The 144,179-nt window shown below is 39.2% G+C and overlaps 2 protein-coding genes across 3 annotated transcripts; one reads left to right on the top strand and one right to left on the bottom strand.

Moving 5' to 3' along the window:
* Window positions 1-28,793: 28,793 nt before the first annotated feature.
* LOC127977654 (homeodomain-interacting protein kinase 3) lies at window positions 28,794-89,328 on the bottom strand. Of its 2 annotated transcripts, none has more exons than XM_052582638.1 (16): window positions 88,993-89,328; window positions 81,352-82,615; window positions 65,021-65,144; window positions 50,667-50,786; window positions 50,111-50,224; window positions 48,922-49,106; window positions 48,654-48,816; window positions 43,740-43,857; window positions 43,373-43,494; window positions 43,114-43,250; window positions 42,792-42,959; window positions 41,379-41,684; window positions 40,520-40,666; window positions 38,226-38,455; window positions 36,841-36,980; window positions 28,794-34,707 (listed from the first exon to the last, which is right to left on the bottom strand). In XM_052582638.1, the coding sequence occupies exons 2-16, from the start codon at window positions 82,611-82,613 to the stop codon at window positions 34,231-34,233; spliced, it is 3,813 nt and encodes a 1,270-aa protein (XP_052438598.1). In that variant the 5' UTR covers window positions 82,614-82,615; window positions 88,993-89,328; the 3' UTR covers window positions 28,794-34,230. The 2 variants fall into 2 exon arrangements, with proteins under 2 accessions (XP_052438598.1, XP_052438599.1); XM_052582639.1 differs by having other exon boundaries at window positions 50,138-50,224; window positions 88,993-89,327.
* Window positions 89,329-93,781: 4,453 nt separating this feature from the next.
* On the top strand, window positions 93,782-123,636 carry iqcg (IQ motif containing G). The gene is made up of 9 exons (XM_052582645.1): window positions 93,782-93,992; window positions 113,085-113,239; window positions 113,413-113,541; window positions 113,639-113,720; window positions 113,947-114,108; window positions 115,548-115,622; window positions 117,319-117,450; window positions 117,523-117,624; window positions 123,375-123,636. Exons 1-9 carry the CDS (start codon window positions 93,894-93,896, stop codon window positions 123,480-123,482), a joined length of 1,044 nt encoding a protein of 347 aa, XP_052438605.1. The 5' UTR covers window positions 93,782-93,893; the 3' UTR covers window positions 123,483-123,636.
* The last annotated feature ends 20,543 nt before the right edge of the window (window positions 123,637-144,179 follow it).

Genomic DNA, 144,179 nt, shown 5'->3' with positions numbered 1-144,179 from the left:
AAAAGAATAAAAAATACAAATAAGTAGATAGTGAATGACAATATACAAATGACAATTGTAGGCAGGTATATTACAAAATGAAGTTATGTATGTACATATATATTGTGTGCAAAATTTAAGTGTATACTAAGTATGTGTGTTAGATAAATAAAGTGTGTGTGTATATAAATATAAAGTGTAGTGTGTTCGCCGTTATTATCAGCTGTTCATAAGATGGATTGCCTGAGGGAAGAAACTGGTCCTGTGTCTGGTCGTTCTAGTGCTCAGTGCTCTGTAGCGTCGACCAGATGGCAACAGTTCAAAGAGGGAGTGTGCTGGATGTGAGGGGTCCAGAGTGATTTTGACAGCCCTTTTTCTCACTCTGGATAAGTACAGTTCTTGAATAGATGGGAGAGTTGAACCGATGATTCGCTCAGCAGTCCACACTACCCTCTGTAGTCTTCTGAGGTCAGATTTAGAAGCTGAGCTGAACCAGACAGTTACTGAAGTGCAGAGGATGGATTCAATGATGGTGGAGTAGAACTGTTTCAGCAGCTCCTGTGGCAGGTTAAAGTTCCTCAGCTGGCGAAGGAAGTACAACCTCTGCTGGGCCTTTTTTACGATGGAGTCAATGTGATTGTCCCACTTCAGGTCCTGAGAGATGGTGGTGCCCAGGAACCTGAATGACTCCACTGCAGTCACAGGGCTGTTCATGATGGTGAGTGGGGGGAGTGCAGGGGGGTTTCTCCTGAAGTCCACGATCATCTCCACTGTTTTGAGGGTGTTAAGCTCCAGGTTGTTGAGACTGCACCAGACAGCCAGCTCTTTTACCTCCTGTCTGTAAGCAGACTCGTCACCGTCCTGAATGAGGCCGATGAGTGTGGTGTCATCTACAAACTTCAGGAGCTTGACAGAGGGGTCCTTAGACGTGCAATCGTTGGTGTACAGGGAGAAGAGCAGTGGGGAGAGAACGCAGCCCTGGGGAGCTCCGGTGCTGATTGTACGGGTGCTGGATGTATATTTTCCCAGCCTCACTAGCTGCTGCCTGTCTGTCAGGAAGCTGTTGATCCACTGACAGACGGAGGTGGGCACGGAGAGCTGATTTAGTTTGGGCAGGAGGAGGTTTGGGATGATCGTGTTGAAGGCCGAGCTGAAGTCCACAAACAGGATCCTCACATAAGTCCCCGGTCTGTCTAGGTGTTGCAGAACATAATGCAGTCCAATGTTTACTGCATCGTCCACAGACCTGTTTGCTCTGTAGGCAAACTGAAGAGGATCCAGCAAGGGCCCAGTGATGTCCTTCAGGTGGGCCAGCACCAGTTTTTCAAATGACTTCATGACTACAGACGTTAGAGCCACAGGCCTGTAGTCATTTAGTCCTGTAATTTTGGGTTTCTTAGGGATGGGGATGATGGTGGAACGTTTGAGGCATGAAGGGACTTCGCACAGCTCCAGCGATCTGTTGAAGATCTGTGTGAAGATGGGGGCCAGCTGGTCAGCACAGGATTTCAGACAGGCTGGTGTTACACAATCTGGGCCTGGTGCTTTTTTCCTTTTCTGCTTCCTGTAACCCATGTTGCGCTATATTTGCCCTTCAGTCCCATGTCAGGAACTACTTTGAGCCAACAGATGATGTGCGTCAATCTGTTGAATGCAATTTCTATGTCGACAACTGTCTAAAAAGTGTCCCAGATGAAGCACAGGCTACAGCACCATCTAATGGAGGGTGGATTTGAGTTGCGACAATGGGCCAGTAATGTTCCTATGGTCATTCGCCACTTTCCTTCTGAGCTGAAATCAAAGAGTAGTGAGATCTGGCTTAGTCATGAAACAGCCAATCCTCAGGAACGTACTCTCGGACTGATTTGGCATTGCAAATCTGATACTTTCGCATACAAACCATATCAGAAGGAGAAAGGTGAAACCACCATGCGCAAGATCTATCGCACACTTGCCAAGCAATATGATCCCCTTGGGTATCTGATTCCTTTCACTACAAGGGCCAAGATCATTGTGCAGTTGCTCTGGGACAAGAAACGTGGCTGGGATGATCCCTGCCTCCCTGTTGATTTACTTGCCGCTTGGCCTCAGTGGGAGAGTGAGCTCCCTCAGTTGTCCCAGATCTCTCAGCCAAGATGCTACAGCTCCAGCATCCAGCATGCAATCAAGAATCGCAGTGTTCATGTATTCTGCGATGCTTCTGAGCGAGCTTATGGCTCTGTAGCATACATGAGTACTGAGGATGAGCAAAACAATATTCAGGTAGCTTTCTTGGCTGCAAGATCTAGGGTCGCTCCAAAAAAGCAGCTCTCCATATCACGCTTAGAACTTTGCGCTGCACTGACAGGCGCACAGCTGGGTGATGTATTAAAGAAAGAGCTGACTTTAGACATTCATGACTTCGTGTTTTGGACTGATTCTACCACAGTCCTTGCATGGCTGCAATCTGATTCTTGCAGGTACAAAGTATTTGTGGGAGTCCGAGTTACTGAAATACAAGAGCTGTCTGACCCAAAATCCTGGCGCTATGTTGATTCATCTAATAATCCTGCCGATGACATTACACAAGGTTTGGCACTGATACAATTGGCTCAAGACACTCGATGGAGGCAGGGTCCAGCTTTCTTGACACAACCCAAGTGCAACTGGCCGAAGGCACCTGAATGTAAAACCCCTGATGATACTCAAGAACTCAAGAAACCTGTATTCTGTGGGGTACTTTGCAAGACTGCAACACCCATCATTCCAGACGTCCATCAATTTAGTAGCTATCAAGAGCTGCTAGAAGCCACAGTGCGGTCCCTGCAAGGGGCGGCTAGCAGTAGGGAACCGGCAGATGCAGATGACTACCATGATGCAGAATTGACTCTTCTGCAGCATTGCCAAATGCAAGACTTCCCTGAAGACCTTTCATTACTCAAGGAAGGAAATCCTCTCCCCACCAGCAGTCGACTCACAGGACTTGCACCTGAGTATGATAAAGATTCCAACCTGATCAGAGTGGGTGGCAGACTTAGAAGATGTGACAGTCTGGCCAAAGATGTTTTACATCCTGTGATCTTATCTCCAACTCATCCAGTTGTGAAAATCCTTATTAAGCATTACGACACCCAGTTACATCATCCAGGACCTGGAAGGGTGTATGCTGAGCTACGGCGAAAGTTCTGGATTTTACGGGGGAGAGAAGCAGTGAAGAAACATCAGCGCTACTGCCCTGAGTGCCAGAAGTGGAAAGGCCAACCAGAAATTCCAAGGATGTCAGATATTCCACCTTCCAGCCTTAGGCTATTCAAGCCTCCTTTTTTCTCCACTGGGGTCGACTGTTTTGATCCCTTTACAATAAAGCTGGGCCGCCGCACAGAGAAAAGGTGGGGTATTCTCTATAAGTGCCTCACCACTCGAGCGGTCCATCTTGATCTTCTGGACCATATGGTTGCTGATTCATTCTTGCTGTCCCTCAGACGCTTTATCCCACGTAGAGGAAAGCCCTACGAGCTTCTGTCTGATCAGGGAACAAATTTCAGAGGAGGGAATAGAGAAATGGAAGAGGCTTTCAATCAGATGCAACCCACCCTCAGAGATCAGCTGGCTAAAGAACAGATCAGGTTCCGATTCAATCCTCCCAGTGCGCCGCACTTCGGGGGATCGTGGGAGAGAGAGGTGAGGTCTGTGAAGACAGCCCTATGGACCACACTAGGCGCCCAGATTGTCACTGAAGAGGTTTTGAGGACCGTCTTAATAGAGGTCGAGGGCATCTTAAATTCAAGACCTTTGGGTTATGTATCTGGTGATGTAGCTGATCCAGATCCTGTAACTCCAAACTCCTTGCTCATGGGGCGGCCTGACTCCTCACTACCTCAGATAGTTTATCCTGAGACTGATCTTCTCAGTCGAAAAAGGTGGAGACACAGTCAGATTCTCAGTGATCACTTCTGGAAGCATTTCATACTATTCTGTCCCTGATACAAGTATGTTGCACCTCAACAGATAGTTAAACAGGATGAGGGTTGAAGAAAAAGTCGAAACTAAAAAAGGTTCTTTTTCAGTGTTTTACTTAGAAATCTTCTTTCCCACAACGTACATTTTTGTGAAAAGACGATGGCCTCTTTGGCATGAAATAACAGAAGAATATATCTTTTATCAGAGAGACATCTGCTGCTGCATCACTGCTGTGGAGAAGTGAAAACTAAAATGGCCACCACAACCTCTAACCTAAGTCACATGATGCATCTTAACCAATTAAATAAAACCAAAATTAAATCACTACATAAATAGTCAGAACACTCCCCGTCTGGTATTTTAGAAATACCACTACTAACAATGCAACTGTTCTGTAGAACATTATTCATTCTGTTCTTCTGATGACAGAAGAAGAATCACTTGGAATACAGGTCTCAGATAAGTTTTACACTTCCCATCCTTGGTGACCTTGATTTCAATTTTCCTGACCTTTTCATCTTCGCCTGGGAAGACCTTAGTGACTAGAGCCATCGGCCAGTCATTTCTCTTAACTTGAGCCTCCTTCATAAGTACAATATCTCCTTCCCTGATGTTAGGCTGGTTCGTGTGCCATTTGCGGAGACTTTGAAGATTGACTAGGTACTCACGTCGCCACTTTCCCAGAAGGTGCTGGCAAGTTGTTGAACTTGCTTCCATTTCTGGCGGCAAAAATCCTTTTTAAAGTCCCCTGGAGGAGGAGACAAGACACCAACTTTCTGAGTCAAAAGAGTGGCTGGAGTCAACAGGGCAGGTGAATTTGGGTCGCTTGAGATCGGTGCGAGAGGTCTTGAGTTCATAATTGCAGAAACTTCTGCCAAGAACGTAGCCAGCATTTCATGAGTGAGATGAGAGTGACTGTTTTGAAGCAGCATGGAGTCTAATATGCGACGTGCAACTCCAATAAGTCGCTCCCAAGCTCCTCCCATATGGGATGCATGAGGGGGATTAAAGATCCAACGACATCCTTCCTCATTCAAGTAGCTCCTAAAACTAAGCTCCTCTGCAAGCATTCCCAGCTCCTTACAAGCACCCTTGAAATTTGTGCCACAGTCTGATCTGATTTGTTTTGCTGGACCCCTTATGGCAAAGAAGCGCCGGAGGGCGTTGATAAAGGTAGACGCATCAAGAGAATCAATCAGCTCAAAGTGCACTGCTCGAATACTCAAACAGGTAAAAATAAGTACCCATCTTTTGCTGTTTGCCAAGCCACCTCGAGTACGGCGAGAGGCGACCATCCAGGGCCCAAAGACATCAAGGCCGACATAAGTGAAAGGTGGATCAGTAGCTAGTCGATCAGGAGGAAGATCTGCCATTTTCTGTTCAACAATTCTTCCTCTGAGTTTCTGACAGATGATGCATTTATGGATCACACTATGAATGCGTTTTCTCGCCCCGACGATCCAGAATCCTGCATTTCTGATTGCACATTCTGTAAAAAGGCGACCTTGGTGTTTGACCCGTTCATGAAAGTGTCTAGTGATGAGAAGGGCTATGTGGCTTTTCCCAGGAATGATAACAGGATGCTTTGCTCCTTGTTCTATAGGAGCATGCTTGAGTCTGCCACCTACTCTCAGAAGCCCATCTCGGTCAATGAAGGGGTTCAGAGTTCTCAGTCCACTGTTTTTTTGGATTTCCTTTCCTTCAGAAAGACGAGCAAACTCAACACGGTAGCTCTCCTGTTGGATACATTGTAATATCACAACTTTTGCCTGTGAAAGTTCCTCTGGGAGTGCTTTGTCACAAAGATGCCATTTTTTACAGGTACTTGCAAACTCAGTTTCGAGTCTGAATGAATGAATGATGTGAATTAAGTTGGATATAGCTTGTAAGAGACATTTCCAGGTCGAAAAGCGCTCAAAGCGATGTGAGCCAAGTTTAACAGGAAAGTCATGGAGTGTCAGATCTGTACGGTTAGAGTGTACTTCCACATCTGAATCAGGGTCAATTAGTTTGTATGATGGATTGTCTTCAAGACACTCTGAATCAGGATGAGAAAGAAATGCAGGCCCAGAAAGCCATGTAGAATCTTTCAAGTCTGAGGCGGGCACTGAACGGGTTGCGTGATCAGCAGGGTTTTGACTTGTGGAAATGTAATGCCACTGTTCTGGCCTTGTAGATTTCCTAATCCGCTGGACTCTATTACTCACGTATACGTAAAACCACCTGGTTTGGTTATGAATATACCCCAACACTACTTTACTGTCGGAATAGAATTCTACAGCGTCTGGAGTAATATCCATCTCAACTTGAATGAGTTCTGCCACTTCTACTGCCAGGACTGCTGCTCCAAGCTCTAATTGAGGTTCAGTGTGAGCAGACAGTGGAGCAAGCTTAGCCTTGCCTATCACAAACCCTACTGTACATGATCCATTGTCATTCATCACTCTCAGGTAAGCTACTGCTGCAATTGCCTTTGTGGAAGCATCTGAGAAAACGTGAATTTCTTTCCTTTTAGCTGAAGATAGCGAAACCTTTGAGTACACTCTGGGTATTTCAAATTGAGCTAGATCTTGCAAAGAGTTTTTCCAAGCCTCCCATTCAGCTTCCCTGACTGTTGGTAGAGGGGCATCCCAGTCTTTGGTGTCTGCTGTCAGGTCACGAAGAAGGAACTTTCCTTGTATTGTAACAGGTGCTGCCAACCCAAGAGGGTCAAAAACGCTGTTGACAGTTGCTAAGACACCTCTACGTGTAAAAGGCTTCTCTTCTGCATCAACACGAAAAGTGAAAGTGTCTGTTTTAAGATTCCAGCTCAGACCAAGGCTCCTCTGAATAGGTAGAGTATCTTTTTCCAGATCGATGTCCTTGAGATATTTCACATGGTCCTCCACAGGAAAGGCATTCATTACATCAGGACTGTTAGATGCTATTTTATGAAGCCTCAGGTTGGAACTTGCTAGCATCTCCTGAGTTCTTTTCAACAGACCAACTGCTTCCACAGCCGTGGGCACTGATTTCAGGCCATCATCCACATAAAAATTACGCTCCACAAAGGCTCTTGCATCTTTCCCAAACTCAAGTTCTCCATGTTGAGCTGCACGATGAAGTCCATAGATTGCTACCGCGGGAGAGGGACTATTCCCAAAGACATGGACCTTCATCCTATACTCTGTGACATCTTTCGAGAGGTCATTGTCCTCAAACCACAAGAAGCGGAGAAAGTTGCGGTGATCTTCTCTCGCCACAAAGCTATGGAACATTTGTTCAATGTCAGCAGTAAATGCAACTGCTTCTTTACGGAAACGCAGCAAAACATCCAGCAAGGAGTTATTCAGGTCAGGTCCTGAGAGAAGCACTTGATTCAAAGAAAGGCCTTTGTACTGAGCACTAGAGTCAAAAACAACTCTGATCTGTCCTGGCTTGCGAGGGTGATAGACACCAAATATAGGCAGGTACCACACTTCCTCATTTTTCATCACAGGTGGAGCTAATTCTGCATGACCTGCATCGAAAATCCTTTGCATGAATGTGATGAAATGTTCCTTCATTTGAGGCTTCTTCCTTAGTGTCTGTTGAAGTGACAAGAGACGTTTCCTACTCAGGTCCCTATTGTTGGGTAGCTGTTGGCGTGGAATCCGGAAAGGAAGAGGTGCCACCCAGCTGTTAGAGCTGTCAATGAACATTTCCTTGTCCATCAGTTTCAAGAATGCACGATCTTCAATGGAAGGGGCTATCTTTTCATCGTCTTGTAGCAGATCTCCGAGCTCTTGTAATTTCAGAGGATATTGTTTATTGATTTTTGGAAATTTCTCAATTTTGTCAAAAAGTGCTTTCTCAACCACTTCCGGGGATCCATACATCTCTTCTAGACGATCCCATGCCATTTTAAGCCCTGCGTCAGGATACCTTATATTCACTGACCTGATGCGTCTCACATATTCTGATGACCGACTGCCTAACCACTTAATCATTAAATCCAACTGCTCACTGGAAGAGAGTTTGAGCCCACTGGTGGCATTTAAGAAAGAGGATTTCCAAGCCCAGTAGTTTTCTGGGTGATCGTCGAATATTGTGAGCCCGGAACTAATGATCTCACGACGGGCAAGAAACCTTGCTAAATCACTCATTTCAACTTCTCCGTGGGAAGGTGACTGCATAGGAACGCCGGAATTGAAAGTCTGTGCAAGGGGCCAGTAATTGACTGGACTGTACGTGGCAGACTGAGGCTTTTCAATCTTGTTAGCGTAAGGCTTTGAGACTGTATCGTTGACTTGTTCAACAAAATCAGGTGGCACACTCCTATGAGAGCTTTCCTTTAACTGCTGTGGAGAAGTGAAAACTAAAATGGCCACCACGACCTCTAACCTAAGTCACATGATGCATCTTAACCAATTAAATAAAACCAAAATTAAATGACTACATAAATAGTCAGAACACATACATTACTTTCTGCCTACATTACAGGCTCGTCAGAAATGGAACAGAGAAAGAGAGAACATTACAGTTGGAACTGTAGTCCTTATAGTTGATGAGCAGTTACCGAGAGCACTCTGGCGAGTGGGTACCATTTCATCCATCCTTCCTAGCTCTGATGGTAGGGTCAGAACAGCTGTTGTTAAAGTCAAGGATCATACTTACACCCGACCAGTTGCCAGATTGATTAGATTACCTTCTTTACCGCAGGACACAGATGACACACAGAAGTAGATTTACTACAGGCAAATTTGTCCACCAAATTTGAGGGCGGCTGTAAAAAAGCCCATGTTCAGTTTGTGTTCTTTATTATAAGGGCTGTACAGCTGTTATGTTGGTCATTGAATTTAATTGAGAGGGTGTGGCATGTTTGGTGATCGCGAGAGAGCGGATCAGGTTTTAATGCCCGAATAGCAGAGTGAAAGCATAGGTCCGGCAGTCTTCCCTGTAAGCGGCAAATAATGCAAATTAAGAAATCCTTCTGTAGCGATTTCACTTTGTGAACTACAAGGAGAATATTTGTGATCTCGATTAGCATTGGATGATGCTTAATTGTCTCAGACTTCTTGTTGAAGTTTCCTTCATGACGATTTTGGAATGTGCGTCATTGAAGATTGTGAGTTTCGTTTGAGTATTCATTATATTATAATTATGCCATTTATTTGGCGTTTAACTTGATATACCGCTACTGGATTATAATTTATGTAAAATGAGTGTGTTTCCTCGATTATGTGAAGCATATGCTCTTATGATGGCAAGTATGATCGCCCATTATAATAAGTTACTATGACGCAGCAATTTCTGTTGTGCTGTTATCACACATTTAAGCAGTTTTCCGTTACTGATTGTTTATTTGCTTATTATAGAACCACATTTAGAGTCATATACAGCAACGGGATAAATCAATAACAAGCATCTTAGACTTTGCATTCATCATCATTGAATATTCATCGTGCATCAGGAGACCTGAGACTACAGCTTAACGACCAGCTTCACATCTCTATCCTGATATTTGAACCTCTTAAAGAACTGTGAAGACCAACACAGACTGTTGCACCCCTTGTTTCCACTATATATTTGTGAAATCAGCCTCCATCTGTATCCTTGAAATCCACATCTGTTGAAGTAATTTAATTTGTTTGTTTGTTATTTTGTGCAGGCCTACACTCTTTATATGTATACTTTATTTGCTATTTGTGATCTACCTTTATGGTAAATAGGTACATTGTGTATTTGATCATTGATATTCAGCATCATAAAGAGTTAATTATTACAATTTAGTACAACTTCCTCCTCTTCATTTCTCTCGTGGCCATTGGACATCAAATGTGGTAATCGACACTCTGAGACGGTTGACACTGTAGTAGTAATCGGTGCAATACAGTTCCTTCCAAACAGGTAGGTCATTCCACCAGGAGGGAACATTTAATTTATAAGTGACTTTATGCTTCTTTGGAATGGCACAATCAAGTGACGTTAGGAGGTCAAAGCCTATGGCAAACAAAAGATGGCCTCAGAAAAGGGAACCAAACCACCAGCAGTTTATGATTTCAATACTCAACATCTAGGATTAGCCCTAGAGGACACACAGCATCACGAAAGCACCAAGCTGCCACCTAAAGAACAAAGACAATCCTCCTTCAGAAAAAAAACAGGACTCTCATGTCAGTGTCTGACCCAAACAACCAAACAATCACTGGCAGAAGCAACGAAACCCGCCACAAACGTCTGGACACCACTGGGAAAAATCATGGGACCAGTCATGGCCGCACGAAAATCGCTGGGATAATTCATGGAACAAGACACTGTTGCATGGAAACTCAATAGGAAAAGGTTCATGGGAGGCCAACTGGACGTCTAAAAGAAAGCGACACATGCCCCCAGGAAAAACTAGCCCAAGGGGTCGACGACGAAATCCACCCAGGCATCAATCAGACCAACCCCACACTGAGTCCACATAAGAACAACAGACCGCACCAGGTATCAGTTCACAAGAAATGATGCAGATGTTCATGAAATAATTCTTCAAACGCAATGAAGAGGACAGGAAATGGGAAACGAAAGACAAGTCAGATTCTCCATGACTAGAGGTGAAGCAAGGGAACAACGACCACCTGGTACACATCAACCAGAGTAATAATCACCTCTCTCACACTCACCACCCTCAAAACATGACAAGTAACCCTGCCATAACACCATTGTCAAGGAAACAAGAGACTGAACCTGAATGCCTAGCAACAGATTCAGAACCTGATCCGACACATGTCAACTCAAACCATGGAAACCTCCAACAACCAGAGGAGAATGGAACCACTCAAGTAACAGAAAGCGCCATTTTGGTTGTCTGTCACCCCTGCAAGCAACAGCAAACAAAACACAACACTCTACCTGTCTCAACCAAAACTCCAGTTCCTCAAATCTGGGTGACCTCATCGAGAAAGGTGTGGAAAGGAAGTTCTATCTCTCCAACACCATGTCAAAGTAGAGGCCCTAGTAGACACGGGTGCCAACATCACCCTAATGTCCACTCAGCTTTTAGAAGAAATTCAAGAAAGAACCAAAAGAACCAGTGGAACTCTCAGACTTCAAAAGTGTGCACTCAATGTTCAAGCCTATTCCCACACGGGACTGCGGTTGGAGAACCACAGAACCAGGCTCAAATGGCTTTCAACTGATGACAGCTATAGACATTCAAGGCATGACAGTACCTGACTCTTTGCGAAAACTCAGCCATCAGTCTGAAGCTCTTCAGAGCCTTAAAAAAGACAAGCCTGAACTGCCACATGCCACCAAGTATAACCGCTTCCCTCTGAATCCATGCTCCTTAACCATGATTACCTCTAAGATTGTCTGTGCCTTAGATATGTGCTGGAACGACAGACACCTAAGTCACTACATCCTCGTTGTCCCCGACCTGCCACACGATATCTACATCGGAGCAGACATTATGGGCAGAATCAATGGCTACGTGGCCACTTTGAACGAAGCTATATGGGCTCCCTTGTCTCGCCAAATAAGCACTTCAGTTAACCTCAAGATGGGGGCAGGTGTGGTCTGGCTCAACGACAACCCCTGCCCACCACAACTGCTCCAACTGGGCCCTCACACATCACAATATGCAGAAATAGCAGTCATCCTCATCACCCCCTAGATTCCTGTGTCTCACGATATCAAAGATCACCTCATCTGTACCAATTCAACTATGCTCGACTGAGCTTCACATGCCACATACCAATATGGAAAGAGAATGGGTTCAAAACATGCAACAACAAACCTGTCATAGAACTGTCAAACATAGTCACGAAACACGACATGCTAGTCTATTGGAAAAAGGTCCGCGGTCACTCAAGGCAACCAGGGCAAGACAAAGACTACAATGACCAAACTGATGCCCTTGCCAAAGCTGGCACGCTACATGGCGATCCTTGGACTTTTAAACCCCTCCCACCCAGCCCATGTGTTTCTGTCATCACATGCACAAGCCGGGAAAAACCACACCTCTTCCCAAATCAGCATCTCAGTCCCTCAGTGCCAAAGGTGGGTGATGCTTACACATTACCACGATGCACCATGTGCCGGACACCACGGCGCCGAAGCCACTTATGAAATGCTAAGACAAGTGGCATACTGGCCTGGCATGCAGCAAGATGTAGCAGAGTATCTAAAAGGGTGCCTGGTGTGTTGCCAATTCCAACCTGCGAACCCGAACCACAGAGCACCACTACAGCGAAAAGGAATGTCCTTCCCATGGTCGGACCTCCAAATCGACTGGGTCGTACCCCTACCAAAGTCAACAAGGGGTAACAAATATTTCCTCACCGTCATCTGTGAATTCACCAAATGGGTACAGTGCCTTCCCGCTCCAAATGATGCAGCTCAAACCACAGCCTGCCTCCTAATGAACCATATCTTTTCAAGATTTGGACTGCCGCTGAAAGTCAACTCTGACCGTGGAACACATTTCACTGCTGAAATCATGCAGGAAGTCTGGAAACTCCTGGGCATACAGGCCAAGTTGCACATTAGCCACCACCCTATTGCATCTGGGCAAGTGCAGCGTTCCAACCAAACCGTGGTCAGCATGCTAAAGAAGTATGTGTCTGCGAACCAAAAAGATTGGGATATCAAGCCCCCGCTAGTGCTAATGGCCATCAGAGCAACTCCTAACAAGTCCACCGGGGTGCCACCATTTGAGCTAATGACGGACGGCAAATGACACTGCCACTCCACCTGCTCTACCAGCCAGGTTACATGAGCCTTGTTACGGCATATACCACCCACCAGTATCTTGAAGAGTTGCATAGACATCTAAGAACAGCCTTTGCCTTTACGCAACAACAACTACAGAAAAGTGCAGAAGGACACAAAGCCTATTACGACCAGAAAGCCTCTCACCAAGAACACAACCTCGCTGGACAGGACCCATGAAATTGTTGACAAGCTCTCACCTGTTGCATACCGAATCAAGATGAGCCAAAAGCGCAATGAGCCAGTCCTACGTTGGATCCACGTTGGAAATATTTCAAACAACACTCCATTACCCTTGATCCCGAGTCGAAACAAAGGATCAAGGAAGATGGAAATCTTAATTTGACCCCCATCAACACTGCCTTACAGGCAAACGCTTGTTTTCTGCCACTCAGTTCTCCCATAATTCGGGCCTGGTCGGCCGCGGTCCCCACTCTGTGCGCCTCTACTGTCGTTAGCTACATCATAATGCTTACGGTTTTTCCTCCTCTACCAAAGGATTAATGCATAACCAGATCCCGAATCTGAGAACTCGACCAATTTAATTGAGATTACGCATCTACCCATGCGTCGCACCACCATAACTAGGGTAATCAAGAAAGCCACCATCATCATCATAATTGTTAACCTGTAGCGCCATAGGCCCACAATATTGTCAAAAGCGAAATCTTGCACCAGAACTCAGCTAAGTCATGGAGTGTTGTGTTTGTATGTGTGCTTTCTCTCTCTCTCTGCCTATTTTCTTCAGCGCTCCCCGATGTCCTCACCTGGAACATCACAGATTGAAAGGGGAAATATGTAGGATTATCCTTGAACAGTCCATTTCATTAAATGAACCCAACACCGCATTGCACAGTTCAGAACGTTTCCCCATCAAACTATTAGTGCGTCATAAAACACAGTCATGGTGCCAAGATTGCTAAAGGAGATGCCCCCCCCCCCCTCCTTTCCCTTTTTGTTTCTGTCTAATCTCATACCAGCAATGCCAGGACAGCAGGAAAATATTTATCTTTGTTCCCCAAACTTAAGACCAAATGGCCAATAAACCACGGGGGTGACTCCAATGCATAAATCCACAGCCTTATCAGAAAACAAAGGATGTTAAGGCATTCCTATGGCCCAGGATCACCACAAACCTTAACCCTCTGGGGACGGATTGGGCGGTACCGCCCAAAATGGCATACTTTTACAAATGTGTAGTTATCTCAAAAACTATTAATGCTAGAGAGATGCGGTTTTTTTTGCAGTCTTCCTCAGATTCCGCTGAAAACAGCAGTGTCCAGTTTGTATATTAAACACTTCCCTTATTGCGCAATACTACTGCGTAAACAGGCCAATGAAAACGATTGTGCTAGGCAGATTCAACACGCAACAGCCAATGGAAAAATTGCCGCTGGTCTTTTTCTAACCCAATCAGAGGAAGGTTATGTCTTCTAGCCATTCAGAGGAATCTGTAGCTCTGCTGTAGCCTTGTAAAAGCTGGCTGGACTATAGTAAAAGACATGTAATGAGAATCAGCATCAGAAAGCGATCGGAGTGTTACAGAGAGCGATCGGAGTATTAGCGAGCACAAAAAGCTAAATTCGAGCGATCGGAGAATCCGCATCACGTGGAGAAAGCAGAAAGCGATCGGAGTGTTAGCGAGCACAAAGAGATAAATTGAAGAGAGATACAGCATTATTACAGAATTGTTTTATCAAAATGGCAAGCAGTAAAAGATTTACGGCAGAACAAGCTCTGGAACAATTACTGGAAAGGCCTGGAGAGGCCTTTCTTTGCTCACTGGCATGCCTAGGACTGTTTTTTTTTTTAAATAATTATTTAATTGTTCTTTACACATTTGATTAAACAATAACACATTTCTGTCAAGCAAAGAGTTTGAAAAAATATATTTTCTTTGTTCAAAAACTGTTCTATATTGTGTGTTTTTCAGTAATAAATGACAAAAATCTAATTTTAGTTTTTGAAATTCTCTAGTTTATTGTAAAAATTTTCACTCATACTTCCTTTATATAAACATATTGCATGCATGCTTATGGTAGCTTAGGGTCTTCTGAATCCATAGATACCAAACACAGGGTGTTCCATCTCCTTTACATAGGATTTATAAGCCCAAATATAAAAATAGAGAAAACAGACCAAAAGGGTTTAGTCCCAAAAATAAAAAAAAACGCCTAGGACTGTTTGTAAATAAAGTTAATTATTTAATTGTTCTTTACACATTTGATTGAACATTAAACCATTTCTGTCAAGCAAAGAGTTTGAAAAATATATTTTTGGGTCAAAAACTTTTAACTATTGTTGTGTGAGGTAGGATTTTCAGTAATAAATGACAAAAATCTCATTTTCGTCTTTAAAATTCTCTAGTTTATTGTACAATTTTTCACTCATACTTCCTTTATAGACATATTGTCGGGTCTCGGGGCTAATCACCTGCCTTTTGTGTGTGTTTGGGTCTCTTGTCAGCTCACCGCGTCTACCTGTTTGAGTTTTCCCCGCCCTCCTTGTTTCAGTGTTGTGAACCCTAATTACTCACCACCTGTTTTCTATGTTCTTCTAATTTTTTCCCCTTATCAGTCCCCGTGTTTCTCTGTCTATTGTCAGACTGTTGTTACTCGTATCAATAGCTCCGATCTTCTAGCTATTCTTGGCACTCACCTTTGTCGTGTCTTGTCCTCAGGCTCCAGTGTGTTTAGCTGTTTTCTCTGCCCCCTGTTCCCCAGCGCAGAGCTCTTGGAAGCTTCAGTGTCATCCCTCCGGTCTCAGCGGTCATACAAATAACTGTGGAACGTTACTCATCGGTTTGATTCATCTGCTTCGACTATTCTTCCAGTCACTACGAGTAATCCTGTGAACGTGACTCATCTGATCTGCCTCCTCTGCTTTAAATAAAGCCTTGCGTAAACCCACATCTGAATCCTGCCCATTTTCTCCTGACAGAACAGTCTGACCAGATCATGGATTCGGCGGGATCTGATCCACTCCGCTCGGCTCTCGTGCAGCAGGGAGTTTTGTTAGGACAGCATGCCACCCAGCTCAACACCACCGCGCAGGATGTGGACGTTCTCAGTGCCCGAGTCTCCGAGCTCCTCACACAGGTGGACGACCTTCAGCGAGAGGCAACAAACCGGGGGTCCATTCTTCACACCGGTATGGCCCACGAGTCCGAACCTCATGCCAACAATCCGCCGGTCTATGATGGCGATCCTAACGCCTGTCAAGCGTTTCTCTCCCAGTGCTCGCTGGTGTTTTCTCTGCAGCCCCGGCGTTACGCAAATGAGGAAGCCAAGGTTGCGTACGTCCTTACACTTCTTTCGGGCCATGCCCGCGAATGGGGAATTGCCGTATGGAGATCGCGGGCTCCCTGTTGTGCTACCTTCACTGATTTTAGTCGAGAGATGGCAAAGTTATTTGATCGCTCAGCTCAGGGAGATGAGGCGGCAGCCCAGTTGTCGCGTCTGACTCAGGGGAGGAGCTCTGTCACGGATTACGCCATCCAGTTCCAGACTTTAGCGGCGGCGTGTGGCTGGAATGAGAGCGCGCTGCGCGCTCGTTTTCTTGAGGGGTTGGATTTTCACATTTCTGATGAACTCGCGGCCATAGAGCTCCCACGGGAATTGGATAATCTCATTAATCTCGCGCTCCGTATTGAGGGCCGTCTCAGCCGCCGCCGCAAACAACGGCAAGCGCCCGCCCCGTGGCGCCACCTAGAGTCCTCTTCAGCCAGTTCTGCCGACCGACAGCCCTCGGAGGAGGAGCCCATGCAGTTGGGTCGTTTACGGCTTACACCACAACAGAAGCAGGAGCGTCTGTCGTCGGGGGCGTGTCTATACTGCGGCAGTTGAGGACACTTCGCCCTTCACTTTCCATTAAAAGCCAGGGTCCACCAGTGAGGCGGAGAGTCCTGGTGGGCACGGTTCTTAATTCAAGCTCTCCTGCAGCACGGACTCAGCTGCCGTTCCAACTCTCTTTCCAGAGTCGATCTCACGCTGGGCTCGCCCTTGTGGATTCAGGGGCTGAGGGGAACTTCCTCGATGCTGCTTCTGCTCAACGTTGGAAAATACCGCTTATTCCTCTGGTTAGTCCCGTATCAGCATGGTCTTTAGCTGGCCGTCCCCTTACCACCATCACTCACATCACCCCCAAGATAAGCCTTCATATTGCTGACAGCCATAGCGAGCTGATTGGACTGTTTATTATTGATTCCCCTAAGGCTCCTTTAATCCTGGGGCACCCGTGGTTACATAAACACAACCCACACATTGACTGGGTCAACAATGCTGTTTTAGCCTGGAGTCAGTCTTGTCACGTGTCATGTTTGGGTGCTGTTTTTCCTCCTGTCTCTGTGTCTTGTGTTCCTCAGGAGGATCCCTCTGACCTGTCCGGTGTCCCCGCGGAGTACCATGATCTTCGGGCGGTCTTCAGTAAGGCCCGGGCCACCTCGCTACCCCCGCATCGCCCCTACGACTGTGCCATTGATCTTCTCCCGGGCGCTTCTCCGCCTAAGGGTCGGTTATACTCCCTTTTGGGTCCTGAGAGAGAGGCCATGGACAAGTATATACGTGAGTCACTTCAAGCTGGGCTCATCCGCCATTCCTCCTCTCCCGCTGGTGCAGGTTTTTTCTTTGTTCAGAAGAAGGATGGCTCCCTGCGCCCCTGTATTGATTACAGAGGTTTGAATGACATTAATATTAAGAACAGGTACCCCCTACCTTTAATGTCTTCTGCTTTTGAATTATTACAGGGAGCTCGGGTCTTCACCAAGTTAGACCTGCGCAACGCCTACCACTTGGTGCGCATTCGGGAGGGGGATGAGTGGAAGACGGCATTTAACACCCCTTCGGGACACTACGAGTACTTGGTTCTTCCGTTTGGTCTTACCAATGCTCCAGCCGTTTTCCAGGGACTCGTCAACAGCATGTTGGGTGACATGATCAATCAATTTGTCTTCGTGTATTTGGATGATATCTTGATTTTCTCTTCTTCTCTCCAATTACACACCCAGCATGTCAGACGGGTTCTCCAGCGGTTGTTAGAGAATCAGTTGTTTGTCAAGGCGGAGAAGTGCAAATTCCACGCTGAGTCTGTTACGTTCCTTGGCCACATTATTTCTACGGAGGGGATCAAGCCAGATCCCGCTAAGATTGAAGCTGTTGCCCAGTGGCCGGTTCCTGACTCCCGGAAGGCTCTGCAGCGATTCCTGGGTTTCGCCAACTTCTACCGGCGATTCATCAGAAATTTTGGTCAGATTGCTGCACCGCTCACAGCCCTAACCTCAACTAAGGTGTCCTTCAGATGGAACCGGGAAGCGCAGGTAGCCTTTGACATTTTAAAGTCCCGTTTTGTCTCTGCACCTGTTCTGTTGGTTCCAGATCCTGAGGCCCAGTTCATTGTTGAGGTTGATGCTTCGGACGTCAGGGTTGGCGCAGTTCTATCTCAGCGTTCCCTCCACGATGGGAAGCTCCACCCTTGTGCATTCTTCTCTCGTCGTCTCAGCCCTGCAGAACGTAACTATGACATCGGCAATAGAGAACTGTTGGCGGTACGATTGGCTTTGGGTGAGTGGCGTCACTGGTTGGAGGGGTCAGTGCAGCCCTTCTTGGTCTGGACGGATCACAAGAACCTGGAATACATCCGTTCAGCCAAGAGGCTGAGCTCGCGCCAGGCCTGTTGGGCACTCTTCTTTGCCAGGTTCAACTTCACCCTCTCGTACCGGCCGGGATCTAAGAACACCAAACCCGATGCCCTCTCTCGTCTGTTCGGTGCTCCAGGGGGGGAGGTTGCGGCCGAGGCCATCCTTCCTGAGGGGGTGGTGGTCGGGGCTCTTTCATGGGGTATCGAGCAGCGAGTTGAGGAGGCCGGTCGAGGGGTGCAAGTGCTGGGGGAGTGTCCGGCGGGCAGGTTGCCGGTGCCGGCTGCGCTGCGCTCTGAGGTCCTTGAGTGGGGTCACTCATCCAGGTTAGTCTGCCATCCAGGGATTCGGAGGACGTTGTCTGCCATCCGACAGCATTTCTGGTGGCCTACTATGGCCGCAGATGTTAGACAGTTTGTGTTGGCCTGCCCCACATGTGCCCAAAGTAAGCCGGTCAATCGCCCTCCTGATGGTCTGCTAAACCCTCTCCCTATCCCTTCCCGCCCTTGGTCACACATTGCCCTTGATTTCGTCTCAGGGCTTCCTCCGTCGAAGGGTAACACTGAGGTTCTCACAGTGGTGGATCGCTTTTCCAAAGCGGTTCATTTCATCCCCCTGCCCAAGCTGCCCTCCGCCCGGGAGACCGCCCAACTGGTGGTGGACCACGTCTTCCGTCTCCATGGGTTTCCGGTGGATGTGGTTTCTGATAGGGGTCCCCAGTTCGTCTCCCGGTTCTGGAGGGAATTTTGTAGACAGATTGGGGCCTCTGCTAGTCTGTCTTCAGGGTTTCATCCCCAGACCAATGGGCAGTGTGAGCGGGCCAACCAGGATCTAGGAAGAATGCTCCGCTGTCTAGCGTCCAACAATCCGAGTTCCTGGTGCCAGCAGCTCTCCTGGGCAGAGTACGCTCATAACACGCTTCCGGTGGCCGCGTCAGGTATGTCCCCCTTTGAGTGTTCTGTTGGTTATAACCCACCTCTGTTCCCGTCACAGGAACCCGACGCAGCGGTTCCATCCGCCCTGGCTTTCGTCCAGCGCTGCCGTCGCACCTGGGAGAAAGTCAGGAGGATTCTGGTCCAAGCCTCTGGCCGAACCAAGACCGCAGCTGATCGTCGCCGGTCCTCTCCTCCTGCCTATGTGTGTGGTCAGCGGGTTTGGCTTACTACCAAGGATCTGCCTCTCCGGGCGCCTTCTCGTAAGCTGGCACCCAGATTCATTGGGCCATTCCGCATCACCAAGGTGGTTAGTCCGGTGGCGATCAGGCTCAAGCTCCCTCCCACTTTTGGTCGGGTTCATCCGGTGTTTCATGTTTCCAGGGTCAAGCCGGTGTTCTCTTCCCCCCTTAATCCTGCTTGTAGTCGGCCCACCCCCCCGCCCCCTCGTCTTGTGGATGGATCTCCTACCTATACGGTTAAGAGATTACTCGATGAGCGGCGCCGCGGCAGGGGGTTTCAGTATCTTGTGGACTGGGAGGGGTATGGTCCAGAGGAGAGGTGCTGGGTGCCGTCCCGGGACATTCTGGACCGCTCGTTGATTGAGGACTTCCGGCGGCATCGAGGTAGGCCCCTTCCTAGAGCGTCAGGTGACGCTCCTGGGAGGGGGGGTACTGTCGGGTCTCGGGGCTAATCACCTGCCTTTTGTGTGTGTTTGGGTCTCTTGTCAGCTCACCGCGTCTACCTGTTTGAGTTTTCCCCGCCCTCCTTGTTTCAGTGTTGTGAACCCTAATTACTCACCACCTGTTTTCTATGTTCTTCTAATTTTTTCCCCTTATCAGTCCCCATGTTTCTCTGTCTATTGTCAGACTGTTGTTACTCGTATCAATAGCTCCGATCTTCTAGCTATTTTTGGCACTCACCTTTGTCGTGTCTTGTCCTCAGGCTCCAGTGTGTTTAGCTGTTTTCTCTGCCCCCTGTTCCCCAGCGCAGAGCTCTTGGAAGCTTCAGTGTCATCCCTCCGGTCTCAGCGGTCATACAAATAACTGTGGAACGTTACTCATCGGTTTGATTCATCTGCTTCGACTATTCTTCCAGTCACTACGAGTAATCCTGTGAACGTGACTCATCTGATCTGCCTCCTCTGCTTTAAATAAAGCCTTGCGTAAACCCGCATCTGAATCCTGCCCATTTTCTCCTGACACATATTGCATGCATGCTTATGGTAGCTTAGGGTCTTCTGAATCCATTGATACCAAATACATGGTGGTCCATCCTCATTACATATGGTTTATAAGCTGAAATGTAAAAATAGAGAAAACGGACCAAAAAGGGCTTAGTCCCCTAAGGGTTAAACCATGGAACACCTCTTTTCTGCATCTGTACATTCCAGAGACTTTGTCTCCAAAACCAATAGACTGAAATTAACCCACTTGTAGTTTAATACAAACAAGTATCATGTATGTTTTATATAACCTGTGGAATTCTTTCTGTGTGTTTCATTGGGTTTTCTACCTCAGTTATAGGAACTAATCACCAGAAGTTGCCTCATACATGTGCATTATCTGTATTATGCATGCTTTATATTACTCAAGTTAATTTTGTGTGTTAAACACTTATCATGGCTAAATCCTTATTTACTTCCACCTCAACTATGTGAAGTATATGTACTTTGGTACCTACTTGATGGGTAAATGATTTCTAGAATTTTGATACAAAGTAGATGTGTGTAGGATGCACCATATTTAAACTATTAAGTTTGCTTTATAAAACTACACTCTCAGGAGTTTGGACACACGTCATCACATGGACATTATGTTAATTACATGCAAGAACCAGAGAACGGGGCGTAGGTCCATCCCAAGACAATATCTGATTGGCTGTCGCACTAAGAAGGACGGCTCAGATGGACATGCTTATAACACAATGACAAGCAGCTATGCTTGCTTTTTGCCCTGCTTTTTGCAGTGACTTTGGCTCTTGCCTATGTTTTGTGCTGACCTTTCCATCGTCCAGCGTGTACTCTTCAAACCACCAAGAGCTCACTCAAAACTCATCAACTCAAGGAAGTCTCGCGAACGAAGCACAACCCCGCAATGCCAACCAACCACTCACCATTGAGTGCTGTCCCTCAGAATGCGTCATCGACCGACCACCAGCCTATCAGTGCCAGAGATTCCCTCTCCAGCAACTTCCAGAAACACGCGCCCACATGAGCATCCAAACGCAAGTACACAATATCTCCTAATTCTGGCTGAACTGGTGCAAATCTTATTAAGAAAATGAACTAAGATTAAAGTGCTAGTAGATTGATTCTCTCAGGTTGCGGTCAAGAAATAGTGTCTAACGCTAGACACTTGGGACTCCATTCACCCTCTGTTAATAACATCACTTTTCTCTGTCACTGTTTGAATGAATGTTTGTGTGTTTTCGTTAGTTTAGTTTGTGTGTATTAGAGTAGTTCAATAAAGCCTTGGTTGATTCTACATACCAGTGTCTTGTGCTATGTGCTTACAAGTTACTGCCTTAAACTGTAGATCCTGTTACCTTGCTCATAATCAGTTATCATAATTGTATGATATTATTACTGTAGGACACGGGATAATATTTTGTCCAGAATTGATAAAATTCTCTAATCTCAATTTATCGGTGGACGAATAGTTGATAAAGTGTTAAATATTAATTCTGAATCATTTGCATACTAATTAGGTTCTTATTAACTGTAATTCAATCCCCTTTTGAGCTATATTGATCTTAATTCCCTTATTAATCTTACAGCAGCAACAATCTCAGGTGATGGGTGGGCGAATGGAGCGTGCGGTGGTAATGAGTGGGAAGCACTGGTCTGAGCTGCAATACTCCCCTGGTGCATCCCCTGAGTCTCTGCAGATCTTGTATGGCGGCTGGGGTCTGGAGCCAGTGAGCACTGGTGTCTAGGCGGTGGCTGCAGGGTGGCAGGCTCTCCATGATGGCTCTAACCCAACCAGAGTGGCACACTCTCGTTACCCAGGCAAAGGGCGGGCCCCGGCACGCCAACAACTCGACTCATCCCCACCACCACAGACAACAACTTCTTCCCATGCATTACTGTCATTTCACTTGTGACAGTGAGGAGTTTGGTATTGGTGGGGGTCCAGTCCTCCAGAAGAGGACCGACTGTCCCTGGTAACAGTCCTTTTCATAGCAAGCAAATGGTGGACCCCGTTTCCACCAGGACACTGCAGGGCTGCCCATCAATAACACAGTCAAGGTACAATCCTCTGGTAAGCCCGCAGTGCACCACAGTAGGGCAGTTGTTGTGGAGGGGTGCCAAAGAACGGGGTGAGGGTCCACTCACTGCCTCACTCCAATGTCGTTTCCCAGGGGTGACAATGCCCGGGGCCAGGTGCTCAGGGCAGTCCCTGCCGAATTGCCCCAATTCTACACTGCGGAAGCAGTGGTCTAGTCTCGACCTCCGTCGGGGGGTTACTGGTTGAGCCCAGCTGACCTCCTCCTCCTAAGGCTGGACCCCATCTACCTCTCGTTCTGCTGTCATCAGCTGGCGATTGAGCGGATATTGACCTGCCGCTGGCCCAGCCTGCAACACCTCCTCAGCTCACTCAGCCTCTCTCAGTGCTTCACTCAGATCTCGGGGGACAACAGGTGTAAGGCCCCACATGGTGTCAAAGATACAACAACACATCTGACATCCGTACCCCAGGTCTGTGTGGCTACCGAGCTGAGAAGCGTCGCAGCAAGCCCATAGCTACAGTCCTAAATGGGGCTGAGAGTCATACCTTGAACCCAGCAACTAGAGTTCATCCGCATTGAGATGGAAAGGCAAAGTGAAACCCTACTGTCCATATTTCGGGAGTACAGCGCACTTCCTCAATAAGTGTTCAGCTCTTCAGAAACCCGAGAGGAGGTCATAGAGTGGATCAAAGTCAACAAGAGATGTACGAGATGTGGGAGAGCACATCAAGCAACACAATGTGACCTCAAGAAGCTCTGTAATGTGTGCCAAGGAAAGCATCTAAGAGTACTGCATGATGTCAACACACACCCCAATGCTTAGCAACCAAAAGCTGAAAGCTGTCTTGTAAGCACCAGTACAGAAGTTCTTTACCTAGACAGACCATCGTCCCATACCCGGGTTCTGTTGAAATTTGTCAGAGTTCTCCTGCACAACAGAGACAGGATACTAGACACTTATGCAATTTTGGACGATGGATCCGAGCGGACAATGCTCATCCCTGAGACAGTTAAAAAACTGGGTCTGCATAAGAAGCCTGAAGATCTGGCTCTCCGCACAATTCGACAGGAAGTTCAAACCCTGAAGGGAGCCGCTGTTTCAATCAAAATCTCGTCCCCAATTAATCCTAAGAGAACGTTCTGAATAGTGGAGGCCTTCACCTCGCAACGCTTGGGTCTAGCAGACCACACCTACCCTATCACCAGTCTAAAGAAGAGGTACAAGCACCTGGTAGATCTCCCAATTGAGCCATTTCAACATGTCAAGCCGCTCGTGCTTATTGGTGCAGACTACCCCCATCTACTTACCCCTGTGGAGCCAGTGAGACTTGGTCCTCCTGGAGGTCCGGTGGCCATTTGCACAAGGCTGGGATGGACGCTCCAAGGACCTGCCCACCTTATCCAGTGGGCTCCAAGTATCCAGCAGTGTCTCCTCACTGGTGTCTCATCTCAGACGACAGAGTAGACATGTTAGGTTACAAGAGCCGACCTTTGGACTATGAGGCACTGACGATGAGAAATGTCTACAAGGTACTGGCCCAACAATATGACCCCCTGGGATTCGTTGCACCTTACACGACTCACGCAAAGCTCGTAATCCAGAGCATGTGGGACAGGCCTTGTGACTGGGATCACCCAGGTATCCCTCAAGACCTGCAGAAGGCATGGAAGGAATGGGAATCTGAGTTACACCTGCTGCCAAGCATCTTAGTACCCCGACCCTACGCTCCAGCTCTTACAGAGGAAATGGTTGTTTCCAGGCAGATCCATGTGTTCAGTGATGCCTCCGAAAGGGTTTATGGCTCAGTCTCCTACCTTAAGACAGAAGATGTTCAGGGACGAGTCCATCTAGCCTTCCTTGCAGCTAGTTGGTAGAGTGGTTAAAGTACAACCAAGTGGGGATGGGCATGTACGATCTGTAGACGTACAGGTTAAAGACAAAGTCTACACACAGCCCGTTGCTCGACTTATTACTTTGTCAGTCATACCGGATGCTGAGGAGGATGAGGAATGTCTGTCAACGACTCCAGATTAACGATACACCTTTTACAGAAGCAAATTGCACACAATTTGGGGGTGGCTGTGCAAAAGGCGATAGAGAGAGTGTCAGAGCGCTGTTGCGCTAGTCAGAATGGGGACTTTTATTATGAAGCGCGCTCATCGCGCATAGCCTGAGGAGACACTGTTCATGACTTGGAGATCGGCACACCACCTCAGCTGCTGCTAGCGATCAGGTTTTCCGCATAAACAAGTGCTGGAGATGTGCATCATCATCCGCATAAGTCTTAGTTTGAATGTATCTTGTGTTGTGTGCGTCCTATACGAGTGAGTACAAATAATCGTTAATTGATTGCTTGTCAATTATGACGCAGATATTAGCTGTCCGATAGTGTGTGATAATGCTATTATCTACAGCTATTCTTGCACTTATGTTTATTTACAAAGTTCAGTGTTATAATGTTATGATAATGTTATGAGTCATATGTATAAATAATGACCATGGATGCACTTTCTTACAAAGTGTTTATAAATCATTATGTTACTGTAAAGGGGAGCAGCCTATAGTTGTGTATGTATAATACTTGTAATAGTGGTTCCATTTATATACATAATGCTTTATTTCTTTCAGATAAACCACACCCTACAATCACACATTTCATGCTTCATCTGATAAGCACCAAGCTTTCTCAAGGAGACCAGATTCTTTAAAGACTGTGCTTAAGTTTCGCCTCTAACTGGCTCACGCCTCCAGTCATTCTCAGCAACCCGTGTCTGCTCATCTGCAGCGAAATGTGCTGTACTGTTTGTTTTGAAAAATCTGATTCAAAAATAAATATATATATTTTTTTAACAATTTACATCAACTTCACAAGATGTTTATTGATGTACTTTAGTTGATTAAGGATTGTGTATAATTCTTGTGGATTATTGTGATGTTTTAATCAGCTATCTGAACTCTCATTCTGATGGAACCCATTCAATGCAGAGAATACACTGGCGCGCAAGGTACTGCTTTCTACGTTATTTGATTTTATCTGGCCTTGCCTAATGCCTTGATAAATTAAATGAGTTTAGGTAAAGAGAACAGAATTTATGTTACAGCATTAAAGCAAACCCTGTTCCAACCAACCCACACTCTCCAACATGCTATAAATGTTTGGGAGAAGTAGTCAAACAGGTCAAACACTCATCTATCTTGCTCACAGCAAGGTAACCCAGTTAAAGCAAACTGAGCAATCTTCACTTTTTCTCAACTGGACACATCCTTTTAATTTTAATTGGTATGAATATAATAATACGTTTTCATTAAACTGTGGCTGCTCTCCACAACGTGATTCACTGGAGACATTTAGTCCACATTCATTCACAATGTAGAACAACAGGATCTCTGCAGTTGCTCTTTCAGCATTTTTAGTACCAGCAAGCCTCAGTCAGCAGCTAAAATCAGACCGTGCTGCCGTGGACAGTTTTAATGCTCCTTTGCACCGGTTGATTTATGACGCCTAGGGTGCAATATGATCTCAACAAATGATTAGTTCCTAGATTAGACGCTTTGGGACAGCGATGTTGGTTATTTCATGCAATTAAATGATGCAAGTGCAGTTCATGTCAGGAAACAGATGTGGTTTAAGCGTGTTAGGTGTGTTATAAAGACAATAGAGTGCTGCAATCTCGTATAGAGCTGCAGTATCAATCAGCGCGCGCCTACACACTTCACTGCGTTACACTCACGTGCGCTTCTTCACATTACATCACACACACACTGTTCACAAAAGTCAAGGCAAAGTAGTGTGTAGGCTAGTCATCTTTGCATATTTGCCACATGCAATGCAAAATGACATACAAAAATATCAATATATGAGTATAGGCCTATGGTTGTATGAAAACACTGAGATTGATGAAATGTATGTGTTTTTGAATGTAAGGAAATCACTTTCAGTGCATGTGCAATCAGCAAAGGTGCAAGGCTTTTCTTTTCAACAAAATCATTGTTTCATCAATTTATATAAATGCTGCTATTTTAAGACGCCAGCTTTCTAGATGAGATATCGCCTTACCGTTGTAAGCCTGCGCGCTGTGGAACAAAAGTAGGAATATTGCTAAAGATGAGAGTTTAGTGCTCCGCATCCCTCCAGACGCATGTATGCATGAGCATCTTCTCTCTCTCCGGATGCTCAATCCGTGCACATCTCTCCAGGTTCCCTCTAAATGACCAGCCATTTGTGTTTGCAGAGAAGGTGTCCCGGTCTCGGAACTGGACCAGACATCTGCTCAGATCCGTGAGTCAGTGGGACGTGCGGTCACGCCGCTCCAAGTGTCAGAGTAGAGCCGCATTCGTGAAAATGCCCATAGTCCACCATCACTGCGACACAGGGGAAGCGAGAGGGGGCTGCATTTTTGAATGGTTTATCTATGACTCGAATACCTTACCGCCCATAATCCCATAATGATCGGATGTTGGAAAGGATGCGTGCAATTCTTTGTCTGTTGTTCAGCTGTCTTGTGAGTGCTCGCATGCAGAGAAGCCGGAGCTGTACTAGTTTTGTGCCATGCGCATGCTCTAGTGGTCAGTATAGAATATTACTATTAGACTGACTTATAATATAATCCACCAGTTTCTAATAAAAACAAGCATACAAAAAATGGATGAATTCTGACTGTTGCCTAGGCTCTTTTAGTGTCTCAAGTGTTTTAAAAACGGTTATGTAATAATACTAATAGGAATACACACTTTAATTAAATCGTTTTTATTAAGGAAATTCATTAGCTGTTCTTCTTTTAACAATTGAAGATATAATCGTCAACAATAAATGTGCTACAAAACTAAAGTAGCTGTTAAGTTTTAGCACGGTTGAAAGTTGTACTGAATAAGGTGCCAGAATGTTTGTATACAGCCTATTAGTGCTGTCGAATGATTTGGCCTAATCGCTTCTAAAATAACAAACATGCATATTAAAGAAATCTATATTATGTTTGTATATTAAATATATTATAAAATATAAAAATGTGAATATATAAATTAATAATAGTAATTAGTAATAGTAATATATATACTGTAGGCTATGTGTGTGTGTGACCCTGGGCCACAAAACCAGTACTAGTTGGTACCCCAGTACGGGGTATATTTTTATCAATAGCCACAAAAAAATGGGGGAAAGGAAACCCTTGTAGGAGTCAAAATTATTGATTTTTATTTTATGCCAAAAATCAATAGGACATTAAAGGGGTCCTATTTTGTTCTCGATTTTGTTTTAGGGGTGTACTAGAGCAGGCTCTCATACTAGGTTGTTCGAAAAACACATTATTTTTCACATATTTTACATGATTACAACACCTCTCCCCTCAGTCCCATTTGTCGATATTTGTGATATCACTAATCCCGGAAAATATGCGTTGTAGTCCAAATGAGTCATTCCCTCTAGTTTGTGAAAAGTAGTTTCTGTTAAATAAAATATCTCCTTTTGAATTGGACTTTGAGCTTTGTAACTTAGCAGATCTTTTTTATGCTAAAACAGCAACATACTAACGATGGCGTTTTAGTGCCACATTGAAAAATATTTCGAGAATAAAGTCATAATAGGCCAACTACGAGAATAAAGTCGAAATATTATGAGAATAAAGTTGAAATGTTAAAAAAATAAAGTAAAAAAAAAAAAAAAAATCTAAATGTTTAGAGAAAATGATGTACCTCTTCCTGCACTAGCCTCCACCTTTCCTTCTGAATTGCAGTGGTGCGTTGGGTTGGTGTTGGTTTACTTTCCATTTACAGCACTAAAGACCTGGATTATGGAAGTTTAAAACTTACATGCACCCAAGACATGAGCTTCTCTAACCCCTCTAGGATCCACCAGGCTCTGTTGTGGTCACAGTTTGACACCTCTAATAGTGGACCGCCTCTGCACTTGATCAACACGTTCATTGTCGGCATAAAGAGAATCAATGAAATGGTGTACCCAGTCATGATTTCTACATTAGTTTTGATATATTTTAAAATGTAATTTATTCCTGTGATGGTTAAGTTAAAGTTTCAGCAGCTATTATTCAAGTCATCGCATACTTCAGAATTCATTATGATAATGATCATTAAGATAGATAATGTGTATGTGTGTATATATAACAAAGTAAAATGCTGTTTTACTGCATTTTTAATCAAATGTATGTGCACTGGTGAGCATGAGATGTCTTTCAAAAACATTAAGAATCTTAATTTAAGAGTTTTTACCTGTTGCGTATTGAAGCACAGTTGTGTGCATATATAGATGGATTAAAAGATTAAACATTTTGAAAGATGTTATGTCCAACGATGCCCTACAAAGATACCAGCCATATATTGTTTCCATAAGTAATACAATTGGAAAGAGTTGCAAGTTTTTTTTCTGCTTTATTTTTCTTTTGTATTCAAAGGGAATCCTTGACAATAAAACACCATGAATTCTTATTCACTCACCAAAAGTCACCTGGAAATTCTGTTTAATGTGACTAAGTAAAGAAGGCTTGGTCACATCTTTATTCACTGAGAACTAGAGAGGAAACATCAATTACACTCTGTAAAGACATTATATTCAAAGGGTTACATTTCCCCAGTCCTCATACTGTTAAATATTGCACAGTGCAAGTGCTATGTGACAAACTAGTGTAGCATCAAATCAAAAAAGCAAATGAGACAAACCCCTAAACAAAAATCCACAAAAGTCTACAAATATCAAAACAGTGAAATTTAAAACTCTTAATTAGCCAAGTAATTGAAACATAAAATCCATATCTTGCAGTGTGAAATAACTTATTTGATTGTAAAATATGCTATAAACCATGGAACTTGTATACACACATAACAAAGCACATACCGGGAAGTCAGTTTCAGGTTGAATGGTAAATATTTTGATAAAATAATTCAACAAAAAAAAAAAAAAAAAAAAAAAAAAAACTTTTTAATTTAAGCATTGAATGTCATTAAAACTGTGGCATTTATGTTTTATTTGATGCTGTTAATAGAAAAGAGTTCAACAGAAGTCATCCATATCCACTTGAATTTGTTTAAATATGAACATACAATAAATACTGAAAGTGTCGAGTACAGTCTTTTCTATATTGACACTGGATGTATTCAGGCTAAATGCTGGTGAATGCCATTTCACAGGGATCGAAACATGCACATGGTGTAATATGTTACATTCTATACGCAAAGATTGAAATTACAATGTCAAAAATGTTAGAATTAGCTGATTAAGATTAAATAGACATATATTAGTTATTATTAACTTATATTAATGCATATATGATTATTTATTAAAAGTGTATACAACCATTTCGATCCCTGGAATGGAAAGTTGTAATGTTTGCTCTTTCTTATATTTGGTCTGGTCAGTGGGTGAAGCTGAATACTTGTTTTTGCAAAGTGAATATGTCATTACCAATATCTTAATCAAGGCACACACAGTGTTGCTTACACTGTTCAAAAAAAGAAAAAAAAAAAAGACATGACCAAACATGAGAGTACCAGCTGACATCAGTGATAATTTGTTAAAAACATGTTCTCAACTTTAAAATGACAAACATTAATAAAATCACAATTCAGTTGGACACTTAATTCATTTAATCACAACACTGTATATCAAAACATGGCCATGTGTACTGTACACAAGCGTTTTAATAAGTGCTCAGTGGTATGAGGTTATGGGGTTGATTATCATATTAACAGAGAGAGAGAGAGAGAGAGAGAGAGAGAGAGAAACCTTAACAAAAAATAGCGATGTTTGTATTTCTGAAACACTGCAGAATAACTGTTAATTTGGATAAAGTTAAATCAATCCCGAAAGCTATCACACATCAAAAACAGAAAAGCAGGTAAACATACAAAAACTAGGTTACACAAACACATCCATTAATATGCAGTGATGAGCCAGAACAGTTATGAAGATACAATACTGATTTGAAAAAAAGAAAAACTATTCTAAATGTCCAATATCAGCAATACAGTAGTTGCAATGACACTCCAAAATTTACTCAAAATCAAAATCCACTTCTAGTTTAGGCAATCAGAGAGACCCATACAAATAAACGAATGCATATAAGAACTAGTCTAATCTAATTTCACAGCTATCTGAAGTGGCAATCAATATATAGCAGCTTGTCTATGATACATTCAAGATAGATGATACGACTTACTTGTTCAAAAAGCGAAACATAACCTCAGCCATTTTTTTAAATGCAAATTTAGAAATTTACCCCATGACTACAATTACTACAGTTATACATGAGGTCTATGCAGAAAGAGTAGCTACCTTGCTCAGAGAAATGGCTCTGTTCCAAAACCTAACGAGCTGCTTTCCTGTCCACTGCCTTCATGCACAGCTGATAAAGTACGTTTTTCATATGCAGTAACTCTATAAGTCATACAAATTACTTGTCAATAGGCTCGCGACCACAGTTGATTTCAATAGTGTAATGTTATCATGTTGCTAAGCTAACATTCGTAAGCATAAACATTCATATCACAGAACTACTGGGTAAAATAGTTCAGTTTGATATAAAAATTTAAAAAAATTACTATGTTAATCGACTTTAATTTGTTAATCTTACTAATCAATACACAGTTTCTAGCAAAATATATATTTTTATAATAGAAGCCACCAACAATTTTGTGACGAGTAAGATTTCCTTTTATGGCACTTCTTATGCCGTGTCTGCAAACATGATTGACAGTGGTATATGGTGTTTTTCCACTGCATGGTTTGGCACGTTACGGTTCGGTAAGATTAACTTTTGGGAGTTTTTCCACTGGGTACAGTACCACTGGGTACTTTTTTTAGTACCACTTCGGTCGAGGTTCCAAGTGAACTGTACCGTTACCAAAAAGTGAAGTGTGAACTCTGCTGATCACGGATTGGCTGGAAAGAATTGTCCCTACCTGCTTCACTTAACTGTTGACAAACAGAAAAGAACCGCTAGATTTAAATCAGCACAGCCAGGGAAGGATCGAACGCAAGTGTTTTGATCAAGCGCACCTTTTTTAACAACCCAAAAATGGCTGTATCATTGTCTGTTGAGGAAGTACAGACATTCCTCTCATTGATATCAGAGGAGCAGATCCAAGCGAGAGCTTGATGGGGTGACGCGGAATTAAAAAGTTTTTCACGAGTCATGGCAGTAGAGGCGGTAGGGCTGCATGATTAACTGAAATGGAATTGAAATCCTGATTCAACTAAATATATTTCATGCGTATCTTTCAGAGAAGCACGGTTCTATGATCAGCAGTAAATCTCCATCTGAAGGCCAGACAGTGCTCTCGTGCTGAAAATCCAAATATGCCCCAAAGAAGAAACCCTGAATCACTGCAGCTGAATAAACAGAAGATTTAACTGCTTTCATTGATTCAACGTGACTAATAAACATGACCATGACAATATATGGTGTATCTGAGTTGTTCTTCTTATTATTTTATTTTAAAATGAAGTATACTTGCCATTATGACCGCTTAAAATACTATTAAAGTGAAAAGTGAAAGTCGTGACATTTGCATTTGTATGACATTATAAGTATGGTAACCCATACGCGGAATTGCTGCTCTGCATTTAACCCTTCCAAGTGCACACACACAGCAGTGAGAAGTGAACACACCGTGAACACACACCCCGAGCAGTGGGCAACTATATCCAGCGCCCGGGAAGCAACTGAGGGTTCAGTGCTATGCTCAAGTGCACTTCAGCCATGGGTATTGTGGGTGGAAGAGAGCGCTGTTCATTAACTCCCTCCCCCACCTACAACTCCTGCCAGCACAGAGACTCAAACCTACAACCTTCTGGTTTTCAAGTCCAACTCTCTAACCATTAGGCCACAGCTGCCCCCACATGAAATATGTTGCGTGCCTTGTTCTGTGTAAGAAGTCTCATCATCTCACAGAAGATGATTTTCTGCTGATTACAGAACCTTCATTACTATTTTTACGCATTTGATGAATACTAAACAGCATTGGAAACGAAAACCGAGACGTGCCGTACCATACTGAGCCGTACCGGGCAGAGTCTTACGAGGCACACATGATGCTTTTCCAATGTTAGAGCAGCAGAGGATGATATCTTTGCATTAAAGAGAAACTCAGGGAACTTTTGCATCAGGAGTGTAACTACTATGCCTTGAAATAGCGCCTGCTTAGGCAGATCACGAGGTTTGGAACAGAGCCTTCAAATTACAGTCTTTGGTAATGCACAAGCAACTTCATTTGAGAGGCAAAAACACACAAACCAAGCAGAACAAACTAAAATGCACACTGCTATATATATATATATATATATATATATATATATATATATATATATATTCACACACACGATATATATTTATTTCTCCCTGACGGAATGTATAAAATGCAATTGACACCAACAAGCTTTCAACATATGATATAATGATATAATTAAAAGAAAAAAAATAATCGATTCACACATGCATAAATGGGAATTGCACACCTTAAACACACTGTGTCAAGCTTCAGCACTAAATAAACTAGCTCTATTAGATATATACTCATAGTCATATGTGTCTATACATCAAATACTGCATGGTCTGCTCAGGCTAAGATGAATCCATGACCCTGAATCAAAGACCGATATTTGCATTTGTGTCTTCATCTAGTCGAAGCCATGCCCACCACAGCAAACACAAACACACACAAACCCAAAGAACTAAACACACACACAAAAAGAAAAACAAACTATATAGATTGTATTGCAGTTTTCCTAAACAGTACAAATACTGTTCGGTTTGTCGATTTTTTTTTTTCTATATAGAAATTCATTGTATACTCTACACAATTAGTTAATTTAAGATAACGAAAAAAAAGAGAATTAGAACAAATCCAACAGCAAGCGTTTGCAGCAGCAAAAGCATGCTGTCTTACGAAGAAATCACGCGAAAATGAACTCACTACATCTCAAATATACATTGGATCCAAAAATAAGCACTGCGGTTTGTGCAATGCAGTACATTGATGCCTATCTATGCATGAAATAATACACCAGTGTGTATATATATGTAATACATAAACACACACACACACAAAGAATGCACAGACTGATTTGAATTGCAAGTGATGCAGTCCAGGACACGTACACACACAAACACATTGTATATACACACAGAGAGATAGTGTAGTAGAACACAAATGACTGCCGATATATAAGGCACTATGGCTGGAGACAACAATGCAACGAGCCTCTAGACACGTCAAGAGCCTCAACAGGCTTCTCTCTGATCAACATCATGCAACACATGCAGCGTGTGACGAACGACTCCTTTAGGAGACTCCATTCCAAACAACACCAAAGACGCAGAGAAAGGTACAAACACTTGGAACGCAATAAAACACAGCAAGTGGACACATTTTATGTTGTGAACAACATACAGGGCTGTCTTTACAAACAAACGTGTTGTATACAAGGTAAAGGCGATGTATAAAAATAAGTTGACCATCACATGATTTTGGACACCATCTGTTGTTGATATTAATTAGAGGAGTACTCAAATCTGAAGATCTGAAAATCTGATAAGGTGATGTATCAAATGTGCAAAACAGTTTTTTTTTTTTTCTTATTTATCCAATCGCTTGCTTCTCAACCATTCACTTTCTTTATCTACTTGCTAAAGGCTTTCCAAAACCTCCTTTTTTAAAGCTCATTTTAATTGCACTCAATAATTATTTTGCACCATGGCTTTAGGTGCGAGATCCAGGTGGTATGTGGTTTCAACCGAGAGCCTGGCATTACGTCCATGTCGGTGGCCCTCCAGAGGGTTGCAAAGCAAGTCTCAGATGTATGGGTACTGGTTTAGTTTGGTGGGACTGAGCGGAAAGCCTGCGTATGCAGGTGATGTGATGAAGGAGTGTGGGGGGAACAGAGGCTTGAATTGGCCTTGAGGGTGGAGGGTTGGAGAGGGCAAGAGGCGGTTGAGCCCCACAGTGACCTGGTGCACAAGGTGTCCCGCCGGATGGGAGAGGCCATAAGCCGGTTGAAAGATGTGATTCCGTGTCGCCCCAGGTGAAGCCAAGAGATGGGCCATCGGGGCATTTGTTACCAGGGGCCCTGAAGGGGGGTAGGACAATAAAGTCGGCTGGGTGTGAGGGTGGACACCCAGGTGTGTTTGAGTAGGATGGGCTGTGTGGGTGGGACTGCCGTGAGGCAGTGTGAATGTGTGACCATGAATGGTGGGCGGGATGAACGCTTGAGGCCGGCGGTGACTATAGTTGCCGTTCCACTCCTGGTGGGACGACCCATAATGCTGGACCTAGAGCACAAACCAATCAGTTTATTTAGAAATAAATGAATAAATAAATGAAAGTGGCGATCCTAATATATATATTAGGGGTGTAACGATACGCGTATTCGTATTGAACCGTTCGGTACGAGGCTTTCGGTTTGGTACGCCGAAAATTATGTACCGAACGGTTCGTTGGACTAATTAATTATATATAAAAAAAAAAAAAGTGAAATATAATGATATGCGTTCAACAAGGTAGCCCAATAACCCAAACGATGTAACAGGCAACGCCCCTGACACCCCCGAAGAAGAAGAAAACACAACTTATAGGTTTATGTTAGGCTACTCAGTCAGGCGCTCGCTCACTCAGTACGCGCTGAGTGAGCGAGCAGTTCATGCATGGTACACGGTGGCCAATGCATTTATCAGACCAGAAATAGAAGATCCTCCAATAACCAACAGGTCTGGTGTTTGGGTGCACTTTGGATTCCCTGTAAGCTATGGTGATGGCAAGAGAGTGGTGGATAAAAAAACAACGGTATGTCGCATCTACATGACAATAGGGTACACCAGCGGGAATAAATAATAATAAAAAAAAAAAACACCAGTGGGAATACTTGAAACATGTCAACTCATTTACGCCGACATCACCTTAGTGTGTCAGTATCTGGGAAAAGACAGAAAAAAAAGGAGAAACATACACGCAACAAACTATCCCTGCAGCATTAAGGCAGACATTTCCAATGGATTCAAACAGGGCAAAAGACATCACCGCAACGATTGGTAGACTTCATTTACGTTATAGCCGCGGATATGAGAACTTACTATTTACCATTCATTCTATCATCACCATTATAGCTTACAGGGAATTTAAAAAAGTGCACCCAAACACCAGACTTGTTGGTTATTGGAGGATCTTCTTTTTCTGGTCTGTTAAACGCATTAGCCATTTTGCAATGAGCCTTCAGCGCCTACTGAGTGAGCGAGCGCCTATAGTGGAAAACGCAGGTTTTAAGAACATGCTTAATGTAATTGAGCCCCGTTACAATATTCCTTCACGAGCCCATTTCAGCCAGACCGTAATTCCTGCTTTGTTCCAAAAAACATAAGCCCTATAGAGAACCTATATATAATTTGCTAAAGACTACATCTAATAATGTTAGGGATGCATGTTATTAGATTTTGCAGATATCCAATATGGCGATATTTTTCAAATAATTTTGGTCAATAGCCGATGCCGATACGGACATATATTTTCCTTACTTTTGGGCAAAAAAACGTATTTGTCAGAAGTAATAAACTTAACTGAAGTTCTTTTTTAATGGGAGTACATTGAATGCCTTGAAAATAACTAATAAAGCAATCTCAGCCGCAAATGCAGTTGAAACCTTAAAATTTTATTTGTGGATTTAACATTACTAGATTTTCTAAAGCAAAAGAGCTATAACAATTCTAAAAATAACTATTTAAGTTTTCCTAATTAATTTGAAAAAAAAAAGAAAACAAATATTATATATATATATATATATATATATATATATATATATATATATATATATATATATATATATATATATATATATATATATATATATATATATATATATGACATTAATCAATAAATCTGTAAATAATTAATTAATTTACAAGTGTCATGTTTGTGATTTTTATTCATGTAAGCTAGAGCTTCTGACCTTAAAATCAAAATGGACTCCTGATTTTATGACATCGATACTGCTTTATTCAGAAACACAAGTATCTTAATGATATTTGTGTATGCCGCAACAGCTAAAGTCTGCCTACTCTGGACGCGACAAATCAACTGTTCAAAATCATTTGAAATTTGTGTCAATGTGTCATAAATAGAACGCAATAGCAGCTTCCTGCTGGGGATTTGTCGTGCCGAACCACATCCAGTAAAGACAGCAATACTGATTATAATGAGTTCTATAGTATTTTGTTGCGCCGCACAACACCGCTCGCGTCCGGTGTAGACACATCAAAAATTTTTAACACTATTTTATTCACACATCTCAGTTTCTTTTTATTTATTTACTTTCTACTTCTAATATATTTATTATTTGCATTAGTACATTGTAGTAGTATTATCTTAATATCTAGCTGACTATACAACAACCGTTCAAATGACATGAAACTGACCTGTCCAAAGGGGAGCTGCTGTTGAGAGGGCTGCAGTGGCGGGAAAGCCTGTGCTGTCTTCTGCTGGCGATTCACCAGTAATGTCGAGTAGGGGGGTTGTCTGTTGGAACCACTGCGGCCTTTGGGGGGGCACGATGGCTCTATAAGTAGATGATGGAAAGAGCAGGCAAACTTACGCTACACTCCTTAGATGCCTCATGAAATTGCGCAAGATATGTTTAAACATCTTGCAAAATGAATTCAGAACAACAGATGGAAAAATTACTTGAGTTCATGAACACACACACAAAATAAAAATAAATAAATAAAAAGATAAATCAAATAGTTAGCATTGCTCTGTTTTCTTTCTCTTTGATCAAAGGCATTAGCTTGTGGTAAACCTGGTATTAGACAATAGAAGTTGAATTTAAAGTTAAACTGATTAGGGCTGCCCCCTAATAGTCGACTAATCATTAGTCGACCAGAAGAGGTTTGATTGACTAAAGTCACACAGTTGATCTGGCAGAACATCCAAACAATTGCCCATCATTCATCAACCTCAAATATGGCTTATCATCTTAAATACACTCAACAAAATTATAAATGCAACACTTGTTTTTACCCCCATTTTTCATGAGCTGAACTCAAAGATCTAAGACTTTTTCTATGTACACAAAAAGCCTATTTCTCTCAAATATTGTTCACAAAACTGTCTAAAACCATGTTAGTGAGCACTTCTACTTTGCTGAGATAATCCATCGACCTCACTGGTGTGGCGTATCAAGATGCTGATTAGACAGCATGATTATTGCATGTGAGTGGCCAGCCTAAGTGAGCCCACCCATCCACACACACACACAGGGAAGTTAAAAATAAAAAATAAATAAACTTCAGACTAAACATTTTTAAGATGTTTTAGAAGGGATTCTTTTTGCTATTATTAATTAACAGAAATCATGGTCCTCATAAGTTCACAAAGAACTGACAAACATCATGAACCAACAAATGTGCTCTGGTCCAAACGTTTCATTGTAAATGCTGACTGCTGTCCATGATGATTGCTTATGTCAGTGTAGTGCTTCTTATTTTGACAAGCTTCACTGATTTCTGGTGAGATGTCACCAACATCAGTCAAGCGTGACATCCCCTACTATTATCAAGGTGCTTGATATTGGTAAACTTCTCATCTCGTCACTTCCATTGTGAGTGCGCTATGGAAAACTGCTGCTTCAAACTAGAGCTATTTATATCCCTTGAGAGGTGTGGTCATTTGAATTTGACTTTCAGTCAGGCCTTTTCACACAATTTTCTTTTTTATATATATAAAATATTAATCTTTTTCATTCAACATGAAAGTTACCTGTTTGTCAGTGTTGTATTTTGATAGGGTTGGTGAGATTTGGTACCTGTGAGGCCCATCGGCTCATTATTCTGAACCCGCATGGGCGGCACCACCATGGTGCGGACGGGCAGCTTGGTAGACTCAGCCTCTGTGCTTCCACTGGCTTTGCAGTTCTGGTTGTTGTCATTGATATAAGTGGCTTCCAGGAAGGGGCTGTCAGCTCGACTGGAGGACACAGACGCGGGCGAGCCGTCTACTGTATCACATCCACTCTCACGCTCATCTTCTGACATACTGAACAAAGATCAAACAAATAGTACTCAGACACACATAACACACACAAACATACTGAAAAAGAATGCTTGGAACGGAACGCTAGATACCTTTTTCTTTTATTTGTGTTTATGTGTGTTTATATATACACACACTGCCATTAAAAAGTTTGTGATCAGTAAGATTTTTTTTTTTTTTTTTTTTTTTAAAACAAAAAAAAAACAGTAATATTGTAAAATGGTGTCCTATTTTAACATGAAGTATAATTTATTTCTGTGATGCAAAAAATTATTTTCATTAGCCATAACTCCAGTCTTCAGTGTCACAGGATCCTAAAGAAATAATTATAATATGCTGAATTATCACTGTTACAACCACTGCTCTGCCTAATATTTTCTTGGAACCGTTTTACATATACTTTTTTCTTTGATTAATAAAAAGTTAAAAAGAACAACATTTATTCAAAATATAAATATTTTCTAACAATATAAGTCTTTAAAATAACCTTTTAATCCATTTAAAACATCATTGTTGAATAAAAATATATAAAAAAAATGACCCAAAGAATAATAAATAAATAAATAAATAAATAAATAAATAAATAAATAAATAAATAAATAAATAAATAAATAAATCACAGGTCCTAAAAAGTATTAAGCTGCACAACAGTTTCCAACACTAATTATAAACCAGTATATTAGAATGATTTCTGAAGGATCATGTGACACTGAAGCCTGGAGTAATGATGGAAATTCAGCTTTGCTTCACATTATAAGTATATTGACATAAACAAAAAAAAAAACTGATGATCCAGAAGGAAACAAGATGCATTAAGAGCTGGGGGGTGAAAACTTCTGAACACTATGAAGATGGCCAAATTTGTCTTATTTTGTTGAAATATATATTTTTTTCCATTTAGTTCTGCCCTTCGTAAGCAACAGAAGATACTTGTATGTTTCCCAGTACACAAATTAAGTACAATTTACCTTGATCTTCAAATTCCAAAAGTTTTCACCCCCCAGCTCTTGATGCATCTTGTTTCCTTCTGGAGCACCAGTGAATGTTTTAATCTTTTTAAATAGTTGTGTTTGAGTGCCTCAAGTGCCTCAGTCTAAAAGAGACATCTCAAAATCATACAGTCACTTCTGGAAAGGGTTCAAATATGCAAAGATGCTGGAAAACTGAAGAATCTGCAGGACCTTAAAGATTTTTCTCAAGAATGCTGCTCAGTTTAACTGTTCAGAACAAACAAGGGTCTCATACACATCCATCACAAAACAGAAAGACAGCCGAGGATCATCAGGTAACAGAACTCAGTACTAACAACCAAGGGTTCCCAAACTTTTGAGCGGGGTTATTTTAATAATTTCAGCAATTTTTTTGTCTTGTGGACTAAATGTTAATATCTTTTATGTACAATATCTTACTCAGGACAGTACTAAATAAAAAATAACATGCATTTAGTATGATCTATCTTATTTTTTGAAATTTACTAATATTTTCACAGATTCTGCAAGGGGTGCCTAAACTTTCGAGCCCTACTGTATATATACATAAGCTTTTGTGGGCAATTTGTCTGTTCAACTGCAGAGGGGCTGAATCAAAATGGTCTGAAATACTCTGCACTAAGCCACTTTTCATTTCTAGAATCGACTTGCCTCAGAGAAGAAAACAAGACAAATAATATAACATGGTTTCAACCAGCCATTCAGGTTTGATTGGAGTCTATGAAATGACACCAAATACAAGAGGACAGATAAGGGGAGCCACTTCTGGATTGTTGCTTTGCTATTTACTGTTGCTTTGCAAAAAAGTCTGTTCGTGAGCACCACCAAGTTGCAGCATTAAGTAACAGCAGCAGCTCTGGGAATGTAACCAAAAGTACAAATTTGACCAGTTGTCTTGGGTGTGTAGGACATTAGATCACACCACTAGAATATTGCTTAAAAAATTACATTGTTGGCATGCAAATATTTGTGTCCGATTCAACAGCCATTCATATATCACACAAATATTGGTCATAGTGTGAACAGACCTGAAGTCCTCAGACTACTAGTAAACATGTGCATTGTGTTAAGGTCAAACCTGTTGGGTCTCTTGCAGGGGGAGACGCTGGACTGTTCTGAAGCAGATGAACTGGTGCTAAGGGTTGAATCGGGACTGCTAAGGGAACACACACGCTCCATATTCAGTGTGCTTTGACATGCCTCACACTCCGGGCTACCCTTGCACCTGAAACAAAGTGTGTATACTTTTTAACCACTGCCTTTTATGGTTGTGCAACATTGACAAAAAAGGTCAATACTTACTGTGATTTTGTTAATAACTATAATTAGTTTAGCTGATTGTGTTTTTGTGCTGGTACATTGATTGGTGAAGGCCCGTTGACTCTGGAAGCTCTTTATATTCTATGTGAGTTAGTTTACAAAAGTGACACCAACATGTACCTTTTAACTTCAAATCGAACTTTTTTAACTTTATAGGGCAATACTCCTCTTAAATTGACTGGCCATTTTATTGTATATTATACATATACTGCCAATACAAGCCACTTATCACATATACAGTTCAGCTGAAATGCCATCTCACCAATGATTCATAATGAAAACGTAAGCTCCAATTTATTAAAATCAGCTCAGGTTTTCCAAAAAATAATGCTGAAACCTTTTATAGATCACTAATTTTTTTATTTATTTTTTGTTATGTTATCTCTTCTGCACCTTGTCACACTGTAAACTGAAAGAGATGTAAAATATGGTCAAACATACATGGACAAATTTGGTTTTTCCAGTAATTTTTGTGAGGAAAAATCTTAGAATCTTGCTTCCATCTTTGGCTTCATTAAATAAATACATTTGAGAGCAACATACGGGTGAATAAATGCTGATGGCTTTTTTTTTTTTGTCTTTAAAACATCCAGACATATATAAGTAAGTGAGCTCACTCTAGTGAATGCTTCTGAGTGTCCGGCCCCTCCTCATCTGTTCCACTGCTGATACTGATGACACTGCCTGCAGGGCTTGGAGAGTCGGCGATCACAATGGTCTGTCTCTGCTTCTGAGACACAGTTGAGTCCTCGTACTCTGGTTCTGCTTTGCAGCACACAGGCTCCTCCTCTGGCACCGCCTCTGACTCCGCCTCCACTACACAATCCGCTGCCGCCTCCTCTCTGTTTTTGGCACTGTCTACCATCTTTAGGGACTGGCTTGATGTGTTTTGGGAACTGGAGCTGTGCATGAAGTTGTTACTTCTGGTGGGGATGATAATGATGAATTAGATGAACATAGGTAGGCATGGCAAGAACATAATAACCGATGTTGCTTGCTGATAACACTTTACCAAAAGACAAAAGTGTTCAACTTTGAAATGCTAATCGCAAAGTTGCTTGTAAAATGATTATGTGAAGGAATGCTGATATATTTATTTATTGATGTACATTTTAATGAATATTTAGATGTTTAGTATTTACCATATTTACAAATAAAAAAATAAACTATTCCTTTTTTTTTTTTTTTTTTTTTTTACAAATGAACCAATACAAATGTGTTTGGAATGCTGAGTAATGGAAGCAAACAGAGTGTATTGTGGGTGAAAGGTGTGCGCCAAAAAAGTAACATCATGTCAAAGGTTATTTAAGTGCTTTGTGACTAAATGTTAAATGGCATTTTTTTATGGAAAATAAAATAATGTAATTATATTTTTTTTTTTACATTTAAAATAACAAATTTATTGGTCAAACTGTAGTTGTTTTAGATACTAATAAAAAATCTTCATTTTTAAATCCATTAAAGTGGTTAATGTTTTATCAAGTATTATGAGAGAAAAACACATTATTGAAAATAATATCTTATCATAATACTTAATTTTGTATGGAAACATAACTTGTGCAAAGTCCATTTAAAATGTGCTATTTTGTTTAAAAAGCAGTGTATAGTAAAATGTATATATTCACTAACATATTTGAAGCAATCAATAACATAATCAGCATTTTCCATTTTTGCACTGTACTTAAAATGTATTTCCATAGTTTAATAAACTTGACATTAATACAATTAAAACCAAAAAACAAGACAACCTACAAACTGACACTGCATTGATTAATAAGAGTAATGTTTTGTCATGAACATGAAATCTAAAAATAAAATATGAAGTGCAATGCAATAAACAGTTTAAGCGATTATTTTTATAATCAACTGCATATTTAATTTTTTTTTAAATATCAATTTATTTGTAATACTGTACAGTGATTTCATAACCTGTTTTGATTAATTATGTGATAATTGGTTACTTCAAATTTCAAATGGCACTTCCAATCCAATCATACATCAACCTGTCTTGATATGATGTGTGGACTTACCTGTTTGAAGATGGTTTATTTCTCTTGTTAGCAGCTGGCTGTGGCCACACCACATGAGCAATCCCTATGCTGATAGGCTGGTGAGATGACATGGCCATTGGGTTGGTAAACAGTGGCTGGTGGGGGGCCATCATGGAGGTGTAATGGTTGCCAAGGGAATGAACTTTCCTGCAATAGATCAAGAGAAACAGAGCCTTTCAAAGCGCATAAAGAAAGATGACTCACGCAAGAGTCTGAAACGTGTTACAACATCAGAACAATTGAGAGTTAAATATAGAAGCACATACTGCTGTGCAATGACAGAAAGACTTGTTTCACCCACCCCCAATCCGCTAGTCTTTGTGGACCTGCCACTGTTTCTGAGGCCATTGTTGTTGCTGAAGGTGCCACAGGTGCCACTGGGGCCATCTGAGGCCAGGTGGGCACCAGGATCTGCTGGGGACGACTTGACCATGCTTGCTGTAAAAAAAGAAAAAAAGTTGAGAAGAAAGAAAAAAAAAAAAAAAAAAAAAGCAGCTTGACTTTATGTAACAGATAAATACAAAAGGGTAGCCATGTCTCTGCTTTAGAAATCCCTTTACCTGTGTAATGACCCCTGGTCTGATCTGTAGAGGCTGGATGGCAGATGCCTGTGTCACCAGCGGTACTGTACTTTCCATACGCACAGAGTATCCCATTGACTTCTTTGGGTTGGGTGGGAGACCTGTGACATGAGGCAGGTTAAATAAAAAAAAAAAAAAAAAAATCACTATTATTTTCATTTGAAAAATATTAAAACATTACAGACATAAAAAAAAAAAAATTGACCTAAAACACGGACTGAATAACTATGACTAAATTAAAATGAAAAAAAAAAGAAGAAGAAAAATGTGTCCAAAATATTAACAAAACTATAATAGTACCTTAATGATACTTTTAACACACACACACACACACACACAGTAGTACCTTGCAAGGTTGGGGGACAGAGAATAAGTGCCTGTTGAAAAGAGTCACCAAACTGAGCACTTCCTGTCTGGAGAGGTATTCCAGGATGCATTACTGAAGGGGCGGATGATGCTAAAGCCTACAGAATGAGAAGAAAGAAAAAAATCAGAACACAGTCTAAATATAGATAAAGTTTTAATTAATTATATTCATTAATTATATTCAGTTGCACATCCCTGTTCTGCATTTACATACTGTGTGTATACTGTGTAATAACTGGTTAATAACTAGGTACTAACTCTGAACCTAACCCTAAAAATACCATGAACCATGTAGTCACTATACATTTTCAGTACATTTTTGATCAAGTACTGTGCACCATAGGTGCAAACAAACAAATATATATATATATATATATATATATATATATATATATATATATATATATATATATATATATATATATATTAATCTAACTTTGCAGAATACTTTGGTAGCCATTATATTTTGTTCCTTGAAATAAAGGATATTGGTTAGGACACACATTAAAGTGAACTGCATTCCTATGTCCAATAGGGGGCGACACAGCATTAACAGACAGAACATCAGTACTGCCCTGATCAAGCGATTTACCAAGTTCACATAATATGTCAGATATATATAAAGTTTATTAGAATTATGTCAAAAGTTAATTTCAGTGGTTCTTAATAGGAAGTCACTGATGTTTAAGGAGTCGCTGATATATGATGACACAAGATGACACACAATACATCACTGATGTATAAGGAAGCAACAGACAACCGAACAAAATAATTTGTTATCAAGATTTATTATATATTTTTTTAATTAAACGACTTTTATTGCAACTTATACTTAAATATATTTTGTGCAGCTATATGTACAGCTATACACTATATGGGGAAATGTAGTGATACACCTGACCATTATAAGCAACAGGAAAATGACATGGCATTCTAATTACAGAGACATTAATATGTTGGCCCAGCTTTGCAGCTAAAACAGCTTCCACTCTTCTGGAAAGACTTTCCACAAGATTATAAAGTGTTTCTGTGGGAATTTTAACCCGTTCATCCAGTAGAGCATTAGTTTGGCCAGGAAATGATGTTGGACGAGAAAGCCTGGCTTGCAAACTCTGTGTCAGTTGAACCCAAAGGTGTTCGATGAGTTCACTCTGTGAGGCCCAGTTCTTCCACGCCAAACTCATCCAACCATATTTTATGGACTTTGCTTTTTGCACTGGGACTTAGTCATGCTGGAACAGAAAAGTCCCGTCCCCAAAGTGTTCCCACAAAGAATCATAGCATTTTCCAAAATGTCTTGGAATGCTAAAGCATTAAGATTTCCCCTTCACTGGAAGTAAGGGACCTAGCTCAACCCCTGAAAAACAGCCCCATACCTTAACAGTTGGCACAATGCAATCAAACAGGTAATGTTCTCCTGGTATCCTCCAAAGCCAGACTCGACCATCAGACTGCCAAATAAAGGAGCATGATTAATCACTCCACAGAACACATTTCCATTGCTCCAGAGTCCAATGGTGGAATGCTTCATATCGCTCTATCAAACACTTGGCATTGTATTTGACATTGTGTTGTGAGGCTTGCATGCAGCTGCTCGGCCATGGAAACCCATTCCTTGAAGCTCCCGCCGCCTAGTTTTTGTGTTGTTATTAATGCCAGTGGATGTTTGAAACTCTTCAGGAATCAGCAAAGTGGTGGCGACTTTAACATACCACGCGCCTCAGCACTCAGTGACCCAGCTCTGAGGACTTTACATGGTCTTCTGCTTTGTGACCGAATTGCCACTGCTCCTAAATGCTTCCACTTTCCAATAATACCACTTACAGCTGAGCGTGGAATATCTAGCAGGGATAAAATGTCACTAAATGGCTTAGAGGCATCCTTCACTGAGGTCTTCAGAAAGACCCTTTTTCACAAATGTTTGTTAATGCATGGTGTTTGACTTTATACACCTGTGACAATGGGCAATTATTACATTTTTTTCATTACATAGACACATTTCCGTGCATTTCCATCAAAATGAACACTCCCAAGAATCACAGCCATAACTCCAGGGTACTAAATAACAAAAACGGTGCATTAACATCACAACTGTGTTCAAAATTGTATGAACATGACCAAGGTAGCTCCTTCATTAGGTACACAGTCAGTGTTGTTCTTTTCCAACTAACTGCAAACAGGCGACCAAATTCATTTACTTTAATACAATTTACCACTTTGCAAAATTTAATGTTGCAAAAGGAGTCAAGGAGGGACACATTGTGTTGAAAAAACCAAACTACCATGCTGAAAGGGTCATCAGATTGCATTAAAACAGTCTTCTCCGTGTTATCTCAGGTCAGTTTGCTGTGGGTAGAAAGTTCTTCTGCCGTGTCTCTCCTTGGAAACCGAATGCTCTCTCCACGTTGCCATGATGTCAGCAATGTTGCCATGACAACGCCATTAAGGGTTCAAATTTGTGAGATACAAGAAAGATCACAATGCAGAAGTGATAAGAGTCATTTACATGGACAGCTAAAAGAAATATAGAAACACATCATCCTACAAACGGCATCAAAACGCTCGTTTCTGACAGCCTCTTTTTAGGAGGAAAGATTATATTGAGGCTTATTTTAAACGTTGTCAGAGGCAGCGTGTGTTGTGACGGTCGGGTTTTGACAGCCTGTCATCACCTGCGCTGAATGCAAGTCAGTGTGACGCTCCACACGTTAGCAAAATAAAAGGCAAGAAGCAGAAGCCACAACAAAAGAACAAAGTGACAGGAGTGCAAGACAGAGCAAAAGAAATAGAAAAAAACAAAAGGATAGATGATGTAATACTGTATCTGTTGGGCAAATTAAGCAGGAATTATATGCATGCCCTATAATGAACAAACATATATTTGACAATTAAAATACTGTCAACATTTTTTTTTTTTTTCAGCCATGACTGCAACCAGCTTGATACACTTGATAATGGCACTGTTGAAGCCCACTAACTGTGAAACTAGAAAGCCAACTGTGAGAGAAGATAACTAATGCAGTACTTTAAACAAACAGTAATAATATAATGGAATCAGTTACTTGCATCAAGAAAAGTGCAACCCATTTATGCATTTGGAAGGCAGTTTTACCTAAAGAAAGCTGACATTACTGAAAATAACCCAGTGGCCAGTTGACACTCAAGCATAGCAAGTGGCAGCAAGATGCAAGTTTGCATACATCCAAAAAAAATGTTTATGTTTATAATGTGACTGATGGTTTAATCAGACAGAAAAGCATTTATGTTATCCCCTCATCGATCCTAATTCAATTTGGATTGGACTGAAAGGGGTGTTGTAGACCTGAAATAATCCAATTAAACATGTAAACACTTGTTTTGTAATTCATATATATGCGCATATTTGTATTATACGAACACGCTTTTCTTTACGTCTCACATCTTCTGAACTGGTCAGCTCTTGTCAGTTTACTTTTTAGATGTCATCAAGGCAAAAATGACAGTTATACTCAATACTAACATTGACAATACTGTGCTTCCCTTCTCCAGTTCTGACCACGGCAAAATTAGCTAATACAGTGAGGAACTCTTTTTTTTTTTTTTTTTCTCTATAGATACTTATTATTAATTCCTTTGGTAACAATAACTCTCCGGTTAAAATCTGGTTGGCTGTTTGGTGTTTTAACATCATGACAAATTCCTTTGCTATTTTCATGGCATAAAACAAGTTGAAATAGTATGAACGTCCAATTTAAATTCCTCTATAAGGCTTATAGGGCCCTATCATACACCCAGTGCAATGCGACGCAAGGTGCAGCGCAAGTGTGTTTGCTAGTTTCGGTCCGGCGCCGTTCGCATTTTCCCGTCCAGCGCCATGCCGTTTAATTAGCAAATGTATTTGCTGGTCTAAAAAAGGGGTGTGTTCAGTCTTATTGCTGGTGCAATGCTATTTTAAGGAGCTGAAAATAGACTGCGCCATAGACCAGCTCAAACCTGGTCTAAAGTCTGGCGCAATGTTTTTTCTTTGTTATTTAAAGAGCGTACACACTGCTTATTAAACAGAGGGATTGCAATGCATTAGATTTTTTTTTTTTATATAAATGCCTACAAGTCATAATGGATAGTCATCACATGTATCAGAATTAGGCGATCTATTTGCTCGCACACGAGCAGCTCCGTTTCATATCGGCGACGCGTTCTGTCTTTGCGCTTGCCAAATTCCGCAGTGTAAATAGCAAATCTGTCATGGCACGAGCGCAGCTGGCTATTAAAGGGAATGGAAGATGAGACTCTGATTGGTTTATTGCACGTTACGCGCAAAAAACACCCATTACTCATTAAAAGAATACGGACAACCCGTTTAGAACATGCGCCCGGGCACGCCACGTTTTTCCGTCATTAAAATAGCAACAGTGGATTTGGACACGCCCTGGGTGCACCTGTGCCGTGCGCTTTACACTTTGCCTTTAGAACGTTAAAATAGGTCCCTTAAGGTTTACTTTTGGTAAAAACTCTAAAATGGATTCATTGGTTAACTTTTACCCACAGTAGAGGTAAAAATACGACATTGTGATAGCCTTAAATTCCAGGTAGTTATTTATTTCTTCATTATATCAGTCAATGCATTTCTGGGAACCAAATCCTACTGTTTGAGCTACTGGAATATAAAATTCGAGGCCCTCAAAACATGCGTCACGCAGAGCCTTGGCCTTCACTTGAAAAGTATTGCAGATAGCATCACAAAAACAGTTTTTATAAGGTTACTTGGTAACAACAAAAACAAAGTGTATACAGAATTTTTTCCATGTTTTAGTCAAAAGAAATTTCTGAGCAATTTAGAAACATACATTTCTGTTCACAAGCGTTTTTAGCAGCATTGAAATGTTTCTCACAGTAATGCCAATGTTTTCAATACCTGAGTGTGAATGCCAGCCACCTTGCAGAAGGGCAGGGTTATGTTGGGCGCTGCACCAGTGTTTGGGACAGTCCTGACAAACGGAGCCTTGGTCCGACTGAGAGACTCATAACTGCCTGGTCGTGAGCAGCAAACGTCCATAATGTGAAAACACGATTTGACACTATAAAGACAGAATTCAGAACACAAAACCTCAGTCAAAGAGCTTTTCCTAAGAAGTCCGAAGGAATGAATCATAGACAAGGTTGAGGAATGAAAAGTCGCTCACTGGTTGCTGTGGGGGAAGTCTAACAGGTGCTGCATGGTAACGAAAGGGTGGCTAAGGGCATCACTCGGGGCTATTCTTTCCTCTGCGTCTATCAACAACATCTTCTTCAGCAAACCCACAAACTCTGCACGATCAACCTTCTCTGCCAACAAATCACAGCCTTCCAGATTCATCACTAGATTCACCTGCAAAAAAAAACAAAATACTCATTAGTCATACTAAGGGCTACATAGTATCTGCACACACAGAAAGCATAGCCCAATTTAAGAGAATCCTAATGGATATTATTTAGTTAGGTTCTTTTTTTTTTTTTTTTTTTTTTTTTTTTTTATAAGAAATTTATATTTTTATTTAGCAAGGACACTTTAAAATTGATCAGAATTTGACAGAAAGTTTTAATATCATTAAATTATGTATTTACTATTATCAAATTAATGTTATTTAATAACTACAAAGGTTTCTTGAGTACCAAATCAGCATATAACAGTCCCTCCAGGATTTTGCTGATTTTTGCAGCCTACAGTGACTAATTTTTCCTGCAGCATTTCAAAAAAATTTTGTTATATCTTGCAGTGTTTTGCAAGGACTCCAAATTACCAACATCGCTACAAAATCTATGCAACATGATACAAATCATTAGAAAAATCTGGTTAAAATGTATCACATAATGATACAACAATGTGCTGAGGAAAATTAATGAATTATTGTAAGATAACCGAATTGCATATTGTTATAAAAATCACATTAATTTACATTTTGGCCATATAAATAAGTGTACCAAGTTGTAATTTTTGCTCAGTTTTACACTTTCATTTCCGTCTATTTCACTCATTCCGACCTGCTTGTCCATGTTTGGGTTTTTCATAAAAAAATTAATTAAATTAAAATAAAAGGCTGAAAAGAGAAATGAACAAGTTTTACTTTTAAATATGTAACCTTTCCACAGATTTGCTCTCACATACACCTTAGAACATTTGGGGAAGAAAGTTAATAAATCCAGACTCAATGTGCTCCTATACTGATTAAAAATGACAGACATTTGCCTAGACGTGATTCTTCATGTTACACTTTAACTTGCACAGCATAAAATAAGTTTTCTATTTGCATTCGCAATGTAACTGCACTTCTGGGAGAGAGAAAGGTGTGAGTGATTCTGAAGACTGATGCGGTAAATGTAGGATTTTCTAACTTGTGTTCTTGATCCAAAGATACGCACATGCGCTACGTCATCCAAACAGCTGAAGATGTACTTTCTGGATTCTTTTGATTTCAGCCCCGTCTCGGTCTCGTGCTCTTCTGTGGACTGGAATATATGCAAAATATATAGCTATTTAACTATTAAACATACAATACATTATATGTTTTTTATAGTTTTTCACTTAAATGTAACAATTGATGAATTTCATGAAGAAAATGTCTAGCTCATAACAAATATAGAGATTATACAACTTTTTAAACATTACAGTATAATGTCAACATTTTCAAATGTATAAAATATTATACAGTACAAATAATGTTTACATTTATATATAAATAAAGACTCATCTTTTTAAGTATTAATAAGTTAAATTAGTAGTGATAATAATTATTATTTTTATTTATTTTTTATTCTGATGATATAATCAAGGCTGTGTAGGTAACCAATAATGTAATCAGAGTTACCAATAATGCCTTCAACAACATACATTTGTCATTAGTGAACATGATACAATGATGTGCATGTGTAAAATAGTTCTTGATCTCACTTTAAGCCTCCAGGCCGCATACGCTGAGTCTGACTCCCGGCAAAAGAAGCGAGACGTCTTTGTCCCCACATTTAACAGATGCTCTCCTGGCAGACCCTGTGTCTGAGAAATGTAGCGGATCTGAGGAGAGACAGATGGGAAAGAGTGAAACAAAGCTTGGTGAACTCTATCATTGATGATGTTTTAACACCGTCCAGCATAAATGGATACGTCAACAAAAGACTGTCAGATGCCTAGAAACAGCACGTGTTCTCAATAACACGTTGAGAACGCAGCACATGTTTTGAACAACATGCAGAAACGGGCGATTTATGTAGTCATGCTTGTGTGAAACCCACGGGAGGGGGTCGTGTGGCCAATTTTTATGCGTTCTTACGTCAACGGCACTATAGTGTGAGAGAAAAATCTATTAGATGCTCAGTGTCACATGGGCACTGCAGAGGTGCTACCTGCAGTGGCACATCTTAAAATCAGATCACATGACCCGTTGACCTCTCAACACAGACTGGGTCGGAATTTTTGTAATAGCTTTGCAAGAAAAAAAAAAAAAAAAGACCTACCTCTTCGCTCTAATCTGTCATCATGCATGAGAGCTTAAGAGAAGGATCAAGTGATCCAACGAAATTCTTAAGAAATTCATCACAAAGTTGAGAACATTTTTATCACATCAGCTTTTTATTTATGTTTTAGATTTAAACTTGCATAATTGGGGTAAAATACAAATTTTTCGGTGAGGTTCCACCAGTAAAATTTGCACTCCAGGAGCTAAATATCACATTAGGGGCGCTTCAACCCACATAAATGAAAAACAAACCGTGGCAACAGTTTGCACTATTATACTCCATGGTATGGATCAGTACAGTTCACTTTTGGGGGGTTTTCCACTAGGTACAGTACCTGGTACTTTTTTTTTTTGGACTACCTCAGCTGAGGTTGTTAAATGTAAGCCAAATCATCAAAATTAAAAGAACCAAAGACTTAAAATACTACAGTCTGTGTGCATTGAATCTATTTAAAGTTCCCATTCTCCGTGATCCCATGTTTCAAACTACAGTTAGTGTGTAATGTAATGTTGTTGTTAGAGTATAAATAATAGCTGTAAAATTATAAAGCTCAATGATAAATGCCAAGCGAGATATTTTATTTAACAGAATTCGCCTACATCGAACGACCAGTTTGGACTACATCCCTCCACTTCCTGCTGTAATGACATCACTAGAACAGTTTTTTTTTTGACTAACCCCCGCCCACAGGAATACACAAAAAAGGGGGCGTGGTCTTGTTGCGCTCCGAAAGAGAAGAGGAAGAGTTGCGTTTGTCGCCATGTCATCGAAACGTTGTTATTTAATCTCATAGTCCAATCATCATTGTTTGAGCTTCCCAGGGACGCTGTACTTAGAGATCAATGGTTACAATTTATGTTTAACTCGGTTCCCGAAAATTATAATCCACATGTAAAACTATGTGCAGCACATTTTGCTGAGGACAGCTTCCTCAATCTCAATCAGTTTAATGCCGGATTCGTACAAAGATTATTCTTGAAAGATGGAGCTGTTGCCTCTTTGTCTGGAGAAGGCATTGTTTATGGACCAAAACCGGTAAGTGTATTTTATTATTTAAGTTGGTGCTTTCAACAGTTTCTGTAACTTATTACACAAAGAGCAACGCTGTTTAACTTTGTTAACTAGATGGTAGAGCTGTGCAAAAAAGCCTGTTTTTATGATAGTGAAAACATAGAGATAAGTTAATTGTGTGAAAAATACTGTTTTTTTATACACGCAAAACATGAACACGTTATAGTGCACGTTATAGAGTTTCACGTTACAGAGTTTCACAATTTGAGTAGAATTACTGAAATAAATTAACTTTTTCACAATATTCTAATTTACGGAGAAGCATGTACAGTATATATATTTCCCTTTTAAGATACTTTGCTACAGCGGATCCAGCGAGAGCTTGATGGGGCAGCGCAGAATGAACCAGTTTTTCAGGAATCACAGCAGTAGAAAAATGCTGAAAAATAAAACAAATACAGAAAAAGGCGATCGCTAAATATCGTTAAAATAGGGCCCAAAATTTTGATTGTAGTTCCCATTTCAATCGCTAGTTTGGCCAAAAATAAAAATTGTGCCATCACTTGACTGAAATCATACATGCTTGAAATTCCATTCATCTATGAGTTGTTGTTTTTTATTATTATTGATAATGGTAGGCAGTAAAAAGCTTAAAATTCCCTAAGCAACAGATTGCATCATTTAAAAGTCCATACTAGAAAGTATGAAATGTACTTAAGAAAGTTAACAGCAGCTACTATTAGATAAACTCCTTGCACACACAAAAAATTTAAGCACAGACAGACACCAAGATCCTGAGCTTTAAGACTAAACAAACAGGGTCTGTGCGGAAAACAGATGAAGAACATTGTAAATTCCCCAGCTGCAGTTCAGACATGAACTCGTGAGAAAGAGGAAGAGAAAATATCTTTAACCTCTGGGTGATGAAATGAAGGGCTACATAGTGGAAAAAATTAAGACATTTGGAGAGGGAGTCAGTATGGAAATGATTGGGGGAAACGGGTCTCAGATCAGCACAAAGGACAGGAAGTGAGTAGGCTTGCTGTACAACAATGCAAGATCTGATAGGAGAGCTAAATAATGCCCACAATGACAAATAAATAAAAAAAAACTCCAGTTGTGGTAAAAACCTTTCAGTAGTTTGAGTCATAAGTTTCCAGCTTTAGCACAGAAGCTGATTTCAGTACATACATAATCCATCAATTCATTCTCCTGTCAACTGGGACCAGGGGCCTCATTTATAAAACTTTGCATAGGATTTGCGTCAGAAGTGGCGTACGGATGAAACATAGGACGTGCGTACGCACAGAAATATTCGGATTTATAAAACCGTGCGCACGCACATCCTACGGATTTTTCCCTTGATAAATCACAATCAATTCTAAATGTAGCGCAGCTTTTGCGGCTTCATGACACGCCCATAGTAGCCCATAGATAGTCCGTGAAACGCCCACAAGTTAATATTCATTGATTGCGAAATCATGGCAAACACAGAGAGGAAATCAAAAAAACGTAACTTCACTCAATGTGAAGTAGAAGTTATCATTGGTGAGGTGGAAAAGAGGAGAAAAATGTTGTTTGGAGGGCACAGTGTGGGCATTACTAATGCCAAAAAGGCACTTGAGTGGCAAACGGTGGCAGACGCCGTAAATGCTGTAGCCTCACAACCTCGGACCGTGGCCGAAATAAAAAAGAAATGGTCGGACATCAAAGTCGAGGCAAAAAAACGTCTAGCGCTCCATCGCCAGAGTGTGTCTGCCACGGGTGGGGGAAAGGGGACACCGGAGCTGACCCCTCTTGATGAGAGACTAGCGGCAATTATTGGGGAATCCCTATTAAGTGGAGTGGTGACTGAGGCGGAGGGGGACACTGACGCGCCAGAAGCACCGGGTGACACAGGTAAGAGAAATAAGTAAAATGAATGCAGTGAAGTCACATGTATGCAGGCTACACAATTACAGTTTATTAATATAGAACAATTTTATTTCAGTTGCTGGGTGTTCCAGCGGGGCCAGTGGTTACGATGCTGCAGCTGAGCAGCCGTCTGGACCCAGCGTCTCCATGGCACGCGGCTCTCAACCCTCCAGCAGTGGACGTGTCCTCACCTATGCAATAATATTTTCCACACCTTTTGTTGTTCTTTACAAGCAACGCATCACTTCCAAACGCCTCGAGTCTGCGTCCAACACTGCTGTGTCTTAAAATAAATGAGTCATGGGTTGACCCAGGCCACCGAGCTACTACATTAGTCTGCATCCCAAATAATTTGGACATTGATTGAATGAAAATGCTTTCTATTAATGAAGTATTTTCATTAACGTTCGGTGCCCTTATGGCAACATGAGTGCAGTCAATAGCACCGATGACATTTGGGAAACCATACATAGCTGCAAATTTAGCTTTCTTGTTTGCCTGTTCACCTGCCGTGTATGGAAACTTTATGGAATCATGGGACGAAGCTATTATGCCTTTTAACACGTCTGGCATTACCCGGCTAAGGGTCGGCTGAGATATTCCTGACCTGTCAGCCAATTCCCTCTGAAAAGTGCCAGTCGCCAGGAATCCTAGTGTTGTTAGGACTTGAAGTGGGACTGGCACGGCGTGGTTCCTCCGAGTGCTCCTCTGTAACGCCGGGCCCAAAAGCCCGCAGAGGTCCAACAGGACGGCTCGAGGAAGTCGGAACCGGCTCATAAGCCACTCGTCCTCATTTGCCAGCAAGTCTTCTTGCGGTCTAAAGATGCGTTCACTCCGAATTCTTCCATTTGCCACATCTTCTAAGAGCGCAAGATCAGCCATTGTGCGTCATTACGCATTGTGATGGGGCATTTTATTTCCATCCATTTAATGGCATCTGACAAGCTACAGATGTCGGTAATAATCGACGTGGAAATGGGAAATTGTTCAGCGCCAATGTAATTTCTTGTTGCTTTCTGAATGGTTAAGACATACGCCATACATTGTTTTATCAAAAATAAAACAAACTAAAGGCATATGCATGAATACCATAATTCCGTAGCTTATGAAGAAATGTTTTACTATGAGAACAACTTTCCCCAGTGGACAATTAATACATCTATCTATCTATCTATCTATCTATCTATCTATCTATCTATCTATCTATCTATCTATCTATCTATCTATCTCCTTAATTATCTATCTATCTGTCTATCTAATTGCAACTATATCTGCTCCGCCAGACGGACACATTGACGAGAATATCAGTTTTGTACATTATTTCGTTCTGTTAACTATATTATTTATGAGGATGAATTGCACAACATGCCAATATTGCAGAACATATTTCACTTTTCTTTTTGCAAATATGTGTTCATTTGAATTTCTGTTGTAATTTTCGTTTGATTTTTTTTGTTTGTTTCACTGCTGATCGATCAAACGGGTGTTCGTGTAGGCTGTTAATTGTAAGACTTGCTTTGTGAAGTCTTCATGTTATTTATGAGAGGCAGTATTGTCATTTTCACTTTCACGTGTTTCTTCCATCTGCAGACGGTGTCGCCATTTCTCATTTCACCCGTTTTTGTGCGTACGCCTGGGTCAGAGCTTGCGTGAAGGACTGCACATTTTCCCGTCAAGTTTGCTTTTTATAAATATCAATTATTGCGTAGAGAGTGGCGTACGCCTTCTTTTGTGCGTACGCAACGTTTATAAATGAGGCCCCAGGTCACAGTGGTAGCAGGCTTAGTAGACTGATCCACACCTCCACTGATCCACACAACTCTTCAAAGGCACTAGTGAGCCTAGTAAAATCTTGATATTTGTCAAAATATTCCATATATAGATAATCAATGTTTTGTTGGGGGGAGGATTTGATAATAATAATAATAATAATAATAAGTGTTCGTCATCATCATCATCATCATCATCATCATCAATACATTGTCAACAATTACTGCTTTTCACTAAATGAACAAGGAACACTTAAAAATCACATGTACTTAAATGTACCATATACACTTAAATAAATAGATACACATAACAAATAACTTTATAAAGTTAGTTAACAAACAATAAGAACACATTACAGATAAAAATTAACAGGTCTATTAGAAACAACTATTAGAAAAAAAATCTAACTTACAAAGTAAAATTAATACAGAGAATTTAATTAAGATTCAGCACTGTTTTTAGGCCAGGCAAATTTGTGACATTGACCAAGCTAACACTTTTGGACAAAAGGTCAGACTCTGCTTCAATTGCCAAACCTTCTATTGAAGCACACGTTGCTCTTTGGAACATTCTACAACAATCAAATAATGCTGGATAGCCTAGTCATCAGGTTTCATCACTTCTGTTTGTCTGTCTGTCTAGATTTAAAACTGGTAAAACTGTAAAACTGTAAAGCACATGTACAAGCATTAAAAGCTTTTAACTTGCTGTATTTCTCATGATAAACTTTGTATCACTATAAAGCTTATAAAGAAGAAAGAACCAAACCCTCAGGCAGATTATCAGATAAACAAACACATAAATAAACAATGACACTCTTTTACTGTGATTCAAATAATACATGTACTGTAATTCATTAAAAACTGGTATCAGCCAACTGGCTATAAGTCAGTTTTATTTTTACTCACATTTGGCAATTGTTGGGTGTTAATTCTGGACCCTGCTTGTGTCGTGTGTTTCAGCCTCTAAGCGTAACAGATTTATTTTCAAAAAGGGATGTGTCACTTTAGTACTGTAAGAATATGACTACAAGTCCAAACCTGCACCCAGGGCCACTGTTTGCAAACACACATTTCTTCTACATTCAACTTGCTGTAACACTGTGGCAGTGTCAAATGCAGGTTCCACATGCTTCTGATATGAGGCCCTGCGACTGGTACCGTAAGGGGGCATTCATTTCTTCTATAAATATATTTTGCTGTGTGAGATTAAATTGAACACCACCGTGAAGGAGGCGCGAGGATTAGGAGTGCGATACCACAAGCCATTTTAGTCCCTGGACTAGAATCACACCTTAGGCAGTTAGGTGACACCCAAGATGTACAAAAGTGGAGTGGTGACATCCTGTTAAGCATACTTTATGTGCTCTTGTATTGCTAGCCTGTAGCAGTAATGTACCTCAGTACTCAAGAGGGCGATAGAGTCAGTGTAAAAAGACAGGTATCTAGCTTTGAACTTTTTTTACTTGCGTCTTTTCAAACTCTTGCTCAGTCATGACAGTAGTTGACCTGAGAGAGAAAAATGCCTATAGAAGATGACTGTTTATGAAAAGAAAAAAGAAAAAATACACTATAAAGATTAATGACACAAGTTTAAATTATTTATTCGTATAAATTAATAGATTAATAAAAAAATTCTTGAAAGATCAATCAAGGGGGAGGGGATATTTGATATATATATATATATATATATATATATATATATATATATATATATATATATACACACATACACACATAATAGAGGTCGACCGATATATTGGTCGGCCGATATTTGTCATTTTTATCCATGTTTAGTAGCACCGATTTAAAGTCAGACATGTCCGCAGAGTGTCCACAAGTGTCCCCAATGCTGCTGCCGCATGTGAAGGACCCCCAGCAAAAACTTTTGGAAGATTCAACAACAGGTAAGGCTTAAATTCAGATATTTAAAGTCATATATTTACTATATTACTAGTAAACTATGACGTGTTGCTTCACTTAGTGAATAAAAAAACAAATAGCATAGAACCGTCGGGAACTGGCATAATGCTACAGCTGATTAAAGATCTGCTTACTTGCAGTTAACTTTAAGGACTGCAGTCGAAACTATCAGCAGCAGCCTTGCTAACATATTAGCCCCAATGTTAGAAGTTCTGTTTTATTTTTTCCATATCGGAGTTGGAGAATTTCACTCTGTGCGTGGAGAAGGTGGCAGCTCTCACAAACACTGCAGCGTGATTGAGGGCTACGTTACTCCGCCTCGCTTGCAGTTAGCACCGTGCTCGGAGACACAGAGGTGTCATGGAGCAGCCCAGAACGGTGAATGACATTTTTTCGGAAGCATGGTTTGATGCAGTAAATAGCCAAATTTTATGTATTTTTTTTTATGTAAATTAGGCTTGTACTTTACACGCATTCGCACATAGACTGAAACGATCATCCTCTTCACATAAGCAAAAACTTCCTTGCCATAACAGCACCAGATTGGACTATGTATTTATTTAAGGTCTATTTAAACTGACTAGTGTAACCTTTTATGTTTGGTTGACTGTGATTTAAGTTTGAAATTTATATATATATATATATATTAGTGCTGTCAAAATTAGCGCGTTAACGCATTCGATTAATTTGAAATATTTAACGCGTTAAAAAAAAATAACGCAATTAACGCGGTTGCAGTTTTTTTTTTATTTCCAGTTGTGGCCTATGTGTGTTCAACGTGCAAAGAAATATGGATACGACCAAGGAAGGACTTTTAGACGGAAAGTTTCAGTATAAAACTCTGCCGGATTACTCTTCAGTCTGCCACAAGAAACATTACTCTTCATTTAATCTGCCACAAGAAACAGCAACATTAAAATCATAAACTCAAATGTCATTGTTAAAAAAAAAAAAAAAAACAATGACTGTAACAGTGCGTAAATCAGACCTTTCTGTAACGCTAACGTTAATAAGCTTAAACGAAAATAACGAAATAATTGTGTAGCGGAGTATTTTTTGTACACAGTGCCGCGAACTGTCAATCACTCCTGTACGCGTGCATCACTGTCCTCCTCGCAGCTGCAGCAACTTGCGCTCTCTCTCTTCATCAAGCTTTAAAACAAAAAGGGGACAAAAAGATCATATTGTCTTTGTGCATAGGCTATAGATTAATTAGATAAATGAATATCTAAATTTGTGCCTTGCCGTCTACGGTATTTTTTTAGAACTTAGAAAAAAGATGCTGCAGCCAATGAACAGCCAGCGTGGGGCTGCAGGACGACTCAACCTCCGCAGACAGTTTTTAATGTTTATCAGACAATAAATACTCAAGATTTTGCTTTAGTATAACTAACAACGAGTTTCACACACCTTCTCCGGCCACGTTGAGTTGTTGACACTTAACAGTGGGAAAAGCGACACATGCGCTATTCACTTGTATAACTTAAGGGTGAATGGGTAATGTAGTTTCTGCTCTGGGTGGGATGAATTAGGAAGCTTGCATTGTGAAGGGCGCTCTGAAAATCGGCAGTGCAGGTAAAAGATTAAAACCTCTATTAAAACAGATGTCCAAATGAGCGTACCGGTACGCTACAAGCACGTTCTGGGCGCACGGAGAGGTGGCGGTACGCTCAAGAGCTATATTTGGAAGTGGCGGTACTGAGTACCGGTGCGTACAGGCCCACTTAAAGCACTGGCAATGACTATACTTTGGAATTTTTTTGCAGTCCACTTAGAATTCAACATGGAAATCATTTTTGTTTTTTATTGGCATTGATTGTTTTGAAATTTAAATGGTACTTACATGCCTGTGTTTTTATTTCTGTAATAAATATGGCTTTCAAGCCAACAGTTAATTTGGAGGATATTGATGGTTTATTGCAGGTATGTTGTTTACATGAGAAAATCTGTGTTACAAGTTAACAAAAATTCCAATAAACAATCATATTTTGAATTTAAATAGTTTCTTTGTCTTGAGTTTACATTAATTATTTACATTTTACATTTACATATCCAAAAAGTTTCAGTTTTCTAATTGCGATTAATCGCGATTAATTTTAAAAAATTGTGCGATTAATTAGTTAATTGTTTTTAATCGATTGACAGCACTAATATATATATATATATATATATATATATATATATATATATAAATGTCAGGTCTGGTCCTCACATATTTATTTATTTCCACAATTTCACACATTGCATTTGTTGCTACATGTTGGGAGTAGCATATTACAAAAGTGACAAGTTACAAAATATATTACTTTTTTAGCAGCCAAGGACTACTACTATAGTACACACCACGGTTCAAAGTAACCTACCCAACAACTGATCAGGAAAAACAATAGTGTTCTATTGTGAAAAAATGGACTCCAAAAGAAGCAATAGCTTATAAATAGGGGTCCATTCCACCACCAGCACCACCCCACCAACCTGGCAAGGATTATGTGAGCGGTCCAACTTTAGATGCCAGTGCAACCATTCTTTAAATTTTGGGTACGTAGAGTACAATTACCTTAATCAGACAAAAATTTACAGTCCCGATACCGTTGTACCTCAATTTGTTATGATCCTTGTACCAAGAGAAAGGGGTGTAACTCTCAGGCGCAAATCCCTCAGGTTTATATCTTTCCAGTAGTTGTTGCTTTAGTTTCTTTTTAAATATAGATAATGAAGCAGATTGATTTAAATTAGTATCCAGCCCATTCCATAATTGTGGAGAGCAGTTGTGTGAGAGTTACGTGTGGACCATGAAATAGCTCTTATGGCTTTCTTTTGTAATATCAAGAGTTGCTCAATACAAGTAGATTAAGTGTTATTCCAAATAACATTAAAATAAATCGGATGAGGCTCAAACAGAGTCCTATACAGTGAGCTATACGCATAGCTATGCATCACATCAAAACTTGAACTATAGCTTAGGAATGGTACTTTTATAGTGTTATTGTTCAGTTCAGAACAATTGGAGTATTTAATTCCATACAGAGAACACACACACACACACACACACACACAAAACATGTGCTCTGTCATCTCATAGGAATATTAGGGGGGGAAAAAGGTAATACAAATGGAGCTAGAGACAGTGGAATCTCTCATCAGGAATGGGTACATTCTGATCCACTCTCCTTGGAAAAAAAGACTCATTGTTAGCAGATTGGTAAATTCTGATTTAGAGCTAGAGTTGTGTGATATTGGAGATGAATTATTCCCGGCAGACCAAATTCTCATGGGCTTAAAAGGTCTTACTGGCATAATACAGGGTTAAATATGAGCAACAACAGCATGTATCTTTTAGACTGACAGTTCATAACACACACTGGCATCTTGAGATCCATAACCCCCCTCCCAGCTGTGTTAACATCCCAGCCAAAAGGAAGAGGAAAACCCATCAAACCCCCTGCTGTTGCTGCCAACCGCTATGTCAAGTCAGTGGCTGCTGGGACTCTGCTTTCCAAACCCTCCCCAGAAACAGTGTTCTAATCTAGGCTTGCTCCTGCGTATCTATCACACATGCAGACACACAGAGACTTGGTAATGCACCCTCTTCTCAGTTTCACCCTGGGGCATTCAGGGGCCCAGCAGCAGGGGGAGTATGGCCTGAAAAATAGAAAACATTCAGATCATAAACCAGGCGCACTAAGACAGACGCAGCTTGAGTGCACACAACAAACACCCACACGCTGACACTTGTACGCCAACACAACGGCTAAGACGCGCCCGTGAAAATTCTTCTGGAGATTGTTTGGGCCTGACAGTACATACCACGGCCCTGTGCTAAACAGATTACGTCAAGAGAAGGAGAAATATAGAGAACTCGCAATCAAGAAGAAATATTTAGTGTATGTGTGTGTGTGTATGAGAGAGAGAAAGAGAGAGGGAGAGGGAGTGAGTGTATAAAAGAGATTATAAAACAAGATTTGAAAGATAACATATATGAATAAATTTGGCGTATTTCAGGAAACCATGTCTAGGTCACATTTCAACCCAAAAATAAATTTGTATTATTATTTTTAATAATAACAATTCAGCACTGGGACCAATTCTCACTATTAGCCAGTAGCTTAATACCATACTTATTAGCATAATGGCTGTTCATTAGTACTTATAAATAATGATCGACCAAGAATGTTTTTTTTGTTTGTTTTCTTTTTTTAATAACCGATACCAATTATCTGTATGTTTATGTGCCTGTTATGCCGAATGGATATTTATTAATGGATATAAAGTAAATAAATGACTTGAGTGAAGAAAGAACATACTTCACTTTGGTTTTGTCTGTTATATTCCAATATTCCAGAGAATATTATACAGTGAATTAACATTATCCAGTGAATTATTCTCGACTCTTTAGCTATTAAACAGCTTATAAACATATATAAATCATTTAGGGGTTAACTTGTGTCTGTTTGGTGAATAAATACACAGTTTTAGAGAGCTGCTTGAGTTTAAACGCGACACGTCTGGACTGCTATTTTATTAGATAATCACTTGTGTTTTTAATAATAGAAGCAGTTCAAGTATGAGAGTATACATTGTGCTGGTGGAAATGTAGGGCCCTATGTTTCCCGTGATGCAGAAAATGCGGCCGGAGTCGCAGAATCTATTCATAAAATGGAATTCAAAGTTTAGAGCACGTGACACTCATGGTGATTTCAGCATCTGCCGTCTCACTAAATGAGGATGAAATCACATGAAGAACATCTCCAGAACTGTTCTGAGAGTCACTCCCTGAGCATTTGACCATTTGATTGGAGTAAAACTAGTGTCATATCACATACACAGAACTGTAAAAGTATTCATTTATTTTGACATTTATTTTGGCTTTGAAGTCTATTTTTCAGTAGAATGTACATGGCCTACAGCTACTACTAAAATGAAACAAACATAAATTTTTAAGGAATAATCACACAGCATTTCTTCCATGTTTTGATTTTAATAGTAAGTCATTTTTGTTTGCCCAAAAAAAAAAAAAAAAAAAGTTTGCTTAATTGTAAGTAATTAAAAGACAAATACAATTTATGTTTCATGCCTTGATTTGATAAAAATGTAAATACATACAGACTTTTTGAGGGGAAAATCATTAGGCTTCTTTAAGAAAAAAATAATTAAGTTGTTTTACGCGTTCAAATAATTAGACATGCTAAAACAGAATTTGGTAACAATAAAAAAAAAATATGGAGAGAAAATAAAACATTTCATAGGGCCCTAATCATACAATAGACTTGTATGATTAATAAACTTTAAATTAACTGGAGTAAAATTAAAATGGAAAAAACTGAATCCAGAAAATATATATATATTAGGGGTGTAACGATACGCGTATTCGTATTGAACCATTCGGAACGAGGCTTTCGGTTCGGTACGCGGTACGCATTATGTACCGAACGGTTCGTTGGACTAATTAATTATATTTGGAAAATAAATAAAAAATTGTGAAATATAATGATATGCGTTCAACAAGGTAGCCCAATAACCCAAACGACGTAACAGGCAACGCCCCTGACACCCCCGAAGAAGAAAAAAACACCAACTTATATGTTTATTTAGGCTACTCAGTCAGGCGCTCGCTCACTCAGTACGCGCTGAAGGCTCGTTGCAAAATGGCCAATGTGTTTAACAGACCAGAAATAGAAGATCCTCCAATAACCAATAGGTCTGGTGTTTGGGTGCACTTTACCAATCGATCGGGACATCCAAACAAGCACGGAAATCAAAATGGACTAGTACTGTACTGTGTCGGAATTTCCTGAGCAGTACGATACAATTAACAGGACTGCACGTTATTAGATAGAAGAACTGTTATAAATAGAACGTATGCACGGGCAGTTTTGAAAACTCCACCTAGTTTGCTCTTGGCATAGTGCAGCGCAAATCGCGTTGTATCTGAAGAGCAACACTGAGCCCAGGGTCCAGCGCCGCGCATACCGCGTCCTGTGTGAAAAACCCTTTAGCCATATGCAACGAGCCTTCAGCGCGTACTGAGTGAGCGAGCGCCTAATGTGGAAAACGCAGGTTTTAAGAACATGCTTAATGTAATTGAGCCCCGTTACAATATTCCTTTACGAGAACATTTCAGCCAGACCGTTATTCCTGCTTTGTTCCAAAAAACATAAGCCCTGTAGAGAACCAATTGAGTAAAAACACACTCAATATAAAGAGTTATAGAGTTCCATATAAAAAGTTACATCTTTTTATTTGTTCATAACTACTACGACAATATAACATTATTTTTTTTTTTTTTATAAGGAGCTTTTGTTTTATACAGTATGCTGCTAAGAAAACACCATAGAAGATGGGTAAAGAATAGCTCCATCATTGTTCAATGTAAAAAAAAAAAAAAAAAAAAACATACTTAAAAATCAAGGAAATTTATCTGCCAATTTTTTCTTTCTGCTGTATCTAAAACGTACCGAACCGTACCGAACCGAACCGTGACACCAGTGAATCGTATCGAACCGAACCGTGAATTTTGTGAACCGTTACACCCCTAATAATATATATAATATAATAATATAATTATATATATATATATATATATATATATATATATATATATATATATATATATATATATATATATATATATATATATATATATAGGCTTCTTGGGGCTTATTGCTTGAATGTATAATATGCAAATTGTATTTTCCATAAAACAAAAAGAGGTCCATCACAATTTTTGTACGGTTTTAGGGGGCTTTCACACAGCAATTTTAGTACTCAGGCAGATTCATTTGACGTCAGGGTTCTGTTCTTTTGGATAACGTGTATGTTGTTTTCTGAACTCAGGAGCATATCTGCAAACCTTACCAGATTCCACCTAAAAATTGTGGTCTAGGGTATGGTTCAAGCAAACTCTGATACAATTTGCTTAAAATGTGAATGTAAGCATACTAAATCACGGAAGTGAGCCATTATTAATGACGTATTAATTGGTCAAACTGCGTATGTGTTTACTTTCTCCCTTTCCTGATAAACGGTACTGATATGCTGCAGTAGAGAGAATTTAAATCTAATTTCCGCTTGCAGAAAGTGGCTACTGTGTACACAAAATATCACCAGTGGTTCTGAGGTTTTGTGAGATTCATCAAGACAGGTAAAGAAAGATACAGCATGTTAGAAGAATTACCTGGTCAAACTCGAGGGCTCCTGGGTAGAGGGGCCAGCCCAAGAAGAGCTCAGCAATCACACATCCCAGGGACCACATGTCTATGGCTTCACAAAAAGGCAGGCCAAGAATGATCTCTGGAGCCCTATGATGACACAAACACCAATATGAGAAACAGGGTCACTGTAATGAAACAAACCCTCAAAATGTACCTTTAAATTTCACCCTCAAGACAACAAACTGTGAAAACAATACTTCTGTACTGGCACTGAATTCCTTTCAGTTCAATTATTTCGCACAAACTCTCAATCATTCGAACATATAGATGAATTGTTCAGTAACATGGACCAATTCTCACTAGTGACAAGTTGCTTATTAGCATGCCTATTATTAAAATAATGGCTGTTTATTAGTGCTTATAAATCACACTCTGCATGACCATATTATACATCTTTAATCCTACCCAATACCTAAACAACTACCTTACTAATTATTAATAAGCAACAAATCAGATGCTTACTGAGGCAAATTCATAGTAAATGGTTTGTTAACAGTGAGAATTGGACCTTAAAATAAAGTGTGACCAATTGTTCAAAATAAGATAAAATTGTATAATATACATTTAGAGAATATATTATTAGGGCTGGGCAATATATCTAACGATATGATCATGCGCATCTAGTCAGTAAATCTGGTTCCGTGATTACCATTAAATCGCCATCACCTGCTTTTAAATGGAGCGCCATTTAATAGACTGAGCCATAGATCACTGACAAGCTACGCAATATCACGTTCATTATCCCAGATGAATTGCCTTCGATAATGAACGCGATATTGCGTAGCTTGTCAGTGATCTACGGCTCTCATCTTATCACGGAACCAGATTTAATGACTAGATGTCCATGATCATATCGTTAGATACATCGCCCAGCCCTATCTATTATACAACTACCATATTTTTCTGACTATAAGTCGCACCTGAGTATAAGTCGCATCAGTCCAAAAATACGTCATGATGAGGAAAAAAACATATATAAGTCGCACTGGACTATAAGTCGCATTCATTTAGAACCAAGAACTAAGAGAAAACATTACCGTCTCCGGCCACGAGAGGGCGCTCTATGTCTTCAGTGTAGACTACAGGAGCACTGAGCAGCATAGAGCGCCCTCTCGCGGCTGTAGACGGTAATGTTTTCTCTTGGTTCATGTCTCTTAGTTCATTTCTCTGGGTTCATGTCAAATTAATTTTGATAAATAAGTCGCACCTGACTATAAGTCACAGGACCAGCCAAACTATGAAAAAAGTGCGACTTATAGTCCAGAAAATACGGTAAACGGACTTGGTTAACTTGAAAAAACTGTACTGTTTAGCACTGGGTTCTGGAAAACGTGCACAGAACTGCCTGGAAAAGGTTACTCACAAGCACAATTTAATTTCAGTGATAGGGGCACACAGTCATGGAATTTAGAACATTCTTTCCCATTTGTATAGTCCAAGCCCATAAAACTGATACAATGAGAGACATAGGCAGTGGATAATGTGTGCCCTGGGTAGCTGCTAGAATTCGGCACCAGCTCTGTAACATCAGCAGAACAGGAGATACACAAGTACAAGATGCATCAACTGTAAAAAACAGACAATTCATTACAAAGAATATTTGATCAAATCATTCAAAATAAAGTTTGATATTTTAAGCCAACCCTTGAAAGGTTTTACAATATAAAGGAAAAATATATAAAAGGACAATAAATGTACTGTACATCCAGCCAGTTGTTACTGCAGGGTTGGAATCACCCTTCAGGGTTTTCTGCCATGACAAGACCTGTCTGGATGTATGTTATCCCACTTATGACACGGCTACTTGGCACATAAGTAAATAATTACCCATGAAATATTGATATGAATTGCATTTTAAAACAATACCGGTTTATTATCTCAAAGTTACAGTGACCTTGTCTCAGACGTCACGCCCATGGACCATTGGCTGAAGGTCTGATGCATATGACAGACTTAACTGGAAACACTTCAGGGGTTTAGAAGGTTTTGGTTGAATTTCTACAGAATTTCTGGGGAAATGTGCATGTTGCGTTATTTAACGCTCCGCCTGGAAACAAAGATACCGTGGCACCAAACCCCCTCATTGAAGAACAAATCGGTCATGTTTACAAATGTGACAGTGCGACAGTGAGTCGGGATCAACTAAACGCTAGATTTCCTTAAGTATGTGAAGTATGTAAGTTCATGACATAGACTTTTTAAAATGCGTCCAAGAGTTTTACATACTAGCCTGTTATTGTGGGGGCATTTCTATGCCCATAAACATCACGCAGCACAAAACGAAACGTGATTGGTTGCTTTGACTATTAGTCATATGGTCACTTGGGCAGGCCTTGACCATTCAAAATCTGTCATCAGTCTGAAAGTCTGGCTATGCAAAACTAATGGTGGCCCAGTAGTGCACAACACAACGAAATCCCAACACAACATAAACAAGCCGCAACACAATACAATTTGGAAATCACCACAGAAACAAGCCGCAGCAAAACAGAAACAAGTCACAACACAACAAAATTAGCACAAGACAATGTAAACAAGCCACAACACAATAAAATAAGCACAACACAACCGAAACAAGCCACAACACAACAACATTTTCACAACACAATTGAAACAAGCCACAACACAATGAAATTAGTACTATAACAGAAACAACAACAACACAACAAAATTAGTCCCAAGCATTGTTGTATCGATTTTGTTATGTTGTGGAAATTCCATGTTATTTTCGTGACTACAAAGCCAGTCCAATATACAAAACAATCATTCCGGCAACCAGACAAACTTCAACTATTACTGCATGCCTCCTATTAATACTGAAGTCCTCTGGTTTCATTTTACATTAAATACAGTCAATTACTGAAGTGCAAGATGATAGCAGTTGCATTTGAATGAAACTAGAGAGTGTGTGGTGGTGTGACATGAGAGATGTGAAAGAAATACCCGGATGAGTGGAATCTTATTCAGTGTTGTAATCGGGGACAGATAACAACAATGTTGCAACTGGCATATCAGAATCAAGTATTTCATAGAGACGTGTAATAATAGTAAATAAAACTTGAGTATTTAAATTAAAGATTAATCTTCAATTCAATGGATCAAACTTTGCAGGCACAAACAAAACATACTAATTTTTAGATTTAACACTAAAAAGCACCTTTGTAAAGACACAGGAAATGCATGTTTAGGTTAGGATTGGCTTTACGTGGGTTACCAGGTCAGTGAGCTCTACTTTAAGTGTAGCCATGGTGACGCAAGAAGCCCAGTGACTGCTTAGCAACAAATCACCACAGTGATCTCATTGAACGGCATTGAGGTCTCTCTGTGTGAGACTGTGATGTTGCTCCAGTCAGCACTCATCGGAGTAAGTCTATATGACCGATTACTGTCACTCAGACTACACAAGGAGTAAACACATTTCTATTATTAAAACAGGGAATATTGTGTAAATCACCAATATACCAACAAAGTACAAACACAATAAAAGATTGTGTTTTTGACAGCTGTAGTGATTATGAAGGAAGTGACTTTCCTGGCTTTTTTATCTCTCATGCTAATAGGCACACACTGCAATAGGCCTGAATTGGAAAATGCAATGACTGAAGCCCCTTTCACATTGCGATTCCGGCAAATACACAGGTAAAGTGTTCCGGCAATTGTTCCTGGGTCGCTAAATTTTGCACTTTCACACTGCCAGTGATTACCCGGAATAGGTGCGTGTGTTCACACACAACCCGTAAAGATCCCGTAACGACACGTGACATCATGGCGTGATGTGTTATTTACGAGTCAAAAACGTTAGACACGTTATACTTTCACTGAAGCTAGTGAATGATCACAGCGTCAGCGCGGAAAGTGAGGAACTAAATGATCTCTGCTTCATTAAAATTTGCTAATTTTTTTTTTTGTCGCAAACGTTGATCTTCCTTCAAAACAGCCGGTAAAAAAAGTCGCTCGATAACATCAGTCATCACTACGATACGCATTAGATCTGGCTTTTGTTCACACAGCGCTCGTCCCGGGACTGAACCCGGCAATGTTACTAGGTCCCCGACCTGGGTTCAATGCCGGAATCAATCCTGGGACGTGTTTGCTTTCACACAAAGGGCGACCCAGCAATGTTCTGCCAATTTGCCGAGTCCAACATGCAGTTTGAAAGGGGCTTGACAGTAATATAGAAATGGAAAGGACCAAACCTAACACAGACGGCTCAAAAACAAACAAACAAACAAAAAAACACTAAAGGAAATTATCTCATCATTTACTCATCCTCAAGTTGTTCCAAACCTTTAGTTCTTTTTGTTTCCCCTGTTGAGCACAAAATAACATATTTTGATGAACTTTGTCAACCAAAAAGTTGATGGTAGCCACTGACTTCCATAGTAGTGAGAAATACTATACAAGTCAGTTGCTAATGTCAACTGTTTGGTTAAAATCATTCTTCATAATACCTTCTTTTGTTCTCAACAGAAGGAAAAAAAAAACTAATACAAGTCTGGAACAAGTTAAATGGGAGTAAACAAATACAGAATTTTCATTTTTTGGGTGAACTATCCCAATTAGTATTGGCATGAGAATACAAGCAACTTGTTCTGTGTGATATGTTACTTAGGTCTTCATGCATTTCTTTGTTCTTCAAATAACACTAGTTACAGTCATATAGGAGGTTCCATTTGGATCTGGATGCTGACTAAGACGGTATACCCGTATAGACAAAGGAAACAAATGTTGGAGGTCTGTTTAGGCCCTGGTGCATTAATGTGGGACATGCATAACATTTAGTCAGAAAAACTCTGCATTAAGCCTCCTCCTACAAGCTCAGTTATATCCATCGAAGGAGTTCAGAGAGCTTCCTGATGTCTCCATGCATAAACCAGCCCATTCTCCACCCCCAGCCACTGGGTGATGATCAACTGCAGTACTCATATATCGTCTCTCCCTCATAAACATGTAAGAGCCGAACCAATAATGGAATCTCCGTCCATATATCTGATCTATCTCTGAGCGGCACTGAATAATCACGGCAGTGCAAATATCTGACCAGAGTGACTGCATACAGTCAAGAAAACTGAGGGTTGTTTGTTCCTCTGTGTAGAGCAGTGGTTCTCATTTTCTCAGTTGGTCTATGAATACCCCATCCTTGAAATGTTCTAATATTTGAATTTTATATACATTTAAAATATATTGAGATATTTTTTAAACACGATATTGATTTTGACATATCATATATCGATATATTGTTAAGATTTAATTCTGATTCCGCCACTTTGCTTGTTTGTCTTCTCTGAGCTGTGCTCGCCCCCGCCTCCTTGATTTTATTTCCCCTCCCCTTGTGCATTGTCTCATTGAACATGGCGTTGTCCGCAACCACACCAAAGGCTACAGAACTAGTCTATAATGCAGACATATGCAGAAATCGCGGACAGAATCGTGGAATCCAGTCATAAAAACTGAATTTACAGTTTAATGTGGAATATCACAGGGTTTGTCAATTTTTTTTTATGAATTAAAAGTAGGTAATTGTCCTCGCATCAAATCGTGTTATGGACTAATATCTGTAAATATTAAGCCGGAAAAGTCTATTTAAATATGAATCCTGCATGTTCTGCATGTCTGTGTTAATGATTGGTGCAGAAGCGCGGCTTCATTCATTAACGTTACACACAAGGAAGCGCGTGTGACGCTCGCAGTGATTTCAGCTTCTGTTGTCTCACTAAATGAGGATATGAACATGAACAACATCTCCAGAACTGCACTGAGAGTCACTTCATGAGCATCTGACCATTTGATTTGAGTAAAACTAGCGTCATATCAAATCATAGACTGTAGTATCACATACACAGAACTGTAAAGGTAAATCTGTCAAAATAAAAGTATTTGCCAGAAATCTATTACTATGGTTCAACAAAGTTTCTTCCAAGTTTTATTTTTAATAGCAAATCCCCTTTGTTCACCAAAAAATAAAGTTTGCTTAATTTTCAATAATTAAAAGATAAATTAAATTAATGTTTTATGCCTTCTTTTGATAACCAGAAAAAATTTTAATACACAGAATTTCAGAGGGGGAAAAAACATTTCACATAAGACTATTTTAAGAAAAAAAAAAAAAATAAGTTGTTTTTATGCATTGAAATAATTACACATGCTAAAACAATAAAACATATGGTTAGGCAACAATAAAACATGGTGAAGAAAAAAAATTAACATTTAATAGGTCCCTATACGTAATATTTGGCATATTTGTTTTTGCAGTAGATTTGGGGGGTTATTTTTCCTGTAAAGATAGAGATATATATCGTATATCGAGATTAGGGCTGCACGATATTGGGAAAAAATGACATTGCGATATTTCATTTTTCTGCGATATTGCGATATGAAATCAAATGTTCTAACAAACAAAAATGGGGTGAGCACACTTACATTACAATAGCCTAGTCCGATTTTATATATGCGCACAACTTTTAATTAGAATCAATAGGTTGGCAACAGAGACTACATTTTTAAACCTGAAATAACTCTGGATAACATGCATGTCATAACAGGGAACTCAACCCAAATGCTGATCTAAAAACGTCTCCATGCACTTACAGTTACAATATAGTATGGCTTATATGATGCCATCAGAGCCCAACTATTTTTGCATTGATTTTAAAAATATCCTCTTGCCTCACAGTGTTACTTTTCTTTGACCCAAGAGTGGGACACAAACACGCATATGCCATACCATATCTACACAACACCCGTGGGTCTGTTCCCAGCATATTTACTGTAGTCTAATAAATAAAACACTGGCGTAATAAATAATAAATGAGCAATCAAACAACACGTTTGTGATGGTGGTCCAGTCAAGTCACCTTTTATTATTGAACATTTAATATATTGTAATTGAGTATCAAGAGTATCAACACAGAACAAACCAATTCAGAACAAAGTTGAAGTGATTGACTAAAATTAAATTTTGTCTGAACTCATACTTCAAAAGTGAACAGTAAGTTAAACCCAGTTTAAGAACCTTCCCATTAAATGCAGTCATTGTTTTACAGAGAGAATTATAGGTCTCACTTCACCGCTGTCATTTCGTCCCTCTCTCATAATTGTGGACTTACTGTGCAATCTGTGAAAGCAAACACCCATGAGTTACTTTAGGGTGTTCCCTGATAAGAAGCTGGGTGGCACGATCCTTGTGTTGGCCTGTAAACTTCAAGGAAATGTTCATGATCATGCTAATGTCAAGCTTTCTCTTGGTAAAAACAAAAATCAATTTTGCAATGTCACCAAGGACAACAGTAACATCAACCAGAGAAGTTCTGTCAAATTTAGGATCTCAAATGAACAACCACATAACACCTAAAAACTATCAAAGAGCAAGGCTACCTTTCCACAAAGCTCAAGCTTTTGAAAGCAATGTTACTATATTTAGAAGAGTAAGGAATGGTGTGCTAATAGGAAATCTCATCTGGAGTCGTATTACTTGAGGATACTGAAGAACATCAGATTTTACATCAAACACAATCATGGCCATGTATAACCCCCCATCCCCCCATTAAAAAAATAATATATAGAAGAAAAGATATAAACCTTAAAACCATTGTCCTAGTAAGACACAACAACTCCTTGGAAGGTTGAAGATGTTGTGATGCAATTACACGCAAAAAATTCAATATGAAACCTACTGCTTGATATTACGGTGTCGCAGACAGGTTTTAACTAGATGGCAGTCCTGCCGGGAAAGCATTCTGCAGAGACAGGAGGAAATTCCCAGCTACTCTGTGAAGCCACTTCCAAGGTTTTCAGTGCAAGTAAAGACATTGTTAAACAAGACATCCTCAAGATTGTATCTATAGTTTCAGGAAAGCAGGCAGGGATCTTCATACATTAAGATTAAGGGGGAAAAAGGGCAAAAACATATCTAAAAACACCTGGAGATGAATCAGATCTAGAAAAACTAAATCCAGATCTGCTGCATCTGAGCAAATCCAGGCAAAACAGTACTCTAGTGGAAAACAAGCACTTCGATATTTGAGCCAGGGTAAGTGACAAACATACCCTTCATGTTTCCAGCATGGCAAACAGCTGAACATAACACTTGTCCAACATGAACTCCGTAAGCAAACTGAGGACACCAGCTCAGATCAAGTAAACAGACAGAAAACATCATCACAGGAAGGCAATCTAAACTAGGGGTCCTCCCTTAAGACTGAACTTACTGAAACATTATAATTCATTTGTTTTAGAATACCACATGAAATTGGAATATAAGTAGCCTTAAATTTTATAAAACCTAATTCACCTACTCTTTATTTCTTATTCTATCTTACAGCTACATTGATGAAGGATATTTCTGAGTCACTTCATCTTTTGAGACCACTTCTGGGAAGTGCAACTGAACAAAGACTAATAAAGAATCCCAGAGTGAGGGGGGTGAATTCCTAACTCTGTGACCTTGTAGGAGGGATTCCCATAAAGTCCTAACATCTGGTTTACTTACAGTATGCTGAATTAAAGGACACTCCAAATAAATTTAATAACATGTTACAAACTGTTCCCAGTCGAGTAAGTAGAGGTCAAACAAGTTAAGCTGAGTGATGTAGACATGTAGTACTGCAAGCCAAATGGGAAATAATATCTTTCAAATTTAAAACGCATATGCAAAATCTAAATATTATAAAATGTCCACTCTCTAATAAAGCAGAATACATTCTCATTTTAACCTATTTATATATACATATACAGTTAAACAGGCTATAACATTTAATTTTATTAGATGCATGACTAAAACATTTAACAACAAACCCACTTTGTTGTGATTTAAAAAAAAAAATACAAATGGTCAAATTCATCCCTTTAACAGTGTTAAATGTGAAACAAAGTGTTATTTTCTATTCTGAAATAAACTAAAAGTTAAACAAAGACATTAACTCAAAAGTGTGAACAAAAGTAAAAAAAAAAAAATAATCTGTTTATTGTATGTATATATATCACATAAAACATATTAAATATAAAACACATGATACAATGTTTTCTCATAGCCATTTGGTTCAAATTGAAGGCAGAAAACTGCATAAACTTCGAGTTCAACGTGCATAGAAAGTAAAATGCAGCAATTACTTTCTAGATTTATAATTATTCATGTTTATACAACAGTTCTATCTGGTCCTCGAATCTGACTTGCTGATAAGAGTGTAATACTAAAATGATAACAGAATTCCGACAAATCATTTCAGCGTCTGTATCACTCCACTTGAAGTATTTCTCATAGTGAGAATTATTATTAAAATAATACAGTTTTTGTGTCACGGAATGTAGTTTAAAGATTTTTTTAAGGCGAGAATGTACTTTTTTAGACTTCAAATTTGGGTTTTTCAAATAAAGGTTACACCTATTTGAAAATTTGCTTCATTCAACTTTTTAAGAGATGTGAGCTCCAGGACATCAGCAGGCATTTAGCTCTCATGAACCCTCCGAGAGATCCAAATCTCCTGGAATTTGCCACTGGCTCCGAAGACTCCATAGTGGTTAAACATGAGATATTCTTTTTGGGAAAATTTCACGGGTATTCTTTGGTCTCATTAATATATCATTTGTTTTTTGAAGAAAAAAAAAAAACTCATCCCATTATATTTGCAACTTCAATGCTTATATCAGAGCATTGAATTTGTAACTTCAATGCTTATATCAGAGCAGTCAAAAGTACTTTTGTACTTTTGACTGCAGTGCCTAGCAACTTTTGTTGTTGTTTACTAAATATTATTTAGTAAATATTTTATATAAAGCAGTATTCAACAATAACATTTAGTATTGGGAAACTGTGTGTGTGTTCGTGATGGTGATTTTAGTTACATTTTTTCCCCAATTAGATGGCGACAAGAGAGTGTTTTTAAAAGTCAGCAATTAAAGGGGTCATCGGATTTCCATTTTCCAGAAGTTGATATTTTTTTGTTTCTAAATGAATTCTATAACACACTTTGGTTAAAATTTCTCAATTGTAGTGTAAAAAAACACTTTTTACCTATAGCCAAAAATAGCTCTTTTCAGAGAAACCCATGTTCTTGCATGCCGCTTTAAATGAAAATGAGCTCAGCTCAAAAACAAACATAATCCACAGTGTCTTCAGTGGATCAGATGTCTTGGTTGTTTTTTTTAATTTTATTTATTTTTTATTATAGGCTATATACACACTGCAAACACACATTTCAGTTCAAACAACTTGTAAAAATGCTTGTCACATCCGATAACCCAAGACTTTTATATTGAAAGAGACTGAAACACTGTTTTTAATCAAGGAGGTTATTTTTACTTTCAACAACAGTTTGTAATACTTTATATATGCAGATGATGTACGTCTGTTTGTGAATGGAGACTCCTTCACAGGCTACAGGCTCAAATGCTCTTTTACTCACACGTGTGTGTGTGTGTGTGTGTTTGTGAGAAATGCGGTGCTGAAGTGAAATAGCTGGGCAGTTTGATGGCAGAATTATAATAGGATGCCTAATAAAAATAATTATTATTGGTTTACTACATTAATAGTAGAATGAGCCTAATATTGTCTTGACTGTCGTCAGAGACATCTGCTATCATCGATATCTCTGACTATTGTCGATATACAATACTATCGTCTATCGGCACAACCCTACATCTCATACAGGAATGCTACTGTAATAGAAATCACAACATGGGCTCAGGAATGCTTCCAGAAAACATTGTCACTGAACACAATCCACCGTGCCATTTGCTGTTGCCGGAAAAAATTCTGTAGGTCAAAAAAGAAGCCATATCTAAACATGATCCAGAAGCACAGGCGTTTTCTCTGGACCAAAGCTCATTTAAACTGTTCTGTGGTCAGACGAATCAAAATTTTAAGTTCTTTTCAGAAAACTGGGGCACCATGTCATCCGGACTAAAGAGGACAAGGACAACCCAAGTTGTTATCAGCGCTCAGTTCAGAAGCCTGCATCTCTGATGGTATGTGGTTGCATGAGTGTGTGTGGCACGGGCAGCTTACACATCTGGAAAGGCACCATCAATGCTGAAAGGTATATCCAAGGTCTAGAACAACATTTTTCCATCAAGATGTCATTTCTTTCAGGGAAGACCTTGCATTTTCCAACATGACAAAGCCAGACCACAAAATGCATCGATTACATCATCATGGCTGCGTAGAAGAAGGATCCGGGTACTGAAATGGCCAGCCTGCAGTCCAGATCTTTCACCAGTAGAAACCATTTGGCACATCATAAAGAGGAAGATGCGACAAAGAAGACCTAAGACAGTTGAGCAACTAGAAGCCTGTATTAGACAAGAATGGGACAACACTTCCTAAACTTGAGCAACTTGTCTCCTCAGTCAGACGTTTGAAGACGGTTATAAAAAGAAGAGGGGATGCCACACAGCCACACATGGCCTTGTCCCAACTTTTTTGAGATGTGTTGATGCCATGACATTTAAAATCAACTTATTTTTCCCTTAAATTTATACATTTTCTCAGTTTAAACATTTGATATGTCATCAATGTTGTATTCTGAATAAAATATTAAAATTTGAAACACATCATTGCATTCAGTTTTTATTCACAATTTGTACAGTGTTCCAACTTTTTTGGAATCGGGTTTGTATTTCAGCAGTAATATTGCCGTCTTAGGTATGATAACAACAATAACAACAATATAAACAGAGACTAACACAATTAAGGAGAGGCTTTGAATCCACTTTAAAATTATGGTGCAAGCCAACGTAAAGACTTTAAAAAAAAATAAATTCTGTCCCCGACCCCCCAGAGGTACCATGGTTCACCTCCCATGGTCTTACAAAATCCTGTGGGAAACACTTCAATCCACCAATTATTATTTTCTTCATATCTATCCCTCACTTTCAAACACAGCACCCCCAAGGTCTAGTGATTCTTATAAGCCCTTTGTGTTATTGAAGTATTAATAACAGCTGTACAAGCCTGTGGTAACGGAGCGAGATATTACATGCTTTAACAGAAACAATGCTTCTTTTTGCCTCTGTCCTTGGTGAGCGCTGATCTTTGATAACGTCTCAAACAGGCCTTGACAACAAGACCAAGAATCCTTGATATACTACACAGTGATTTTTTTCCCCAAAAGTTACTCACATACACAGTCACAATAAACAAGATTGGTTATACTTGATCAGGCATTTAAAGAAATATAAAAACCTTTTCAAAAGCAATAGAAAGAGGGGAGCAGATGGTGTCAGGAGAAATAAGACCCTTTATATAAAATATAAATGAAATGACAGTGAACAAAGAATATAAAAAGACAATATACTTGTTCCTCTTACAGGACAGAATTTGATTGCCCTTGTTTGCAATGTTGCCAACGTTAGCAGATAAATGATTGATGAGGCAAAGTTTCCAACTCAAACAGAGCAGGGTCAGAAAGATACCAAGTCCATGTTCATTCATGCCAAATGATCGTGGAAAAGCCATCAGTATGACAAAAGCCTGATCTGTACCTCAAACAGTGACTCCAGAAATGTATTTGACTTAACATTAAATTAATGTCATGTCTAAATGATAATATTATCCACTTTTTCTTCCTTTCTGGAGCTTACTTGAAAAAGAAGTCTTATTATTATCATAAGCATTTAAACTGCAGCCAATTTAATTTGGTCACTTGCTATTTTCATAAAATTCCGGCAGCACTTTAACAAAAGGTGTGGGACTAAATTTCTAGGATTGCTGGAACACACCCTCTTTTTAAACTCCCGTCTATCTATATTACCGCTTCTAAAAGCAACAAAACAGCTGACGCTGGAAGACAGTGACCTTGACTGAGTGCTAAAGTGATCTCTAGTATTTTGCTCTGCCTTATTTCACTTTGACTGCCAGCGCACTTCACCATCTATAGAAGTCAAACTGAGTTGGCCATCCTCCCATCAGCTAATTTTAGGCAGCGGTCTCCAGTGCTCAGCCCCCGCTGCGAGTTTGAGAGAACTCTCCTTAGAACAGCAAAAAAGGGGGGTGAGCATGGATCACTTTCACGTGACATGGTCAAGTTTGGGTTTAGAGGTTGGAGACAGATGGAGGAGGGGGGGGGGGGGGGAAGCTTATTTTACAATAAAATGCAGTTAAATTCTGAGTTTTTTGAAGTAAAAAAGAACAAACCATTGTATAATTTACAGTCAAAAACTGTAAACTGATAATTCCGCAATTCACTGCATTACACTCCACATTAGATATAGTTATGTTTAAATAATCATGTTTCTTGATAGTTTTTGTTATCATTTAGGGTTTTATGTTGCTTTGCTTTTATGAACTTTGGTTCTTAATGTTGCTTTCTCCTTTCCCACCTGAATTACTAAGATGGTTGTCATTATACGTTAAAGGCACAAAACAGATTTTAGTAGCAGTGCACATTGCTGAATTTACCAGTTTACATTCAAATTTTCTCGTCAATAAGAGTTTTTTACTGTAAAAGTTTCAGTTTGTTCAGTAAATGAACTGTATGTGTTTAAAGGTTTTATGTTTTTTTACAAAAAAAAAAAAAAAAAATCTAGAAACTACAGCTACAGAATTGTTTTGTGTGTGTTTTTGGCCAGTGGGGACATAATTACAACTTATACGGTCTTGTTATGTGTTCCGTATCACGCTGCTTAAACATAAAACCATGTCTGCATTTGTGATCAGAGAAATGACAAACAACCAACGCAACTCTACACTGCTCAAAACTCACGTCTGAATCATCAGTGGCAAATTCTTTAAACGTAAACGTACTTACAGACTGTGAGTCAGAAGCACCAAACTGTGTCCTTGCAAAGTTGGAACTGCCCCACTTTATAGAAACAGTCACCGGTACTGTAGGCTACTCTCACAGGAAACTTTCCTCGTCCTCTGTAAATGCACTGAACACACCTGAATTTTTGGGTTGAACTGTTCTGGAACAGTGTTATAAGTACAACTTGACAACTGATTTCTAGTTGTTCCTTTTTTGGAAGGCCAAACAAAACAGCTTCTCTTTCACAATGAAACACACAGCGACTCCACAACATGGCGGCAGCGGGAGCAGCGAGAATAAAAGTTACGATTTATTTCTTTGCGTGAACATTTGGGCAGCGTTATGCAAATCTTCCCACATTGTGACGTAGGCATGTGGGGGCATTTTAGAACGAGCCGTTTTAGGTAGGCGTGGTTGACTCTTAACTTTTATAAAGGATATCTCTTTGGATTTGAGACTTTAGTCTTTGCAACTTCACAGATCTTCTTTTTTAACTTCACAGATCTTCTTTATGAGAGTTATGAAAGAGCTTGTAACACTCCAAAGAGAAAGGAAAAATTTAAATTGCATCATATGACCCCTTTAAAACATTTGTCCTTCACAAACTTTCTCTTATATTATCGTATAATATTTCCGTAGTGATAGATTTGGAGTTTTTGTACAATTAATCTTCATCACTTTTAAACTTCAAAGTTTACCCAAATTATTATAGCAGATTTGTTACCCATCACAGGCGTGATTTCAAATGGAACTGTACAAAAGTAAATGTCGAAGTTATTTCTTTGTCTACGTTTTTAAGGTTGGCACTCTATCAAGTTGACATTCAAGGCATTTCCTTTGATACATTCAGGAAATAAGATGGAGAATGATAATCCTTCAACAAAAATAAACAAATTTAGTTACCATTTCAACATCCAAAAAGAGAGCAACACTATTTTTTTTTTAAGTACTTTTATTTTTTTATTTTTTAATCACTTCCTTTCCCATGGCAATGTGTCAAAAATGGTTTAGCCCCTGCCTGTTGCATTGTGGGGTCAAATATTTCAACAGGGTCAGTGTAGATTTTGAACTCAAGGGAAACTGTTTTACATCAGCAGTGTTTCCTGACTGGTAATTCCACAAGGATTTTAGTTGTATAACGTATACAGATACATTTTTTAGTGTTTTCAGTGATCAATTAGTAAGAAGGAAAAATGTGCTTAAGAGTAATTTTTGAACAAAATATTGATCAACAACCAAAGAAAACAACTCTGCTATGAATGCTGAGGTTTATTGGATGCACTCTTGAGTATAGCAAACAAAACAAGTAAGTGAAATTAATAATCTATATTTACAGCTCTCTATATGAAGCAAACAGCCTTTTTAAGAGCCAAAAAAACAAATGTTTCACCGAAAAATGCAATCTTTTAGGCATAGGCTGAAGTCATTATGCACATTAACAACACTATTGGACAAATATAATGTAATTTACAGGAAAACTATGTGAGTGGCATGGCAGGTTTTTGTCGGCTGCATAAACATATCCCTTTGCTTGACCACTTCATTAGATTTAAATATGCAACTTCACTGGCTAACAAATCCATTAAAGTGACCAGCTGTAGATAAACTAATGCAAATAAATGATAACAATCATGACATTAAATATTTTGGTCAGACTTGCATGTTTTGGTCACACTTTAACCGCTTGAGGTACTAATGAAGTTTGTGTCCTTTTAGCCTTGTCAGCAAACATACTGCAGCTCTTCACTAATGCATCATCTAGTCAGCAGATTCATTACTTGATAATGGTATGAAAACGTGCACTGTAGTTCACTGCATACATACGATTAAATTGTCTCGGTTTTAAAGCAACATCTGCAGTATCCTGCTGTGTGTAGTGCACAGTCTCAAGCGGCTTTCACACAGGACGCGGAAAGCTATGTGAAAACCATTCATTTCAATGCTTGTGCCGCATGAGGGCGGTTAGTTGCTTCGCCGACCAAAGCGCATGCGCAGTTCAAAACAGTTCAACTTTTGTCACTGCACTCTGTGACGTTTCCCCAAGCGGCCAATAGAAATGGAGCCCAACAATGGCGGAAAGCAAAATGGATGAACAGCCTTGTCTGTTTTGGAATTTCCAGAGCTAAACAATACAAAGTTAACGTTTTTACAAACCATTTTACCTCCTCCAGCCTCCTTCACTATTTCGATTAAATATAGCTCTGTTGTTATCGAAAATGTGATGTTATAAATGCACAGTGAATACCGTGATAACAATTGTAATGTGGTGAACTGCAAAGTAAACATGCAACTGCAAAATAGGCATGTATTGTATGGTCCATACAGAGTTATTTGATATTACGACATCGCATGGTTGTAATACTGGCCCATAGACAGAGAGATTTACATTAAAAATAGTAGTTTTGAAAACTCTGCCTACTTTGCTCTGGCCAGCGTAATGTAAATCACTTTGCGACTATTGGTGCAGATTAAATCACCAAAACCGATCAATCGGTCGCCCACTAATCAAAACCAATTTTAGTTGGCAATCAACTCAGTCTTTAGTTGGTACATACCTGTAGTACCGCGACTGGAGGTACGTCGAACAGACGGCTTTGGAAACATGACTGGCTGAGCCAAAGTCTATGACTTTCACCCGGTAGGGCTGCCGTACAGGGTCCACCAGCATGATGTTCTCAGGCTTAAGGTCCGCGTGGATCAGTCCCATGGCCTTTAGCTTTTTTAGTGCCGTGGCTACCTGCTGAAGAATGGGACGGATCACCTTCAGAGGTAGCGGGCTGAATTTGTTCTGCTTGAGGAAGTCATACAAGTTTTGCTCCAGCATCTCAAACACAAGACAGGTGTGGCTACGGTGCTGGAAACACTCGAAAGCTCGCACAAGATTATGCTCCTCTGCATTTTCGCTGCTGAGGCGTGCCAGGATGCCTACTTCAATCTGGCCCTGTCGTGCATATGATGGATGATTCTTCAGGATCTTCACCGCCACAATCTCATTGGTGCCTCGTTTCCAGCATTTCACTACCTGGCCGAAAGTACCACGGCCAAGAAAGTCTAAGACCTCATAGCTGTTCTTCAACGAGCAAAGCAACTCATGCTGCACCAACTGGTAGTCTCCATCCCCATTTCCGGAATTTCCACCTTGCTTTGCAGGCCCTCCACCGACTGCCACTGAGAGCGCAACTGGTGGGTTTCCCAAATTTGACTGCAACATTGCAGGTAACATTGACAGGTCCTCTACAATCTGCATGGCGCTCCCCAAGTTCTCCAGCTCCCCGCTCTTACGTTTCAGCCCGCATCTGTGGGAGCTGTCTTGCAAGTTAAAAACTCCACAGTCTTCCCGGTCACCCTCGTCCTCTCCTCCACCTCCTTCGTCACCTTCACCCTGTCCTCCACCTCCTCCTTCTTGACTGTCGTTTCCCTCTCCCCTACCCCTTTCAACTGCCCCTTTAGCTCCACTGCTGCAACTCTTTCCTTTTTCCTGGTGCTCTGGCTCCTTATCCTGAGAGGTGACACCCCCTTTTTGCTGCTGCGTTGCTGTGGTGGTATACTGACGTCGCACACCGCGTACAGCAGCCGTTTGCAATGGTAACTCCTGCCTGCGGTATCTGCCGATCACAGAATCTGGTGTCTTAAATGAAGCGGTGATTTTTGACGAGTAAGCAATGCCAAGGGTTCTACCATTCAAGTAAGTCTGTGGGTAGGCCCTCTCATGGTAAACACAGTTACTGGGCTCAACTCTGAGTTTCTTCACACTACAAAAGGCACTTGTCTGAGTTTGAAAAACATGTGGTGGGTAGACCAAGACTTGTGAGGCCATACCTGCGAAAACAAGAAAACCAGATACAGATCATGTTACACTTTCAACCAATAAAATGACAATATGTAAGATTTCAACATTTTCAAAGAAACGTGGACATCATAACTGACCAGCCAGTACCTTTCAAATTCCTGAAAATGTGAAATCCCTGGTCTCCATTTAATATTAACTTAGAAAATGACTACTGTCTATGGTGGTGTTTTCCTAAGTTTGTTGTGTGACATCACAGGTGTCCACTAACTAAGTGTAAACAACTTGTCCTACTGCGTGCACTGTATTGCATCATCAGGCTGACATCATACTTGACCTTTGCCCCTATGCTAGAGCAGCAAACAGCAGGCTGCCTTGAGCAGCCAATGACAGGCCAAGATAATTACACTGCAGCAGAAGGTTGAGTTCCTCCCTCCAACACCCACCAACCCTCCTTCCATAAATGCTGTAAAGGAAACAACTAACTGCTCACAGGTTCAAATGACCTTTTCATATCAGTTTCCATGAATGGGGTCTCTAGGCAACGGTTATTTCAAAATGAGCATTACTGTGCATTGGGGAGGGGGCATCAAAGGCACAGTTCCATCTGTGCTTGCAAAGCTTCTCTATTTTCACTTGCGTGTAGTAAAGCAAAACTTTTTGAGTCACAAGTTGTGGTACTAATGTAATTCAATTATTTACACTTTAGGCTCTAGGGTCAAACCCAACTTAGATTTGTACACCAGAAATAAATAAATAAAAAAAAAAATAAGGAAAAGGAACAAGATAAGAGTCTGATTTCAGAAACAGGCCAACACATGACCAACATTTTGAAAAGATGATGCCAATTTCACATTCATTTGGCTGACATCCTGTGCAAACATTGTGGCTTGTCCAACTCTAATTTACGGCTGAAGCACACTTAAAAATCTCTTTTTTTTAAAAGAGTTAAAAATAATTTAACTGAGGTATAGGGAGTGAAGTGAGAATAGGGTGAGGGTATAATATGAGAAATCACAACATAAGAAAAGACAGGCCAGTCCAAGCAGAGAAACTAAAATGTATAAATATTAACAAAAACAAATATTGCTTCTGACAAGAATCACATAACAGATGATTACAGTATGTTGTTGGTTATCTAATTTACCCATTAAAAATTTTAATAATAATAATAATAATAAATATAGCTGCAAGCAGCAATTACGGGGCTAAGCACTATAGTTAAATGTTGGGACTGTCCTCTATCAGTGTGCCAAATTATACAACTTCCCCGCAATCGGTTCTATGGGCTGCCATAGACTTGAGGCGGAAGAGGAAGAATAATAAAAAGAATCCTAACGGACACAATAGGTGCCCACGCACCTTCGGTGCTTGGCCCCTAATAATAATCAAACATCTTAACACTAAACACTCGCTCTTTACTAACATAGGAACACAAACATTTCAACATTATTTCACAACTTTAAATCATCATGTTCATATCTGTCTGTTTTAACTTTACTATACCAAAGTACTAGAAATTGAATCTGGCTATCTTTATGCACTATCATTGTAAGAATACTAACCAAATCAGGTGGCTGGTTAATATTTGCGAAAATAATAAAATTAGGATATAAAAGTTATTTTGGGGGAAGAAACCTGCACTGCATCTCCATTAAAAAAAAAAAAAAAAAAAGTACCATGGAAATACCCAGCTTTTTTTTGTTTGTGTGTTTGTTCTCATGACCATGTGATTAAATTGACTGTTAAAATTGGCTACAGTCATTACTGGTCTGATGAGAAAAACAAAAAAAAGTGAACACACATAATATAAATCAAGGTATGATTATGGTGGGGACAGCATATAACATCTCATTTTATGATGGCCTTACAGTTCAGTTGGGGAAAAAATATTGTTCCTCCTTGGGAAAAAGATGGGGGGGGGGGAATCAAGGGAAAGGGAAGAGGATGTTACAGTCAACAAAGTCCCCTGTTTTCAAGGAAAATGCAAATGCAGTCCACAATCCAATTAAAAATAAATTATAATTTTGCAGAATGTATTCAGCAGGGCTGGATGACACAGATGAATAATAATAACAATATTTTAAACTATTTAAGTATGATTTAAAAAAAACAAAAAACATTTTTCATTTCAATTACATATCATCAATAAAATTAAATCAACATTTCAAAACATATCCTAGTATATAGACTTTATAGACCTTCCCCGTTAAATCCCGTTTTCTATTCTCACTTTCTAGTGTCTAGTGTGGTCACTTAAATGGCACAATTTTCCAAAATGCTTAGCCTTGCACACCCTTGCCACAGTAAAACCTTGGAAATTTGTGGGAAAACCCCATGAATCATCTGGTTTTGAGATCAGAGAAAAATATATGGTATTTCTGCGTTGGGTTGGAACAGCTTGACCAGTGCAGTTTAATTCATGAGTGAACAAAAGTTAACGATTTGGTCCTTTTTAATGAATCAGACAAAAAGAATCAGTGAGTTCATGAGTTCTTGGATTATGTGAACTTAAAATCACTGTAACTCCATGTCCTAACTAAAAGTACTTCCAGTGACAACCAATTTGTAGGTCAACCAATTCGCCTTCCAGTAACAACCAATCTGTCGTCACTATGCAACTAATCAATCAAAATCACAGCCAATCAGATAAGTGTATCGGGGGGTTTGTATTGTTAGATTAATGATGCACTGCATCCTCAATTCTCTTTTATATATGAAGAATGTTAATTATTTCAGAAAAATTATATATGTGTCATATGAAATTCATATGTGTTCATTATTCTTTTATTACACCATATTGATATTCGTACTGGTATTAAATTGCATAGTTAAATGGATAAATTAATTCATCAGAGACAATAAAAAAAAAAAATAAAAAAAAAAGTTTAGTTTTTATTTGTGCACACAACTTGAATCGATCCATGGAATACGTGGAAGATGCCTCATTCTATGGAGCGTTTTTCACATGCTTTTGGCTGATATATTTTTTATGAACCACCAGATGGAACTGTTTTCGAGACACTCAGAGCTTTGAAACTTTTCCCGAAACAGTCAGAGGAAAGTAGGGATGGGCGTTACCTCATATTTTGTTTTCGATACGATATTGATACTGATACGATACTTCTAAACTGAACATTTAGATTATGACATTTCGTTATTGTGAGTACAATGGGTAATAATACCTACTTAACTTTATATTTGAAATATGCCTTAATTGCAACTTATCAGGTTAAATTTTAGTTTCACATGCTTAAAAGATGTTTACTGTAGTGTTAATACTTTCGATACTCACATCAGTATCGATACTTCAGGATCGATTCACCCATCCCTAGAGGAAAGCCTCAGAGCTTTATGAGGCTTCATTTGCCTATACCTACCCCCTGAACATTTGAATAATGTGGCCAGATTTCGACTTTTAAAGTAGTTTTTTAGTTTTTCGGCTTTTTTAGCATTTTTAATTATTCGCACTTGTGTCTCACCTCCTTCCGCCATTAGGCACTTTCGATTTAAAGCAGCATTGCACAGGATGAGTGTATGACAAGCCGAATCCGCCTAATGTATGGTACCGCGACAAAGCACATATGCGACGAATTACATAAGAAAAGCGTCAGTACCTTATAATCGGTTATGGTCCATTACAGAACCGATACAGAATCATCCTCATCTAAAGAAACTATTAAATTTCGACACCCCTAATGTTAACAAAGTTATTAAACATAATTTTTAACATGATTAAAAATACATGTAGTACTCAGAGACAGTCTTTGTTATGGAATAAACGGTTATCTATTATCGTTTCCATGCATTTTAGCTATTAAAGTCCTGCACCGAAATTGGTACAGAGAGCCATTGGTTTCCACTGGTATTTGTACCGAATACTGAAATTTTGGTACCGTGACAACACTAATCGAATAGATGCATCCCTATTGTTTACCATTAAATTCAATGTTTATCTCTTGTAATCCCTAGTCCCAAGTGAAGTGACAATAACTGTGATACTTGGCAAGCACAAATAATGAATCAGCAATAGATATTGTCAAAGATTTCAGGCCCAGGACTTAAAGAGACTATAATCCTGTGGAATACATTCTAAGATATCTGAATATGAAAAATAGTGGCCACATAATGAAAATCAGTTGGGCCCCATGTCTTTTTTTGAACCCCACCAAAATCATTGTATGGGCAAAAACAGTTAAAACATTGTTTGAAATTCCACAGGAAGCAGATTTGTAATAATATGAAATATTCCTTTTTTAACTGACAAAAGGAAGTAACTCTGTTAACACCATATTTGTGTTACTTTACTGTGGGAGGGGCTGGATCTCATATCAGGGGTCAAAAATCAAGGCAATACGTGATCTGAACTGAATGCATAAACAAAAACACAAGGCCATAAAGCCAGATAATTATTAAAAATAAGTTTTCCTATACTTAAAACAATACCGTAAGAGATTTCTGAGCAACCTCTTAAAATGAAAATTCCATGGAGTCATAGCACATAGTCAGGTCTATTTTGGTCGCAAGCCTCACCACAGTGAGTAACACAGGCCGGAGTGGGCCGCTGCCGTGGACATGTCTCTGCTCTCAGCAGAACTCAAATGGCAGCCAGGCTATCGTGTGACTCCTCTATTGAACTTCCCCCGCCACTAAATGAGCTCATTCTTCAGAAAAAGCAAAGCCTTGCTGGTGAAAACAGCCTTACCCACCATACAACAAGGAACATAAAACACTGTCTGTCTCTAGGGTTGCCTTAAAACGACAGCTATAGTGGATTACAAAAACTTGCAGACATTCAGCCCTAAAATAAAAAAATAAAAAATGCCATAATGCATTAATCGCCATGCCGTTTTATACCAATATTACTTCCATTCTTCTGTGGAACACGTATAGGTATTTATAAGGAATATCCTGTCCATATGGATGAGCAGTTATTTTTAAAGATAGCTCTGTCATCATTTACTCACATTTCTTTTTTAACTTGCATTTTTTTTTTTTTCAAAACAAAATATTTATAGAAATTGTACATACAGTGAAAGTAAACTGTTTGATTAACAACATTATTCAAAATATCTCCACTTGTGTTTCATAGAAGAAAATAATACAAGTTTATAATAAGATTTTGGGGCTGAAACATCCATCTGTAACTGGATAACCAGTTGTTAATCTTGCGAACGGTTTAATAAGTAAACCAATCAATCGAATTCTATTGTACTGGATTGAAAAGATTTGACTTGCAAATCCGACCAGACTTTTGACCAGAACCCAAAAAAGCTAGTGCATGTGTCTAAATACAGTACAAAACAGTAAAACTGAATTGACTACTGTTAGTAATTATGGAGCCCAAGGTCTTCACTTCCATTGTATTGAAAAGAAGGCCAGGTTATTCTTTAAATAAGCATTGTTTGTGGTCCACAGAGAGTCATTTGAGTATGAATTACATAAGTTTCCTTATTTTGTGGTGAACTATTCCTTTAATTCCTTCTGTCAAAATAATCATCATCCTTGTGTTTACATTTTATTTCAACTTGACAAACAGCGCTCAATTTAATCAGATGTTGAAAAACTAAAACATTCTGGCACAGCACTACAGGTAATAACACCCCACATGATTTTTTCTCATGCATAGTAAATGAGTCTATTTTTATTTAACATTTGACCTATTCCACTGCAGATGCATGCTGCCTCAAAACAACCTCAATTAGCACTTTTAAAAAGTATCCTATGTGCACTTTGTTGAGGAAAATAGCTTTTCCTCGGGAACTAATTACTTACTTTTATTCATTTACTTGATTTTTCCTTCATATTTACGTCCTAAATAAGCCACTTTCCCACAGTATTTAGCTTCCTCTAAACTCTCGATCTAGGCAATAGCTAAGAAATAACTGGGTTGTTAAAGACTAAAGGTTTCTTCATATTAAAACTGCTGGAAAAGCTTCACATTACAGTAACTTGCATTACATAACAGCAGTGTTGAATATAATATTATATAGTGTTGCATTATTATATTAATGCATTAATACAAGTGCAACTGCTTCAAAATAACAAGCAACTGATTATACACGTATACATGCATGCCTAACCATTTATGCATCGATCTTTCTTACTGGTTGGATACCAATGTTAAGCTGTGTTTCAAATGGCTGTGAGTCAAATTTTAGGAAAAGCTGACTGCCTGCACAGGATGCACGAATAATGTCCAAAAACATTCGCATTATCATAGGTAATAATCCCATTTTGCAACGCGTCTTTGATGCCCAAAATAAGTCTTATGTAGGAAGCTCACTAGGATTTGATACACAGCCGATGTGATCATCCGTTTCGGTTTTGACTGTTCCATAGACAGTTGACGATCAACAGCAAAACAAAATCACTCCGATTTAAAAAAAAAAAAAAAAAAAAGTCTCACCTTTCACACGGACTAACAGTAGATATAATCCAGGTCTTCTCCGATCATTTTACACACTTCAACTGAACTCACAGCATGTAGATGTGTGAGTCTCATACTGCTGCCATCTTGTCCTGAGTCCACAGCACCATCACCCACATTTAAACCCCAAATATCTCAACAATACACGCGATCCACAACACAGAACCGACTCCGGGGCTTTGCAGTGAAGCTGAGGCTCTGCTTTTGGGGGTAAGGGCGGTTGAGCCCATGTTGTGTGCGGGGAAGAGCAGCACTGACAGTCGATATCATGTCCCTGTACACTCACTCACTCTCAGCTGCGCGAGGAATGTTTGCTGCTTATAACACTGCGTCAGGCCGAACTAATCGATTGTAGAGGGGGATCAAAACACTCGATGGCAAGCGTTAAAAACCAGTAACCATAGTTACTGCAATACACAATACAATAATTAATTCCTTATGTAACATATAACACGTGAGATGTCCTTGAAACCATATATATATATATATATATATATATATATATATATATATATATATATATATATATATATATATACCGTATACGTATATGCTTTAAACACTATTGCCGCGTTTCCACCGAAATTACCCGGAACATTTTTACCAGGAACTTTTTTTCCCAGGAACTTTTTTCCCCCCAGACCTGTTGCTTTCTGCGTTTCCACCGCGGTGTAAAGTACCGGGAAGATTAGGCAAATAGACTGGTGACGTAGGTCTGCGCGCGTTTCTCAATACAAAGTACTGCTGATTTGTTTGTTTTTTTAAAGTACGCTGATTTTGGACGTGCATCCTCGGTAGTTAGTTCAGACTTTGTGCATTCCACTCGGGAGTGTGATGTCCGCGACGACGCAAGTCCGGTAAATCTATAAACAGCAGCGTACTTGATAACTTCAGTCAGCTCGTCTTGGCTACTGCAATTTTCCTATTTACAATAAAACGAAATAGGATATAAAATACCACTGCCTCCTTTGGTTTTCATTTAAGCATAATAACAGCTGCAGAAATGTACTTAGTTCAGGGATATGTGTATATGCAGCCATTACAATGAAACGAAATATTATATAAATTTGCCTTTTTTATTTTCATTTTAACATATAGATAAATTGAATACAGACCAAAGAAAACCTGTTAGATTTACCCCGCAGCTGAATTATATGTTATGTTTAACCACTAAAGACACATCAGAGCCAGCGGCACATATCAGAAGGTCTAGCCGATTTGAGGCTGCATCTCGGCGGATACATGAGGACTGAGCTCTCGCTGATCGAGTGGAGCTCACCGTCGCAGAGATCGGCGAAACACATTTTTTAAATAGGCACGGTCTTTATAAATAAACCATAGATTTGAGTTTTAAACAACTACATTCTCGCCTGAAATACTTTTAAAATTACATTTCATGACACAATAACAGTAATATTTGAAAATGATCCAAATAAATGGTGGTTGAACTCAACCAATGCTGCGTGAACTCAGATCGCTTTGGCTACTGCAATTTTCCCCTCAGTACATTTACAATAAAACGAAATAGGATATAAAATACCACTGCCTCCTTTCGTTTTCATTTAAACATAATAACAGCTGCAGAAATGTACTTAGTTCAGGGATAAGTGTAACGTTATATACAGCCATTACAATGAAACGAAATATTATATAAATTTGCCTTTTTTATTTTCATTTTAACATATAGATAAATTGAATACAGACCAAAGAAAACCTGTTAGATTTACCCCGCAGCTGAATTATATGTTATGTTTAACCACTAAAGACACATCAGAGCCAGCGGCACATATCAGAAGGTCTATCCAAGGTGAGGCTGCCTCTGGGCGGATAGATGATCACTGAGCTCTCGCTGATCGTGTGGAGCTCACCGTCTCAGAGATCGGCGAAACACATTTTTAAATAGGCGCTGTCTTTATAAATAAACAACAGATTTGAGTTTTAAACAACTACATTCTCGCCTGAAATACTTTTAAAATTACATTTCATGACACAATAACAGTAATATTTTGAAAATGTTGATCCGAATAAATGGTGGTTGAACTCAACCAATGCTGCGTCAACTCAACCAATCAGGATGTTTAGCGCCAAAGTCCCGCCCCCGAAAGTTCCTGAACTTTAAAAAAGTACCACCTCGCCAGCAGGGACTTTCTGGGGCGCATTTTTTTACCCGGAACTTTTATTTAGTTCCTGGTTCCTGCGGTGGAAACACACCAAGTACCGGACCAAGTCCCTAGTTCCTGGGTAAAGTTCCTGCGGTGGAAACGCGGCTTATGATGCAATGCACTATGCACTATGATAAAAACAACATTATATATTAGTGACATGCTTTCGGCAGTAGCCTTTACCCATATTTCAAAGACGGTAAAAATAATTATGAAAATAAACAGTAGGCTATATGAAGATGTACTTAGTCCTAATGAAAAAGTGGATTAAAATGGGATTTTTGTTTTTTTATTATTATTATTATTGTTTTTTTGCAGTTGTACCTTACATAAAACTACAGTTTCCTCACATTTCAGTAAATTGCCTCTTTGACGCCTGTTGAACACAGATATTAAACAAATTCTTTACATTATACTAAGTATAATGTAACATGTTGAATTACTAATAAAAAATAATGTAATGTATTGAATATATTAATGTACTAAATTGAATTACATTTTGAATTATGTAGTATATAGTCCTATACGAGATAATAAAAAATTTGAATCTTACAAAAATAAATAAATAATAAATAAAAAATAAGATTACTGTAGCTTACCGTATGTGGCCCATTCTTAATTAACCTCATTCCTTCCAGTTGTCTGTGCTTATGTTTGTCATCTCAAAATGTCAGCCGCCCACTCCAGTGATGCTGTTTGTCTGATTGTTAATGACCTAAAAGTGCAAACCAAACTTTAAACGCTTTCACTAAAGATACCAATTGGTGTAAACCTGTTGCTGACACAGTATTTGTAATTTTAAAGCAGCTGAAAGAGACGGAACAGCTGCAACTTTAAATAGCTTACATTAAAGCAAAGTACGTCAGTTTACTTTTAGTATCAGTTTGATGACATAATAAGCGGCTTTATTTATTTATTTATTTATTTATTTTTTAATGTGTGTAAGAACACTTCTCAAGACATTTGGTCAGTCATGTTTGACCAGCTGCTTACAGGGTAATCTTTTCCTGCTAGTGCTGGCTCATTTCTGGTAACAGGATGTAACTGGGGGATGGAAGTGGTCTCTAAATCACTCAGTGGAAACGGTTCAGTACTTACATAGGCATTGGAAAATGATTACTTGATAACATACTTTTAAAAAAGAGAGAATGTATCCTGTAACAACACTGATACACTGTCATTTTATGTCTTGCTGTTTCTACATTTTGTTTGTGGTCTGTTCTTAACCCCTAGTGAACTTCTGTGACAAATAAAACAAACAGTCACAGGATACTAATAGTTTACAATGACACTGTTAACCTGGTTTCCTACGGCATCTGTTTGGCCTGAGTGTACTGAGGCAAAGTTCTATCCAGCTGCTTTGACAACAGGTGTGACCGTGAGGCTTCACCATATAAATATCCTGCTGGTTGTCAGTCGATCTGGCAGCTTTGCAAATGGTTAGGGGCAATTGTGAGAAGCATTTGCAATTGAAAAGGCACATTAAAACATGAGCAAGAGTGCTAATGTTCTCAATATCAGTACAGCTGTGATTTGCCTGTGGTCTGTGGGTAGGAGGTGTTTAATCAAATTTGATTACACTTTAAGAATTGGAAGATAAATAATAAATTAATAAAGTTTTAGAGAACTTCACTTGCTCCAGAGTGAACCTGTTAACTGTATCATCATGTTACTGGTAGTATTGTGTTTTCAAGCCAGCCATGCGTGCTCGACTTCTGAGGAACTCTGGGTTCTTTTGGTACAGCCTGACATGCGTAGCCCTGTTTATTGTACGATTTGCTGCCCTCTGCTGTTTTAAATAAATAAATAAATAAAAATAATAAAGTACTGTTCAGGTAAGGCCATTTCAAGATTTATTGGGCAAAGGTAAATTAGTTTTAATGGTGGATGTCAGTAGATCGTATTGGATGTTTACACAACACCAGTAAAGGAGAAATTATGCTAGCTTAATAAGAATAAATAAATAAATGTAAATTGATGTGAAGTTGTAAAAAAATATATATTGATATGTGTATATATATATATATATATATATATATATATATATATATATATATATATATATATATATATATATATATATATATAATTATTGCCAAAATATAATTTAAATATACGCTAAATAACAGTTAAGCTCAATTAAATTAATTTTGAAATTTGTATATATATATATATATATATATATAGTTTTAATCTTAACACCAAATATATTTATGTACATGAAATCATACAATATAAAGCAAAGTAAATAAATAAATAAATACATATAAAAAGATAATGACAATAACAAACAATACATAGACATTATTTAAAAACAAGAAAAATACCCATTAAAATCACAATTAACATTTGAAGTCTTCTGAATAAATTATATAATGTAAATGTTAATTGATAGATCTTTAATCTGTGAAGGTCATAAATGCTTGGCTTATTTGAGTTAAATTTGTACACTGTGTGTAGACAATAATACATTATATAGTGGTCAAAATATATTGTCCATTAACATTAATTAAATGTAAAAAACTGTCTATGGTAAAAAAAAAAAAGTTTACATGTGTTCTGTGTACAAGTGTTGTCATGACAACGGATACCGTAGCTACGGCAGCACATGTGACTCTTCTTTTCCACGGTTGATTTATTTGTTGTTTTAGCTTGATAGAAAGGAACCCGTTACTTATTTTCCTTTATTTTCCTATCTGTCTGGTCAGATTAAGCAGTATGATGTCTGTAGATGTGCTCAGAGCGTGTGCTGTGCTGCAAGACTGCGCTGATCAGCTGGCAGTGTTAGGAAATATTATACACCACGGAGCGGACACTGTGAGTAACACCATCAAACTTAAAACAGCTTGATAGTTTTCTGTTTAAAGAACAACATTTTGTAATGTAACTACGCTGTAATTTCTTTTGTCATGTGCTAATGTTACATTGATCTGTGTGCTATATTTGCTATATTTGGTGCCTGATATATATATATATATATATATATATATATATATATATATATATATATATATATATATATATATATATATATATTATTATTATTATTATTAAAATTTTTGGTTGCAGCAATAATGATTAATCTGGCTAAAGTTCAATGCTAATATATTGTTGATCTAGGTTGTAGGTTTATACTTTTAAACCATTTATTAAAACACCACACAGACATATAAGCAACATTAAAAGCTTGATTTTTACCGCAGGTGCCTTGACCAACTCAACCGTTTTACACATTTGTCGGAAACAGAAAACAGTTTGTCAGTTATAGCTTCATTTTCTGTTTGAGCATGCCTTTTCATTAACAAATTGTATGTGCATCACTGGTAAAACATGAAATCACTTAAAACCAGCTTGTAAACAATTTCATGCATTTTATCATTTTATGCAACATTTGTTGGTATTTTCAAATGTGTGTTTAGGAATTTTTTTTTTCTTTCTTTTTGAATATGACTAGTAATGAGTAAAGGAAACCACTTACAGGTGCATTTATTTTAGACCACTTATTTTATTTTATTTTTATTACAAATTGTATAGTTTTGCTTTCAAAAACAATATAACTAATTTAAATGGGACAGATGCTAAATCACTATAAGGTGTTTAAACACAGTTGTGTGGACACGGTTTGTGAAAACAAACAGCATATAATGGTAAAAATCCACCCATTGTTTATTTTTTATTTTATTTTTTTTTATTTTTTTACGTATATATAATCCAAATAATCAAAAACAGTCTCTCTGAACCAGTGTTAATTTTGACAGCAAATGTTTATTTCGTTTTAATCATAGTCTTTTGACTAAAATGCCATTTAGTTTTAGTTTAGTTTTAATCACCTGAATTGTTTTTAGTTTTAGTCTAGTTTTATGCTACTAAATATTATATGATTTTAGTTGACTAAATCTACAGTAAATTTTATTAAGCATTTCTCCAAAATTCCCAAATCATTATATAGGTTTAAATTATTATTATTATTCTTATTATTCTTATTTATTTATTTATTTTTTTCATAATAAACACTAATTTAACTGCGGTCACACACAACATGTCTTTATGCTAAAATTAAATGAAACAACTTCTCATAAAGAACAATTACATGGTCTTCGTTTTAATGAAATACCAATGGTTATACAGGCTAATTAGGATATGTATTCTTTTTAGCATTCTCTATGCATTTTTTATATTATTGATTCTTTCAAGCCAACATATTTATTTCTGTAAATAAATTTAGATTCATCTTTAGGGCTACTAAAGTTTTTCAGTCAAGAGTGATTTTCTGTCTTTCTTTTGTTGCTTGATTAACATCAAGAGCTGTTTCCATTACCCTATTTCAAGTTCTCCTTTCTCTTTGGAGTGTCCGAAGAAAGGAGCTGTTTGTGAATAGATAAGATCCCTAAAGTTGCAAAGACAAAAGTGTCAAACACAAAGAGATATTCTTTATAAAAGTTAAAATTCATCCACGCCCCCTAAAACGGCTCGTTGAAACACGCCTCCACATGCCTTTCTGAAAGAGCTTCTTGGAACTCTGTAAGGCTAATGTTTCTAAAGCTTTTCCTGTTTTCTCTGATGCTGCCTCCACGTGCTACCAGAATGATCAATAATGTGGTACAGTATTTAAAAATTGTATGTAAAAGAAATGTGAAGTAGATCGCTTGATTTTTCAAGCTCATAATAACAAGTGGGACAAGTGGGAAGTTTGTGATAGCCCGCCAAGGCACCATGAGGCCAGCTGTGTTGTTATTTCTATTGTGCCATGCTCCTCATCTGTGTAATTCATAAACGCACATGTACAGCAAGATTACTGACTTTTAAAATGAGTAAGTTTTCTGTAAAGATAGCATGCTTGTACTAATAGTGGAATGTTCATTTATATGCCAGAGCATGAGCTCTTGAAACTCCACCCTCTTCTGAAAAGGGGGTTGGGGGAACAGCTCATTTGCATTTGAAGGGATAAACACAAAAATGGTGCGTTTGGCTCATACCCTAAAAATCTGAAGGGTATTTTGAGCTTAAACTTCACATACACACTTTGGGGACATCAGAGACGTATAGGCTACATCTTGTGAAAAGGGCCATAATAGGTCACCTTTAAGAAACGAACCTACAATAGAAAAGTATGGTCGTTTCTACTCCCAACAACTGGTGTATGCAAGTTTTTGAGTAAGTAGCCTGAACATGCCTGCATCATAGTAAATCATGTGGAGAATTATGACAGCATTTTGTTCATTTAGATTACTTTCTTGACCAACAACCGAAGCACATTAGGCAATCGTTAACCAGTAAGATTGCAGTGCTTATTTGAATGGAGGAAACAAAAATTAAGTATATAAAAGGAATAAAATAAATAGGGCTACACAAAATATATTTCTCTAAAATAATTAGCCAAACAGATAAAAAAAAAGTAACATTTTGCTAACTTGCTGACTTGACATTCATCATCAAAAATGCATTTCACCAAACAAAAGTTATGCTTAATGTAAAAGGTCTGTTGTAAAATCAGTGTGCAGTGTCCCGACAAACATTATTGCACATGTGAATAAGAATAGTTTAGCAACAAAATATTCCAAGACAAAAATGGAAACGTTTGGATTCTTGTCTAATTTGAGAAAAGCTCGTGAGCCCAATGCCGTTTCAGTTTTGCTGTAAATAAGTTTATTTTAGCTTGATGTTTATTACAATGTGGCTGGCTTAATTTGTGTTTTATTTTAAAGTTCCCGTTCTTCGTGATTCCATGTTTTAAACTTTAAAGTTAGTTTAAAGTTAGTGTGTAATGTTGTTGTTAGAGTATAAATAATATCTGTAAAATTCTAAAGCTCAAAGTTCAATGCCAAGCGAGATATTTTATTTAACAGAATTCGCCCTACAAAAAACGACCCGTTTGGACTACATCCCTCTAGTTCCTGCAGTAATGACATCACTAAAACTGTTTTTTGACTAACCTTTGCCCAAATCAATACACAAAAAAGGGGGCGTGGTCTTGTTGTGCTCTGACGGAGAACAGGAAGAGCTGCGTTTGTGTTTGTTGCCATGTCGTCGAAACGCTGTTATTTTCATCTCGGAGTCCAATCACCATTTGTTTGGGCTTCCCAGGGACGCTTTACTTGGAGATTAATGGTCACAAGTTATGTGTAACTCGGTTCCCGAAAATTATAATCCACATGTAAAACTATGTGCAGCACATTTTGCTGACTACAGCAAGCTTCCTTAATCTCAATCAGTTTAATGCCGGATTTGCTCAAAGATTATTCTTGAAAGATGGAGCAGTTCCCTCTTTGTCTGGAGAAAGTGTTGTTTATAGACCACAACCGGTAAGTGTATTTTATTATTTAAGTTGGTGCTTTTAAAAGTTTCTTTAACATATTATACAAAGGGCAACGCTGTTTAGCTTTGTTAACTAGATGTTAGGGCTGTGCAAAAAAATCGAATGCGATTTTCATGCGCATCTCGTCAGTGATTATGAATACATCTCCAGCAGTTTTCAAAACAAATCCTGCCCACTTGCCTCTCAAATTTACCCCAATCGGGTTTCCAGGAGGGCAGCACATGCTCAGCTGGTGTCGAATCACAACACAGGAACCGCTGGCCTAATCAGATCTCGCTGCGTATTTCTGAAGGAGGCACTTTATAGAACAGGGAAGTCATCAGCCCATTTTTATGACAGTGATAGCGGTATACAGATATATACGGTATACTGAAAAATACTGTTTTTTTACACGCAAAACATGAACACATGTTATATTGCACACTGTAAACTCAATCAAAGCTTCAAAAAAGCACGAAAAATGGGATCTTTAAAGTTTAATATACAATTTTATAGCTACTTATTTTTCATTCTTGTTCAGTAATGCCATTCAATTTAAAGTAGTCTATTTGTTGTGGAGCATCGGGAACTAAATAGGCTGTATGTTTTTAATGTTTGGAAAAGTTTTGCTATATTTACTGTTAGCACATACTACAATTTTAACATGTTTCTATCATTGTTTTAACATGTTGGTAGCATGATTTAGAATGAATTTGAATGAATGAAGTTTCGGAACGCATTGGAGTGTGTTCACTTTGATACACACTTGCAAACATGTTTATTTAGTTCTTTATTTTACAGGGACAATGCAGAATAACATTACAGATGCTCTCTACATGCAGGCTTCTAGCCAGTGGCCCCAGTCAGTTCTAATCTTATATGCTTTGTTACATTACAACTGTAAACAGTATCATTATGTTCTTTAAATTGTGTAATATTTATAGACAACTATAATCTCTTTCTAGTTAAATGTGTGATTGTCGATGTTTTTTTGTTTTTGGCACCTCAGATTATGTTCATCATACCCTTTAGCTAACAAGCAATCTGCTGTCTGCAAAATCTGAGAAAATGTATGAAATTTGAGACCTTCAAGCACTAATCTGTTGTTGCCTAATATGCCTAGCACAGCGGAACTGACAGAACAGAAGTTCTTGAGCCTGTTGGGGAATCAGCTGCCAGAAAGTGGCTGACTGTTGCTTTGTAGTGCAGAACAATGCCAAAAAGCCCTAACCGAGAAACAGGAGCGTCCAGCAGGAAAGCCTTCCCCTTCTGTAAAGTTTGGTAGTCAAACTGGCAAGTGAGTGAAAAAGTTAATTTAATGTAATAAAAATTAAAAAAAAAAACATAACCTTAGCAAATTATTCTGTGCTCCAGGCTGTGTCTAAATTGGTTGCATTTGCCACCAAAAATTAGGCAAAGCACAGTAAAGATTTGGTGGAGAACAAAAGGAGGCTACAGTTGAGAGGCAGTGAGATTTAAGTAAGTGGCAACCTCCTGCTCTCCCTCGTGAAGCCCATACAGAAGTGACTTAAACTGTAATTCGTCGACTGGCTGCTAGAGGCTGGCTGTCAATCATATCAGTCCTAATCAATCATATCAATCCCAATCAGTCAGTCCCATAGACTCCCCATGTAGGGTCTGTAGGGTCTGATGCATGTTGGTTGGCTGGATCCATGACAGGACCCCCTCATCCACGAGCAGCTCCTGAAGCGGGATGATGGTGGCGACAAGGACGTCCTCTCCCTCTGGGTGCGGGATGATCGGGGTGGTTGATATGGAACTCCTGGAGTAAGGTAGGGTCTAGAACATCCTCACACGGAATCCAGGACCTTTCTTCAGGACCAAAAGCCTCCCAGTCAATAAGATATTCCAGCTGGCCTCCTCGTCACCTTGAATCCAGGATGCCGCATACGGTGTAGATTGGGTCTTCCTCTGGTTCAATTGGAGGAGGAGGTACCTCAGCCACATCAGACCCTGGGGGAGAAGGGAGAAGAGAAGGTTGGTGAGGTTTTAGCTGAGATACATGGATGGTCAGAGTAATTCTACAATTTGGGGGTAATTTTAGACGGTAAGTGACAGGATTGATCTGCCTTAAAATCGTGAATGTGCCTATGTATCTGGGACTCAGCTTGCAGCAGGGCAGTGTCAGCCTCGGTGAACGTCAGCCTGGTTCTTGTGCCTCCTGACTGCCCCTTGCAGATGGACATGTGCAGAGTCCCAGACACTCTTGCTCTCCTGAAACCAATAGTTGACTGCTGGGACGTCCGAGGACTCTCCTGACCAGGGAAACAGAGTTGGCTGGAAAACAAGCACGCATTGGAAAGGTATTAGACCTGTGGTGGACTGGCGGAGAGAGTTTTGAGCGTACTCGGCCCAGGGAAGACACCGGCTCCAAGTATGTTGGTGGCCATGGCAGTAAGAACTCAGGAAGCGTCCGATCTCCTGTATCTTCATTTCGGTCTGACCATTTGATTGTGGATGGTAGCCATATGTTAGGTTTACTGATACACCTAGGAGACAGAAGAAGGCCTTTCAAACTCTGGAAACTAACTGAAATCCTCGGTCCTCGGTCGAGATTATGTCTTCGGGTAGCCCGTAGTTCTGGAATACCTGATTGAATAGGGCTTCAGCAGTTTCCATGGCTGATGGCAGTCCCCTTAGTGGAATAAGGTGACAGGCCTTCGAGAAATTATCTACGACCACAAAAAATGCAAGTGTAGGTGTTAGAGTTGGGCAGATCTGAAATGAAGTCCACTCCTATGTGTGACCAGGGTCAGCGAGGAATAGGCAGTGGAAGCAACTTCCCCTCAGGAAGATGGTGTGGTACTTTAGAGATGGCACAGGTGGAACATCCCTGAAGCAGGCTCAGTGAGAGTTGCTCAGGCGATTTGATCATTTAGAGCCCAATGGATGGGACTGACGATTATGGCTGGAGGGAGAATGGATTCTGGTAGATGGGTAGCTTGGTCCGGGGCATGAATGCGGGAAAGGGCGTCGGCCCTTTGATTTTTTGTTCCTGGATGATACGTCACTGTGAATTTAAACTGGAAGAAGAATAATGCCCATCTGGCTTGAAGAGGGTTTAAGCATTTAGCTTCCCGGAGGTACTCCAAGTTACGATGGTCAGTGATAACTTCAAATGGATGGTTAGGTCCCTCCAGCCAGTGACACTATTCTTCCAATGCTAGTTTGATGGCTAAAAGTTCTAGATTTCTAGATAGTTCTGTTCTGCCGGGGATGATGCTGGAGCTGCTGGAGACCATGATAGATGCTTGGGCATCTTCCGTAGCAGGGAAGTGAGGGGAGCTGCTAAGGCACTAAAGTTAATGTTGAAGCGGCTATGAAAATTAGCCTTAATAGAAGTGGAAATTAACCACCTTCTTCAGGTCCATTTGTATACCCCTGGTATCAATGATGTAGCTCAAGAACTGAATAGAGGAGCGGTGAAATTCACATTTTTCAATTTTGAGGTACAGGTGATTTTTCCCTCAGTCTTTGGAGGACCTGTGCAATGTGGAGACAATGATCTGGCTCTTTCTGCAAGTATAGTAGGATGTCTTCGATGTAAATGATCACAAACCGATGCAGGTAGTCCCGGAACACCTCATTCACAAAGGCCTGGAATACGGAGGGTGAGTTGGCTAGCCCATATGGCATGACCCGATATTCATAGAGCCCCGAACATCTCATGTGATGCTGGTACCAGGGGAAGGGGATATTTGTACTGTACGGTCTGGTTGTTAAGGGCCCAATAATCAATACATGGTCTTAAGCCTCCGTCTTTCTACAAAGAAGAAACTGGAAGCGGCAGGGAATGTAAAAAGGGCCGATGTAACCCTGGCGAAGAGCCTCTTCTACATTATTTTCCATGGCCTTCTGTTCTGGGATGGAGAGTGGATACACTCTTCCCATAGGTAGGGTCGCACCAGGCAGCAGTTCAATTGCACAGTCCCATGGTCTTTGCAGTGGCAAACGGGTGACTAGTTGCTTCCTGAAACATCCTGGAATGCCCTATACTCTTCTGGGACTTCTATATCGTGCTGACCTTCGGGACTCTCGATAGTTGTGGCCTGGAGGAGTACCTTGGTTGATTTAGTAGTGGAAGAGGGTCTAGTAGGGAGTTTGTAGAAAACTTTCAAAGCAGGAGTCACTCCAAGAGAGGATGTCACCAGTAGTCCAGGAAAGGTGAGGGTTATGCTACTTTAGCCAAGGGCGTCCCAGGATGATATCTGCAGTTGATCCATCCAGCAAGGAGATCCTTTCATAATGAATTACCAAAATGCGTAGGGTAAGGGATGGTGTACAGTGGATAATAATACTTTTTCCGAGAGGTTTCCCCAGGATGGAGTGTACATTCATCTTCTGGCAATGGATTTGCGGGATATGGAACTGGCTGATGAAGTTCCTTGAAATGAAGTTCCACAAGCTTCCACGAGCCTGAGTCAATGAAGGCATTTGCTGAATTGAAATTTGTGGCAGAGATCACTGATACATGAAAGTAGACTAATGAAGCAATGTCAGCCCTAGAGGTCAGGCAACTCACTGCTGGATGAGGCGGATGAACGGGGCATTCAGACATGAGATGGCCTTCTGCTCCACAGTTAAGACATAGGTGTTGTTGAAGCTGTCTTTGACGTTCAGCAGGAGAGAGATGGAAGGAGTCAACATACAGATGGCTGATGCTGGAAGTTATTGGCACTTGTAAAGATACTGATACTGCGGTGGTGGTAAATGAAGTAAGAAGGGTAGTTAATTCCAGATCACAGGTTGTTAGCCTCTGGGCTACAAAAATAGATAGCTGGATCAGATTCTCCAAACCAAAGCTATCATCATAGATGGCGAGATGTAATCGGAGAGATGGGGATAGCCCCTGTCTGTAAGCTGTGATGAGAGCTGCTTCATTCCATCCGCTTGCAGCAGCTAAGGTGCAGAACTTCACTGCATACTCCGCCACAGAGGATCTTCCTTGCTTTAGGTGATATAACTGGTCATGTACAGAAAGGGAATTTGCAGATTGATCAAATACTCAAATAGAATTTGTACAAATCGTAAATGGCCTTTTGGTCTTCACAGAGAGATGCATTAAATATAAGCTTTCTAATCAGTTTTTATTTTCACTTGTTTTTCTAGTCTTTAAAAATAAGAAGAATTTTGCTCACCTTCCTCAGTCCATCTTTTTCGTGATCTAAAAAATGCTCCCTGGGACTTTTATTTATAAATCTCATCTAACGCATTTTGATGATGAGCAAGCTCAACTTCTTCAGCTTCAGACAGAACAATTTTAGATAGAATATTTGAGATTTTACATATTATAATGCCCTCTTTTTTATTTTTACTCAATTTGCTACTAAAAGTACGCAAGTACCAATTTCACATTTCATCACAATTCCCAATTACTACAAAAACTGTTTTCCTCATTAGCTTATTTCCCATTAATTAGTGATTATGAAATTCATTTTATTTTAAGTACAAATTAGAATTATCAGGAGACTTTGGAGGCCATCTGTCTAAGATGTTATCCAAAGCCACGTTAAAATCCACTCCGAAAACTAAATAAGAGTTTGGTTATTTGGCTAGCAAAAAAAAACGTTTTTTAAGAATACAGACACCAGCTGCGTAACTTGTTTCATGAGACATCCATAAATCAGATCCCCGATTGAGATCTCCAGAAATTAAAATCCTCTTTGGTTGAGTGTAGGGGTGTAACGATTCACTCGTTTTCTCGATGCATCGATTACAAACCCTGTTGATTCATATGCATCGATCTTGAAACATGATTTTTGAATCGTGAATCGCCGATCTTGGACAGTAATCGATTCAAAATGCTAAGAATCGAATGAATCGCGATTTCTATAGCGAATCAATGCTTTCAAAATGTATACACATTATTACACGCACGAATTAATGGAGACCTTGAAGAGTGTTCGTGAATCGTGCCTCTTATCTGTCCTTCACCCGCTCCACTGTTTACCGCGAGACTGTCACAGGATTGCGCTCGCGCTCCGTTCATCTCTGACGCAGCTGACGTGTGGTCTATAGGACTCGTGGCCAGTAATAATAACGTGAAGTAGTTTTACTTTTCTGTAGTTTGTCAATGGCTCTCTGCATCTTACCGACGGAGTTACCGGAGCCGTCGACAGCTGTATTTATTGCATGGAAGGAGCAGAAATGTAAGTGCCTAAATCATACGCACAGATCCATTGAATGATAAATGTTTTTAAACAATGCGGATGAACCGAATTTACGAAGGAAACTTTTAAAATTAACCACAGCATTAATAACGACCTTGAAATAAGGGCTCGATATTAATCTGATAATCAGATGCATGAAAGTAGCGTTTGTTTCATTAGCAAACAGATATCTGGCGCGTTTTCTCTCAGAATCATTCGCTGATGGAGAGGAAAAGTTAAATAGAGATGAAGACGTTTCCACACTGAAAGAGAAGCGATCTCGCTCTCATAGACGTGCCAGGCTATATCTGCAGCTAAACTGAATAAAAGCAGAATGAACTGATGAAAAAAAAAAAAAAAACAGAAACAATTGATTAATGATGCAGTGCTAATTGACATTTATTACAGTACAGAAAGTATAAAGTATATTTTCTACCTTATTCTGTGCAGAAAATTTAAATAATTGCTAATTAAATGTAGCATAGTATATAAAACAATCATAAAATTGCCATTAGGAAAAAAATATAGATTACAAATGATTGATTATTTTCCAGCAGTGTATTTGATTTATTACGGCTAATTAAAAGTAATTAAAAAACAAGATAGTTCCTTGTAAACAAATAAAATAAAATAACAATAATAATAATAATTATTATTATTATTATATAGGCTACATACATAAAATGATTGTATTTGACATTTCTGTCACTTCTGAAATTATGGCTACGCCCCTGGTGTGACAAAATGTTAGCTTATACATAATACTCTTTAAGCTCTTTTTTAAAAACGTGGCTCACATACATTTTTACGTATGCCATGTCGCATCATTAAACTAGCATTTAACAATGGACAAAAGTTTTTTTATTTATTTTTTACTAACCTATGGTTATCTAACCATAAATGCTACTGTAATTTGCCCCCTGACTAAGCATTTAAAGAATTTAGTAGAAGCATTTAAATAATCCCGTGAATGCACTTAAAGAATGCAGAATCGAATCGTTTTAATCGAATTGAATCGAATTTAATTGTGAATCGAATCGAATTGAATCATTCTAAATTTGCAAAAATCGTTCTTGAATCGAATCGAAAACATATGAATCGAATCGAATCGCTACCTTGCCAAAGATTCACAGCCCTAGTTGAGTGGTATTCTTGCAAAAACAAGTCAGATTTAAATTGTTTAAGAATACAACAAATGCTTTCCTTTTTGTAATGTTTCTTTGATTAGTATTAGCCTGCAAGGCGCTTTTTGTTTTCCTTTTTTTCGGACATTCCTATTGTGTCAAGTAGGTATCGCTGCAGCCCGGAGACCTCCAAGTGGGAGGAGCTTTTGCCGCAAGTGGGCTGGACTTCACGGAGACCTCCAAGTGGGAGGAACTTTTGCCGCTAGTGGGCGGGGCTTTACAAATGGGCGGGGTTTACGCGGAAATTTCAAATTGTGCATTGCCGGGGTGCGCGCGAATGAGGATGGCATAAATTAGCGATACTGATGAAAAACAGATTTTTTGTTTTTCATTGTAGTTTAAATTTTATTAAAGGGACAATAAGTAACTTTTTAGGTATTTTATTATCTAAAATCAATATTTTTATTCATAAATATGCCCTCAATGGTGTACAAATACCTATGCCAATGTTTAAACTAATCCTTGTAAATGAAGAATTTATTATCTTTATATACATGGGACGGGTAGGTCGACGGAGGCTTCCATGTAGTTCCGCCATCTTGCAAAACTATAATAGCAGAGAGGGACAAAAAGTACTAAGCCAACGCGTTTCCACAGCGCGTTTTCGGTCAGAGCCAGAAACGCAGGTGCAGAGCAGTGAGAGGCGCTTGAAACTGCACCGGCAAGTTTAAAAGTCTGGATTGCATTCTTATTATGGACCATACATATGCCGCGCCACAGGAGAAGAAAACATAGTCGCCAAAACAGTAAAAAATAGAACGTAAAAGGAAACGTGACCATAGATTACAGAAAACAAGAGTTAATGTCGGGGAAGCTTTTTCTAGCTGGAAAGAGCTAATGCTTGATAAAGATTTCAAAAGAGACGCTGAAGTGGCCAGTTTTCTTCTCGACAGGTAAGTCAGTGTTACAATCTATATTATAGATTGTATTATAGATTGTATATTTTTTTTATATCTAACAATGCATATAATTCAGAAAATATAACGAATAAATTAGCGAACTACTAATTACAATATTTCATGTTTTCCACAGTCAGTAATTCATACTGTAACATTCGTTTGTTAGTTGTCATGTTGCAGTTTGTTTGAAATAACACACCTGTTCACCTGAAGGAAAACTCGACGAAGTGCTATTAGAAGACATCCTGTCAAAGCTTTTTGGTACATATCGCCTACCGTAGATGCAACGCGCATTTGAAAAAGCGAGGCGCTGGAGAGCAAAATTAGTTTGAATGAAAAATACAATTTCACCACTAGATGGGAGTAATTCCTACTTAGTGTCCCTTTAACAAGAGGTTCTTATTTAATTTTGTGACAACAGCAAACATTCAAGTATATTAAATGATATTCATTTCATAATTACATCAGTTTCAAGAAAATGAATGAGTAATTTAAAGCAATAAAATGTTTACTGTATCTTAATGTTTTTCTTTAATGCAAGTTTGAAATCTGAGGGAGAATTATATTGTTTAGATTGTTACAACCCCCTTGGCTCTAGGTGAAACAACATTACAAAAGGCCACACATGGAAGTAAATTTGACAAATAAACATTTAATTTAAAAAAAGAAAAAAATCTAAATAGTAATACGAGAATTAATAATAAAAAAAAACATTCCAAGACTTAAGAGGAAAATATTAATGGTACTAAAGTCCAATTTAAGACACTCTTTTCTCCATCTCCTTTTTATCACCAACTCAATCACAGGTAATGCTCCACACCATTCAAAATTCACATTTTATTTGTTATATGACATGCAAAAGCAGTGAAATTCAGGTCTGGCATACTCTTTTTAGACTGTGCAAAAAATAAGAGAACATTTAAATACAACTAATGAAACAACAGGAAAAAAATAAAAAGTTTTTTTTGGGAGATATAATTAAATACAAATAATGAAATATACACAATATTAAACTATTAAACTACTACACAGATGATTTGTAGAGATGATACACAGAAACTGCTACACAGATGATGTGCAGAGATGTAAACAATGTGCAGTGAGGAGGAGTTGCATAGTTAGGTTGTGTCAAAAAAAGTGCAGAGTGTTATTGGGTAGCCCTAAACAACTAGTCTATAAAGTTCAGTGTGTTTAATGTCCATGTTTAGTAGTCTGATAGCATGAGGGAAGAAACTCCTCCTGAGCCTCTCTGTTTTTGCCATCAGACTGCAGAAGCGTCTGCCTGACTGTAGCAGATTTCCAGAGTGTTTGGGGTCTTTAAGGATCTTAACAGCCCTAGATTTACATCTCCTGTTGTGGATTTCTTGCAGAGAGGGGAGAGATGTTCTGGAGATGCGCTCAGCTACTCTTTGCAGGGCATTTGCATAGCTGCTTACTCTCTCCACTGGGGTCCCATTAATGATGATTGGGGTAGATCCACTGCTGCCTCAAATAGAAAAGAGTAATTGTAAAATATTATTACAATTTACAATATGACTGTTTCTACTGCATTGCTGAACAAATAAATGAAGGCCTGGTGAGCATCAGACTTCAAAACCATTACAAAATCTGTCCAACCCCATACTGTCCGGTAGAATAGATATTTAAGGAACCTGAGGTTTTAAACTTCTTGATTTTTATCAGCATTGGAACACTTTGCTGCTGCTTTCACTCCAAGGCTATGGATTATATTTTTACTGGAATGAAGTGTCATTAGTCACTAAACATTCAGTCCAATGACATCCTAAAATAATTCACTGTTGACAAGTTAACATTAACTAAAGTACAATGATAACATTAATGAAAGTACAGTGAGACGTCCACAGAATGTAATGTCATTTACATTCCAACATTTGTCATTTAGGACAGTCTCTGACCATACCCCTGGAACAATTTTAGGGACAAGCGCTGTTGCAAATGTCCACCTTTAAAGTATGAACATAATTTATCCACACAAAGACCCACTCACACACACACATTAGTCAAAATTCTTCAGACACAATAAATTACACATCTTGATGAAAGAACAAAAAAAGGTTGAAAGAACAAAAAAATCAGGAAAGTGATCCTTTGGGTTTGCAGAGAGAGGCGGTAACCAGGTCATTGAAATTTAACTTCTGGCCACCCAGACTTGAACTTTCTGTAACACAAAGTTTACACATAATATTTTTGTTTGTTGGTGTTTACTACAATGACAAAATTAATTTTACACCTTATAGGCTACTGTTGATATGTAATGCATGGTAGTGGACACTGCAGTTATCTTCATATATCATCCACTGTTATTGAAACATGAATTTGGTAATTAAACCAAATGTTTCAATTGCATTACATTATTTGAATTAACGTTACATGTAAAAATAGATAACATTTTAAAAATATAACAGCAGGTTTTGAAACAATGACCAGCTTTGTTAAAGTTAAGCATAATCAGTTAGGAGTTTTAACTAAGACTCATTCTTATGGAACACTGTACTAAATCTATTAATAGTTATTGATCGCTTAAATATCAGTGCAGTTATAATACATAGGACTACATATTTTACGTAACGTTAGTCTCAATATGCTTATGGTCTTCAGTGTCCATAATCTGCAGCGTAAATCCTAAATATGTATTGCAGAAATATTTAGCACAAAAGGGTAACAGACACAATAAAGATGTAATTTATCTGTGCTGCTAATGCTGTTTTAACGTGCTCTCGGAATAATCGGATATATGAGTTTTGAAGGTAAAAACTGCACATGAATGTCCTCCCATTTTCAAACTGGAATGCAATGAGCTTGTAATCATGATTTAACTACGTCAAGACTAAAACATCAACCGCCAAGATACTGCACTTTTTCACAACTTGTAATACGTTTTACAACTCTAAACTTACCCCATTCAAATTCCTCTTTCTTGACGCTGAAAAGCCTTGGGAAGTTGACGTCGTCTTTTTTTTTTTTGGTGGGTGGGGATTCGCAGCGTGCATTAACCCCATGACATTAAATAAACCAATCAAAAGACTCTGGAGGTTTGTACAGCCCACTTGGAGCTGAAGTCCCACCCATTTGGAGCTGACCCGCCCATTTGGAGCTGGCTCCGACCTCCGTTTATACCCATCTCCATTGTGTCACTCTTTACAATTTATCTGGGAGTGACGCACTGCTCTCCGCCCACTTTTGGCTACAAAAACGCTCTTCGGAAACCTATGGGTGATATCAACTACATACTACATACATTTTTTTTTATACAGCCTATGGATTTAAGACTGCCTTATCTCTTGACATAATGCCGGTGAATCTTGTTCAGTCTTGTATATCTCGACACTGTTTTGGTCAGTGCTCGCTCATGTCCCAGTGCAACAACAAGCACAAGCCACAGAGCTCGCAACAAAACCGGGACCGGGTAGGCGGATTAATAGGAGAAGGAAATATGGGCTTTATTTTAGACACATGAAAGGCGGGATGAATTCTCCTGTACGCAGGAGGGAGTTTGAGGCGGACTGCCACTGGGCTAATGATCTTGGTGACAGTAAACGGGCCAATAAATTTGGGAGCCAATTTATTAGATACGGAGCGGAGAGGAATATTCTTAGTAGAAAGCCACACTTTTTGACCCACAACGTATACGGGAGGCCTAGACCGGTGGCGATCGGCTTTAGCCTTAGTGCGCACCCCCACTTGGAGTAGAGTCTCACGGGCTCTAGTCCAAGTGCAGTGACACCTCTGGATGAAGGCGTGAATAGAGGGGACCGCGACTTCGGATTCCAGACTGGGAAAAATAGGTGGCTGGTAACCTACACTACACTCAAATGGACATAGGCCCGTAGCTGATATTGGTAAGGTATTGTGGGCGTACTCCACCATAGACAATTGTTGGCTCCAGGAGGAAGGATTCTTGGAAACCAAACATCGCAACACCCTTTCCAAATCTTGGTTGGCTCTCTCGGTTTGACCATTGCTCTGGGGATGAAACCCTGAGGACAGACTTACAGTCGCTCCCAGTAATCTACAGAATTATCGCCAAAATTTGGACACAAATTGGGGTCCCCTGTCGGAAACCACATCTATCGGGAGGCCATGTAAACGAAAGACGTGATCTACAATGGTCAACGCTGTCTCCTTGGCTCAGGGTAATTTGGGCAAGGGAATAAAGTGGGCAGCCTTCGAGAACCGGTCCACCACGGTCAAAACTACCATGTTGACCTGGGAGGGCGGGAGGGCGGTAAAAATCTAGAGCGATGTGGGACCAGGGTCTCGAAGGGACCAGCAGCGGTTGAAGTAACCCATCAGGGGGTCGATTGGAAGTCTTACCAGTGGCACAAACTGAGCAAGCCAAAACAAAACTGTGAATGTCGTGAGCCATAAGTGGCCACCAGAATCGTTGCTTGACCAAAAATTTAGTACGGTTAACTCCGTACTAAAGCCACATTAGAGCAATGTCCCCACTCGATAATGTTGGACCGTAATCTCTCCGGCACAAATAAGCAATTCGGTGGGCACCCGGGCGGAGCCGTTACCCCTTCTAAGGCTGTCTTGACCTTCGATTCAATCTCCCATGTGAGTGGGGAGACCACTAATGTCTCAGGAAAAATACACTTGGGAGTGGACGGGCGTTTGCAACGGTCAAAAATACGTGACAAAGAATCGGGTTTAATATTTTTGGAACCCGGGCGGTACGAGATAGTAAAGTCAAAACGTCCGAAAAAAAGTGCCCACTGAGCCTGCCTGGAGTTCGACCTTTTGGCAGTGCTAATGTATTCTAAATTATTGTGGTCTGTCCATACAATAAAAGGAACATATAACATAAACAGTCAACAAGATAACTCAACGTTACTTTGAGGCTGCATTGTCTACTCTAATTCTGAGGAAGCATTTATGGGAACCTTTTTGGTAGCTCTTGTAGCAGGGGGTTCAGACAGAAACCATTAGGGCAGCCATTACAGGAATCTTAATCAGTAGCAGGAATTAGCAGTAAATCTCATTAGCGGGAACTAGGGGTGTGACGGTTAGTATATAACCGCGAGACCGGCGGTTATAGTTGAACACCGTCATTAGAACTCTATAACCGCCAAAACCGTGTCATTAAAATATTTTTTACAAACATTTTTTATCAAAAATTATTTTCATTTTTTAGATAGGATCATAAGATGTGCAATATATTGGGAGACATGGTTTTTACCACTTAATGAAGTTTTGTAAATCGTCAGACATGATATTTACCACTTCATAAAATTTTGCTTTGTAGAAAACCTTTCTTAAAAACGAATTTCGTTTTGTACAAATTTTATCTTAATTTTAATAAATGTTTCATCAACCAATTGCATGTATTTTAATAAATAAAAAGCAAATATAGCAGACAATGATAACCGTGACATGGAAGCAGCAGCGCGCCGCGTTCACTTGCACTGCACTGTGAACTAGAGCACATCTCATCGTAAATGAAACTCAGCGTAGGCCTATGCTTCATACATTAGCATTAAATATCTTTGCTGCATCCTTTCTAGAACAGACAATGGCTTTTTTTGCGGCTCCCATCAGCAAAGCATTGCATCGCAAAACAATCAGTGGATGGCGGGCGGGTGCGGCTTTGAAATTTGCTCAAAAAACGTTGGTGCGGATGATGAGTTTTGTGACAGATCTCCTTAATAAACGGAGGTCTGAAATCTCTGCCCCTTTACCGATCAGAGTGGCGCTGATACGGAGTTAACCCGCTATCTCCAAGAACAACCAATTGACTCTACGGCAGATCCACTACATTCCCCCCCCCCCCCCCCCCCCCCCCGAGGCGGTTATGTTACGAACCGTCACTTTTGACTCACGTCATAACCGTCATCACCAATTCTGAAACCGGCACACCCCTAGCGGGAACCTGGTGGTGGAAATTTTGGTGCTGGGTGGACATGACATGGTGGATAGCACAGAGACCAGAGCAGCCATTGCAAGAAGTTTTGGGGTGTCCACAGAAACTTTAGGGAGCACTCGTAGCAGGGCAGCCAATATCTCTGGAACTGGAGCAACCTACACAGAAAGCACTGAGACAGGCATGACAGGAGTATCTGGGGCACTGAGCATACATTACTGGGAGCTCAAAGTCTGAAGCAGCCTTTACAATCTTTGGGATGTCCATGGCTGGAGGAGATATTTTCTTGAACTGCTGGTACAAGTGATAAAGGGGTCACATGATGCTGCTAAAAAGAACATTATTTAGTGTATTTGGTGAAATGAAATGGGTAGAAATGAAAGGTAAAAAAAAAAAAAAAAAAACATTATTTTCCACAAAGGCCTACTGTACATTATTGTTTCTCCTCTATGCCCCGCCTTCTGAAATGGGTAGATTTTTACAAGGCTCATCGGTCTGAAAAGCGATGTGTGATCTGATTGGCCAGTGCGTTTTGATTGGCTGAATACCTCAAGCATATGACAGAAATTTTACGCCCTAGAGCCCTAGAGTGAGCTGCGGCCTAGAATGAGCGGAGGCCAGCTTGTGTGAGCAGAGGCAAGCGGGCTTGAGAACGGCTCAGCCGGCAGATTCTACGAAGGAGCGTCCATTGGGTTTGCCTCAACCACATGTGACGACCCTGGGCTGGAGTCCGCTTCACCCACGGTGAAAATTGATCCGGTGATCCACAATGCAAAGTTGATGAATTTCCTCAGTGACCAGCAAGGATCAGCTCCAGGCATGACGAAATGTTCTCTTGTGCACGCTCCACTTCTTCAGTTCTCATATACAGAGTGCGATCATTTCTCAGTGCTCAAATACACACAAAGCAGTTAAGATGTCTATCGTGTAGAGTATCTCACGTAAATGTAGTTGGATGTAAACAGATGGGTGAAAACTTTTGTGTGTGTGTTAGTATTATATGCATGGCTTCTATCTTAAAGGGACAGCATTCATTTATTACCGTATTTTCCGCACTATAAGGCACACCAGATTATAAGGCGCACCTTCAGTGAATGGCCTATTTTAGGTCATCAAACAAAACAAATTTTACATTTTTTGATCAACAAAACAAAAACAATGCACGTGTGTAGAGACCATTCCACTCATTAAACCTGAACAGACTAGGGACATAATAGTGAATGGATGGGGAGATCACAGGGCAAAAACTGTTTGCTACAGCTGCATAAGGTGTCATTTCGTTCCTACTTTAAGACCATCCTCCACACGGAGTAATTACAAATGATGTTTCTATGTCTCTGTCATTTTAAAACAATTGCAATAAATAGTCAACAATAACAATAGTCTCATGATAAACATGTCATCCTTCTTGTGTTTTATCTCCCAATCATGTTTTTCTCTTGTTTTTACTACATTCTATATCACTTTCTTTATTTAGAAGCAAAGGACCGAACTGCATCTGAAAACAGCTCGACTGATGGCTGGATGCAGTTTTTCTGATTTCACAGGAGAATTACACCAATCCCAAAAACAACTTAGTATTCAGGAGAGGCTATTTACTCCTGACAACCTGGCCAAAGTGCAGAAAGACAGGTGAGTACACATCACTCTCATATACTGTTGCTACACTATATATAATTAACACATTTGGCTATTGTTTTTTTATTTAATGTCCTTCTGCATACATTTTGAGTTTGAGCTCACATTTTATTGTATTTTTATAATGTTTTATAAACCATTTTAATGTAATCTATGATCCAATATAGGCAATTTGTGTCAGATGTGATAAATGGGCTAATGGTTGACCTGCAGGAGAAGAACTCTTTTCAGAGTCTCTTTTCGGCAGTAGAAGAGCAGCGAAAGAAGAAAGCCCAGCTTCTGGACATAATAAACAGGTCTTAACATGAAGTGACCAATCATTCACCCCAACATATCACATGATTATAATATATAACCTAAAACAGTAAATATGCACCACATTGTAAATTGTAGGGAGGAAGAGGGTCGACTCAGGATTAAAGCACTGCAGAAAGAGTTACTTGACATTCACAAGCAAAAAACAGAGGAGTGTGTGGTAATCTCCTATTTTTTTTCCATACAAACTTTTTATTAATTAATATTTAATTTGACTTGAACACCATTTACATAATATAGAGATGTTTGAACAATATGACAATTGTTTCAAAGTTGATTGAAAAAAAAGTATTGCATTGTCTTCACCTACGGACTTTGGTCAAAAATTTGAGACAAATATGCATGTTGTTTATGCAGTCTTGCTGAAAAGACTGTTTTCTTCTCAGAGGCTTGAAGAGTTGGTGGCCTACCTGAGAGACCAGGTACAGGACATAAGAGTGCGGTCAAACCGACAAGGGAAATTCGTGAATAGCTGTGCTGAACAGCTGGTCTGCCAGGGACTGAAAGTCAACAGTCAGAAAGAGAAGGAACTGGAGGATGAAGTCGGGGTGTGTATCTATGTAGCTGCATCATGTTGAGCCCTTGAAACTACATAGAAGTAGAACACTATAGCTATATATACAGTGGGGATCGAAAGTTTGGGCACCCCTTGCAGAATTTGTGAAAATATGAGTAATTTTAAAAAAAATAAGAGAGATCATACTAAATGCATGTTATTTTTTATTTAGGACTGTCCTGAGTAAGATATTGTACATAAAATATTTTAACATTTATTCCACAAGACAAAAATGATCTGATGATCCTCGACTGTCTTTCTGTTTTGTGATGGTTGTGCATGAGTCCCTTGTCTGTTCTGAACAGTTAAACTGAGCAGCGTTCTTCAGAAAAATCTTTAAGGTCCTGCAGATTCTTCAGTTTTCCAGCATCTTTGCATATTTGAACCCTTTCCAGCAGTGACTTTATGATTTTGAGATACATCTTATCACAGTGAGGACATTTGAGGGACTCAAACACAACTATTTAAAAAGATTCAAACATTCACTGATGCTCCAGAAGGAAACAAGATGCATTAAGAGCTGGGGTGTGAAAACTTTTGGAATTTGAAGATCAAGGTAAATTGTACTTAATTTGTGTACCGGGAAACATACAAGTATCTTCTGTTGCTTACGAAGGGCAGAACTAAATGGAAAAAAATTATATTTCAACAAAATAAGACAAATTTGGCCATCTTCATGCTGGAAAACTGAAGGATCTGCAGGACCTTAAAGATTTTTCTGAAGAACGCTGCTCAGTTTAACTGTTCAGAACAAACAATGGACTCATGCACAACCATCACAAAACAGAAAGACAGTCGTGGATCATCAGGTAACAGAACACAGTAAAAAGAACCAAGGGTTCCCAAACTTTTGAGTAGGGTTATTTTAATAATTTCAGCATTTTTTTTTTCTTGTGGACTAAATGTTAATATCTTTTATGCACAATATCTTAATCAGGACAGTACTAAATAAAATATAACATGCATTTAGTATGATCTCTCTTATTTTTTGAAAATTACTCATATTTTCACAGATTCTGCAAGGGGTGCCCAAACTTTCGAGCCCCACTGTATATAGCTATATATAGCTATAACTATATAACACTATATATACAGAATATTTATCCAGCACTTAAATCTGTAACACAAAAGAAGATAATTTGAAGGATGTTGGTGTCCATTCAAACATTTGAGTCACACGTCTTGATGCTCTTATTGAAGAAATATTGGAGGACAAAAAAAAAAAAAAAAAAAAAGATGTAAATTCCTCGGTACTTTTAACTGTTGAAGACAATGCAATTTATTTTTATTTTTTTTACTACAATATGATCAAATGACAGTAATTTCATAAATTCAGAGTTTCCAAATTACAAGTTTAATAAGCCATAATTATAGTAATTACAATAATTCTAACATACCAAAATACATACACATTTTAATATGCAAACTCAGATTCTGCAAGAGAGAACTGAAGAGGAAAAGAATGTTCACAATGAGTTGGAGACTTTCCTTAAAAGACAGCATGCAGTGAGTACAACTTTATTTTATTAAGTTTAATTAATAAAGCTTTGTAAAGCAAACTAGATTTGTTCTAAACAGGGTTGTGTACCGTGAGAACTGAATGTACCCTAGTTGGTGTGTAGAGCATGAACATCCAATCCTGCTTCTGGAGGCCCATGGTGCTCTGCACAGTTCAGCTCCAACTCTGAATGAACTAATCAAGGTCTTCATGATTACTAGGTGCTTCTTAATTGGACGGTTGCATTGTATCGAGGCTGTGTCCTGCTTAATCCAGTACCTCTGAGGCTTCTAAATATGCTGAAAGAAGGATGCAAAATAACTACTGCTCTCTAATGATCTTACAAATTCAGACAGCCTTCAACAACACTTTATGAAGCTGCAGCCAAGATATGTTTTGCCTTCAGATAAAAAAATAAAAATTAAATTAGTTAAACAACTTAACACAACAGACTTTCAGGAAAGTGTATTGGGGCAGGCTGGAACTGAAATTTGCTGGATATTGGCCCACCAGGAGCAGGATTGGATACCACTGTTAGTGAGGCTAATACCTAGGTAAACACCAAATGACAACCTATGGGCTTTCTCAAAAACTTTTAAGAAGTACCTATTGAAATGTGTTTCTAATTCATTCTGTATTTAAATATTTTAACCCTAATTTTAATGATTATAATAAACTTACTTTCCCTTACTGCTTTAATTTACAAGGAAAGATATTCCAAACAACAATAAAACTCACAAAGTAGCTAGTCACAGCTGTTTCCTGAAACTGTAGTAACATGACCGTTGGTTCAACAATACAGAACTGCCATCGATGGCAATAATATTTCTGCCAATCAGCCAATGAACAGATTCAAGATCGCAATGAATGTGAGATTATTGTAGTTTAATGGTTACTCCACCCCAAAAAAAGAAAATGTTGTCATTAATCACTTACCCCCATGTCATTCCAAACCTGTAAAAGCTCTGTTCATCTTCGGATCACAATTTAAGATATTTCGGACTAAAAACTGGGACTTGAGACTGTCCCATAGACTACCAAGTAAATAACAGTGTCCATAAAAGGTATGAAAAGTCGTCGTCAGAATACTCCATCTGCCATCAGACGTTCAATCTGGGTTATATGAAGCGATGGACAGAATTTTTGTAAGCGAAGAAAACAAAAATAATGACTTTATTCAATAATTCCTTTGTCAACGGTGTCTGTGTCTCTCCATATCACCGTGCTGCATATGCTAGTAGTAGTAAACATTGATCTGATAAAAATAAGTTTGAAACCAAATGTTACCAGATAGTATGTGATTTTGAAAACAATTAAGGTTTCATGTATGTAACAACAGAACTTGCAACCACAGTGTGGCTAAGAATGCATTTGAGCATGCTTTCTGGAATTTCTGAAGTCTCAACAGAATTTCCTTGCTGTGTTCAGTAAAACTTTACTAATGACATTGCACATTTTTGGTGGTTAGGCTTGTTAAAGTTCCTAGTATATATATATATATATATATATATATATATATATATATATATATATATATATATATATATATATATATGTATATATATATAATATATATATATATATATATATATATATATACATACAGTATATAAAAAGTTTCAGATACATGAAGGGAGAACTGTTTGCAAGTCATCCAAATCCTTTGGAATGCATTGCTGTCACTGAACTTTTTGTCCCTAAAAGAACTTACAGGAGAAGTTACAGTTTTGGATCCAGCGGTATGAAAAAGACATGGAGAAGAAGGAGCAAGAGATCACTGCTCTACAGAATAAAAGAAACGTCAGCCAGGCACGAATTCAGGAGCTGTCCAAGAAGGTTTTTATTTAAAACACATCAGCGCTACAAGTTTACTGTCTTCTGATAATAAAATACCTTTTTGTACCTCAGTGCAGAGACATGCAAGAAGTTATCATTGAGGACAGAACAGAGAAGGAACACTTGCGTGCACAGCTAGAGAAGGAGCAGAAGGAGAGAGATGCAGCAACTAAGGTAAAATGTAGCTTCATACAGTAGATTCTAGAAAAAGTAGGTCAAAGGAAAATGACTATGAGAAGGTATATCATTTTATTTTGTATTTACTTTTGAATAGTATATATGATGCAAATTGGTATTTCAGGGCTTTATGCAACTGAACCATGTATGCAAAAGAACTGCAGTCATTATTAAATTCTTTGTAAAAAACAGTCAGTTTTGATCAACTTGCTTGTGTACACTTCAGAATTTAATTGAGAATATAAATTTGGTCCCGAACTTGAGTTTAATTAGCAGCCATCCACGGAATGGTGCGTTCATAGTATTATTATTCTTATGTTTATTCTGCTTCTTTTTCTGCTCTTGAGTCTATGGCAGCCCATAGAACTGCTTGTGGAAAGTTCTGAAACTCGTTCTATCCTTAAGAAAAAGAAGTTTATACAAGTGTACTATTAGTATACTTCTTTTAAACTAAAATAAAGTTGACTTATACTTACAAAAAGTCTAAATATATTTGAACAATACTTGTGCACCTAGAATCTGTTTTCATTGCTGTATGATAGAGGGCGCTAGTACACATCTTCTGTACAGAATTTCACTAAAAATAAAAAATAAAGTGAAGAAGAAGAAACAACAGCTTCTAACACATGTAACAGGATCATCTGATATAAATAGCATACAAAACTGTAACATTTTGACTGATGAAGAGGCAATAATAACAGTCAAGCTTTGGGGTGTTGATCGTTTTGATTATTCTGAATCCAATTATTTTTTTAGCTTTTTGTTCAAAATGTTATCTCTTTATTTTTAATGGATCTTACCCGCATTAATGTGTTAAAAAAAAAGAAAAAAAAAGAATCCATGATGCTAGAATAAAATGTTTTTGTTTAAAAGCAGACCCTGTTCTTTCTTTGGATGTTTTGTTTGTTCAGATATTCATCTTACAAAATATATACAAATAAAAAAACCTAAATAGGGACATAGTAGCATACTTAAAGTATGATGTAAAGTTCACAAAAGGGCATCCTGCTGATTTAATGATAGACTTAGTCAAATGGAGGGTATAAAAGGAGTCATATCAAAAACCTTGTAAACAAATCCATTGTAAAATGAAGTTAACAAAAGAGTTACTTACCGACTCGATCTGGAACTGGAAAATTATTCACTCTTTCCTAATTTCCAAACTATTCATATTCTGAACCCATTTCTTAGCTTAACAGGCCAGACGGTCTTGATTTTCTGGGTTGAGTCTTTATGAAATTTACAGTTTGTGTTGCTGTTTTAAGCACTGCGTTCAACTCTGCAGGAAGAGTTTTTGCTGAAAGGGCCTCTCTGTGAATCATACAGTGAATGAAACAAATGTGCGGAGCTATTCCAAGAACCAAAGCAGTCCTTTATTTTTCCTTAACATCGATCCCACCCCATCTATGCACACACTGACACAGTTATCCCCACAAAGACCAAGTACATTCAGTTCACCATTGAGTTAAAAAAAAAATTCAGTTCATGTGTTTTTCAGTGTTGAGCAAAACAAGCAATTTTCTCTCATGACGGTAGCTGACAATGCAAGTAGTTGGGAGGAGTTGAGATGTCTGTTGATTTAACTAACTTCAATGAAAAAGTCACATTGCTTATTTTCTCAATTAGCATTTTACATTTGACGTTGGTTGCCATTTCAGTGATACTCTGGCTTATGGTGTTGTCTGATTGTGGAATTTTTTCAGTGTCACTTATCTCCAAACATAGTTCTACAGATGGCCATTGCTGCTGGACGAATGAGGTTCTCTGCAATTGTATTAGATTTTTTGGCCTTGGCAACTAAATGCAACACCTCATATGAAGCAGTAAGCGCTTTTACTGGCAGAGTGGTTTGGCTCGTCATAGTTTGTTTTTGACTTGTTAATGCTTGATTCTTTAGGGCAAAAAAAGTCAAACAGTTTATCTTTTAACAGTGGATGTTTGGTTTGTAAGTGACGTATCAGTTTCACATGTGTCATTTGCAAGAAGGGTTGCAAAGAGGTGAAAATTTTCTAAAAATCCCTGGAATAAAAAAATAAAAAAATAATTCCTGGAAAGTTTCCAGTTTTCTGTAATATCTCCTACATTTACTGGAAATGTTCCACCTATTTGCAACTCTATTTGCAAGCACCTCTGAACTTGCAACACACTGTGGAAGTAGTTCGTTATTAATTGTGATGCACGTGAATCCGTATTTTATGTACTGTTCATTTTCTGTCGTTTTGATGCTCACAGGCTTTTGGTTTTTGTAAATAATCCTCTCTGTGTGGAGATCCCTGTTGATGTGGAGGGTTCGTCATAAGTTTGAAGTCATGATGCTGTATCTGACCTTGTGGTCAAATGTTATTATAATGAAGTTTCCCAAAATGCTAATATCTTTTGAGTATATTAGCCTATTGTAATTAAATAAATAAAACATATAGATACCAATTTTGCCATAGTCAGACGAACTTCCTGTTTGCCATTTTGATTTATGCTAAAACTTCTCCCATATTTTCACCAAATTTGATTCAGATCATCTTTAGACCATGCTGGCATGTCGATATACAAAACGGTTATTGTTTAACACCTCCATAAATTTACTGGAATGATGCCAAAATGCATCTGAGGCTGTATCTCTGTACCTTTGACATATTGACTGCAAACATTGTATGTGCCATTGCAAACCTACACTGACCACATCACATCAATTTGGTAACAGCACTACCTATTTGTCAAAGGTGATAAACCATTCATATGAAGCCATAAACCATTAATAATGAAATGTCCAAAATGCTGATAACTTTTGATTATATTGGCCTATTGTAATGATATTCTTTGGGTCATCCTGAGAACATACATACAATTTTTGCCATAGTCTGCCGAACTTCCTGTCAGCCATTTTTATTTGTTAAAAGACTTTTTGAACTCCTACATCATTAGTCCAATTTTCACCAAGTCTGACTCAGATCATCTTCAGAATATGCCAACATATGGGGATTTTGTGTTGATATACAAAAGGGTTATCGTTTGACGCATCAATGAAATGCTGTAATGATGCCAAACTGCATCTGAGGATATATCTTTGACACCAAATGTTATGTGTGCAATTAGGTTTCCATCCACCTTTTTAATGCACATTTATATTGCATCAAAAAAGTAATGTGACTTTGCGCTGTGAGATGGGATAACTTGACTAACCAGCAGACCAAACTCGTTTACAGCATCTATATGAGCAAAGTCTGTTGTCGAATTATTTCTGTATAATTGTCTTACATGACTACATTCCTAAACGGCAGCATCCACCTCTGAAAACAATGACCACATTTATTGTGTTTCATCATTTATCATATATGAAAATTGTTACATTCAGTGGCTTCTCCTAGTTTTCTTAGTGATATTTAGTGCCAGTTTACCAGGAAGTGATGATTTTGTTCCCTTTGACTCGTTGGATGGAAACTGTGCTTCATTTGCAAATGTTTTATACAATATTGCAGTTTTACGCATAAGTTTAATTCAATTTTTTGGATGGAAACATAGTTATTGTCACCTCACACTGACTGCACCACATCATTTTGATCAGTGCCACTTATTGATCAAAAGTGATAAAACATTAATATGAAGCCATTAACAAAAGATAATGAAATCTTAAAAAAAAAAAAAAAAACTTTTAGCTTATAAACAGTTTTGTCCTTGTCATGTGACTGGCCTTGTTAGATTGTTTAATTGCTCATTGAGGCAGCGGGTCTAATGTTCCCAGCCATGCTGACATAACTTATATTGCCTTCTTTGTGCTTGGCCCCTTAATTACAGCTTGAAGCTATATCTTGAATTGATGTAGTAAATAGAAATAATGGGTTCTGAAATTTATGAAGAAACAACTGAATAAAAAAAAATTCAAAAATTCATTATTTTATATTATAAAATATTTTTCTTTGAACAGCATTGAAAATTGTATTTCACACATCTGGAAATAAATAGGCATAATACATGCTTTCAATTAGGCCTGTTTACATTAACAACAAAATATGATACCACTAACTATAATGATAATCATATTGGGATTCAGCCCAACAGGCAATAACATGTTTATTGCCAGTGTACCCTTCAGTTATGTTCCATTTACGTTATTGCAGCAATTTTGTTTGGCTGTAATTGTTTTCATTGTTCATCAGCTGAAAAAAAAGATAAGAAAAACGATTAAAGGGGTCATGAACTGCCATTTTTTGTATTATTTTATACTCTTCTCTGAGGTACACTTATAATGTTACCAAGATTTGTACAAAAAAATAATAAAATAAATAAATACAAATAAAAAAATATATAATAATTTAGGCATGGTGTATTGACAGACACTCTCATATGGACCTTCGTTTATGTGTTTTTGACTTTCACTGCACGGTACACGACGTGAGAGCTGTTCGCTATTTAGGTTTGTATGTTAGCATGGACTCAGTAACTTTTAACGTTAACGTTGGCTAGTTTTAGCCAGAGATACCTTGCTGAAGCACAAGATGCCATTAACGTTCTGCTTGAGCTGATGAAAAGTGTAACGTAAAGGGAATCTGATAACCATTTTGATTAGGGTTGAATGCTTAAGACATTTTGCTCTGTTTAGGTTGGATTTAGGAAATGGAATAAAATAAATTGCCCATCCTTTTACGATACCAGGAATTACCCTAGGCATATCGTTTTTTCCATTTTCGTAGCATAAACACCATTAAACCGATGCAAGCTTTGGATCTTCCAGTGTTTCTCTATGGTGCTGAAACCTAAGGATGTCAGAGTTCTGCTACTCGTGCAACTGATACTCGACTGCTATTGGCTTATATGTGTTCAAGGGGAGGGCCTTACTGATAGGTCAATTACGTCATAAAGTGTCACATTTCACAACCAGTCATTTTGAGTTTTCAGTTCTGAAACTTACAGTATGATTTTATTGCACATTGACCTCTTATATATCAAAATATTAAGGGAATTTTGATTCTCATTTCCTGACCCCTTTAAAGGTGGATAACACAGACATAACATTAGCAGGGGTCACTCATTCTTCATTAAATAATTAATAAACCGTTTTAATAAAACTTTTTTGCTGAAATACATAATACATGGTCACGTTATGTATATTTGACAGTATATAGATTGTTTATGTTGCTAAGCCTGGTTGTTAAGAATGATGCACAGTAATACAAAAATAGGGAAAATGGTTATATCTGTGCTTTATAATAAACAAATCACAGACCAACTGGTTTAATGGACCAGAACTAACTATTTTATAATTATAATCATTATTCATCATTCATACATCATCATTCTTGGTGTGAGAAGGCTTTTAGAATGCAGTTCAGTGCTATTCCTTCTGTAATACTTCTGAATATCTTTACTTAATAAATTAAATTTATTGACATTACAATTTAAATTCTTCATGCTGTGTGTTGTGCCATTTTTTTTAGTTGTAACATTTAATCCAATCCCGTTGACACATAGTAAATTTCATGTCAACATGTTAAATTGTTGAAACCAGCAGTATTTACACATTTAATAATAAAAATGTAAAATAATAATAATTAAAAATTGTGTACCTAAATCATAAAAATAAAAGGTATAAAGTATTTCAAAATATATATAGTTGCCTATACACAATTCTGGTGCTTGGCCCTTATAAATAACCAGAATAATCAATACATTTGCAAAATGAGGGAGAAAAAAAAATGACTATAATTAATCCTTGATGTACTTGTTTCTCTTTTATTTCGTGTGTCTCTTTTCAGATCCAGGCCTGGTGGCGAGGGACTCTTGTACGTAAAGGACTAGGTTCTCCTAAGAAAGATAAATCCAAGTCTAAAGGTGGCAAAAAAGGCAAAAAGAAGAAGAAATAATTACTGTGACAATATTTTTTGTCAGTTTTTAGTGGCTGCATTATATAAAATAATTACAATAGCCAAGTAAATCTTTGCAAAAGCAGTAAAAGAGTGAGAGTTTCTAAATCAAAAGTGTGTTATAAATCACAGAGATGTGGGTTTATATACAAACAATGGAAATAAAAATTAACTAGAACAAGTTAAATTGTATAAGGTTATATTCTTTCTTCTTCTTCTTCTCCTCCTTCTTCATCTTCTTCTTCTTCAAAAAAAAACAAAAAACAAAAAACGTTTGGAGTAATTTAGCATTACATCACCTCTCAAATAGCTCTACAAGATAGCTGTTTGTAGTCAACAAATCTATCGAGACATTTTTAACTTTAAACCATTGCTTTTAGCCAAAATATGAATCCTATATCAATAACATTGCTATCTTCATGTGAATGAAATAAACCTTTTTATACAAAAATAAATACAGTATAAATTTGAATTAATTATTATAGAATTTTATATAATTTATCATTCCTTGCTGACATCTGAAGATAATGCCTGCTTATGGGGTAACCTGCTGTAAATTACTGTGAGATCATCTGAAATAATTAAGTGCTTTTAGTACAAGACGTCTGAAAGGCGACATCTTGTGGTCAGAATATGTCATGTTTCGACGGCATTATTTTGGATGTGATACTTTTTAGACAGCTACACACAAAGACGTTGAAAAGTTTGGGATCAGAACGATTTTTAATGTTTTTTAAAGCTGTCTCATGTTCATCAATGTTGCATTTATTTAATCAAAAATACATAAAGAAGTAATATTGTGAAATATGAATACAATATAAAATAATAGTTTTGTATTTGAATATACTTTAAATCAAATATAATTTATTTCGCCTGAATTTTCATCAGCCATTATTTCAGTCTTTGGTGTAACATGATCCTTCAGAAATCATTCTAACATGCTGATTTATTATCAATGTTGAAAACTATTGTGTTGATTAATATTTTATTATATACTGAAACAAAAGGTGCATGAAAAACAAGTATGACAGCTGATTTGAGGCTACCAAAGATTATGAAACTCTTCTGAAGAGGATCAACACAGTTCTGCATCATAGAGGAAATAGCTGAAACACAACACTCCATGTTGCTGTCTTCTGCAATGGCATCTTTAAAGCTTCACCTGAACAAGGATGTGAAGGGAAAGACTCAATCAAATTTCTGTGCTTCCAAGAAATTAACTTGAGATAATCAGTACAGTCTCCACAGACTTCTGCTGGACCTTCATCCTGAACTTCAAGATCTGGACTCATTATTTATCTTTGATGGTCTGGATGAAAGCAGAATGACACTGATGATTTCAGATGCTCAAGAAAGTGTCTGATGTGGCTTAGACTTCTTCATTTGATGTGTTGATATCAAACCTCATGAAACAGAAGTTGCTTCTCACATGCTCTCTTAAAGACCACCTCCAGACCCAGAAGCAAATCAGATCCCTTCAAAATACATCAATTATTTGAAATAAATTAAGGGATTTAATAAGACTCAGAATGACGAATATTGCAGGAACAGAATCAGTGATTTGCGTCAACCCAGCAGAATCATCTAATGCATCAAAAGAGCAACAATCATTCACATCATATGCCAAATCCCACTCTTCTGATGTGCTTCAAAAGCTCCTGAAAGAAGACATCAGTTCAGAAATCACTTACATTTCTGACTATATAGATTCCATTTTAAATCAACATGAAGAATCAAATGCTTGAAAAGAGAGAGATCTACAGAAACATCTGCAGTCCAACAGGTAATTGTGAAACTTATTGAATGGACTTTTTTAAACAGCTCATGAGGGTCAGTATAAGGAGGACCTGGCAGAGAGAGGCACTGAAGTGAATTCTGGCATTTGCATTGACATTTTTAAGGAAGAATCTGTAATTCAACAGAGGAAAGCCTATAGCTTCATCTAAGTTTATTGATGCCTTTTTACCATGCTGGCACATTGAACTTGTATACCCAATAGATGTAGTGCATATAATAAACATAAAGGTGCAGTAGATAAAGTCATTGAGAGTGAAAACAAACACCTGGATCTGCTCATGCAGTTCTTGCTGGACATCTCACTGGAGACCAGTGGATATCATTTACTCCTGCTGACACACAGTGAATAGCCTATAGCACCAGGACCACACACTACCTTAAAGAGAAGGTGAAAAATAAAAATACTATTAATACTAAAGGTGCTTCACGATTAGCCTGGTAATACCAGACTCTGCTACTTCACTTTGCTTCGTAGACAGAGTCTGGAATGGCATAATAGAGAAGTGTTTTCTCTCTCGCTAGGGGGCGCTTGTCTCAAGTTTAAAATCATTGGTTACCCGTAGCCAATCAGATACGTTTAGTTATGACGTATGTTATGCGCCTGTACAGCCGCGTCGAAGCACAGACATCATGCATCGAACTCAAATCTATGACTGAACTTCCACTGTAAACCTGTTGTTAACACATGATGATGCGAGCGAAATACCGGAGTGAACATGGCTGTAAACGACTTTTGCAGTTTGAAAAAGAGTTGAATGTTCTCCATAACAGAGCGAATTGCATCCCGTGTCTCGTTTCCCATTTCCGCGGTCATTTCGGTTTTTGATTTCTCTAACCTACAATGTAAAACTCGGCGCTAAGCATCTATGTCACGGCTCTCGGCCCGCCCTCTGTTCGTTTATTGACCCGGTCGGCTGTTTCCAGACCGGTGGCAAACAGAAAGCTGTGACGCTGTATCAGACTGAGTACCATAGACAGTAAAAGAAATGGACACAGCGACCCCATTGGAACTCAATTGAGACAAGTGAAGCCCATTTTTATCGTTTTTTAACACTTCCGTTTCTGACGCGCAGACTCAAACGAAGCTTGAGGATGTCAGCAACCTGTCTGACAGATGTAAATCTTCTAAGTGGCTGTGCGTGCAAACTGCCTTCGTTAACCTTGCAGAGACGACGAGCTTGAGCGAGGAGTTCTTTGGCGTGAGTGAGCAGGAGTAAGTATTCTGATTAATTATTTTGTATAGTATTTTAAAATGTAATGCCAGTACGCCGTATTAAGTTAATTGCCTGCGAGCTTCTTCTCCTGTCTGTACGGTAATGCGACAGAGAGTCGAGTGGTAATGACGCAATCGTTAGCCTATTTTTTACAAAAACTGTTTATACAGGGCCATAATGTAACATAGAAGGTAATGGAGCCCTTTATACATTGTTGTGTATCTTTAGAAATAAATAATGGACAAACGGAGTCTTTAAACACCTCAGATGTAAAGTTATTCGCTGTCAAAGTGACGCCAAAATGAATGGGAGTCAATGGGAATGCTAACGCAAGTGAAGTTCTGCTAAAAGATGGCAGCCCCCACCCGACTTCAACTTCCGGTCGAGTTCCTTGCCGCCTGCTGAGTACAGAAGCGAAATTAAATTGAGCGGAAGTAGGAAGTCTGACGTAGTCAGGCTACTTCACGATGCCATAGAAGAATGTTTTGTCTAAATTGTTCTATAAAGAACTTTTAAGGCCCTGATATACTTCAAAGAAGTTTGTCTTCATTCTTCGTTTCGGGGCAAAAAGAAGTTCGAAAAGGCTGAATGTTGCTATACTGTTAACAAACTTTCCTACTCCCCACATGCTGCTGGAGGTGGGGTGTAGATTAATGTAAACATGTATCACGACGCTTGCACGTATGCCCTTAACACAACAACGATGAAATGAAAAAGTGTAGGTAATCTAGGTGTTAGACAGGCCCCAATTGTCTGAATATTATAGATAAAATAATAATGATTAGCAGCAGTCAAGTATCATGTTTGCAATACAAAAGAACCTTTCCATAATCAGTCCTTTATGGGAAGTGTGAATGGCTCAGTCTGAAAACTGAGATGTGGGGAAAAACAATATAGGAGTCAGTTTGTTACTTAATTTATCATTGTTTATTTATTTTATTAAACTGGATAAATTGTTAAAAAATTTTTATATATATATTGTATTTGGTGTCATGATTTACTTTTTATAAAACAAAGGTTTATTATTGTATTTGTTTGAAATTTCATTTACTGTATACCCTTTAAATTCGCTTATTTAAAGAGCAACAGCATGGTGTGACATCTATTTGAAACACGTATTTGGTACTTTGTACCTCAGTGCCTTTCGCACCACAGGAACCTTTTCATAGTGCCAGAACTAATTGTAGAATTACCCACTTTTAGGTGTTTTTGCACCGTATTGTATGAATACTTATGCAAACTCATTCCTAAGTGTCTACTGCTGAGTCTCTTGGTCTCTTTTCCCTTTTATTTTATTTAATTTATTTTTATTTATTTATTTATTTTTTTGGAAAATGCATCAACGTTGTACTCCATGTTCAATTCATTTTGTAAGATTGACTGAATATGAATACAATGTGCCTTGTTGTATGTTTGATATATGAATCTTTAATAAAAAAAAAGAAGAACCTTCCTGTTTCACATTTTCTTTTCTTTTTATTGGGGGGGGGGGGGGGCAAAAGAAGGTTCGTATAAAAAGGTAAGAAAGATATGTTTTTTTGAAACCTATAATAAATAAAAACAAAATGCAATGATGTGGAAATTTCAACATTTTACTCAGAATATAACATAGATGACATATCAAATGTTTAAATTGAGAAAATTTATAATTTTAAGGGGAAAATAAGTTGATTTTAAATTTCATGGCATCAACACATCTCAAAAAAGTTGGGACAAGGCCATGTTTACCACTGTGTGGCATCCCCTCTTCTTTTTATAACAGTCTGCAAACGTCCGGGGAATTAGGAGACAAGTTGCTCAAGTTTCAGAATAGGAATGTTCTCCCATTCGTGTCTAATACAGGCATCTAGTTGCTCAACTGTCTTAAGGTCTTCTTTGTCGCATCTTCCTCTTTATGATGCACCAAATGGTCTCTATGGGTGAAAGATCTGGACTGCAGGCTTGCATTTTCAGCACCCGGATCCTTCTTCTACCTAGCCATGATGTTGTAATTGATGCAGTATGTGGTCTGGCATTGTCATGTTGGAAATGTTGTTCTATCTAGAACTTGGATATACCTTTCAGCATTGATGGTGCCTTTCCGGATGTGTAACCTGCCCATGCCACTGCACTCAAGCAACCACATACCATTAGAGATGCAGGCTTCTGAACTGATCGCTGATAACAACTTATGTTGTCCTTGTACTCTTTAGTCCGGATGACATGACGTCCCAGTTTTTCCAAAAAGAACTTCAAATTTTGATTTGTCTCACCACAGAACAGTTTTTCACTTTGCCACAGTCCATTTTAAATGAGCCTTGACCCAGAGATAATGCCTGCGCTTCTGAATCATGTTTAGATATGGCTTCTTTTTTGACCTATAGAGTTTTAGCTGGCAACGGCGAATGGCATGGTGGATTGTGTTCACCGACAATGTTTTCTGGAAGTATTCGTTAGCCCATGTTGTGATTTCCATTACAGTAGCATTACTGTATGTGATGCAGTGCAGTCTAAGGGCCCGAAGATCACGGGCATCCAGTATGGTTTTCCGGCCTTGACCCTTACGCACAGAGATTGTTCCAGATTCTCTGAATCTTTGGATGATATTATGCACTGTAGATGATGATAACTTCAAACTCTTTGCAATTTCTCTGAGAAACTCCTTTCTGATATTGCTCCACCATTTTTCGCCGCAGCATTGGGGGAGTTGGTGATCCTCTGCCCATCTTGACTTCCTAGAGACACTGCCACTCTGAGAGGCTCTTTTTATACCCAGTCATGTTGTCAATTGACCTAATAAGTTGCAGATTGGTCCTCCAGCTATTCCTTAAATGTACATTTAACTTTTCCGGCCTCTTATTTCTACCTGTTCCAACTTTTTTGGAATGTGTAGCTCTCATGAAATCCAAAATAAGCCAATATTTGGCATGACATTTCAAAATGTCTCACTTTCAACATTTGATACATTATCTATATTCTATTTTGAATAAAATATAAGTTTATGAGATTTGTAAATTATTCCATTCCTTTTTTACTCACAATCTGTAAAGTGTTCCAACTTTTTTGGAATCGGATTTGTATTTTCTATTGCCCTACACCTAAACCTGCACCTTACAGAAAACTACTTGCAGTTGTTTTTTGTTTAATGTTTTTTTTGTTTTACAGGGACACAGGAAGTGTCCTCATAAACAATGTTTAGGTCGTAGTACCCATGTCATTATACACATTTGTGTCCTCATAAACCATATATACCATTACTCTCTCTCTTTCTCTCTCTCTCACACACACACATACACACACATTTACAGTATACAGTAGTTGTTGAATGTTCCTTCTTGTATTCCGCTATCTTCTTGAGTTCAGATAACTGTGATCTTACACTAATTACAAACAAAACAAATGCTCATGTCATCCTGTCTGAAGGGAACAGAAAGATCACGTATGTGGAAATACAACAGCTGTATTTTGATCATTCTGAGAGATTTTATACATATCCTCAGGTTCTGTGTCAAGAGAGACACTGAAGGTTGAATGGAGCAGTGCAATTTAAATGAATCAAAGGAAAGTAAGGAGTGACTGTTGGTATGGATACATTGAAAAGCCCTGGAGCCTGTTCTGATCTGCTAATGGATTCACTGTCTGGCACAATGATGTGAGCTATAACATACCTGCCCATTTACCACAATCTAATAGAGAAGGAGTCTATCTGACCAGCCAGTCCTTTTACAGTTCTTACATAAAACTTTTATTTTGGTTTTATGGGGTCCAGTGTGTTTGTGCATAAGTTGTTTCAAGTGATGCTTATATATATATATATATATATATATATATATATATATATATATATATATATATATATATATATATATATATATGTCAATCAAACCTGTTTTCAGAAGGTATATGCATTTAATTTGGCCTTTAAAATACCCCACTGCAAATCAAAATATGAGGGAACATCCAAATCCAAGGTGTATGGTAATACACATTACCATATTTCTATATTTTTCTAAATTTTTACAAATTGCTTACAACTGGGATATTGTAATTAAATATGAGTGTAATCCCAAGTGAGATTAAAGCTTGAAAAATAATCACTAAAACTCTGAGGAATGCTGGCATGAGGAATGCAGGAACCTGAGCTTTTCTGATTCCAGGAGTGATTTTCTTTTGCAGGATTTACTAGAGCACCATTGGAGAGAGAGGAGAGAGATCTCCTTTCCCTTTGTGATTCAGAAAGATCTGTGTCTTCCCAGCTGACATTATTCTAACTGTTCTATCTGTGCTCCTGGTTCTAAATTGACAAGCACAGCAGTTGAAAATCTGTGGAAGATCACATCACTTGATGGCATGTAAAAGTTATCATCTGTTATTGTTCGTGAGTGTTATGGATAGTCTGTGTTTGTGTCTGTTTCTCTGTGGGTTTTGTTTTTATGGAGGTTCATTGTTTTATTTATTAGCACACATGTGGCCTGTAGCACGAAACTGGTTTCAGTTTTTACCCAGGTAAGTTCACGTTTAGTTTGAGCAAACTCTGAGTTCTCAGGCTCAGGAAGGTGGGTTGGTTTTTAGCGGGGTTCGTCGCCATGGTAACTTACGCTACATTAACCACCCTGCTCTGGACTGGTTTTATTCTGGGTTAGAGATCATAAACCCAAACTGGACCAATCAGCTGTGAGCAAAGTGACATATATCTGATGCAATGAAGCCACTCGCCCTTATCTCTCACTCCAAATTAAAGCAGTTTACAGTCAAGGAATTTTAGAAACAAAATTGGAAGATTTTGCAACTACTTATTTATTATATTCATATTGTATTCATTGAAATTGTTTATAATTTGAATAATATATTCATATAATTATTACATGAAGTGGCAATAAATTTTAAGCTTCGTATTTAAAGTATATATATATATATATATATATATATATATATATATATATATATATATATATATATATATATATATATATATATATATATATATATATATATATATTATAGGTGGGCATAGATTAATTTTTTTAAATCTAGATTAATCTCACTGTGATCTTGAAGATTAATCTAGATTAAAATGGCTCATTCGAATTCTGCCGACGGCATTCAGAATATGTGTGTTACCCAAATAAAATTGACAAACCGTAAGTCTTTGAGAAGGGGTTTATCAAGCTAGATGGTGCATTAGAAATGTACATCTCCTGTTTCCAAAATGCATCACAAACTGCTTGAAAAGCTGTAAACTAATTCCACATTGCACAAGCGGGGACCCGGTGAAGGCTGTACCAGTGGGCCCTGTTTGAAATTGTCTAATTTGTATGTTTGTTTATTTTTATTTATTTGTGCTATTTACACAATGTTTAAGGTTTTTTCAAGTTTGTAGGTGTCAAGGTACAGAAACTAAACAATTAAATGTAAAAAAGCACTGGATAGTCTTTAATGTAAAAATTAAATATACAATGAAACCTACATTTATTCAGACACCTTCAACATTTCTCACATTATTACAGTTTTGCTATATATATATATATATATATATATATATAAATATCTGGTGTCTGAATAATTTTTGGTTTGACTGTTAAAACTACAAAGTAGTCAAGAGCAGTGAGTGATTTTCATTTTCTTGGATTAACATTATAGCATCCAGTCGCTAAATTAGGCGCGGTCACTTTAAGAGAAGATCAACGCATCCCATATTGCATACACATCGCATTTTTTTCCTTAACTGTTTACTTTCACTTGAGAAATAACGGACACAGTTTTTTCGAGCATAATTTCCAAGGTGGATATTTTGAAATATTTCGTATGTATTTGTCGGCACTAGAGCAAAAATAAGCAAATTCGATGTTAAAGTGTTTTGAACAAAACACTTGAAAACGCTTATTTTTAGCGGCTCGAGAAGCCTTTCTCTGCTTGAGCCCTGAACACCAGAACACCGCGAGTACTGAATCGGGCTCTTTCACATCTTGTTGTTTGTTTCAAACTGCGATTTGTATTTGTTCGTTCCGGTGCAGGAGGGACTTTGAGGAGAACTTCGCAGTAACTATGGCAACAATAAAATGCTGAAAAGAATGTTCCCCTTAATGTCCGATATCACTGAAATTACTGGGATTTTACAAATGAAACAAAAACTAGTACATTACAAAACTAATAGATATGTGGATTTTAGATTTTGAGATTTCCATATAAAACTTAACGTGAATATTAATATAATGAGATGGGTGTTGCCGCTTATCACACATCAGTTTCTGAATGTCTGGCTCCAAAGAGGAGAGTTTTAGGTCTTCTTTTTGCGGACCACTAGGGGGCGATGGCGGACCACAGTTTAAGAATTACTGGTCCCATTGACTCCCATTCATTTTGGCGTCACTTTGACAGCGAATAACTTTACATCTGAGGCGTTTAAAGACTCTGTTTGTCCATTATTTATTTCTAAAGATACACGACAATGTATAAAGGGCTCCATTACCTTCTATGTTACATTATATGGCCCCGTATAAACAGTTTTTGTAAAAAATAGGCTAACGATTGCATCATAACCACTCGGCTCTCTGTCGTATTACCGTACAGACGGGTGGAGAAGCTCGCAGCAAATTAACTTAATATGGCGTACTGGCGTTACATTTTAAAATACTATACAAAATAATTAATCAGAATACTTACTCCTGCTCACTCACGACAAAGAACTCCCCGCTCAAGCTCGCCGTCTCTGCAAGATTCACGATGGCAGTTTGCACGCACAGCCACTTAGAAGATTTACATCTGGCAGACAGGTTGCTGACGTCGTCAAGCTTCGTTTGAGTCTGCGCGTCAGAAACGGAAGTGCTAAAAACGCTAAAACTGGGCTTCATTTGTGTCAATTGAGTTCCAATGGGGTCGCTGTGTCCATTTCTTTTACTGTCTATGATACCGACCAGCTCCGCTCAACCAGGTAAGCTTTTTACATTTCTCAGTTAATTTCTTAATTTTTCATTACAATTGGTAAAATTAGTCAAAATAGTTGTGAATTAACTATTTAATAGGAATTAATTTACACATTTTAATTTTGATTAACAATGTTGCTAGTGGCTTTTTTAAATGACCAACAGTTTTAACGGCAGTTCCCTTATCGAGTCGGTCTCTCGACATTACGTATGGGGAAATCCATTTCCTCGAAATTATGAAGTCTGATTGAATAACTCTTTTGCTTGCAAATAGCCAATGGCGCCCTCGCCCTCACCTGATTGGCTGACAGCCATCAATATAGGTGACGGTGGGCGCCAAAACCCTCAGAATCTTTTTTCTTCACTTGAGTCTGGTTTCGCCGTGGATTCACTCATACAGAGCGGAAAATTGTGGAATATTATCCCCTCTCGCGTTCCGGTGATTTTACTTTTAAAATGTCTCTTTGCCGCATGTGTGGTGGGCCCATTGATTTCCCGGACGCACACGAGCAGTGTGTGCTGTGCCTGGGTCGGGCTCACGCAGAGGCGGCATTCGAAGGATCCGGATGTCGTGCCTGTGAGGAGCTTCCCATCAAGATCCTTCGTGCAAGGCTGGCCGTTACCCGTAACGGTGGCCCTGTATCTCCTGCCTCTCCCCCGTCCGCCGCCGTCGAGCCGCGAACCGGGAGACTGCAGAGAGCTCCGTCGACGGATTCTGTCGAGGTACTGGCGTCGGCCCAACGCCCACGCCACCCTCACGTGGAAGATCCCCTCTCATACTCTGAGGCCAGTTACCGCCCTCCACTAGAAGCGCGGGAAATGGTCTCGTTTGCATATGACGAGGACGACGCCATGTCTACTAATGCCTCAGACCCGGGAGCGTTGTCCGAGGCCCCGTCTGAAGCCGCCCCCGCCTCGCTGGATGCCGAGCTTATGGCGATCCACACGGAGGCGGTGGCAGATATGGAATTGGAGTGGACAGCCCCCAAGGAGCTGCCGTCTAAGAGATGGATGGACGGTTCTTTCCTCGGTGCGGGCCGCCAAGCTGAAGCCCCGCAGAGACCCGCGCCTTTTTTCTCTGAGGTCCACGAGGAACTCACTTGGTCATGGCGCTCCCCTTACTCAGCCCGAGCCCATGCACAGGGGACCCAGCTGCTGACGACGGTGGAAGGGGCGGAGAAATTATGATACGCGCGACCGCCTCCCGTCGAGGATGCTATCGCGGCCCACCTCGCGTCTTCTCCCGGCTGGAAAACCGCCTCTTTGCCTTCTAAGCCATGTCGAGCTACTGCTCACATCGCCGAGAAGGCGTACATATCTGCTGGACATGCAGCATCTGCCCTCCACACGATGGCAATCCTGCAGGTCTTCCAAACTCGGCTCCTTGGGTCCCTGGATGAGGGAATCCCGGACCCAGAGTCGCTCAGGAAGCTGCGCATGGCGGCGGATCTCGCTCTCGCGGTGTCGAAAAAGGTAGCGCAGGGAATCGGCCGCAATATGAGCAGCCTTGTGGTCCTGCATCGCCATCTGTGGCTGACGCTGTCCGGCATGCGCGATGCCGAAAAGAGGCAGTTCCTGGATGCACCGGTGAGCCCCACCGGTCTTTTCGGTGTCGCGGTGGAATCTCTGTCGGAGAAATACGCCGAGACCGTCAAGCAGTCTAAGATGATGCCTCATCTTTTGCCGAAACGGTCTCAAGCCCCCCCTGCAGCGAGGTCCAGATCTTCTTCGGCACAGCGCCAGCTGTCAGAGCCGAGAATCCAGTCGATTCAAAATACACTAGCCCTCTTCGTTCAAGGCAGAGCTATCCCCTTAAGAACGTTTCAGAGGTTGCTCGGTCTGATGGCGGCCGCAGCCTCCGTCTGCAGACTGGGCTTGTTACACATGAGACCGCTTCAACACTGGTTACAGAGCCGAGTGAAGCCGCGGGCGTGGAGAGCGGGAACGGAACGCCTTATTATAACGCGTTCATGTCTCGAGACTCTGGCGCCTTGGTTCGGCACGACCATATTCGAGCAGGGTGCTGCTATGGGCAGAGTGGTCAGACGTGTAGTGGTCACTACGGATGCTTCACTATCAGGCTGGGGAGCCCTATGCGATGGCAGACCAGCATTCGTTACGTGGACAGGGGACCAGATGCGCTGGCATATAAACTGCTTGGAGATGGAAGCGGTTCATCTAGCGCTGCAGAGTTTCCTTCCGTTTGTGAAACACCGTCATGTTCTCATCAGAACGGACAACACGGCGGTGGTGGCATACATCAATCGCCAGGGAGGTTTGCGTTCGCGATCCCTGCAGGGATTAGCGAGACAGCTGCTTTTATGGACGGACAGGGTACTTCTGTCGATTCGAGCAGTGCACGTACCGGGCAGTTTGAATTGCGGCGCGGACATGCTGTCCAGGGACGGCATTGTACACGGAGAATGGAGGCTCCATCCGCAAACGATAAATATGATCTGGAATCTGTTTGGCAAAGCGGAGATCGACCTCTTTGCGTCGCAAGAGAACGCCCACTGCCCTCTGTACTTCTCGCTGACAGCATCCCCCCTGGGGGGAGACGCGCTGTCGAGCCGCTGGCCAAAGGGACGGAAGTATGGTTTTCCCCCAGTCAAGTTAATGCCGCTGGTGCTGCAGAAGATCAGGGAGGAGAGATGTGCGTTGATCCTGGTAGCACCCAAATGGCCCAACCAGCCGTGGTTCCCGGAACTGGTGAACATGTCGCGGCTTCCCCCGTGGCAGATCCCGCCGAGAAGGGACCTCTTATCCCAGGCGAGGGGCACCATATGGCACCCCAACCCAGAGCTTTGGGATCTGCATGTGTGGCAGATCAGCGTGGAGTATATCAGCGAGTGCTGCAGACAATAGCAGAGGCTAGAGCCCCTTCGACGAGGCGTTTATACACTCTGAAGTGGAAAGTATTTGCTAACTGGTGTGTTGACAAAAATGAGGACCCCAGGAGTTGCGATATCTCCATTATTCTGACCTTCCTACAGGAACGTCTGGATGCTGGCAGTACCCCATCTACAGTGAAAGTCTACGTGGCCGCTATCGCCGTTTTTCATGACTTGCTAGACGGCCATTCAGTGGGGAGGCACCCCCTGATAACGAGCTTTCTTCGGGGAGCTAGGCGGCTTAATCCACCCCGCCTTCGTCAGATGCCGGTCTGGGACCTGTCATTAGTGCTTAGTGCGCTGTCCAACCCACCTTTTGAACCAGCCGAGTTTAGCGACCTTAAAGTGCTCTCATTTAAGACGGCGCTACTGCTCGCGCTAGCTTGCGGGAAACGAGTGGGAGACTTGCATGCCCTGTCAGTGAACAGCGCGTGTATGCAGTTTGGACCGGACGATTGTATGGTCAGACTTTTACCCAAACGCGGCTATTCGCCTAAAGTGCTCTCAACGCCGTTCAGAGCTCAGATAGTTACAATTCAAGCATTTTGCCCCGAGGAGGACAGTAATTCAGTGTCTCAGAAGTGCGCTTTGTGCCCCGTGCGTGCCCTGCGTGCATATGTGAACAGAACTAGCCAGTTTTGAACTTCAGAGCAGCTTTTCGTCTGCTACGCGGGTGCCAAGAAGGGCAGCGCGCTGTCGAAGCAGAGGCTATCACACTGGATAGTGGAGGCTGTGCGACTAGCTTATGCTTCCCGGGGAACCGCCCTGCCCAATCGGGGTGCACGCCCACTCCACAAGGAGTTTGGCGTCGTCATGGGGTTGGGCGAAAGGTATGTCTATTCAGGACATTTGTTTCGCAGCGGGCTGGTCGTCTCGCAACACGTTTGCGAGATTCTATAATCTGGACATTCCCTCGTTCGCATCACATGTGCTGTCAGTGCAGGAGGAGGGAGTTGAGCAGTCTTTGGACTAAGCTATGGGCACGCCCTGCCTAGCGCGTGCACTAGCCGTGGTTTCTACAAGGTTAGCGTCAGTTATTGTTGTAATAGCTGCGGTTGAGGTATTCATTCACTATCTAATGTGGTCCCTTTATTATGCCCGCATTATAAGCCGGCAGTGTATTCCCAAGCACCAACATATTGCTGCATTTTCCCCATATCACACCAGTGTTGCTTATCTGGGTGCACTGGATTACGATGGTGTAAGAGCTGATTTGGCTCTGTGCCAAGAGGTGTTTCAACCAGGTCCGGTACCCGACCTAGAGCTAACACGCTGTAAGAGCTAGTTCTTATGCTCTTCTGTGGCTCGATGCGAGCTGGGCCGGACAGTATTTCCCACACGGCGGGGGTTTTATTGTTCCCCATACGTAATGTCGAGAGACCGACTCGATAAGGGAACGTCCCCGGTTACTCACGTAACCTTAGTTCCCTGAGAGGAGGGAACGAGACATTACGTAACCTGCCGTGTGGAAAAACCTTCCAGCCTCATTACTCTCGTTCAGTGGAAGATTCTGAGGGTTTTGGCGCCGACCGCCACCTATATTGATGGCTGTCAGCCAATCAGGTGAGGGCGAGGGCGCCATTGGCTATTTGCAAGCAAAAGAGTTATTCAATCAGACTTCATAATTTCGAGGAAATGGATTTCCCCATACTTAATGTCTCGTTCCCTCCTCTCAGGGAACTAAGGTTACGTGAGTAACCGGGGACGACTTCCGATCGCTTTCTGAGGTAACGTAATCTCTGGTAATATATCCTTTTAAATTGCACATGAATTCATTAAATTAACATTTATTTACGTCCATTGCGGTGTTTATTGGGTTTCATTTCCTTTTCTGTCTTCTTGTTGTTTTACAGCGAGCAGTAACGTTAGGCCTAACGTACATAACGTAGTTTAATGGAGTTAGGTTAAGTCCGTATAATGTCTCTTATAAAGTCCTTAATAGCAACATAAACGAAGATTAATATAGCATAATACAATACCTCGGCGACACACGCTTATCAAATCTCGTTATCATTAATGTATGGCTGTTCATAACTGATAGATTTCTCTTGACTGTATAGTTAATTTGTATGTACATTCATTCATACAAACCTATGTAATTTAATATTTAAGTGATAATTTCTTTTTTCTCCCTTATCCATTCTCAGATATTAAACCATACACCGTATATTATTGTTTTTATTCTTTCTATTCTAGTCCTGATCGCAGAGTTAAGGTCCTGTCTCAATCCTGTAACGTTACTGCTGAAGCAGCTGATCGAGGTCTTCAGGATCACCACAGACTTCGGACAGGTGTGTGGACTGGAGATAAACTCTGCAGGATGCTGGTCCTCCAGGACATCACTGTTTTAAGTTATCAACTTAGCAGTCATCCTGCGTCTCTTCTCAATGTTGTCAAAATAAAAATAACTTTTAATTTGTATTGATATATGCAATATTTCACTGATATTCATTGATGTTTCCTCTTTTTCTCCATTTAGTTTGTGTCAGATGCAGATAAAGAGTCACTAGGAACAGGTCACTGCATCTTTTGTAATGTAAGTACACTTTAATTTGTTTAAAGCTGCATATTCATGCATCAAGTTAAAGTCATTAGTTAATTTTTAAAGCTCTCATTTTTCCAAAAATGAAAGGTCTGTCATGTACTTAAACCTGTATTACTTACTGTATTACAATAACAAGCTATTTTTATCTGTGACTCAGACATCCTCTTGGGATAAAGTCTCAAACCCAGGAAACATTGTTGTCTCATTTAGTCATTCAACACTCTGTCACTCTCTGTGTATCTCTGCTATCAGTAAAGCATACATTAATTTATTATTAACATTAAAAAAATTTCAAAAAAAAAACAAAAAAAAACCTATAAGTGCCCTGGGAGACTTCCCGAGGAGGAAATTTTGACTTTGTTTAGGCTTATGTTTGTGTGTGTATATATATATACATACATATGTATGTATGTATGTATGTATGTATATATATATATATATATATATATATATATATATATATATATATATATATATATATATGTATATGTATATGTATGTATATGTATATGTATATATACACACACATATTTACATTTTAATTGTTGTTTTCTTTCTCAGGTAGATGCTGGAATGAAAAGCAGCCATGCTACAGCATCTAAAATGGAGACTTCTATTAAAATGGCTCTGTAACATAAGAGACTTGGGACGGTGGAAGGAGCAGAAGATCAGAGATCAGGCAGAACTCTACTGGTTCCCCTTAGAGGATTGATTTATCTATAATTATCTATAATATCTACTTAATGTTCTAATGAAGTTATAATTGGTCATTATTCTGTTTTATAAATCTATTCAGTATATTCTAGTGTTCAATAGTTTGGGGTCAGAAAGTTTTTTCTTTCTTTAAGATATTACTTGTATTCAGCAAGGGTGCATTAAACTGATAAAAAGCAACAGTAAAAACGTTTACATTGTTGGACAAAAATCCTATTAAAAAAATAAAATAAATGCTGCTCTTTTAAAACCTCTAAAGTAACCTGAAAAAAAATATATTACTGTTTCCAAAAATGAAGCAGCACAACTGTTTTTGAGATGCTAAAAAAAAAAAAAAAAGTTTATTGAGGACCAAAACCAGAATATTTGAATAATTTATTTTGTATTTTATGACACAGAAGACGGGTAATGGCTGGTGAAAATTAAACATCATAGTAAAACAGAACTAATTTCTAATTTTTTTTTTTACGGTTATTTAAAATTGTAATATTTCATAATGTTACTGCTTTAACTGTATTTCTTATCAAATAAATGTTTTGGTGAGCATAAGAGACTTGTTTCAAAAACATTTACAAATCTTACCTATCCTAAACTTTGAACAGTGTTTTTCTTCATTTATTACATGGCCGTAAATAAATCAAAGTATTTGAAATGTATGTATAATTTATTACTTCTACTTCTACTAATAATTATTCTGCATGTGATTTAATAGTAATATTGCAGCATTCTGCAGGTACAAAGTTTTATTTGTTAAGGTCACAAAGGCCCTACACAGGTTCATGTCCACATTTCCCTCCAAAGTGTGGGCATACTGTGAGGACTGCTGGGGCCCTAGGTCCACATTTTCAGCTGGGACGCTACTTTGGATGAATAGAGGGCACACTTTTGGCCCACAGTATTCCCACACTCTCCCCACTGTGCCCACACTGTCCCCACACTCTCCCCACTGTGCCCACACCCAGCCCACACTGTCCCCACACTCTCCCCACTGTGCCCACACCCAGCCCACACTGTCCCCACACTCTCCCCACTGTGCCCACACCCAGCCCACACTGTACCCACACTCTCCCCACTGTGCCCACAGCCAGCCCACACTGTACCCACACTCTCCCCACTGTGCCCACAGCCAGTGTGGTGTATTTTGCCGGTTCTCCAAAGAATCGAACTCAGTCAGGGATTTTTCTCTCAGAAGAAAAGACTTTATTTTAAGCAAAACAAAGTCGAGAGCTCGTTGCAAGGAGTTCTCCCGAAATGCTAGGTTGCATCTCATTATATACCCTATACCGGGCGTTTCCAAATAGTCAAACTTTTCCTTATGCTTGCAATTTTGATCCCTCCCTAGGGAGGAGGGCCCCTACTTGTTTTTGTATAACGAAAGGCCGTTTCTGGCCATATGTTTTTCCTCAGTTTTGTACATTCCAGGGTGTAGGCAACTTTCTCTCTTTACCTATCGGATTATAATGGAAAAACAACTAGCAACAAAAATGGCTTGATTCACATTGATTATTCTTGATTGATTAAAATCTTACTAATAAAAATCTTCCACATATTCTCCCCTTTGAGACTTAATAAGTCTCACATTTGATTATTTTTTTTCCAGAGTGCTACTCCATAATCCAGTCATATTATTTACACTACCTAGTGACTAAATAAGTCACATTGTATTATCACCAGTTACTAGATTATGAAATTCCACTCTGAGGGATTACTGGACCAAACATCTCTCTCCTAATTTGACATGGAGTGAGTAAAAGATCCAGTCTCCCTAACCCCTCTTTAATAGTAGACATTGTTAAAAGCATGAATGTGCAATTGGTTCAGCATTTGCCTGGTTATCACAGTTTTGTATAAAAGGCGTAAAAATACATACACATACAAATACAAATCACATCACACATTGAATATCACAAGATTATAAGAGTTGAACTTCAGCTTAGATACCTTATGTATCAATTTCCCATTATTTTGATATCTTTGAATTTAATTTGCTTAACTGTGGCTTTGACTAGTGACCTCAATATAGGAAGTATACAGTAAAATAGTAAATATCCTGTCATTAATGCCATTCCTAAAAACTTTTCCTATTTAATTATAAACTATGCTCCACATGCTCCTAACTGTAAATCAAACCAGTCTTACATTTTATTATCTTTTCCAACATTTTCTTTATCTACCATTCTTAGCCTTTTCAATTTGATCAGTTCTTCATTAAATGCTCTCTTCTATAAATACAGCATTTCCCCAAACATAACACATACTTTTCCTTCTTCAATTCACAAATCTTGAGCTTTTCTATTTTGCTCTTTTCATTCTATTTGTTGCATCCAATTGCTCTATTTTCCCTTCAAATCTTCCTACATCCATATTTCCCTTCTCATAACCTTCCAATTCTTCATCTACCATTACTTAAGATTCTCTTTCCATTTTTTCTTTTCTATTTGTTGGCTCATATCTGCACCCAAGTATTTTGATCTCAGTAGCAGTCCCATCACGTCTCATTCCATCTTCACCAGGGAGACTCTTTGCGAGTCGTTGCAATGGTCTTTCCCTCGTTGGCAAGGGTGGGTCGTTACTAGCACGCCCTTCATCCCTCACTTCATGCTGTGTGGAGTTGTTGAAGCTGGTTGGCGTATTTTAAGGTTAGAGATGTGAACTCAGGTGTCACTCTGTGACCATTTTGCTGATTAATGCAAGGCTCTCTTGAGATCATTTCTGCACCCTCATTGGTTCTCTTTGATGGAGCGAAGCATTCCTTGGCCTTACTAGAACTGCTGTCACCTGTAAATGGAAAACTTCAGAGTTTTTTGTTAGTGTTATCAAGCATGCTAATTTGTTCATCTTGCCAGTCGTCCTTCTTGGTGTGACCTGTGGAAATGTAATGTGGGTTGAGGGCTGTCTTGGCCCCTTTTTGAGTTTTCACAATTCCAGTGCTGTCTTTACTATTTTTTAATTCCTTTTAATTTTATTCTGAACAATTTGCTTATTTAGTTATCTTTTTATTTTGTAAACTGAGTTCCACTATATCACTGGATATTTTATCTAGGCCTATGTTGCTCAGTAGCATAGGCCTTTTGACCTGGAAAACACTCAACCCACTGTATTTATTTTAACAGTCAGAAAGACAATATTTCATCCTTTTGACACAATCAGCTCCATCATGATATGCTGAAAAGAAAGTTGGATGTGGGGTGGACAGAGCAAGCTTGCTTTGCTCTGCCTTCCCATGTTATACGCTGCGCATGTGTGGCACTGTTTTTCTTTCTGCCACAACAAAGACCTTGGTACTGACCAGGAAACTTAACCAAATTCATTCATGGTCATTATTTTACTGGGCATAAGTTTGCCCTGTGGGCCCACATTCAAATTTGTATACAGCTGTTTGGGCAAATTAATTGAATTGCCTCAGTGTCTCGTCAGACACTCTCTTTCATGCCATACAACCCCATCATTCATACTTTTTCACACACTTTCACTCCCCCTTTTTTTTTTTTTTTTTTTTTTTTTTTTTTTGCCAAAAACTTTTCTTTTCTTTCTTTCCTTCCTTTTTTCAAAATCTCATAGATGAATTTGTTTAGAATATTAGGCCTAGGCATTGGGCATTTGAGAGAGCCAATTATCATTTCTCAAATGTCATGTGTTTGTCTAATTTAAAGTTTAGTCAAATACTTTTTTGTTATTGCTCATGAGCAACTCTGAGAAGAGGATTGGAGATCTCTGCATAATCTAGGATCCATGACCATCAACATTTCCATCTTGTTATCCCCAGTGACGACAGTATATGTGATTACATGATTTTGGATCTCTGGAATAATTTTTTATTCAATATTATTTTATTCAGTTTTAACTTAGAAAATTACCTTAAACAAAATGGAGTGACCAATATTTCTATTTTCTCAACAATAAATATTTTTCTATTGTTCATCAAGATACCCTTTTTTATTTATTTATTTATTCTCTTCTTTCCCAAAGCGCTCAGCATTGTTGTCAAGTATTCAGTTATGCACTTTCCCCCAGTTGGTTAATGAAACAGTATTACTCTGCCAAATCCAGCTCCATGTTTATCTGATTGGTGAGTTAAGTACTCACTTCTGTCTGTCAAAGTTATTATTTTTTCTTTAAGACATGAGGCTGGACTGGTACCTATTGAAAAGCAGATTGAGAGAGTTAGTTAAAACACAGAATTTAAGGAAGTGCTGTGAGACCAGTGAATAATCAAGATTAAAACATAGTAAATAAAATAATTTAATAAAATAATTTAAATTTGAAGCAGTCTCTATAGTGTTCATTGAATATGCAGCACCTGTGCACTGAAGGGATGGAAGTCCTTCTGGTGACATCATCAGCCTGGGCTGTTGTACCGGGTTGTCAGTCTGTGATGGCACTCAAAGACCTGATGTTGTGGTGTACGGTCTCCGTTGTTTCTCTGCTTCTTCTCAGTCTGGCTTCTGGTTGCTTTCTGCCAGAGTTTTGCATTTCATAATGTTCTTTTCACCCTCAGGAAAAGTCTCAAGTGAAAGATTCACCTTTTCCTGCTTTAATTCTTTCTCCATGCTGAAAAGTGTTCTTCTCTTTCAGGAGGGGAGGGGAACATCCATCAGCCCCTCCCTCTTCTTCTCTCTGCAGCTGTGTTTGCT

The sequence above is a fragment of the Carassius gibelio genome, chromosome B18 (genome assembly GCF_023724105.1).
Source record: "Carassius gibelio isolate Cgi1373 ecotype wild population from Czech Republic chromosome B18, carGib1.2-hapl.c, whole genome shotgun sequence".
NCBI classification, from domain to species: Eukaryota; Metazoa; Chordata; class Actinopteri; order Cypriniformes; family Cyprinidae; genus Carassius; species Carassius gibelio.
The sequence above is the reverse complement of the archived record's forward strand: the minus strand, read 5'-3'. Positions and strand labels throughout refer to the sequence as shown.

What these genes read in the sequence shown, in the direction of transcription:
- LOC127977654 (XM_052582638.1), bottom strand. Translation starts at nt 82,613, where the DNA reads ATGGCCTCACAAGTCTTGGTCTACCCACCACATGTTTTTCAAACTCAG. An exon ending in GAGCCCTCGAGTTTGACCAG is followed by an intron (nt 50,787 to 65,020) that starts GTAATTCTTCTA and finishes GTCTCTCCTCAG; the next exon opens with ATCCGCTACATTTCTCAGAC. An exon ending in CTGTCCCCCAACCTTGCAAG is followed by an intron (nt 43,495 to 43,739) that starts GTACTACTGTGT and finishes CTCATGTCACAG; the next exon opens with GTCTCCCACCCAACCCAAAG.
- iqcg (XM_052582645.1), top strand. Translation starts at nt 93,894, where the DNA reads ATGATGTCTGTAGATGTGCTCAGAGCGTGTGCTGTGCTGCAAGACTGC. An exon ending in AACTGGAGGATGAAGTCGGG is followed by an intron (nt 114,109 to 115,547) that starts GTGTGTATCTAT and finishes ATGCAAACTCAG; the next exon opens with ATTCTGCAAGAGAGAACTGA. An exon ending in AGAGAGATGCAGCAACTAAG is followed by an intron (nt 117,625 to 123,374) that starts GTAAAATGTAGC and finishes GTCTCTTTTCAG; the next exon opens with ATCCAGGCCTGGTGGCGAGG.